General features: G+C 36.9%; 4 protein-coding genes across 6 annotated transcripts in view; 1 reads left to right on the plus strand and 3 right to left on the minus strand.

The window, feature by feature from the left end:
- Positions 1–959, plus strand: part of LOC102230373 (transcription factor LBX1-like) — a 3,540-nt gene extending 2,581 nt beyond the window's left edge. The window contains exon 2 of the mRNA XM_005800569.2: positions 1–959. This exon is cut by the window's left edge and continues 1,085 nt beyond it. The gene's annotated coding sequence lies outside the window, so the exon portion shown is untranslated.
- Positions 960–4,055: 3,096 nt separating this feature from the next.
- On the minus strand, positions 4,056–15,489 carry pcgf1 (polycomb group ring finger 1). Of its 2 annotated transcripts, none has more exons than XM_023328252.1 (9): positions 15,403–15,489; positions 12,143–12,248; positions 11,890–12,042; positions 10,568–10,639; positions 10,305–10,407; positions 10,126–10,168; positions 6,234–6,317; positions 4,749–4,829; positions 4,056–4,232 (listed from the first exon to the last, which is right to left on the minus strand). In XM_023328252.1, the coding sequence occupies exons 1-9, from the start codon at positions 15,487–15,489 to the stop codon at positions 4,182–4,184; spliced, it is 780 nt and encodes a 259-aa protein (XP_023184020.1). In that variant the 3' UTR covers positions 4,056–4,181. The 2 variants fall into 2 exon arrangements, with proteins under 2 accessions (XP_023184020.1, XP_005800624.1); XM_005800567.3 differs by having other exon boundaries at positions 4,057–4,232; positions 6,234–6,320.
- Positions 15,490–65,488: 49,999 nt separating this feature from the next.
- On the minus strand, positions 65,489–86,340 carry LOC102229665 (fibroblast growth factor 18-like). 2 transcript variants are annotated; one of them, XM_023328911.1, is made up of 5 exons: positions 76,839–86,340; positions 76,618–76,654; positions 73,459–73,627; positions 69,700–69,806; positions 65,489–67,157 (listed from the first exon to the last, which is right to left on the minus strand). In XM_023328911.1, exons 1-5 carry the CDS (start codon positions 76,868–76,870, stop codon positions 66,879–66,881), a joined length of 624 nt encoding a protein of 207 aa, XP_023184679.1. In that variant the 5' UTR covers positions 76,871–86,340; the 3' UTR covers positions 65,489–66,878. The 2 variants fall into 2 exon arrangements, with proteins under 2 accessions (XP_023184679.1, XP_005800623.1); XM_005800566.2 differs by having other exon boundaries at positions 73,450–73,627; positions 76,839–86,337.
- A 9,616-nt stretch (positions 86,341–95,956) lies between these two features.
- On the minus strand, positions 95,957–119,632 carry LOC102229404 (nucleophosmin-like). Its single transcript, XM_005800565.3, has 11 exons — positions 119,556–119,632; positions 119,187–119,269; positions 116,552–116,671; positions 116,290–116,383; positions 115,885–115,976; positions 115,580–115,653; positions 115,413–115,476; positions 109,058–109,156; positions 100,593–100,682; positions 100,427–100,501; positions 95,957–97,738 (listed from the first exon to the last, which is right to left on the minus strand). Exons 1-11 carry the CDS (start codon positions 119,602–119,604, stop codon positions 97,685–97,687), a joined length of 894 nt encoding a protein of 297 aa, XP_005800622.1. The 5' UTR covers positions 119,605–119,632; the 3' UTR covers positions 95,957–97,684.
- Positions 119,633–126,489: the final 6,857 nt, after the last annotated feature.

The raw sequence follows: 126,489 nt of genomic DNA on the forward strand, positions 1-126,489 counted from the left end.
CCCTAAAGTGGAGACAAGTGGGACATTATTGCACTATAGGAAATTAATAATGAAAGATGTAGATTTTTTTTATAATAATTTACAGTGCTAAGTAGCTGGTATTCTCTCCACACTCGAGGTTTTTGGCAGTTATTTAAAAACTGCAATGATTCCCCTCAGACAGCCTGAGGAAGTTAAAAATCTTCCTCTCTCGGTAAAGATGTGACTTTTGCATTCACTGACTCTTTCTATTCAGCTTTAAAGTGCCGTGACTTCAATTAGCAGCCGTCCACCGCCTTTATTTCCATTATTTGGGCCGGCATTGAAAGCATCTTGTCACAATAAGGTCCCGGTCTGTTCGCGGTGTTAAGAAAAGCTCTCGTCCAGCTCCTGCGCCATATGTTTTCTTCCTCCTTCTGTATGAATCGTCTTTAACACAACCGGTCGACATGATTGATTAGGTTAACCCGCCTTTGCCTCACATAAAACAGCTTCCACCCAGCAGTGGGTAATAATGGCCACGCATCTGCCACTCTTAACCCGGGTTTGTTTAAAAAGAGGCAGGAAAAAGGAGACAAAGTTCGCCATGAATAGCAAATGGGTTAGTGTGAGGAGCCTAATGAATAAAACCCAAAGGGAGGCGGTGGAAATAAGACGCGCTGCTGCTGCTGGATGGCCATTTGCAACAGTTTTGCAGCGGGATCAAAGGTTTAGTGTGTGTTTGTGTGTGTGGGTGGGGAGGTGGGTGATGTTAGTTTTTAATGACAAAATGTTTTAGACAACTCAGCAAATATTAGATAATTCTTTCATATTTATATATATCAAATATCAGATATTTTAAAACAAAACAAAAATTCAACTCTTTTTGGAGCACGCATATATTTTTTCTTCAGAAGGGATTATTTGCATATATTTCATATGTTGCAGTAATATAGGATTGTGTTACATTTATAGGTTATAGAAATGTGTATACCAGAATATATTCCCCGGCTTGTATGGTATATAAAATAGATAAAAATAAAAATAAATAAAATAATAATAATAATAATAATAATAATAATAATAATAATAATAATAATAATAATAGATCGTGAAACTAAGCCTTTTTTCTATTTTTTTATGTGTGTGTGTGTGTGTGTGCCAAAGCAGGCAGGTGATCACAATAGAGGTAATCGGCTGGAACCACAGAGGTTGAAAAGTCAAAAAGGGTTTTAATTGCTGAGTGGCAGGAAATAAAGGAGAACGATTCATCGTTTGACAAAACAAAAACAAAAACGAACTTGAATAAAAACTTGATTATGTGTCGAAAAACGTAATTTCAAAAACATTTATTTTACAAATTAAAACATATTCAACGCAACATACCTTTTAGACTGTTTAGAGTGTAAATGTCTACAGTGTTTTTAACCACTAATCTGTTAATAATAGCTTCTCATTTATGCTATAATAATATGAGTGGATTTTTAAAAAAATGTGAGATTTGAATAAAATTCTGCTGTAAGTGATTTTTCCGTCATTAGGGTTTACGTTCATAGATACACGCTTTTGTAAATCTTTATTTTAGTCCAGCTTCACCTCAGCACAAACCTAAAAAGGCGCAGAGCCTCAGGATGATTATCAGAATCACTTCATTCACATGAGGGGCCTGAAGGGACATGCGCAGAGCTGCGGCTGGTGAATAACGTTCCAACCCCGACTTTTTTGTTTTCCATTTCAAGGAACCATATCGTTCTGTTCTGTTGACATGATCAAAATTAGGCAAAGATTTTAAAAATCTTATCAGCCATCACTAAAATGTATCCTTGTCCTAAACCGGAGCAGTTTATTAAAAAGATCTAAATCCAAACCTGTCATTTGAAGCAATTGTTTGTAATTTAATGTCAAACAGGCAGTGATTAATTGCGAGATATTCAGGAAACATCAAAGACAATCACACGAAATGCTGTCTACTTAAAAAGAGAAGAGACCTGGAAACATGCAACATTTATCATCAGGCCGTGTCAAGTTATCAGAGCTCCTTCTTCCACTCTGGAGACGATCACAAACATCAAAGGTCGTCTGGAGTATAAGCAACTCCAAGTCTGCCACCTAGTGCTCAGTTAGGAGAATTATTCTAGGAAGAAAAGCAAAAGACAACATCAACGAGATTTTGTCATTACGGAGTCATGCGTTTCAAGTGTTCTCGCGAGAAACAGCTGCTACTGAACTCTGGAGGTTTCTGAAAACTGGCAGCAAAGTTTCACCAGAGTTGAGGTGAAACAAAGCAGATAAAAAAATAAAAAAAACACACACCAATGTGTTTTTACACATGGAGCTCAGTAAACAGCTGCAGGCAGATCTGTAGCTGCACAAGGAAATAGCTTTTCATTCCTACAGAAATATGCAAAATTGTTGCTGAAAAATCCTGCAAATTCAAGTATCTGCATGTTTGGAAAATATCCATGATGTGAAACACCCAGAGGGAAAGTTGTCTGGAGAGAAACCACCACGTTCAGCTGTGTTTCCGATTTTATGAGTGCACTCTGAGGCAGTGCATGGGACAGTATGACCATCTCATTTAAGTGAGTCAGCTGCACAATCTTCATGTGGGCGAAACTGTCCGTGTCAGTGAGAAAACAAAAGCATTCAGAAATAAAATTTACAAAGGTATGAGACTAGTTAGAAAACTTAATGGAGATAAAGAAAAACATACACTAGTAAAGGTAAACAGTATGATGTGGACAAGAAACTTTGCAGCTTCTCTGAAACAGACCACAAAGTTAAAGAGAAAAAAAAATAAAAATGTAACCTGCTTTGTCAAGATAGAAGCTTAGTTTTAAAGTATTATTTTAAAATATGGACATTAGAATATTTTTTTCATGTTCTCAGTTTCCTGTAAAAACACCAATTTATGAAACTTTAAACACTTGTAGCCTTTATATGTCAACAGTGATGGACTTACAGAATTAAAACACAACAAAAGTCAAATTCTGTCACATCTAAAACTGAACACCAACTGCATGAACATCCCCAGCATGACTGGTTGCAAAAAAATTGTACTTTGTAGAATTAAATACTAACAATGTGAACTAACTTTGTAAGAAGTCATGTGGAATGAGTTAGAAGCTAGTAGTTTCTTTCCACAAACCACTGAAAAACCTCAATTGAAATATCTACTAAATTTTAATTACAGTATGTCAGTTCAAACACTAAAACTCACTTTGTAGAGATTCATGACACACATGCAGTGATGTATGTCAGGCATTTATTTCTGTTCTAACCCTTTTTATGATTATAACTTGCAGTTCTGTCTCACTCCACTCCTTCAAACTCTGGGAACTTGATTTCTAAAGAAATGCAAACTTTACTTTAATCTGTAGAGAAATTTGGATAACTGAACATTCCAGTCCTTTTCTTCTGTCTGTGGTTTAGAGATGGCTTAACACAAATGATGGGACACTTGGCTCTTTAAGGTCTGAATGTCCAGCCGAACCAGTTTAGAATGGGAGTTATTCCTGTTGCACATCTTCCTTCCACTGAACCTTTCACTAGTATGCTTGTATCCATGACTTTGAACTGCCAGCATCTTCAGTAGAGATCTTTAGTGGTTTACCCTCCTTGTGGAAAGTGTTGGTGACACCTTCCACCTTGAAAATAAGTAAGCACTTACATGCTTACTTACTTTTAAGTAAGCAGGGTTCCCTATGGTTGTGTAGACCATCACATTTCTGCATGAAAATCATTATTATGGCTTTATAATATTTAAATTCTCTGAGAAACAGAATTTGGGTATATTTTTAAGCCATAAAGTTATCTCTTAAAGAAACATAGATTACTCTTTGTATTTAAGTTACATATTTTGAACTTGATTACCGATATAGGTCATCACTCATTTACTTAAATGCATGTGTATTTGTAATTCTGAGTAAACATTGATGCCTAAAATGCCAAATGTTGGAGAAACTGATATTATTCTGAAATATAATAAAACATTTTTACCGTATAAATCACAAATCGGCAGAAGCTTGATTGGCCGTAACTGAAACACATTATGTTTAGAAGGCTCTCAGTTATAGACCACAACAATATCTTTATTTTTTCCATTTAAAGTTTATTTTCAAAAATACAAAACAAGGAAAATAAGTTTATGTACACAAACACTATTAAAATAGAATATGTATTGTACAAAATATTTACAGCCATCTCTCGACTGAAAACAAATCCTATCTGGTCCTTTTGTCCTTGATGGTGTAGTGAAGAACTAATGGTTGAGCCTGGAAGGAGAAATAACAGATATTAGAAAACTAATAGTTTTATTCAATTAATCCAGCTCTGAGCTGCATGCAGACATGTTCTTTTTTTAAAGATTTTATTGGCTCTAGTGACCTTTATTTGACAGTGAATTGACAGGAAAGAGGGTAATGAGAGAAGGGGGAAGACATGCGGCAAAGGTCGCCAGGCCGGGAATCGAACCTGCGACAGCCATGTCGAGGACTAAGGCCTCGACATGGCCTTAGTCATGTTGAGGCCTGACTAAGCACAACCCTCTATATGTGGGTTGTGCTTAACCCCTGCGCCACCACAGCACACCCCAGCATGCATGCATGCAGACATGTTAAAGCAAATAAATAAAATGATTAAACAGATTGTTTTAATCAAATTAGAATTTAATAATATAATTTCTATTATTGTTGAAGAAAGTTGAACTAATATTCTAAGAGATATTAACTCCAGTGTGAAGGTCTGTGTGACAGTTGTTGGTGCTGCAGCTGGTGTTAGCTGTACTGTACCTTGCCAAACCAGTGTGAAAGCCATAACCGTTTCATGGTCATGTGATCAGGCAAAGACTCGTTATTAAATAACATCTGGACCTGCAGAGAGAGACCACACAGACAGATGAAGAGTAAATAGGAAGGAAAACATTTTAAAAGAAGGAGTTCAGAGACAAATTTCACTTTCTGTGTCTGATTTCACACATTTGGTCCAAATATTTTGGCTGCTGGTCTCTGTTTTTTCATCAAGTGGAAGTCAGTCAGAAAATATGAACTTCAGAAAGAAACAAAGAAAAACCTTAGGAGTTTTTCTGTATGGATTGCCTTTATCTCAAACTTTACCCATAGTTTCTGTTGCTTGCTTACATATATATATATAAAGTATTTATACAGAATTGAAAGGATATTAATGATGCACAATCAGTGGTAATCAAGACTGTGGCACATGCTTCATTAAATTCACTTATTTAATATTTCCACTAAGTTCATCAGGTTTTTCATATACACCTATATTTCTAAATGAAAATACCAATTAATATTGCTGTCAAATTTAAAGTTAACAAAAGCATGAACTGTGGATGAGTTTAAACTAAAGAGAACATGAAAAAGAAAACAGTGATAATATTCAACAGGAAAGAAATGCTTTGATACTCTGATTTTGATTGTAATAGAAACAAACAATGGGGGTAAAATAAAAAGGCTCATAAAACTACCATTGTTCCTGGAAAAAAGTGCCTTGAGTTTAAATTCACCTTTAAGTCTACTCCATACATAGCCGGATATCTGGGAAAACAAATACATTTTTATGCGCCTGTAGACAGGAAAACTGAGATCTAGGTTCCCACGAATTAGTCTGTGGCAAATAATGTGCCAATATAGTCACAAACTTGCTTAGACAAAATTTCCAATCAACATCATCTTATGTTTTATTAAGTCTATATTCTAACGCAATTTAAAAGTGGCTTAATCTTTCTGACCACACAAAACAACCTCATGACGCCATGTTTAATTCCTAACAGGAAGTTGAAATTGTTTTGAAGCAACTTGATTGGCTGACATAAGTTTTAGCTTTGCTCTACACTGCCCCCTATGGGTTTGGCATGTTTAAAACAACACTCAGGGATGTGCAGGTTCATGTGGATGAAAACCTTTCTGAAACTGACTGTGTACAATATTTTTTTTTAAACGATGTGGCAGAGAAATGTATTTTTATAATGACCCAGCTACATGTGTAGAAAGCCTTAGTCTGCTTCACGTGCCATGGACATGAACACTATAAACATCTGCTATGGGGAAAATAATACCTTTGGCAGCATCACTTTCAGCTACTTGTACAATGATAAGTAGAAGCAGATTAAGACAGAGCTTCATTGCTACCTGCTAACTAGTGATGGATTTGTACGTGTGAATGATTGGACATTGATACATTTACAACATTTACTATAAAACAATCTAAAGAAATACTAGGAATATTTTTGATGTAGTAATAAGACATCGACTCACCTGATGCTTTTCCACATTTAATCTGTGACAAAGGACTTTCCTCAAGTGTCTCACCTCTGCTCGTACAGAGCAGCGCACAAACTTCTGCTGCAAAAGAAAGAGAAAACAATCAACTCCAAAACATGAATATAACATGCAGCTGAGAAATTTAACACCATGCACAAATCCACAGAGGCACCAAAGTAGCTAATCAAACTTGTGAATATCCATTTGAATACACACAGTAGCCCAGAGTATGTGGGAGCAGGTTCATGTTGTGGCACCCTGCCTCATAACAGCTTACAAATAATTTTAAAAAAAGATCAGAAAAGTGATATTTTCTGATCTGATCTCTTGAGCTGAACAGCTCAAGAAGAAAATAGTGGATAAAAGAGAAAAGGTCACATCACTAGTTTGATAGTAGTTTGGATATTTAAAACAATAAAACAAATCAATAATTATTGATATTGACCGATATGAAACTCTTATATTGTGATACATTTTCAGCCATATTGCCCAGCCCTGGATCATCTTTACTCAGTCTTTATTGGAACTTGTGACCACTGTAATGGTTAATTCTTAATATTCTGTTATAAGACTACCATTTACATAAGTATTCATCATCTGGAAATCTGACATTTAACTTGGGAGTACAGACTATCACCAACAGAGTCAAAATGAGAGAAAAGTAATAGTTTTGCCAGTCCAACTAGAAGTGCAGACTGTTTTCTTGTGAAGACTGATTTAAACTGTTGCATAAATACTTTTGCTGTCGATCCTTATTCATAAACAGCAAATTGGACTGCAATTCTGAATCACATTTGGAGCAGCAGAAATCCAAACGAACCAACTGCAGGAACAGCGTACTCCTTTTACGATTAGATTTACAGTGAAGAATGATCCTGCTTACTGCTGGAAGTTTTCTGCTCCCTGCTGACTTATTAAACACTCTAAAGCCAAAGAGCTAAACTGCTTTAGCTCATGCACTGCAAGAGCGTAGTATTTCTCTTCATGCATGGGCAGAAATCTGTTTTATTAAATTTACATCTCAGTATAAAACAGTAAATATCACTGGACAAGGAGGGTGGAGAGGAGAGCCAGTAACAAATTATTAAGGGTCGAATTTAAATACAGAACACTGCAAGGACATGGCTTGCATTAGAAAACTGATCCGACATTACACCCAGGAGTATGATTTGTTTTTATACATTTATGAGGGTTCTCGTCAGAAGCTAATACACTTTATAAGGTCACAGTGGGGTTAGAGTGAAAAACAACTGCATATAAAAAGGCAGGAATGGAACCAATGTGGCTGCATGTTCTTGTTACATAAAGTAAGATTAGACAAACAATAAACAACATTTTGACTTTGCAAAGTGATCAGAGAGGACATGAGTGAATGTACTGACACTTCCAAAATATCAGTCAGCAGATCTGTGTGGTTAATTTAACACCTTAGCTGTGACGGAGTTCAAGCTCTTAATATTTTAAATACTCTACAGCCCAATTTAAAGGCCAACAAAAAAACATGATGGATTGTTTAAAAAAAAAAAAAAATAAATAAAACACCTGGTCAAGGTGAAACAAGGATGAACTTCCTTAAAGAAGCCAAACACCCTTAAAAATGTGGTATTTTGAGAAACCCATGGCAGCTAAGGATTTGTTCGCCCAATTTAAGTAGTAATCAGATAGACAGAATAAATATCACATTAATCTGATCACAAAAGAAGGAGTTTTTCACAGTTCACGGGTTTGTCATGTCCTAATGCCAAGAGGAAAAAACCTAAACAATGACCTAAGAGGAGCAACTGTTGCTGCTCATCAATCTCTAAAGAGTTAGAGGGCCAGTTCCATGCTATTAGGAATTCACAATGACACAGTAAGAAAGATTAGTCTCTAGTGGAAACATTTTAAAGTCAACTGCCAATCCTCCCAATCAAGAGCAAGTTCATGCTGAGGTCGGGCCAAATGTGCATCCCAACAACCAAATGACGTATTGAACTGATGATCATAAAACTCAGTCTCTACACCAACATCTCAAAGTAACTTTCAGGTGAAGACATGGGGCCTTCAACAAGAGGAAGTGGGCACAGTGATCCCAAATAATAATATTACAGATAAAAATTTGAAGACTCCTGACAGCTAAATATTTACTTAATCTAACCACAAAAATGGTCAACGCCAGCTTTCCTACACATTGTTCAAGCCAAAATCCTAAACCTTTAAGGGTTTGTTCGCACCAGGAAAGTTCTTTGGTCCGCTTGTTTGATCCAGACCAAAAGCACTTTTATTTATTGTTTATTGCAGTGTGTTTTCACATTGTACTTTTGGACAATGCAGCTGCAGATGATCACTGCTCCCACTGGACAGCAGCGACGAAGATGGGACACAGTAGAGACCAGGAAAAAATTGTGTAAGTCCTGCTTGCTGCATTTCTGTTGTGCACATTTCTGCTGTTACTGCAATACCATTTTAAATGCCAAGAGTTAACACAGCTAACAACGCAGACTTCACGATGTTGAAATGGCATCAGCAAATGCTGCTGCAAGCCAAAGGGGACGAGATGCTCTTTCTTTTCTGATCTACATCATGCTGGCAGCAGCTAAGCAGAAAATGGTGAATAAGGTACAAATTCAGTTCAATTAGTACAAACAGCAAAAATTAGCAACACTGAACGGCTCAATTTTACCATAGTGGCTCATGAACTTCAAGAAAGACGTATATTTTCTTTAGTTGGTTCAAATCGAGGTAGATCTGTACTCACACCAAAAATAAACTGTACCTGAGTTTGTTTGGAAGCGGACCAAGACCACTTCAAAAAGTGGGTTTCTATCCGGTTGTTTGGGTTTAATTCAGTGTATTCACACCTGCAGAAAATGTCCGGACCAAATTCGGAAATGAACACTGCTCTGCTTAAAGCTCTTCACATGTGAGAGGTGTGACTACACCTTAGAACTCGAAATTCCAAAACCTCAATCAATTTATGTAAAAATAAAAGTCTATTACTTTGTGTCAGAGATTTCAGGAGTCATGCTTTAACATGGAATCTACAAAAAGACAAATGTAAAAAAATAAATAAAAAATAAATGGATGGCTAGGCAGATGCTACATTTACACTAATCAACCTCCTTTTAATTTTCTGCAGTTACACAAAACAGAAAAATACTTGGATTCAATAACTTTCCAGGCAGCATAGGAACTCTGAAAAGCCTGAAAGCCAAAGTTAGACTATTTCCTTCATTTCAATAACTGAAACACCATATTATTATGTTCTGTTCTGTAAAGGGTACTTCTTTCAAAAACTATTTCCATAATTTAATAAAGCAAATCATGGTGCCCCCTGCTGGAATAGGAAATTATTGGAGTATTTATGTTTTTAAATATATGAATTTGTTCCTCATAATATATTAAAAGATTTTGCTCAGCTTAATAAAACTTCTAAAGCAATCAAAAAACACAAATATTTGAACTCCATTTTGCAGTTATTTTAAAGCTGTTTATAAAATTAAAAGACAAAAAAACAAACAAAGGAGGATTCTTGCAAAGGGTCATTCAATTTTCTAAATGACACAAATCAGTTATAAAGAGAGCAGCCACTTGGGTGTAAGATGACGAACAATTTCTTGCCTCAGTGACGTGATTCTCCTATTTATCCCCCTCTGTAAATACGAGGCTCCAGCAGCAGAGGTTCAGCTGCTCTGAAGGCTGGATTCTGCTGTAGCAGCAGCTGTCAATGTGCCATGTATTCGCTAAGCAGTTAGGAGTTTTTGTGTCCTGGAGACATCTTTTTCTGGGTTGTGAAATGCCTTGTTGGTTTAAATGCATCCAGAACCAGCTCAACAACTTCAATAAGCACATATGTCTGTACTGAAATACAACATTAGTTACAAGTTAGAGTACTTGATAAACCCACCTGGAGAGTAAGTTTTGTCTTATCTTTCCCAGAGAGTGATGAACTACAAAGACAGACAGAGTGTTAAAACACAAAGTTAATTTTATAACAGTTAAATGTAAATATATCCACATAAATGTTCCATTTCAGTCTTATCTCATTTTTAAAGCATATACAAGATAAAAACAGAAGCCGTTTACCTTAGTCTTTCTAAACACAGCGAAACCTGCTCATCATATCTGTAGAAGTGAGCTTTAGAGTGGTCGAAGCTTGTAAAAGGTAGAGCTGCGCTCTCTGAAACATCTAGAGTTGGGGAACAAAAGGATAAGGTTTAGAACCTGATGTTACTGCTGTAGAGCAATCAAATAAATCCAGTTGTAGATGCTTAGAACTTTACTCGGAGACAGAGCTCTTTCAAAAACAGAAACATTTCAGAATGTTTAGTGGTGAAAGAAGGACCCACCGTCTCCCGCAGGTTGGATGACTCTTTCTAACCCACGTGACTGGTAAAAATCTTTTATTCGTTTGTCCTCACCTGAGAAAAATAAAAAACATGCTGATGTTTCTTTTTCATGACTTCTTCCAATTTCACAGGAAAATAAATAGCTGTGCTTCAAATATTATCCATGAATCATTCGTTCTATTTTCAACTGACAATCATGAATAAGAAAACAAACTTTTTTTCTAAATTGTATAAACTTTCTATGTTTTCAACTGTAGTCTCAAATAAAAAATACAAAATACAACAGCTGATCATAGTACAGACATTTTTAATGTAATATTTTATTGCTTTGGTTTGTCTGACCCAGAATTTGTTATGCAAACTGTGGGTTACCATGGCAATGCTGAAACCACACCCCAATTTGATAATACTTATTCAACAACGGTATGACACACAGAAATCTTCATGCTGCTGCAAATAAACCTTCAAATAATCTGATGCTCTGAAATGAGTATCAGAAGATTTGAAGAGAAGATGTTTGTCAAACGCATCGTTACAGAGGGTTTGGGTTGGATTGATATACAAAGGAAATTTATATTCAGACTTCTACAGTTTATTTTGCAATCATTTCCATTAAGTGTGTGATTCCATGACACGCACAAAGACAACAAACAGCAGGGACTCTGATTTAGTGGATATATATTCTGGTGGTAATAATGCTTAGTATACAGTGCTTAATAAGAATAATTTAACTTCTCTTTATTCTTTTTATCCACCTGAATAATGTTTTTTTATTATTATTAATTCGCCAATTAGAGCATACAAAAACAAACATTACAGACGATTGATTTACAAAAAAAGAAATAACCGGTTAGATAAGAGAAGGAACAAAAACATTTTAAGTACTTTTGACTTCTAAAATATTTTTGTGATGAACATTGTTGGTTAATTTACTCTTACACTTGTCAGTGCTGTAAAAGCCAAATAACCTAATGTTTACACTATTTTATGTTGAAAACAACCCACATTTCTGCACACATTACAATTTCTAGGTCACATAAACCCAAGCAATAAAATCCTAAATTAACGGAAAGGTGTTTCTACAAAGTGTGGACATAGAAAAATGCAGGCCACACTTTTCAGATTTTAGCTTGTAAAACAAATTATGAAAATTATGTGCAACTTCCTGTCCGCTTCTTAATTACACACCCCAATAGAGTTGGTGGTGTTAACATGGCAAAAATGAGAAAAATTGTACCTTACATGCTTGTGCAAGGCATGTCCTGTGCATATTAAAGACTTACAACACTTCTGGACAACCAATAAAAATCAAGACAACTTACTCTCCTGAAGGCCAGGTACCAGCTTGTAGACAATGTCTTGCATCACTCGATCCAGCTTGAGGTTGAGTAAAGGTTGAGTTTCATGAATCTTAATGTTGCACATGGGGCAATACTTGCTGGTTTGCAGGTATTTTACAATGCAACTTTTACAAACTGTACAGGGAAAGAAGATAATTAATTCATACTGAAGCAAACAGGCAAACAAGTTATTTTAGTAAAATGATGGAGAAAAAAAAAAGATTCATAAGCTTACAAGTATGCAAACACTCTGTAATTGTTGTAGCGTCTATAAAATATCCAGCGCAGAGGTAGCAGACAATGTGTTCATTCAGGTCTTTGATCTTCAACTTAACTTCCTCCTAAAGTAGCAAAAAACAAGCATCACAGGGTTTGAATATTCACGGTAGTTTTCTCTTTTTTTATCTCCCATTATTCTAACCATAGAAGAAGCATTCAAAACTTAAAAAAACTGGAAAAAATAATTATGAACATCAATTTATTTTGAGACAATGTCTCAATTTAGCTAGAAGAAAGGATCCTGATGTTCCATTCCAAACATAACCACAGTCCTGTTTGCTACCATTTAATCAGAGCAAGATGGCAGTAGACAAGTGTGTCTTGGGACCAAACAGCCCAGCCAATTAACAGATGCCTCGTCCTGCAACACACAGTGTCTTTAAAGTCAGCTCCCACCACAAGTGGAGGGCAGCCAATAGTCAGGCTTAAAACAGTTTAGAGCAAATAAACAGTCATTTAAAGCCATATCCTACAGCAATTGGAACACGGCAGCAAAACCTTGAAAGAGGAACTGAGAGAAGCATCATCCTTTTTTGTTCATCTACTGTCAAGTTTCAGGAATAATCTTTTTCAGGCTTGAGTTTTTTTCCCCATGTATCAGACTCTAATTTTGCCATTTTATCAGGTGATTCAACTCAGAAAATGGAAGAAAATTGTGTGTTTATGACAGATTGTTTGAAAGAAAGCGGCTAAAAGGCCAACTTATAATTAGTTCTGTGCTAAATTGCTACATGCAGACAACAACAGTTCCTCTTCTGAGTTTGTGAGACTTATGAGTCATAAGTCAGAGCTACGTTAACAGAGGAAGAATGTCAAATATGTTTTGGAAGTTGACTGAAAAAGACTGATGTAGAGAGGAAATGTCAAAAGAAAAAGACATTTTCAGGAAATCTCAAGAAAAAATTTTCAAGACCACTGCTCATCTTTTTTTTGGTCGATGTGTAAAGTTGAGAAACTGCTCAAGTCTTTATAAGTGATAGCGTTTACTTCTTCCAACCACCAAAAGTCCTAATCTAAATCACTGCAAGATTTAGATTCAGGAAGTTTTAAACTCTACAAACATGGTGAGTACATCATGACAAAAGAAAAAAAACACACACAAATGCCACCCTTTTTGACAGCATTCAGGAGGAGCTGCCTTCCCTGTGAGGCAGACAGACAGGAAAAAGGAAATGCACAAACAAACACTGCATGTTACTTACTGCTTTTACCCTAATTCAACTGCTACATTACTGAAAGTAATTGAGTTGTTAAGTTAGTATTGATACTGGGTTTGAAATTTTTGCTTCATGACAACCTTAATCCAGTTGTAAGAGCAACAAGCATTGCCGTGCTCATTCAGCACAATCTACAGTAAAGATATAGAAAAATATTAAACGAGAGGAAATTCAGTTTTGTTTTAAAGCCACAGACACTTTCTTAAAAGAAACCATGAGTTGGTGAGTTTCTACAGAGTATCTATGAGGAGCTCATCTGCTTTCTGACTTATTTAGTTTCGAAGAATTATCAAAAGAGGTTGGGTTATCAATACAGAAACACAGTTTTCTGTTATTCTCTCTCCACATGAACACCTCTTGACATCTCCAGTCAGGACATGTAGTCATGACTGTTTAAAGGACTATCTGCTGTTTTCTTGGTGTAAGGTTCCAAGAAAACATTAAACTGTGAAACCTTGCTGCATATTATGACGACAATATTAATTGTGATCAACCCAGATTTTCATCACTCCTCTTTTTGTTCTGCATCAGGATGACCCTGTGTTCTCCTGAACCCAAAGAACCTAGGGCACTTAGATTTACAACACATGTAAACTCACCTGGACGGAAAAGAGTAAAAATCTGGCCAAACAGATTAGTTGATAGCAGAATCCGAATGCATTGCGCTTCGGCTATTATAGTCTACCAAATACAGCGTTCATGCAGTCCTTTCATTATATTCTGCAGCTCTGACAAGAGGTGTTAATGCATGTAAAGCAGTGATTCTCCTAGCTCCTCTGTGTTTTACATGTTTGCATACTCCAGTTTACCTAATTTAAAGGGACAGTTTTTCCACAGCAGCTTAATGACCAATTAATGTAAATCAGCTCTATGGAAGCATGCAAACATCTAGAACACACAGAGGTGCCTCTGAGACATGCAGGGGTTTGATAAACACTGCTCTAAAATTTAGCCACGTGAACTTTCTGTTCTTCTACTTTTCTCAACTTTGGAGTTAAGGTCTAATCGAGGATGTCACCCAGTGTCCTGCATGTTTTATTGTGTTATTGTTCAAAAAACTAATTGAAGTGGCAGAAATTCCTCCTGCACGTTTCATCAAGTTCTGCTAATTAACAATTCATTTGATACGTGTGTTGGACCAAGAAAGCATAAGGACAGCAGCTCTTGAAGACTGATGTTGGGTAATCGTGCTCAAATCCCTCACCATCTCAAAACTTTAAAGCTTTTAATAGGTTTATTTAAAAAAAAAAAGGCGAATCAGCTGCAGAGCAGTTACCCCGAGCAAAATCACAGCGCTGAAGACAAAGAGGAGACTTTATAAAGCCCATTTGCTCTTAACTGTCTTCCTGAAGTCGGAGAAGAATCGTTAGTACGGAATGTTAAAGCTGTAAATACAAACATTGTTTTTCAGCTTGTCGGACATTAAACAATTCGGAGGAAAAGCTCAGCATGACCTCTGCGATCACGTTGAAACTGAAAAAGTAGCGCTTCTCCGAAGAGACCGACACACCGTCACAGAAGGAACTGGGTAGTCGAAAGAACTGAGAGCTGTTTGCTATCTCCAAGCTCCAACGGCTAGATAAGTGATATCAAACTACAAACCGAGCGCGAAGCAGTAGCAACTCAAAACGGACCGCCGTTACTTCGACAACTAAATCGAATGAGAACCAACGGAGCGCAGCGTCTGTTACCGCCACAGTTTACTCCACCATAAAGCGCAAATTAAAAAGTAAACTTCCTAGTGAACCAAAGAAAACAGGTCCGGAAGTGGTCAAATTTAACACTTGGTTTGGAGCTTTGATGCACGTTGCTCCGTAGAACAACACGGTTGGACCCCACCGTATACGCATGCTCGAGCATCGCTCTCAGTCTCTCTCCATCAGCGCAGGGGAGACAACCATCTCTTGTTAAAACGCCACGTTAACTCCCGTTTCTGGTACTTTCAATGTCGGTACACTTTCCTCGGTTGGGAAGGAGCTTAAAACACAAAGCAGCTCACCTCGTTTCGTAGTGGGTCCAGTTTATAGACAGACTGAAGCTGATTTCGGAGCCGCATCGCTATGGCCATTGGACCTTGCTCCGCCATCTTTGGGAATTATGCTGGGTTCCGGGTAAACCGGATGTGGCATATTTTGCGAATCGAGGCGGGTAAACAACAAAATAAAAGCCCATTTATTAAATTAAAATAATCCAGTTTAATGTTTCCGTTTAGATTGAATTGGGGCCGTCAAAATTACATCTAAATACAGATTTTACAATTCTCATAATTAAAATATATTTAATTAGTTTCCGGAAGCTATTTGCTTTGTCTTATTCAAAAATCTGCTGTTTTCAGTATGTTGACATGTCGCAAATTTTATTTTAATTGTAAAGTTTGATCTACATATGATTTGTTATGCTTTAAAAATTTTTATTGAGTTACAAATGTATATTTAAGTATGTTTGTTTATTAATTTTTTAAAAAATGTATAGTTTATTTTTTTTGTCTAAGAATAGATTATGAAGTGGTCTTAGCATATTTTTAATGTCTGCTTTTAATGTTGATTCAAATTGTGAATTTCATTCTGTATGCAGACTATTGTATATTTTTTTCATGGGGCACAAAGTTCCCGGTATTATTTTTGAAGTTTACTTTCTGGCTACTATACCCACCTGCCTCACTGAAAATGGAACAAACATGTTTTAAACAAAAATGTGCCAGATGCAAGCACATGTGTCTGGTGGGATGTCCTTGTTCATTAGAACAATGTTTTATATTTGCTGAGCCTACTGTGCCATTTGGAAACCAAGTGAACAGTAAGCATATACAGCAGTAGTAATGTCACTGGAAGTACTTTACCCTGTTCTAATACGTACATTATCTACTTTGAAAGGTTTATGTTGTGGAAAAGGTAGATCTTTAAATGTGGTATCTCCCAAAATTTGTTATTTTTAAGGAGGTGATTTGTTTTTACTATAGTCTTCGACTATTTTTGTTTCATTGATATAGTCCTTTACTTTCAGCTTATGTTATGATTATTAATGGTAACCTGCTCCAATCTGCAATGTAGAACAACATCTTTACCAACTACAAAAATACATATTTTCCTGCTTTAATCTGACGTTCAGATTAAATCAGGAAACAAGAATTCTACACTATTCTGCAAAGTGTAGAATGCATTTGTATTCTGGTAATTTGTCCACATTTGTAATTTCTTCCCGCTCTAATTTTGGGGTCTTTATCCTGATGGAAAATGAAACTCCACCCATAACTCAAGTCTTTTGCAGCCTCCAGCAGGTTTCTTTCTTGATGTGCCTTTTTTCCCTGCTCCTCCAGTAGAAAACATCCCAAAGACATGAGCTTGGCATAAAAATCGCAAAAAGTGAAGATGATGGTTACAGAGTGAAATGCAGCATTTAGCACATGGGCCAAAAAGTTACATTTTGATCTCATTTGATCATAGCACTTTCTTCCATATATTTGGTTCCATATATTTAGGTTACACCTAACTGTAATTTTTCCACATCACTGTCTCCTAAATGATTAATGTTTTTGAAAAAGCTCTATAACTTTACCTTTCTTTAAACTTCTCCACAACTTTCTCCCTGACCCGTCCGCTGTTCTCTGCCTGTGATGGTTTTCATTCACTGTTGTTCTCTGACTCAATGTTTTTCAAAGTGGGGGCTGCATCCCCCTCGGTGGCCACCAGGGTGCGATAGGGAGACAACAGAAAGTTGGAGGGAAAATAAGAAAATAAATGCAAAATTGAACAACTTACTCTGATATACTTTTTAATGATACGTTGTTATTTTTTTTTTTTTTTTGCAGAAAATCTGGTCTGTTTTTCTATCATTACTATAACGTATACAGTAAAATAACCTATTGGAATCTTTTTGATTGTGAAATATATCAAGCTGGCGTAGAAACAGGGAACCCCTGCTCCATTGGACCTCACAAACAAAGCCTCGCGGCGCGTTGTTTCTATGTAAGCATGACTCGATTAGTGCATCATTCCTACTGGAGTTTCACAATATATCAGCTACTACAATGGACAGAGGAACTAACAAGTTTATGTCATCACCTGGGAGGAGGTTACTGGTTTCTCAGTCACAAGCTGGTTGCAAACCTGAGGCCAGCAGGTGTCAGTCAGTTATGGTAGATCTGAAATTTGGTTTGATGACGTCAATATGAGAAGCTACAGACTGATAGGAGGAACCAAAGAGCTCTGAAAAGACAAAGGCAAATCTTCTGAAGTTGGGATATAATTAATTTAATTTCACATAATTACCACGGTAGAAGCCATTTGTTTGTTAAAATTTTATGAAATATATTTGTTATATTTGATGTTTGTTGTGAATGACATATACATTAGTCCAACGTTTAGAAACTACAGCGGCTGTAATGCGCCAGAGCAAAGGAAAAATAACCCGAACAGGTGATCAACTCAAAACCACTCCTACCTTGTTACTCTCTCTCTCTTTGTAGTTTAAGCACACCTGTTACCGTGGCAACCGCATGCGCCCCGCAAGATGAGCAAAGATTAAGTTAAAAACATAACATTCAGTCCGTTACGATATCAAGTTTCCAGGCTTGCTATTTATTTCCTCGATTATTAATCGGCGCTTCCCTGAACACAGCGATGGTTGATTGACTAGCTGTACTTGGTGCTAGCTAGAGCGGCTAACACGAGTAACAGTTTAGTCCAAAGCCTTTTCTGCTAAAATAAAATCTTTAGTGTATGTCAGATACAGACACATTGCATATTGATCTCTTTAGCTAACGTAAGACTGTGTTGCAGACAGGCTTCAAGGTGTAGAAGTTGCATCAGTTCTGCCATTATGCTGTACTTAGCTAACGGGAAGCGCGTGTTTGTGAGACGGCCACGCACGTGACCACGTAGAATGGGCATCAGCCAATGAAAGGCGGCCTCTGTGGTAAGGTCCCTTAATGGCTTATTGCAACGTGTATTTAGTAAAGCTTGAGCAGTAAACAAATCTGACACACACAAAGTGGTACATTTGAAACACCCAGAATCTGTCAGAAATCTGAACAAAGAATCTGTGAAAAAATAAATCATGAACACCAAAACAAAAAGAACCAAAAAAAAAACAAAAAAACACAAAACCCCTGTACACTACCATTGTGACTCTATCTGTTTATTTTGAGCTGGTGGACATTTACCATGGACAAATAACTCACTCATATGAGAAAAAAGATATCAAGGTCAGAATCTGAAATTATTTTATCTTGCCATTTAATGTAATGAATCACCTGAGAATAGTGAGTACACTTTTAATACTAGGCCTGAAAACTGTCACTTGCCCTGGATTCTTATGTAATTGTCAATACTCTTTCTGCTCTACATATATTAGTAAAAATAGTAACTTATTTTTGTTATTTAATGGCATTCTTTAAAATGTAAGTTCACCATTTTTCAAACCTCACTGAGAAGACAATGGCTTGAAAGACGTTGCACACACTTCTCCCAGTTTTTTGTTATTCTTGTATGTTGAATATCATTCAAATTTAAGTCATTCGAATTTCATTTTGTGTCACATATTTATACAAATGTGGATAATAAATGTAGTTAAAATAAATACATAAACAGAGTTAAACACGCCATTTTGAATAAAATATACAGCAATAATATGAAAGAATAAAAATACAGCTTATGTGACAAAAGAAGAGGATGCAATGTTCTGACTGAACATGTCCTAATTTCTTAAGTTACAAAATACTGAATCACTCAAAATCTATAAGCTTTTATTCTAAAACAGATCTATTTTGTGTTTCTTGATCTTTTATTCTTCTTGATTTCTTATTCTTGATCGTTTTCATTTCTTTCTCCATATTTTAAAATTCCATTGTTTTAAATTTGCAGTTGGTCTTTATTCTGGACAACAGAGGGCGATAAAGTCATACAATTCCTTTTGATGTTGACAGTTTTTTCCTGTTATTCAAAATTAATTTTTGGAATGCAGTCTATGCAATCACAATTTGAAACCAAAATGTGATCAAATGCGAGACTCTCCTTTAATATTGAAATTTATTACATTTTAAAACATGTTGTCATTAACAATCCAACACAGGATTTTTTATGTGCATGCACATAACAACAGGACTATGACAGATTTTTTTACTATATGTTATTATTATTTTTTTGCTTAATTTTTGTTCGAAACCTGTTTTCTTTAATCAGTTAAAGAATTATAAAAATTAATTTAGCTGATACAAGCTCACGTAAGAAAGTAAAGGGTAAAGTTTCAGAATTAGATCAAAAACGGAGAAGATTGGTGGCCAAAAAGATTGGCCACCAATAGTAACCACATAGTATGTTTTGCAATCTGGATCTCCAAGCTATGTTGCACAGACATCATTGAGGAAATGAAGGAATATTAAAATCACATTAGGGCTTGTTATTTCAAACATTTTAAGGTAGATCTTGATAAAATCTAAACCAAAAGTAATGTTTAATAAATAAGTCAAGGACTTTAAAGTATGAAGGTACATAAATGAAACACATTTTAGGAGTGCAGAATAAGCTAAATGCAAACAAATCAGTTTAGATATTCTCACTGGCCACTTGAAAACTAATATCAATTAAATTAGTTTGAAAAACTCAATGTCATGAATGAAAAAAACAGCCAAACATAGTTAAATTGGCTTTACTTGTGTGATCTCTGTAGCAGTAACCCTTTTATTTAGAGGAGCACTTCTAACTCAAGTGTTTGAACTCCCAGAACATTTTGGGGGTGGGGTGGGTTGACTGAGTACTTTCTTCCCTTCACTGAACAATGACTACCAAGAGTCTTTTGAAAAAAGAACTGAACCATCATCTCAGTGACCAGCAGTATCAGAGATTGTGGTTGCTCCCAGACGTAACTATGCTTACATTTGTGTCAAAATGAAGTTAAAATGAAAAACCAACATGCTACCAACAAAAGCAGCTCGATCTTTTGTGGAAGATTGACAATTACCCATACTTCCAATGTGTTTTTTGGTATTCATGGGATTAAATAGTGGTTGGACATGTGATATAAAATGGGTTTGTACTGAAACATTGGCAAGATTTGGTTTATTTTTCCAATAACTATATACCATCACTTTTTGACAAGAAGAATAGCAACAACATTCAGCTTTGTGGAAAACAATATTTTTGAATGGTGAATTAAGTGTGTGCTTGGGTTTTGGCTGAGCTGCTTTTGAATTAGTGTGTGCCCTGTTTCAACAGGTCTTCTTATTGGTATTATATGTGGAGGTCCCCCTGATCCCTCCCAGAGGGCTTCCAACCTGTGGACCACCCAAACGCTGCAGACCGTGAACAACGGCTCGCCTCTCATTCATTCTTTTGTAATTTCCCAGAGTTACGGAATGACTGAAAAGTTCGTCTTATTCCAAATCATCCTGGTGACCCTGCAGCAGCCGTCAAGGTTACATACAAGCCATATATTGAGAACATTAAGTCTTACATGAATATTCTGAATGTTAGTGATTACAGAGACTAGATTTTCTGCAGAATTCTGAACCATTTTTGAGAAATGTAATGAAAAATTACACAAAGAGAAAAAATTCACTTTGCAATCCGTATTTTGTTTGCAGAAAAGAGTTGTATCAACTTGCACAAAGGGGTTTTATTCTCAGGATAAAATTTCTGTACAGACTCCAAATCAGAGTCAGTCACTGTAAAACGATTGACAGACGAGACAGAAGCAATAAACTTTGGTTCATAGTGGCCTTTTGGAGTACTAGGAACTGTTGTGATCAGTCTCGCTTCACTGAGTCTTCACAGTCAGACCTTGTGTCCCGCTGCTGTCTGCCATTTCCTCTTGCCATGTAACGTCTTATCTGCCGGGTCTGCGAGGTCACTGCTTATCTGATTGACAGAACTTTGACTCCAAACAATATCCAAATAACCAGAGGGCCTGGAGGATCACAGCAGTTAGGAGAGTCAGAACAAGCACTGAGAGGGGCGGCAAATGAGCCAAAGAGAGGGGAAAAGATACCAAAAATAACTAAATCTTTCAATGTTTTTTACATCACGTAGGAGTTATGCACATCCCAATTTTATAGATTGACAGTTGTTTCCATCATCCTTCACTTCCATCAAAGATGATTACTTTATTTGATGGACCAAACACCTACCAAGACAGCAGAAATATGATCAATTTGAGGCTTTTCAGTCAGTGAATAATGAGGCAGAAAATAGTGCAATGTAAACTTAATTGCTATGTCGAAGTTGAAAGTTAGTTATTATTCTGCCTAATTACCCCAAGTTTAAGGAGAAATATGTCAACATGCATTAATTTAGATAAGCTGCAGAGCAGATAGAGACCCCATTTACCTCTCTGTCCTGGAAACGCTGTGCAAAAACTACCCTGCAATAGGAATCTACCTTTTGCCATGCCAAAAGGAGGCCCCCGTCCTTCCTCCCTCTTCTTGCTCTCTCAGAGCAATCAGAGCATGCAGGGGTGGGCTGCAGCTTTTGTCTCCTTTGCTCCAGCAATTGGCCACCAAGTGGCAAGCAAATGACGAGAGCCCTCTTGGAACGGTTCCAGAGGTGTACAGCTTGTGCTGTTTGATAGGCAGGCATAATGAATGATGTAGTGCAAGCTCCTAGGCCTCTCCCTGGCACAAAAGTCTGGCTATCACAATCCGAATTACTTCAAATGCTAGAAAAATGCACAGGAATTTGCTTCAATGAGGAAATTCTGCCAAGTTGTGCTGACAGTGTCACAGAACTGGAGGGTATGCACCAACAAATCCAAAGAAACAACTAAAAGATGTGCAAAATCACAGCTGCTGTAATGCATTGGGTTATATAAACAGTTGTGTGAATTTATGAAGTTTCCATGTTAATTTATAAGAGAAAGGCATACAGAATAATAACTTGAACAAAGGAAGAACAAGTTTGGAGTCCTCAAAACTGCCAGAAGAGCTCCCCATGGACTTTTGAATTTGATCCCAGCCTTTTCCCAGGCCAGAAGACATATATATACATATATATAAGTATATATATATATATATATATTGTCCCTATAGCTCTATGGTCTCCCCCTCATGGGGCATGCCCAGATAACCTCCAAAGGGAGACTCCCAGGAGGCAATCTGATCAGACTTCCAAATCTCCTCAACTGGCTCCCTCCAATATGGAAGAGCAATGGGTCAACTTTGACCTCCCTCTGGATGACAGAACTCCTTATTCAATCCCTTCAGCATGATTAAGATACCAGAAACTGCTTTGTCTAAGCCCCTACTTCACCTGCCACTTGAGTCCATGTCTGTAGTTATGTTTTCAGGTGGAGCCTGAAAAAATAACTACAGTGCCTGGTACTTACCATTGAGTGCCAGGTACTCGATGGTAAGCTTCCCACCACGTCTGGCTCCAAGAGGGAACCTCGTCTCCCTAATCTGGGAAAGGTTGGCCAAAATTGTAGTCTTACAAGACCAAGACGTTTGATTCCCTCGAGACCAATTTGTTGTGGGAGACCCTACCAAAGTCCAAAGGCCTAGACTACAATGGTCAGTACTCAATCCCCTGGAGTTGGTTATATTTAGAGGGTGTTTTTGAGAAGTGGCAAAGGGAAATGCACCACTGCATGATTTCAATTACACCAGTGTTCCGCAGGAACCATTTCTCTGCATATTTGAAGTGTGTCTCTGTTTCAAAAAAACCTGATTCAAATAATTGCATGAATTGCATGCCATCAAGTGCTGCAAAATCCTGTCAACCACTCACTTATTCAAGTCAGGTGGTGTGCCAGAAGGGAAAGACCTAAAGAATTCAGGGCAATGGTCACTGGGGAGCAGAATTGAAAAACACCCCTGAAAACAGGAAGTTGTAGATTAAAAAATAAAAAGCTTCTGGATGCTCCTGTCAACTTAAAAAAAATAGCATAAATTAAAAGGGAACTTTATCAGTGTAGTGTGGTAGTTTTGGTTAAAATGATAGTTTCTTTACTAGGGATTCCAGCTTTCCTCAGATTGAAGTGTGGATTTTTTTTTTGAGTTTTCCAGGATTTCGCCACTGATATAAAATTTACTTAATATAATGATATGTTCACATACCATGCAGTGGTTCTAATAATCAATGAGTCAATCAAATTTATTTGCATAGCACATTTCAGAATCCAGACAGTTGAAAGTGCTTCACTGTTATGTGAAGATCCTTGTAAATAATAAATATTTGTATTTTAATTTTTCAAAACTGTATTTAACCTGGGTTTCTTTCTTTATTGCCAGTAAAACTGGTTAAATTAAAAAAAAAAGTAAAATATAGAACTCATTGTGTCTGTCTGTCTGACTTTGTCTCTTCCAGACACACACATCTAACCAAACGCATAGTAAGGTAAGGTGATTTCATAAAGCATACACTCATAAAAACAAGTAAATTGTGTCATTTAAGCATAAGGGCACACAGCATGCGGGAGAATTTCAGTGGCTTTTGTGAAGGCCTTAGCTCCTTTTGATTGTTCATCTCTCACGTGATGTAATTAAAATATTACAGTGATATCCGAACCCATTCATGCAGGACCCTCTTGATCTCTCTTTGAAATTTAAAGCTCTTAGGCGCACTTGTTCCTCTTGTGTACTACACTATTTGCCCTGTTCCCTGTTATCACTGAGCCATCTTATCTTCACGGGCATTTAAGAGAATAAGGGTGGAAGAATAACAAACGAAGCAGAGAGGAAGTGGGATCTAACTCCCACAGAAGGATGCAGGTTGGCAGAACCACACCATTAAAAGCACATTAAGTTTAGGCAGATTTACAGTATTGTCATTCTTGTATTTACAAATGTCTATGTGGCAGTTACATATAATAATGTAAGGCAAGAAATATAAATAAATAAAGTAATGTAGCTCTTCAGATTTGCTTAAATATGGTATGGCTTTCTTTCAGATACTTGTGAGAGGCTTACTGTTTGTGATGAAATAATATCATCACAAATAGTGATGATATTATTTCCCTAACCCTAAATCTAGGGTTAGTATGATCATATACTTTATTTCTGATCATAGTGATCAGAAATAAAGTCTCCAAGAAGATGCGAATAACTGAAACTTATACTTAGGAGAACCTGCCTGCTCAGGCCCAACATTCTCCATCAACCGGCTACAATGGTACCCAATTTATACATTAAAACCTGCAGCTGATGGGCCCATTCAAAGGATCTTCCAGCTGATTTTTCAAGCTGAGTCCGAGGAGTCTCAGGAGCAAAGCCTCAACCACTAGACACTTGCATGGTCCCTCTTTTTGCAGGCCTGATTCTAGGTACATGAGTGGGCAATTATTTTCCCAAATGAGTTGATGAAGGCCAGGTCATTTGTTGAACTCAGATGTTCAAAGAACAGATTCAATATCAAACTCTAAATAGCAGTTTTATTTTTCTGCTGTGAACAGCAATCACTCCAACAGAACAATAAAATGCAACATCCCAAACTCCATCAATTCATGGGCTACACCGGGTGCCTCTCTAAAGCAACATTTGGGCAAAACAAGGAGTAAACACCAGACAGGTTGCCTCTCCATTGTAGACATCCCAAACTGACAGTTATATATTATTTTATTGCAAATAATGACTTTTTAGATAAACTAAATGTTGAATTGTTAAATTTCATGCTAGTAATGTGGGGATATTTCTAAGACGTGGCAAAGAAACACGTGATTAAATGTCTTTTTACTCAATGTGAAGTAAAATTAGCATCCTTTCAGTAAAATCAGTATGAATGAAACATAACATATTTGATAACTGAGAAAACATAAGTTTTTTTGATAACTGAGAAAGTTTTCTCAGTTATATGAGAAAGTTTTCTCAGTTATCAAAGAAATTCAAGCACTTTCTCAAGAAAGAGTAAAACATTTTGACTTTGTGAAAAATCTGTTGCTAATCTTCTTCACCTTTTTATTGCAAATTTTCAAATTTGGGATTAACACACATTGTTAGAAACATCAGTTATTAATAAAACAGTTTTCTGGTATTTTTACTGGTAATTTATTTAAAGCAGTACTTAGCTGTTTGTAGAATAAATAGTAAGTGACCAGAAACAAATATTGGACAATGTCTTAGAAAGATCCAAGATGGTGTCTAAACCATAGTGTAATATTGTTACTTTGTACATCCAAATAGATTCATTAAAACTTCTAATCTAACAACATAGAGAAACAATAAAAAAGGGGATTTTTATAGTCACACAAATATTGGTTATAATAATAGATGCAACTCATCTGACTTTAAGATGTGGTGGTCTAGTAGGAGCGACTTGGAACATTCAGAAAGATACACATCAAAGCGCTACACTCATCCGAGAATTTGTATGGGCGTGCATGTGTATTTATGTGAGATAATGGAGGTCCTTTGATTCCTAAGAGTGATTTGGTTCCAGCCTTCTGGTGCATTATTCCCCCGTTGGCCTCCCGTAAAGGACTTTGATGAGGACCCAGAAGAGAAGACCCTTATTGCATGCACTTACTGTGTCAATATTGAAATTGTTTTGGAGACTTCCCCCTCCCCGTCTCATCATCTTCTCTTGCAGCCATGCAGGCGGTCTTTCATCTATCTCTGCTATCTTCTTCCGTAGCATGCGAGTGTTGAGATCACCAAGTCGGCAGGCCACCACCTCTTACAGCTGGAGGAAGCGCTTTATCTGCAAAATCAGTCTTGATGACGCTCAATGTTCACTCTCACTAACATAGGCAGGATAAGAAGATCAGTGTGGAGTTAACACAAAACTTTTATAACGTGTATGAAACAAAATTAAAGCAACTTGACAGTAAAAGAAAATCTGATACTAATTATTTAGGTGACATTGAGAAATACAGAGCTAATTTCATTAGACCTGATTTGTTAGTTTTTTTTTGACAATCAAAACATGTCTTCAGGTTCTAATGAAATACCAGCAACATTCTTGAGTATAACCACATATTTTCTTTATTTGTTCACAGCAGCCAGTGTCAAAAAGCAGTGTTTGGTAATCCACACTGTGGCTCATTTCTCAGGTTGTCCCTTCAAAACCAACTGATTAGAAATTAAGACCTGAGAGGGGCAAGATTCAAGGAAAACATTTCCCTGTAATCCTGTACTGTTCTTAATCTTTGTAATCTAGTGGTAGAGTTTCACCGTCGCTTGACGTTTATTTACTGTATGAAAAGAAATGGTGCCATCAATTATTGGCCTGCTAGTGCAATTGTTTACTTTTGCCAATCCCTGAGAGCCGAGGCTTGCTTTGAGAGATATAGATATCCCCTCTACTCTATTTACTCACCACAGTGCAAGGTGTGCTGCCTTGCTTACCCTTGGCTTTGGGTTGGGGGTAGTCTGGCTGCTTTGGGGTCTGTGATGTAGGCTCAAAGATTAGCATGGATAGAGTTTTGGCGGCTCACAGGTTTTGGTTGTTTGTTCAGTGCTGAGATGTAGAAGCAGACGTATTCTTGTCTATCAACCAGCACCAGTGGCTGCATAACTTCATAACTGTTTTTTGTAATCATTTATTACGTTTGACAGGATATCAAACTGGATTCAAAACAATCTAATAACATCTATGAAAGTTTGGGGTTAATTTGGGTTGTTGTTCCTTCCACCAAATACAAACTGTTATTCTGATGTTCACATTATCAACCTTTGCATAAAATTCAACATCTAAAGTCCAGGAATACTCCACAGCTCTCACTTTCACATTTGATTTGAAGTTGATCTTTGGGAATATAAGAACAAAATCTACAAACTCTAATGAGTTGATGGAAAACTTAAAGTTTTGCTGTTAATGCTTCTGAACATAGCATGTTAGTTGATGCTGAATGGTTAAACTTTGGCAATTCTGTTTTCTACTTGTGTGTGATTTATGTGTTGTTTAACAAGTGGACAGGCTGCAAACAAATTCCCCATTGGGGAAAATAAAATTACTATTACCATGTCTAAAACATGGTGTTTTAAATGAGCAGTTTCTGGATTAAAAAGCAGTTGTTTTAAAGTGTCAAATTTTTTACTGTGTTGTAATCTCACTTCTTTTTTTTGTCATTTTTTTCTTGATTTTGTCCCAGTTGTGAAACATCCATAATGTTTCACAACTGGTAATGTCTCCTTCTCACTAGTCTGTCAGGCAGAAACATTAAAGGGATGCAACCAAAAATCCACCTTTGGCTCTGTTACCTGAAGAGTAATCCAAACAAAAATCTCAGCATCCTGCTGTTAGATGTTTTCTTTGATCCATGTACCATGTCATCTGTGTCTCTTTAAAATATATCAAAAACTGTTACTTTCTGTGATGTAAAACAGTCTGAAGCAGACACAGATCAAAGATGCTGGAGTTTGAAGTCAGCCTCTGGACTGAAGTCAGACATGGTGCTCCTATTGTCTCCTTGTGTTCTTCCACTGTGCAACTTGGTCACAGCTGGTAAATGTGACATTTTGGCAGACACCCAGTCCAGAGCACACATTTCCCAGATAACGAAGAATCAGTGCTGGAGCCTTAAAGGTGGGTGGATCAAAGATATGATATGATGAAAAGCTATCCAAACCACATTGTTCTATGTGAGATAAGTGGACAAGGGGCTCTTTTAGAGGCTCCTACTACAGGGTTTCTATGTAAACCCTCACTATGTACTGACTCATTGTAAAAATAGTGATTTCATAGCTATTTTTTATTTGTATTTTTTGCAATATGTTAAGACAAATAGTGCTTTGTTGTAATTACTTTCCTATGAGGCCTGTTTCTCTCAGCCACTCTTCAAAATGGGAAAAACAGGATAACTTTTGATTCTAGTAATAAGTAATGATGACCCATGGCTACAGAGGGCAGTGGCTCTAGATAAATGGCAACAAGGAGAGCAATAACTCTTAAAACAACAACAGAAATGGCAAGCTTTACAAGGATGCATATTAATCTTGCCACCATGGACAATGATGGCAATGGTAGGTAAAAGAAATCTCCAAAGCACATTAGTAGAAAACTCTAGCAATAACTGGCAAAACAAGTCACCATAAGATGGAATATACATACAAATTTGTCATTCTGTAAGAGAACAGTTGCTTCTGCCCTGCCACCACAAAAATAAATAGCCCTACTGGGACTTTAACTAGGAAATGTTCTACTGTTAGAAGGTTTAGCCTTTTGGCAACAAATGTTTCAATAGGGTGTGAGGTGAAACAAGAGATAACCACCTCATATCTGGTGCTAAGTATGATGGAGAATTTGATTCTTCCAAAGGCCCTGTAATTCTTATTTATGTACATGGAATCATAAACCCAATGAGCTTTACTGGAAAACTGAATGTGGATCAACATTGGATCTTTGGCAGATTGGTGACCCAAACCAGAAAATCAACAGTTAAGTGGTTCCTCAACCTTCTTAAAAAGAGCCTCCCACTTTCTAAGATTTGAATATTGAACATATTTGGTAAGCAGCAGGAAAAAAAGAGAAGAAGAAAAGAGCCTGGCAGGACCCAAAAAACCTAGAGATTGTGTTAGAAAATGTTCAAAGATCCTTAGTGGGAGGTCCAACCTTGCTGAATGTTATTTGAGAAGTCTGAATGCTCTCTGGTTCTCTGGCTAAAGAGGATAATAGAAGTTATTAGTGCACAGGCGTGGCACCTGTGGCATTGTTACAATCAATTATTTCTGAATGGGATCTCATTTTTCCAATTGAATAAATGTTCTCAAATTAAAGACTTGACTTTTCTAACCTTCCTCAGTGCAACATTAAGATATAGAATATTTATCAGTGGAGAGCTAGCTCATGCATTATCCCTTACATCAAGGATTTGCTCTTGTAGCAGTGATACAAATAAACAGTGATATTTGTCTCAGGTCAATAAGCTCTACAGCTACAGCAGCCGGTCAAAATGATTGCTTGTTCTTTAACAATAATCCAAATACATTTTAGTTTTAAAAAAGAGCAAATTTATTTCCTCAAAGAATGAGCAACATGATGAAATTAGTTCTGCAACAAATCTGAACAAACAGTAACGGTGAGTGCTTATGCAACACTTCATTACTTTGCCTCCAGAAAAGCGCAGTTATGCAATTCTGATGAATTTGGAATGGCTGTAAGTCATTAATCAAACTGAAGGGCACTTAGATTCACCTGCAGTGATTCACTATTAGGACACAGAGTTTGTTTTGGTTTAGCTAATAAACAAAAAACATACGGTGTTTTGCAAAAGTACTCATAAATCCTCAACTTTGTCCTAGATGGCAAACTTCATCGTGTTTTGTTGAGATTTCATGTCGTAAATCATCACAAAATGCAGTGCTGAAGTGGAAGGAAGTCATTGTATATTTTTCAACATTTTTGACAAATAAAAATCTAAAATACATCACTCTCTTACCCTGTTACCCTTTCATTATGATAGTCAATTACATAAAATCTCAGTAAAATACAAAGAAGTATTTAGTTGAAAAGTGCCAAAATGCGGAAAAATCTCAGAGGTATAAATAGTTTTTTCAAGTTTCTGTGAAACATAATTTGTGTGTTTTAAAAATATAAGTATCCTTCCACAGATACACGTGATTAATAGGCTAACCCAGGTGGTGTTGCTCCCATGTTGCTGTTTAGGAGGTCTCTTTGTGGTCAAGATCTTTTCCAAATGTGGCCCTTGCTCCTTACAGATAATGATAAAAAACAATCCACATTAACTCATCCCTAATTAACTAAACCTAAATCAGGCTGCACTCTTTTTTAATCAAAAACCCCCAATCAGTGCTTCGTAACATTGATAAGAAGGAGGTAAATCTTGTCAGCTCTGCGCTCCACCATCTGTAGGTGGTCTAATCATCTCAGCTCCTTACCAGGACTCATCTTAACTAATTTTTGGGGCGGACTTCAGTTTAGTTTGTTTTACATACACACAGATACACATCCCACATATGTGGTGCTGGTAATCCAAGAAGACGAATCAGAAAAGCCTCAAGGGCTCAGCCTGGCAGACCAAAGAGATGAAGTCATCCGACAGAACCTCATTTTCTCTAAAATTGCACCTCTGATCAGCGCGGCCTTTCCTGCAACAATTACAATGACCCCAAGTCCTCATTAGTAAATAGTGTGTAGGAGGGGGAAAGAAGGGACAAAGACTGCCTGCTTATGAAGAGCAGGATGTTTTATTAAAGAGGGTTGCTTTGTTTTTACATCCCTCCTCTGTGTCCCCCATCATCTCGTAAGGCTTCTTCCCAACATCTCATTTTGATTAGAGAAATTCAGCATCATGTGGAGATTCTCTAATGATGGGAGTGCTTGACTAATGCAGAAGTCATGTCAAATTTCCCACAAGAAGTCAAGTTGAATGTCTAACAAATGCACAAATCTTATAGTATTAAAATGATAAATCCAAAAACAAAAATGTGCCTTTTTGAAGACTCAAAGTGTAAATGTCATCATATTATAGAGGCAGAAAACTTGAAACTCTTAAAACTTTGACACATAAATAAATGCCAGGAATCACATTGTTTTTACTGGTAATTTCAAAGTAAAATAATATTTTGAGAATCACCTGTTAAACATAAATGTACTACATATGGATGATGATATAAAGTCTCTTAACAGTGAAAATCTCTCATGAAAATTAAGATAAGATTGATTCTTGTCAAAAACTCAATCATTTTACCAGGAATAAAAAGATTGCTGTGACTGTGGGGCCGCTTACTAGCAACAGAAAAAGGAGTTAGCATCTGTGTAGGGAATATGAGTGAACTCTAAGGTAGTTCACAGAGATGGGGATGGATTTGTTCACACACATCATCATCAAAATAATTGGAAACTTAGATTTAAAAGAGGAAATAACCCAAAGCTGAGGGAAGAGAACACAACACACTAGAGCTGAAACTAATAGTTCATACAGGAAGTCAACAGCCAGACCACTGAGGCAACTGTGGCTGTTATTTAAGAGCATACAACTTATCAGTTCACACATGGCTCCACAATATAAGGCAGTTTTGTGAGTTAGCCACTCTTGGGTGTCAGAGTAACAATGCTCGCGAGAACTGAAGCAGAAATGTTTTGAATTTTCTTTTAGATTTCTGATTTTCCCAAAAGCAATCATTCTTCATTTAAGTCAGTTACAGCTAGACTGGAGTTAATTAATGAAGCTATTACATTTCTCCTGATCCTCAAATGATAAATTGACAGGTAGATTTTCACTTATTGAACTCAAAATGGAGCTGGACATTTTGAAACAAACGAAATACATCTGGAAAGAAACATAAAATGTCAAAATATCTACTTTAAGTGTTTTTTTCATGACTAATTCATATATTTTTTATTTTCTTACAGAACCTAATGAAAACAAGGTTCAAAGGGATCACACTTCTATTTAACAAGCTGTGCAGGCCCTCACACGAGGCCCCCATTAGGTTGCAGTATTCCTTTCTCTAATAAAATACTTGCACTTAATGGAACCAGAGATTTAACTGAGGTAACTATAATAAGTGGACCTCCTGGCTTTCAAGCTACCTCCATTTGAAGGTAAAACTTCTAATTTTAAGAAGACCTGCAAAGCATCAAAGGTGTTGTCTAACTCACCTCCTGATTAGAGAAATATATGGCTCATAGGGCGAGTGTGAGGTGATCTGTTAGGATGGACATTTTGGCTCTATAGGAGCATAGATGGGGGCCCACCAAGTCAGAGCTGGAAACAGTTATAATTCACTCACGGTGCTCGAGGCCAAACAGCTCCCCGCTAGAGTCAGAATGATCTATGAGCATCTGAGAGCCACACACACACTTGTAAATGTACACTTCACTAATTGGGACTGCAGCAGTGGGGGGTGTTAAATCATCATGTAAGTCACTTGTTCTTTTTCTCGTTTTTGTTTTTAGGTTTAAATAAAATTACTTTAACCCTGTTCTAGATTGAGTTTCAGCTTAGTGATCAAATTGGGGTTTTCTGCCTAAATTTGAAGCCATAACTTATGGGGAAGAAAACAATATTACATACCGAATAGAAACAAAATAACTATCTGGTGTTTCAATTTAGTTAATTTCTATTTTTAACAAATCTGCAAAAGTCAATCTCTCTCATAACTTTTAGTGTCATGACTTGAAATTGACACAGACATGCAAAATTGCTCATAACCTTTCAAGTTTTCTACATTTTGTCACTGTTTTACACACAAAATAGAGCAAAATTGTTAAATTAACGATTCTAATACATCTTTAAAATTTCTCACAAGCTTTCTGGAAAGTGTGGTGTGGCTTTTTATTCACCCCTTCTAAGTTTGAACTTGTACAACCAACCACCTTTTAGTGCTATTACTTCTGCAAGTGATTTAGATTTGTACTTTGACTAAGCCATTCCTGAATCAAAAAAATACTAGTGAGCGAACAAGGGCAGGTTCTAGGAATAACTGTTCAATATCACTTAGGAAAACTGCTTGGGTCAAGCTGCTTTTTCTTACTGTGTTTTTCACACTTGGAATACAATTCAGAACAACATAAGGAACGAGGTAGCCAGTCAAAATGGCCCCCCAGAAGGGGTTGTGATCTCCTTTGTTAGCCTTGACCTAAGGTACGCCCCAAAGAGGGCGTTACCTAGCTCCTAGTGTCCTGTAATCTTAGCTTTGAGGGCGTTTCCTAACATGCCATTTCTTTTAGCTTTAGCTTAGTAACTAGGTAACAGAAGGAAAACACAGAATTATTTATTCTCAAAATTACATACAAGGATGTATAGATTTTAATGTTATTTTATGTATTTCTTATATTGCAGTGTTTTTTTTTTTCTTTCTAAATAGATTACATCTATGCCTCTCGCCTGAAATGTCTCCCTGGAGATAGGCACCGGCACCCCTCCAGACCACACTAGGGACAAAGCTGTTAAGAAAATGGTTGAATGGTTGGATGGATGGATGGTTGGATGGATGGTTGGATGGATGGATGGATGGATGGATGGATGGATGGATGGATGGATGGATGGATGGATGGATGCTCTTTCACATGTTTGCTGCACCCCCTACATGCGACGTGGTAATTTTCCAGTGCTAATTCTTAAAGCTTTGTTTCAACAGTGGTTTTCCTTTTGCCACTCTTTCATAATGCCAGAGTTGTCCTGTCCATATATGCTGAGTTTTGGGTCTCTGCAGCTCTTCTAGAGGTGCCTTATCCTTTTCTGCTGCTCTCCTTGTTGCCTTTTGGTTTAGGTGGATTGGCAGCTCTTGGTATGTTTGTCATCATCCCATTCTTGTTCCCTCTTCAAATGTTGGATTGAATGGTTCTTGGACCTTCGGCTCTTCCAACTCTCTCTTTTCTGTCTACTGTGTTGGTCTGACTTCATGATGTTGTTTGTTTGTTAAGGTTCTCTGAGAATTCTCAGAGTTCTCAGAGAATTTTACATAAAAAATGGTTTCCATGTGTTTATATATATTTTTTTCATTTGTTTGTCCTTACAAATAATTGTCATTTAGATCTTTATGTAATTTCTACAATGTATTATTTGCAATTTTAACTGTAGCTATTTTAGAACTCCAGATTTCAAATATTTATCTTTCACAATTTGTTAATATAGTATGACAATTCCTGGTTTATGAGTTTTAGTTTTGTATTTTAACTGTCATTGATGTAAGGGAAGTTAGCTTTAGTTTTAAGACATTGCAAGTATACACGTTACGATTGTATATTTTTAATTAGTAAATTGTTTACAACTACCTTGGTCCAAAAGTGAAAATTCTCACATCGTCTTCACTGCCCTGTAGTTCACCTCAACATCATTTGAAAACCGTTCTCCAAAAAAGCCTGACCTAAATAAAAGAACCTGTCAAACACAGCATGCTTCCATTTATCTCCAATGTGCAAAATTGACACCATACCTCGGCTGCCACATCAAGAATGGGTGGGAATGGAATAAATACTTGACATGTGTAAAGGAAAATATTAACATATTTCTGCAGTGATCCTGACCTGGCTTCCACGCTCATCAATGCGAAATAGAAACTCTCATCATTTGTTTAGATGACGATGAATCTAATGTCCAAGCGGCGCTTTTTGATGTCAAACGTTTTTGTTATACTGCAGAAACAGTTAATGCAGGCCATATCTGAGCTCAACAAAAGTGACAAAACATGCTGGAGAAGCTGTTTAAACTGAAATAACCTGAAGGAGCGCAGCAGAGCACAGGCAGAGGGTTCTCCTGACAACTTTGATTCGCTGAGCAGGCGAAACAGACATGGTGGAAGAATGGCAAAAAAAAAAAACAACCTGGCATCTAACAGAAATTAGAGTTGCAAACATTTAATCAGGAATTGGAAAGATTATTTACTTAACTCATGATATACAAACAGAGCCGGCCTAAGACATAGGCAAACTAAGCTGCTGCTTAGGGTCATCTAACCATCAGGGGCCTCCTATAAAATGCTGGAACTTTAACAGAGACAGTAGAAATAATTTTTTTCTATTTGTTTATTGAGAATGTTGATACCATAAAATTGTAAATTAATTTTACATTTTAAATTGTTTAAACTATTTAACTGAGATTAAATGAATTGTCAAGTTTACTTTCTAAAGCCGCAAAGAATAATCTTTATTGTTTGACTGCTGTGTTTATTCTCCTCCAGTTTTTGGAAATAAAGGTCACAAAATCTGGAAGAGTGGAGAAATACAGAGGACATGGTGAACTCCATCTAGAGACTAAACTCATGGCAGGACGTGGCACCTGTCCACACTGCTAACTGCACCAGTGCGAGTTGTAATATGCAATAAATAGATAAAGTAAATGAACTTTCTGTAATATTTGACTTAATTCTTCAATTTATTTTTGTGTTTTTTTACATTGGATAAAATTGATCAGAAATAGAGTATACCTTTAAGTTTCCTAAGACTTGTTCAGTTGATTGATAGTTCTTTACTACAACATATTATGTCTTACAAACATTCAACATCTCTCAACAAGTTATTTCTGTTTCTGTGTCGCTGCTTGATGGAACAGTTGTCCTCTAAAAGAAACACTCCAAATGTTCAAATGGTTTTCTTTTTCCCACAGTGGACCGTGTAATCTATGTTTCAGTAAGTCATCCTCTTCAGCATGCAAAGCTGGTCAAATGTTGCAGGCTGACAAAGCTTTTCTGCTACTTTGAATTGCTTTTATTCTTTTCTTTGCAGCAGACACATCATTTGACTGGTGCGCCGATCAGGTGTCTTACACAAGCTGGTGCTTGCTCCCTGACACACGTTGAAGCCAGTCTGCCAGCAGAGACAGTGGTGCTGTCACTGCAGACACCTGAATAAAAAATGTTGCAAATAGCTTGCAAGCAGAATATGTGCTGGCTCGTTGGGAGAGTTGTGGGGCTTTTGTGGTTCAACAAGAGGCAACTTAATCCAAATAGGGAGGGGAGGTGAGGTAAGGGGATGCATGCACAAACCCACACAGAAGAATTTGGACCTAGAAATGTGTGGGGAAGATATAATTTATGATTATTTACTGCAATGTCTTTATAAGTGTTGTGTACTTTTGTTGTAGCAGTCTCTGCTTGGATGTCATTGGTGCATCATGGATATTAATTGGTGATAAAAGTTGTATTAACAGATGGCAATAGCTACAAGTTTAATCCAAATTGACTACATGATGCTTAACAGCAATGTTTTCAAATGTTTAGAAATATTAGCAGTGTAAACATAAATCTTTTAAATTAAAAGTTGGTTAGATTTTAAATTGCCAGGTCCAGCTTTATCTGATGATAAAGGTCACCTTAGATAGACATCTATGTTTTCATACATTTAAACCTTCCTTAAAAAACACTGAGGTACATGGTGTTACTATCCGCAAGTTTGTGTTTTCATATCATAGAGATCTTATTTTTTATTTCTTCATATTCCACTGTACTGTATTATAGCTCTCAAACCACAGTTTTTTTCAAAATGTCGAGAAATTATTCTAGTGTTTCGCTTTATTTCTTATATTAAAGAGTAAACTGCTTATTTTCTCCTGCTTCCTCCCTGAATCTTGGGGCCTGTTTGTACTTTAATTTGACTGTTTAAAGTAACAGTAAATAATTCAACATTATTGCCTTTCAATTTTTTGGACCATCTAAAATGATCAAACATTCCTTTTCAAAGAAGGATGTAGACATATTGCAGTTTTTAATTAAAAATGAATACATTAAGCTTTTCAGAAAGATCACTTTAAAAACACTTTAATAACCTACCACAGGTTGCAACATGGAGCTAAGCTTGGTGGCTCTTTGGGAGTATGTTAAATGTACTGAAGTCATAAAGTGCATATCTCGTCATAATGACCAATCAAAATGCCTTACACTCCGGCCATATTCATTCAATCACATTTTACAAGCACACACATTCATACACCAATAAGTAGGCAATTAAGTTAAGTGCCTTGTCTTCTGTGATGTTGAGAGAAGTTGGAATCAAACCAACCATTTCTTGGATTGCAAAGCAACTACTTTTCCCTCTGATCCACCAAAAAGAACAGGATAAGTCTTAGTTTGAGGTTTAATACAAACCATCTGGCAATATTATTTATCTTTATTGACCACAGACAGCAGCTGTGCATTATGGTGAGTTCATAGTAAAATATTTCATGTTCTAATGTCATTTCTATTATTTCACTTCATTTCAGTTTAACGTGTTGGTGTTCTCACAGTGTCTGCAAAGGGTTTTTTTCTAAATAAATGCATGTTAGGTTGAAAGTGATTCTCAACTGACCTTACCTGAGTGTGTTCGCTGTTTGTGGACACCTCTGCAGGATATATTCCACTTCTTGCTCTGGCTGGGATTGGTTCCAGTCGCCCAGTGAGTAAAATAATGAAATCAGCAATCTGCTTTTGGGAAGATCTCACTGCTACATCCACAGCAGGTCCACAGCTTCTTCAGAGAACAAACATTAGTCGGATACTTTGGAAAGATGATATCTAGTGCCACCCAAGGACCATAACAAATGACTCTGTATTTGTGAGCATCAAAGCCGAATAGTGCAATATGGTGTCTGACCTGCGAGGTCGCTGGTCTCCATGACATCAGATCCAGTATCACGTCATGGTCACCCTCAGCCCCCGTGTGTTAATTAACACCAGACAGAGGGATTACGGACAAATCTCAGGGCATTACCAGTCATCACAGAAAAGCTCAGTTTGTTTGCAGACGTAGTTCAGAGCATAAAAACATATTGTAGACATTAGAGGGAAGAAAACCCAAGGGATACATATAATTATCAAAACGCAGGTAAATTTAGCTCAGGAGTTTGGTTATCTGGTACATCACTGTTGATTACTGCAGCAAAGCAATCCATGTTTTTTTTGTTTTTTCCACACAATAAATTACTCCTTGAAGAGTCATCAACCTTTATGAGATGGACAGGCCCACAGCAGAGTCTTAAAAGCTTGTACATAAAAAGAGACAATGTTTGTCTTGCTGCCTGTAAATGGACACAGCAAAGAGCAGCAGAGAGCAGAGCAAACTGAGCAAAGTGAAAAGGTGAAAAGCAGATACAATTGATTCATGGAATATCTCTCTCTGAACAGTGGACATTGAGTCCTCCCCTTGCTTTTAAAAATGAATTAATGCTGATTACAGTCATATTTCAAGTCTGCATGTTATGCTTCGACTCACCGGTACATTGGAATTTTTTTGGGGTGTGAGAATCTGGTTGTAATGGGCATTCCTGTGCAGCAACTTTACCATTTCCCAGCAATCAATCAAAGCAAAGGCTACAACAGTCTTCATGCATAATTGCAACTGCACACAGTAGTAAGAGTGTTTTGTTTTTCTTTTGCATTAAACATCCATGAAGATAAGACAGCAGAAGATCTGAAATTGTATATGCATAAAACATTTGTGACCTCTTTCATATCAAAATCTATGATTTTCAGAACTGAAGTCTACTCAAGGCCAGCCTGAAAGGTGAAGCTATGGAGGCTGGATACATATTTTTTCTAACAAGATAAGAAGTCAAATAGGATCTATGGTGGATTTTCTTAGGCTGAGAATTTCTCCGAGTTATCTTAAGTTGTATGTCATGTAGTGCTCAATGAGGGGGAGAAAAACACTAAATTACAGATTTAACTCCTTGTGATGATGACTTAATTAAAGAAAAGAATTGAATACAGAAGCTCTCCAAAGTCTAAACTAAGATGCCGTTATCTTCTACATAAAAAAATGTTATTTTCATCAGTTGCAATAACTGGATTGCATAAATGCCTTTAAATAAACAATTTTGCAACACTTTTGCTTTAGTTTCAGTATACAGTCTGAATGACACCATGTGTTTGGTGCAAGGCAAGATAACTAAAATGAAAAATGTTCAGTTTTCTTTTCCCAGCATTTGCACATTTCAGTTACCTTTTAGTTTGCAGACGGATTACAAAGGATTCAGACAGGACTAATGTTACAGGTGTAACTCCACATCATTATGCTCACTCCATGACACAGTGTAAAGAGGTAGTCACTAGTAATGGGAGAAATAGTGGGACAATAGAGAATTGCAAAATAAACAAATACATTCTCCCAAAACCTTGTGGGAGAATCTGTAATGGTCTGGTAAAATTAAAGGTAAACTTTGGTGAATAATTTTTAAAATATGCATGAATACCACAGTCACAGAGAAATATGGTGCTTGCAGCACCAAGCTGTTAGGTCATGATTTATTTGGACAGCACCAAGGTTTTTATCAAGGTGGGGGAAGGTATATTTCCAAATGCTTAAACCTTTAGCTGTCAGCTTGAAAGCAGATGATGAAGAAGGATTTTATTTCTTTTTTGCATCAGAGAGTTTTTTGCATAATGGATCAGAATCACCAACAAAATGACTTCAGACATGGAATTTCATGTTTTGAAATGACAGAGCGAGTCCAGAAGTAAAACTGAGAGATGATCAGCTGGCTCACCTGAAGTGGGCTGTGCACAAAAATTGTTCTCACAATCTAAGTGGGTAAATATCATTAAGTCAAAATAGGGGAGGCTGAGAGACTCCAACTAAAAAAAGACTGACAGTAAAATTTTAATCAAAAAGTGCTTTGACAAAGAATTAAATTAAGGATTTGCACACGCATGAAATCATGAAATGAGTGTGCAAACCCTTAATTTAATTAATTTAATTTAATATTAGAGGTTTAGAATAATTTTGCTTTGTTTTTCAGGTAAATTGTTTAAGAAAAATATAACATGTAAAATTACAGTTTTCAAATGATTTGATAATTCACAATCAAAACAGCAGCAGAAAAGACCAATGAGCCAGAGTTTTGATGGTTGGTGTAAACAAATGTTGTTATTTGGTCAATTCAATAAGAAAATAATGTTACCACAAAGATTTCTCTTTATTGCCCAGTAGATACTGCTTGTTGACATGGGGGCAAAAGTCCAAAGAAGATTTGAGTTTAATTCAAGCCTTATTTAGCAATTTTGTGTTTTGAAACAAAAAACATAAATATCTTTTTCAAATACTATTCAGATTTAAAATAGAAAAAAAAAAACATGCTTTATTTTAGTTCTCATCTCTTTGTCGCTCTGTGTTCCTGGCCTGAACAACGGCGCTGGTATAGTCGGTTTTGGTTTTGGTGGATAATTGGGTCCAAAACATATTTGCATGTCAACATGCAGATATGTGAATGTTTTCAGTATTTGAAGAAAATTAAAAAGCTATATGTGCTGAGTCTGGGTTATGAGCAGCAACTGCATCATTGTGTCTCTACAAAAAAAGTAAATGAATGCACAAAAGTGTAAATGGAAAAAAAATCAATGCAAGAAAAAGCAAATCTTTAACAGTTCAGCTTATAATAAGACACACCTTATAAAAATATAAATTGAAGCCATTCAGGATATATGTAAATAAGGAAGAAAGGTTGTGTTCTGGTGTGGTTTACAGTAGTTCAATCTTCTTTTCATGTCCAGCTGATGGATTGAATTGATGACTGAGGAGATGTTCAAATATATTGTTTTAGAACGTAATCCTGCTTCACACTTATTTCAAGACTTTCTCCCTGATCGACCTGCTCTGCTGCACTCCCTGGTTTGCATGATGCTGTTTATTACTAAGGCTTTCTAACAAACTTTGAGGTCTTCAGAGAACAGCTGTATTTATACAGAAAGTAAATTTGACAATTGGACTTTATGTAAGAATTAGGTGGTTCCTGAAAGCATCTGGTTACAATGGATTTTATTTAGGGGTATCAAGGTGAATTGGGTTGTATACAAGTACACACCCCATGTTTTAGATTTATTTTCCTACTGAAAAATCCAATAAAATTCATTGAAGATTGTGGTTCATGTGAGACAAATGTGTGGAAGGGTGTGAATACTTTTGCAAACCCCTGTATATGGTTCTCTTTTCAGATAAATGGTCATTTCAACCCACACCAAGTTCCTCTGTTGAACAGATTATTATGACACAGTTCTGTGAGGCTGTTTGAAAGAGACCTTATCATTCCTTAATGTTTGAGTGCAGCTGAATATTTAATTCAGGGCAGCTCTTTACTTGTTTGACAATGACATTGCACATATATGTCGGTGACTTTCTGAAACAAATGTGCCATACTTTCCGTCAGATCATGTCCGACCCAAATTAAAAAGGGAGGTGGATGATGTTGTCAGACAAAACAAGAGGGCGTTCACTACCATGTTGCACACACATTCAGCTAATCAGGAACTGCCCTGCTTGGAGACATTGTGTCCACTGAATGCATCCAGTGATAAGGTCACCAAATTAACTAAAGCTGGAATCAAGACTTAAGCTTTTTCTAATCCGTGACTAACAAGATCAGACGGTTTCCATTCCACATACAGGTTGATGGAAGAATCACCCTCAGCCCAACAACACAAACAGAAAACATTCACATTTTCATATAGGTGCATGCTTCAATGTTACTATGGCAACAATAAACATTTTATCTTATTTAGAGTTAGCTTATAAACAAAGTCTCACAATTTGTATCTTATTCTTATTTTTACACAAGACTTGTTCATGTGATAGTTGTCAAGTTCAAAGAAATTTACAATAACCATATTAACACAGCATCCAGAATTGAAAAAAAACAATAAGGTGTGATTTTATTTCATTGGAAAGTCCAAATCAAGGTCCATGGACCAAATCTGGCCCCCTGTTTATGTTGCCCTCAAGACTTTATTGAAGGCCACATTTTCAAGGCAACTGTTGCATACTTGAACATTATTTGAAAAGCTAATGTGAAAAGATGCAGCTAACCGTATTACTCTGTGAGTACTAATATGCCTCAGGAATGTTTTAGATGATTCAAACCCTCTTCATCTGTAACAGTGGAGTTGACAAAGCAGCTAAAAATGCAAACATTTGTTTGGGTCATTCTCCCAATCATAAAGAAATGAAGGGATGGGTAAAAATATAATTCCATTTAAGGTGTAAAGGTTAATGTTCCCACATGTTTTTAGCCATGTTTCCTCAACTAAGCTAATGTGCCTCCACACAGATCATATATCTGAACCTATCACACATCAAAAAACACAGTAAGGGAAATTTGTGGGTGTAAGAAGAAAACGATCACTATGCAAAACAACTCTGCGGCCTTTCCGACAGCAAGGGAAACCTTGTCTCTGGAAGGTTCCTTACACGAGGTACGGAGGAGAATACCACACAGGCGAAAGAGACAAACTGGGGAGAAAGGAGAATACACGTCCTGCCTCCTTCTCCTTGCTCATTGATCCAGCACAGGGAGCACAAAAGCTCCTGTTTGCTGGAGTGTTGTGGAATCCAACCAGTTTCATTAATGAGAAAGAATGACTGGGGAAGTGGTTTGGCTGAAAAACACCAACATGACAGTATGACAGATGCAAATACTATGGAAATCAGCAAACAGAACGCCATATTTGTAAACTGATGAAAGATGGCTCAAATCAGTCTCATGAGTCTCATTTGGTTTACAAATGTATAATTTCTGATAAATTATTGCATGTCTTAATTTCTCAATCTCAAACTGAACTTCTATTTAAAGATTTTATATTAAAATGGAGAAAATATAGTACTTTACAATTAAGATTTCTCATGAGTTAAAAACATGTAATTTTTTTTATAGTTAAAGGAAGAAATTCAAATGCTGGATTTTGAGTCAAAGGTCAAAATTCACACACTCATTTTCAGTAGAATGGTATGTAATTGGTTCTTAGACTTTTGTAATCCAAAGCAGTTCTTATATAGAAAAAGCTAAAACCTGGCTCTAGCTGAAGATTCTGAAAATACTACAAGGTGGATTAGAAGATTGCATCCAGGTGTGGAGGCAACATTCAGACTACACCCTGAAGTGTAAGATCTGCAACTCGAACACCTCAAGCACACTCACTGCAAGCCATGACCGCATGGCTTGCATGCCATGCTGAGAGCAAAATTATGATTTGCTCTCAGCAAAGTTTTGCAGCTCACCTAATTACTTCACAGATGTGCTCCAGCCTCACTGACTATACAATAATGCTAATGTTTCTACACTTAATAAATGAAAAATAAAAAATAAAAATCCTGTGTGCACTAACTCATCATTAAAAGTGAGAAAACCCAAAGACAATCTACATGCTCATGGTGGTTCAGTTTTATTATGGATTGATTTGATCTCTGTGTTCCAATATGTTGTTGCAAACCAAGTGTGCATCCAACTTTTTCTATGTCCTCATTAACCACAGGAAATATATAGAAAACTTTAGAGTTTTTTTATTTGATGTCTTTTTTTTTTTCTTCACCAATGTCCAAATAATAAAATGGGAGATATTTATTCAAGCAAAGCCTGAATTAGGCAAGTTTAGCAAATAGTTTTCAATATGCCACATGTACTGCTATCAGGTGCAGTGGAAGAAAACCAAAATATCTCCGCTGATGTCATAAAAAGAAAATCATAGTAAAGGAAGAAAAATACAGTTTAAAGATGCCGTCAAAGTAAAATAAAGCATACAATGACATATAAGATGTCAGTTTAAGTCTAACATCATACACTTACAATAAGTTATTAACAAAATATCAGTATAATGTCACAGGAAAAACTCTACCTTTTCCCTGTGACATTTATACCTATCAAAATATTTTAGGAGCACAGAGTTTAGGCGATAGTGCATGTTTCCATTATGTTACGAATCAATTCCACATATCAGATTTGAAAGATGTTTGATTAAACAAAAATGGATTAGACTCAGAGCGGGACTTCTTAATTCACCTAACAACCATGACATAAATCAACATGCCTAATATCCATAATAATTTGAATGATCAAGGCTCAACTTCACAACCTTTTATCTATGAGTCATTCTAACCTTATTTCAGTCTGAATTCTTTATACATTCTCATGTCAGGATTTTTGATTTTATTGTATTATTTTTTTTGGCATTTTATTTTTCTCCTATGGACCCGGTTTTGTAAAATTGTTTTATTGATTTTATTGCTTGAGATTATTTTCTTCAATCATTTATGGGGTTAGGGTACAGTACGCATTTTTTTCAATCACAATTCTTGTTCCCACAGCTCTGATATCCGTTGTGACAAACCTGCTAAGACTTGTATTGCTGCTGGTCCAGCTGGTACACTTTGTACCAAAACACAATCTATTATGCTTAAGCTTTAATTCTGCCTCCTGCTATTTGCTTTGCGTCTCACTCTCTGGTTAAAATCCTCTCACAAAACTCCTGTCATATAATCACACATCAAAGACATCTCTGTTTGATCATAGAGAATCAAATCATATCAAAATATCATTGCTGTCACCGGCTCTGTTGTTATTAAGACTTATGGCTGTGTTGTCGGGCCACTTTGCATATTTTTGATGGAGCGTGGCCAAGTGAAACAGCCATTGTGACATCAGATAGTTTTGGCTATAGACTCTCTGCCATTCAGCTGTAACTACCACTACAAGGATAAAGCAAAATGTACCTGTTGTTTCTAAGTATGCATGTGTGTACAGCTTCACAAAAATGATGTTAAAAAAGATGTTACCAAAGTTATGACATAAAAAAAAAAATTACAGTGAACTCAACATTGCCAGGTAGAGATCATTCCACCAGAAATGACTGAGCTCATGTATATTAATTCAGAAGATACCTTTACTTGCAGCTTTATTTGTTTTAAACCAGTTTTGTTGAATCCGTTGAGATCATTGCCACATTTGAAAACTCTACTTGTGTCCAAATACCAACTACTTTTCTGTCTGTTTGAAGTTAAATTGAAGAAATTAGACATAATCTTTCTTTATTTTCCATCCACTTTGTGAAATATACCAGAGTCCCTAGCAGTGAAACATCATTGGGATGATAATATTCATTTTCTTTAGGCTTTTTCAAGTCTCTGACTCTGATGCTGCCACCCCAAAAGATGATGGCAGAGATGACATGCTCCAAAACAAACATAGTTGTGCAACTTCTTGCTGCAAACTCTGAAGGATATAAGCTTCTTCAAGAAGCACATTCTGCTTTGTTCCATCTTGTAGGCAACATCTAGGCACCTAGGCAACATGTTTAATGTTGCCTAGGTGAAGACTGAGATGTTTTTCCACCACTTCCACTTCTTCTCACATGATTTAAATAATGTTTGACATATTCCTGATTCTACTGACATCTACAATCCTTTCCTTTGTTTTCTTCACACTCAGAATTAGAATATTGCTCAACCATCTGTCCGGACTCAGCATCTTAGATTATCTCTAATAATCTAAGTATTTATGTAGATGACAGGGTCTGGATTGTGCTGGAAGTCTGAGGTATGCTGAGTGAAAATGGAAGGTGCTCCTGTGCTGCTGGTTATACACACAGTTCTTTACAATCACAAATAATTTTGTTTGTCAGATAGTCATTGATCCATATATTTGTTGAGGCCTCCAGTTGTGTCCTCTTAAATTTCTGACAAAGCAAATTAGGCTGAATTGCGTTGAACACTTGGAGAAATCAAAGAACATGATCGTCACATGATCGCTGCCTACTTTGTCCAGGTGACAGTACAGTATTATTTCTCTTATGTTTTCAATTTGTTCTTATTTTACATTCTTTTTTCCTTCTTTTATTTCTTTTAACCTTTTGTTTGAGTCTGCCTTTAACGTGTTGCGGTTTCACCTGAATTTCCCCCAGTGGGATTATGAAGATTTTATCTGCTCTGCACTATTCTAGATTTTCATTGAAGAACTCTGATCATTCAGCTGCTTTCTGCATTTGCTTCATTTTCAAATCACAAAATGACAACCTTACTTAAGTGATAGATGTGGATATATCCAGTCAACATGTTTTAGCTGACAAAGCTTTAAAATCTAAAATTGATTTTCATAAGAAATTGAACCCCACAGCCCAGATTCTCTCTATGCCTACCTCCTCAAGGGTGATCAGAGTCTCTCACAGGTGACTTTATATGAAACAGTCATATATTGTACAAACATCACATCAGTCAACTTTAAAATTATAACAACAAACTTTGTTAAAGTTATTTCACTTCTGCTTTCAAAAGTGAATATTGAAATATCTTCTCTTCTACAGCTGATAATTTGAAGTAAACTTCATTAGCTGCAGATAGAAACCCAACTCTAATGGGCCTGATAAAAGACAAACATTATTAGGGTAACACACACAGGATAAGTTCTGTTTAAGACCAAGACATTTTCTTTAACAACCTCTTGGCACTTCTAAAGCATTCCACTTATTTTGTTCCTCCTCCGCTCATCCATAAAAATCTGATAAAATAACCAGACTTAAACATTTTGTGAGCAAATGGACATATTTCTTTTTTGTGTGTGTAAGTCATGCAGTGTATATGCCCTCTCCAATGTCTCCCTTAAATGCAAACCAGACATTTATTAGTTTAAGAATATCTGTGGGAAAAGACACAACACCACAGAGGACCACACTCTAAACAAAGGATCAGAAATCTGTGAAGGCGCTTCTAGAGTATTTTTGCTCTCCAGACAGAAGTTGACACAGGCACACATTTGCAATGCCTTTTTGACACTGTCAAGTGATACTTTTAGAAGCAATGTTATGGTTATGCTTATAATTACGGCAAAGGATTTGTGTGATAATATTTCAAAATACATTCTGCTGATAGGAGCAAGATGAAAAATGCCCCAATTAGAAAAACATTTTTAAATATAATTTCTTTTTTTCTATTTATTTATCCTTATCATCATACTCATATATGTACATTCCAACAACTAGATAAAAAGAGATTTGGATTCTGTCATGGACTGCACAGTGGTTTAGTTGTAGCACTATTGTCTTGTAGCAAAAAAGGTCCTGGATTCATATTCCTGGCCTGGAATCGTTTTGCATGATTTGTGCATGTTCTGGGTTCTCTCCAGGTACTCCAGCTTCCTCACGCAATCCAAAAACATGACTGTAAGACTAATTTGTCTCTCTAAATTGCCCCTTGGTGTGTGTGCTTGGTTGATTATCCTTTGTGTTTCTGTATTATTATTATTGCCCTGTCCAGGCATAATAGGATTTGATTGGCCAAGCAAGTTTAATGCTCACCTGTCCTGATACATATCTTTAGACAGTGTTTTCTTTCTTTTTCTTTTCTTTTTTTAGCCAATTTTCAAACCTTGTCTGGACCAAGACTAAGCAAAGTGTCAGTTACGCTGTTGTAACATTCATGGACTTAGGTGCTTTCCCATTGAGGAACCCTTTTTTCTTCTTGTTGTCTTTGCCCTAAAGGGACCTTTGAAGGTTAGAGCTGGGTTTTTTGAGGTCTTTTGAGCTTATTAGCACACGAATCATTAATCTTAATAATTTCATGTCCTAAAAATTAAACTCTGAAGTTGTTAACATATAAGGACAGTTATGGTGAAAAAACTAGTGATCTGAATCATTGGAGGCCAAGGCCAATAATCAACTGAGGGGCAAAGGTTCACAGTAAATGCTTGGTACTGTCATGACTATTGAAAGTTTGAGTTTTTTTTATTTATTTGCGGATTTATCATTATTTTTTCAGATTTAGTTGTGTTTTTAGTCATTTGGGCCTTGCCCTTTTTGATTTTGTGGTTCTATTCTCTGTGCATTTTGTTTTCTACTCCTATGTTAGCCGTAGACTTTTCTTTGTAAACCCTTTGTAATTAGTTCAGCTCTCTCTAGGTTCTGTTTCTTAGTTTGTTTCAGATCTCTCTTGTTGCCAATGTTTGTCTCCTGGAATATAGGAGTAAATAATTTAAAGCTGCAAGTACACACACCTCCTGGACGTTCAAAATATCTTGCTCTAAGCTCTTTGACTTTGAAAACACTGTCTGATCATCTTTTGGTTGGTGCTACTAGTCCCATTTTCTAGGTTTGCATGTAGAGAAGATAGTTTTATTGAATTATAAAAAGCCAACTTTATTTTCTTTAGGCAAACTTTTTGGCTGCAGATATATCTATACAATGGATTACTTCCTTGTAAACAAACTTGTAATTTTAATAAATCCAACTATGGAATTTTATCTGGAAATGCGGAAGGAAAGACGCAACCAGTTGACAAAAAAAGTAGATCCTATCTGCTATCTCATGTCTTCTGCAGCCTTTCCTGACGGTTTGGTCAAATCATTGTGTTTTGAGGATGCCCGCGCCCATTTACAACAGGAGCTACCGTAATCTGATCATAGATAATCTGAGGATAGTCTGTGAGATCATACATCACAACCAAATGACAACAGCTTCAAGTTCTCTGAAGCCTCACACACCAGTGAACTCTGTGCAAAGAAAAACTCTCTGACAGGCAATCAGTCACTATCTGTTTAACCTTTACATGACAAAGCAACAAATTGCCTTTGAATTGCTTGTTGCGGGTGAAATCCCAGCTTCAGGGAAGAGTTTTTCTCCCCTCTTAGGGCAATGAATCATAAAAATGTGACAAATATGCCTTGACATTGCTTTTGGAGCTGATTAATGAGTGTAGCTATAGTCACAGTGGAAAGTCCCACACAGACAAGTTTGAAGGCTTCTGTTGAGCACAGGAATGGTGGAGAAAAAAAAAATCTCTTCATGTGTGTCCTGGCATTGAATGCAGGTTAACTGAGTGATGTGCAAGCAGGCTGTTCCCTCTGAACTCTAAAATTAACCTTAAAGGACATTAATGCATTATTGACTGTACTGAAATCAAGAATATCACTTTCAATCACTCATCCTTGCAGTACAGGTATTAACCTACATTTGCAAAGATTATGAGACACTTGGACAGGCTGTTATATATAAGCAACAAACTGTGATTTTGCCTTGCCAATTACATATTCTTGTCATTGACATGCTCTTTTCAACACTTGCTCCCCAAAACATTCAACTCTGACCATCTATCAAAAATCAACAAGGATTTCTTTGATTGGAAACAAAATGTTCTGGCACATTGAGAGCTAATACAACACAGCAAGTTTATATTTGGACAGTTAAAGACTAAAAATGGAAAGCGACAGAAACTCAAAGGGCAAATACAAGAAGCTATTCAATTTGCTCTATTTCTTGCAAATGCTGCTGGCATTTTTCTGGACCACGGTCATCTTACCGGGTAGAGTAATATCTTAGAAGAAGTTACTTCTGTGTGTCCATTTTATTGACTTGCACAAATTTAAAGATTCTAAGAATCTTTGTGTGAGAAGTTGTAAAACTTCTGTCTATTTATCCATTCATCCAGTTTCTATACATGCAGTGCTCGAGCCGTGGGATCTGGATCTTGTATGGAGTGTGGCGAAAATATTATATTGCCTTCCCTTATATTCTGTTGTCATCGTAATTAGTTTTGTTAAAGCTAGGAAGGCGTTTCCTGCTGCTTTTCGGAATTAGCCCTGTATGGCTGGATTCAGAATTACACAAAATGGTGATGTGTTACAACACTTTATTTTGGTTGATGTCTTAGTAATTCATCAACATACATCCTCATATTCCCCAAATCACAAGAAATTAGATATTTTTTCCTCAACGTAAACACATCAGCTGGTGGTTGAGGAAGCAAAGTTATTTTAAGAGTGTCAGTCATTACTGTCATGTAGTGGTGTGGTGAGGCAGACGCGATGGAACCAGGTATAGCAGGAAAAATGATATTTTAATGGTGAAAATAGTCCAACATAATCCAGAAAATCAGGCAGCATGACTGAGCAGAAGCCAGGGCTCAACGCCGGTAGCAACTGATAAAACGACTGGACAACACGAAGGACTGAGCGCACATTAGACAAGGACCCGACAAAGACACAGACACACAGGTGACACTAAATACACAGGAGGGCAATCACAGAAACGAGACACACCTGGGAAACAATCAAGGGGAAGACAGGACAACATGAAGACTCAGGGACACAGAAAACTCTAAATAAATACATAGAAAAACACAGAACATGACAATTACTGATATAATATTTTATGTTTTTGCCTATCCCAGCTGGTTCTACCATCTCTACAAAAGCTGGTGTTCAGTGATGAACCTTTGTGCTTTCCTCATATAAAGAAAAATTCTATCTCTCCTATTAAATAATTCACCTTTAGGCATTTTACCAGCACATCTTGTACAGTTTAGCAGGAGAAGAAGTTGTACATGTGATGCACTTAAGAATTACTTCATCCAAGTGAAATGTCACTGGTATTTCTGAAGTCCGCGCCTGAGATAGTAACCATGACTTCATATGGAGCTGTTTGGGAATAACCTTTACATGTTTTTTTTTATCTCTCACCAGTTTATTTTATTTGTCACCTGTAGAAATACGTTCATCTGGATTTTATTTAGCCACGCATTCCAATTGTACTACATTTAGAGAAAGGTTTATCATGCTTGTCATTCTTTTACAGTTATTTTCCTCCCTTACAAAGCCTAATATGCTCGGACAGACCACACATATTATTTGGGAGCATCAAACCTGTATGATGCAGGATCCATCCAGAGACAGCCATGTCATCAAGGATGTCATGAGGTGCAGTTGTTGTAACAAATGGTAAAAAGAACAAGAGAGACATCACACTGCTGGTGGAGAAAATGTGTTCTACTTTTTTGTCTCAAGACTATTTTAGAGTTCTGAAAAGATCTCCCCAACTAATCCAAATATTCACTGCTTACATTTTTGCTCATGTTAATTAGCGTGTATGTCTAAAAAAGCTGTCATTTTAATATGTTGGATTATATTGCTTTCATTTATTATTGTATGTATTCCAAAAATATACATTTTGATCAGTTAGATTCAGTATTTGCATTACAAAAGTAAGTGCAAAAAAGGCAATGTGTGTGCGCTGGTGAATAGGCAAGAAATTAAATGTCCTTTATTTTTGGAAAATCTACCAAGACATGTGGCCATTTACAGACCTGAAAGAGACATTTAAGAGGCTGCCAGAGAAACTGGTTGGAGGTTCACCTTATAGCAGAAAGAATGGTTTACATCAAAGTACATTTATATAATATGTGATATGTGGTAAGACATTGATGCTCACAGACTCTCTCAATGGAATCTAACTGAGACTTGGGCGAAAAAGAAAATCTACAGAAATTTCAGTGAAGACTTTTAGCTTCCATTGAGCTGAGTGGGGATTCTACAAACTAATGGCCCAACAAGGTTGAACAAAAACGCATGCCACACTGCTTGATTTTAATTGTATTTAGTGTTGGACTTTCATCAAAATTTCCAAGTTTGTTGGTAGAACATAAAAATGATTGAATCTGAGTGCTTTCCAAAGCATCTTATCCAGTCCTGTATTTGAATGAATAAAATATTGCGATGTAAAAGCAAAATCAATAATAATTATCTTACCTTCTTGTTTCTGTCACTGATGAAATATTTTCTCTAGTCAATCAATTGTGTGATTACAAGGCACTTAAAACTGTAATACTGTTGTGTGTTTTGCAAAGCTTCCAGCTGTACAAAAGAAAATAGACATTCTTTCCATATTCCCCTTGTGATTCTGTTTCACTGCTCCTAAATAGCTAAAATAACTGTTGTCCCAATACAAGAGCCTGCGTGATTTCAGCATTGTTTGGGAATTTCCCCTCAGAAGCCTAATATTGCAGAGTATTGTCGAGACCGCACAAAGACTTGCAGGGCTTCGGAATAGGTAGACAGTTTTCCAGATGGCTCGACTGCTGCAACAACAAACACTGAAATTCCCTCCTTTATCTTGCAATCTAGCACTACACATATACAGCCCAAAGGAACACGATGTTTTTCTTTCTATGCTCGATATAAAAAATGATCATGCACAAGAAGATTCGTTATTTTGACAACATGCTCTCAACAATTGCTGTTTGAATTAGTAATAAGCACAAAAAGCATTAGCCCATACTTAAGTTATTCTAAAAAAAAAATATTGCGTGTCAGCATATTTCTTTAGGACATCAAATGCACAGTGAACCTTCAATAACAATAAGACACCTCTAATCTCTAAGAGGTGTGTGGGCTGGAGCAGGTATGCATCTTCAAATTGCCAGACTGTGACTTTCACTGACTGGAGATGGAGGTCAATGTTTTATACCCTACAAGTTATTAATCAACCGCTGGAGGAGGCCAGAAGCAGCTGAGTTGTTCCACTTCGCAATTACAAATTAAATCTTCAAGCAAATAGAGCATTGTTTTATGTGAAACTGTGCTAGTCTCTCTTTGAAAAAAAAAAAAAACAAATATATATATTTCAATATACAAAGAGCAACAAAAACAACAACAGAAATTCGACTTGCTTACTTTACATTGAGACAGGTCAGTGTAATTATTAAAATCCTGCCCCTGATCATGGATCCAAAGATATTGGCATCAAGATAAACAACACTTGAATACAGATTATATTACATCAATTTAAGGTCAAACTGTAAAAAGAAAATGCCTGCTTATCATTGCCTTTACATTTCTGAGACCTCATATATAGGAAAAGGTGATTTTATCTGTTAGAAAAACAAAAACATGTATAGTAGCGGTCCATGGACAGTGCCTTGTGGAACTCCATGGGGATTTGATGATCAGCAGTTGTCTATTTTTAAAATCTAATTTCCCTCTACACACTCTACACTACTTCACTAAAAAGAGATTTGTCTGTTTTGTAAGTGAATCTTGCAGCTAGCTGATGGGCAGTGTGCAGCAACAGGTGAGGGAGCAGTTATGGATTAATCATCCATTCCATTACTTTTTCTAATATATCATCAAAAGGCCTTTTAACTCTGGTATTTCGGAAGTTTTTTGTGGGTTTTGAACACAGTTATTTTTTAAAACCTTGACATATCTTGATACTGGTGTAACTGGCCCACGTCTGCCTCTTACAACTCTGTTCATGCAGTGAGCACTTTCCAATCATGTAGAAATTTACCAACTATATTATGAGAAGTGATTTAAATTAAAAACTATAAAAATATCTGTACATAAATAAGATTCTTCCTCTCTTGACTGCCTTTCACTCCAAAACCTGTTCTTGGAATGTTTGATTACTCCCATATTTACACAATTCAGCATGACAATACAGTTTTCTCCTGAACCACTCAGTACTGATGAAAGCAGCAGACTCTCTCTCTATACAAGTCTTCCCAGACTTCGTCCAGCCGTGGCAAAGTGCTGTTGGCAGTGTGTGTTGCTGCGATCGCTGGTGTTGATACGTTTCATTAGGAGGTAACTCTAGCTGCTCATATCTTGGTTTCATCCTAACAGAGTCTCCCGAGAGTGTGCTGGGAAACAAAGGCGGCAGGGTCCTTTGTGGGGTACACTTAGGACAGGTTCAGTTTACAGTAAACACACAGGCAGGGGTGCCACAGAGGTCACCTATGAGTATTTGTGAGTGGGTGCGGAGGCTTTTGTCGCAGTTCTGCTGAAGAGTTCAGAAGTACTTAGTGATGAAATTGAAATGTAAAACAAATTTCATAATTGGCTGATTTTGGTTGAGTAAGTTTAACCCGAAACATTCTTGTTCTTTAAATTAACAATGGATAAGCTCCTTTGACTATAAAACAATAAACATAAAAATGGGGAAAACTATTTGCTATAGTTTAAGCAAATTTTTAACATGGATTACAGCAAATATATTTTGATTTTTATCTGGTTTATTTGAGATGCTCTATTTATCCTAGTTATTTTAATTAACAGTGCTGAAAGTTTTACATACAACCTTTTCTCTGATTTTTCTGCTACACATCCATTATACAAATCTCCCATTCCTCTGTATTCCAGAAGTGCCTTATTGGACTGAGATCAGGTGACTGTTGCTTTCCAGGAAGAAGGTCTTTGGTTCAAATTGAAATCTGGTTCTTTACAGAGTTTGCATGTTCTCCCCGTGCATATACATGTTTTCTCTGGGTACTCCAGTTTCCTCCCACAGTTCAAAAACATGTTAGGTCAATTGGTTTCTCTAAATGACCTTTAAGTGTGTGTGCAAACATTATTGTTTGTCATGTGTTTCTTTCTTTCTTTCTTTCTTTCTTTATTTATTTTTGTTGTTTTATGGACTTTGAACCTGTTCAGGGTGCTTCTCGCTTCTCGCCCAATGACTGCTGATGATAAACACCAGAGATACTGAAAGGACAACCACATATAGACAATTGAGGGCTGGATAGATGAAGGAACATATTTAAGATGATCTGATCACTGTGTCAATGTTCATTATGGTGCTGGAAGCCCATTGGGTATTTTCTCTTTTGGACCGGTCTCTGTAAACCAATATTTGATTTGAATTTCAGCAAGATGCCTTCTCCACCTCTAGATGCTTCTAAGTACAGGTTATGAGTTTGACTCAATCACTATTTGTGTTAACAGAAAATTTCAACTAATAAAGTGGTGTGTGAGTATATTTTGACATACTCTGTAAGAATGTTTGTAGGCCTTCTTCTAGATGTTTCTATTAAGAAATTCTGCAGTTTATTAATAGATAACCTGCAGAAATTTAAGTCATGTATACAATTCTGTTTTATTCATACAAGTAAAATAAGTCAACACAATCGTTGCTCTTGCAGTGACCTCCAACCTATCCGAAGCAAGTATTTTAATTGGTGGCTGACCAGTCAACATGAAATCAATTACTCTGAAAGATTGACTTGGTGTTTACCAGTTGCCACCTTGACCCTGACTCATTTAACAAATATTAGCTGTACCTTAAAAGGCACTGGCTCTGATCTGTGTATGTCTGTTCACTTGTTATAATGTGTCAAGAAACATCATCCAATAAAGATTAAGGTAAAAACTTAGTGGTTAGGTTTAGAACTGGTTATAGACTGGTAGAATGGTTAGAATGGAGTTTTGTTGGAGATCAATGAAAGGCCATCCAATGTCCCATGAAACAGGAGAAGTAGGACTTACTTTGTGTGTGCTGGAGTGTTTGCATTTGTACCTTTTCTGACACAGAGGTCAACCAGTCAACTAGGTGCTGAGGGAACCATTTTTCACAGGCTTTGATTTGCCTGTGAGTAACTTGGCAAGTATGCTTTCAAAGTCCAGTAGTCTGCGGTCCCAACGGACCACCACAATGGAGGTAATCCCCTCTATCACAGCCAGCGCAAACACATTAGCCGCACAACATCAACACTGCGCTCAAGAGCCTCATTGACAAATCCTCCTTGGTTTCTCAATGAAATTCAGATGAGAAGCTGCAATGTTCCTTTCCCAGTAAACAAGGAGCTCAAATGTTGGGTGTTAAGGTTTGAAAACTGCAAAGTCCAGTTTGTGTATAACACTTTTTTTAATTGCCATACTGGAACAATAAAACACAGATACACATTTTTTCTTACTTTTTTTAAAGTTAATCTTTGTTGGGAAGTTGTATGTTTGTTAATGGAGTGTGTTATTAATTAAAAATGTATTAAGAAACTTATGCAAATTTCTTCCTTCAAATGTGTGATAATCAAACAATATTTTAAACCTTCACATCAGTCCAACAGTTCTACTTGAGAGTGCAACATTTTCTTAACTTGTACTGTATTTTTCTTGCACCAACTGCTTCTGGATGTTTGCACACTGGAGCTCCTTTTGGACCGGGCCATGATTTAGATGTTCTCCACTAAATTAAAAATAATATATTTTCTGAAAAGTCTCCAAGAAGTGTTTTTGCCAAGTTTCATATTTTCTGTGGAGTTGCTGCTGCTAAAGAACCATACACTAGTCATCCATCGTGTTATTTTACCCATGGATAAACAGTGTTGGTAAATTTTTTCTAGATTGTTCATGGAAGATAAAATGCATGCCATATAAAACATGCTATAAGTAGTGTTTTGATTCTTTTTTGTGTTCCCTTTCTGATTATTTTCTCTCCAATATGATGCTATTTTATATAGCACCAACTTTCTGCAATGCCTTTCATTTATATCAGATAGTTATTGTGATCGAATACAGAGACAGCAGATCAGTATAATCTTCAGTATAAGTAACTACATGCAATAATGCAAAATGTGTCACAGGTTTATTTGGGATTGGTACTGGTCCCAGTAACCGCTATATTAACTCTGAGAACTAATCTATTTCCCAAAGCAGACATGACTGGGATTGTTGTATACTGCAGGTAAGATAGTGACTGCTGACAACCATTTCACAGAAACCCAACAAAATGATCATATCATTATACCCTGTAAAGTGGAAAATTATGTTTTGAACAACACACTTCTTAGAAAATTTAAAGAGTTCTATTTACATGAAATACATGAAAGTCATTACAAACATAGAAAGGAAACTAAAATAAATATGTCTATGAGTTAAGCGTTAATCCTAACCCTATTGATCACATCGGAAAAATATATGCAAAAAGCCAATTAACCCAGTAAAATCTGCCAGGATTTAGAAAGCAATGGTTTAAATCTAATGATTGTCCTATAAAATGTTTTTATTGCAAAGGTGTAGCCCAAAAGCATTTCATGATGGGCAAAAGCCAAAGAGCTCTCTTTGCAACCTTGCTGTTATATACCCTGCTGGTGTTCTACAGAACACCACTGGGTCAATGATCTGGAAGAGGAAATAATATAATTTCTCCCATAAACCAATTTCTGTTGAGAAGTTTGCTGCGCAACATTTGGAGAAGCCATGGAAGGCGAGGAGAACATGGTACGATTGAATGAGGGTGGATGTTTCAATAAGACAATAATCCGAAACACAGCTAAGGAAACGCTCAGCTGGTTTCAGAGAAAGTGCTGAATAGTCCAGTTGATCACTTCACTCAGTTCCAACTGTAAAGCTCTGGGAAGATCAGATTGCATGGAAGAGGCAGTCAGACCCTTCAAGATATAATGTTTCTGTGGAGAAATTACTACATCTCGTTGCTTGTACTTGTGACAGTGCAATGACAATAAAGTTGAATTCTATTCTATTCTATTCTAAATTAACCGAAATCACATCTGAACAATGCATGTGACTAGTTTGGCTACACAGGAGGTGCCTTGAAATTTGTGTTACCAGTTAAAGTTTTTCCACAAAGAATTTCAGTAGCTATGTTCAGTAGTTATTGCCTGTCTCATTTCATTTTAGCAGGGGTTTTTTAGTCTCCAAAGAACCATCACAGAGACTCTCGGGATTTACCTGCAACAATCCGTGCACTATTGAAGTTGAACTCTTAGTACTTTCCTTTTTTATTTTTTTAAAAGGTGTGTGTTTTGTGGGCGGAATGGTTCTCTTGAACTTTCCAGCATACACCACAAAAAAAAGACATTTAATTGGACCAGACCAGACCTTCCCAACTCTCACTGTCAGCTTACATGCTTTCCTGATCATTTTTACTATGCATTTTAAAATTTCTCAAGCATAATCAATGGAAGCAGATAGGCAGTTCTCGGTTTTTCCAAATATAAAAGGGTCACTTGCTTCTCTCCTTCATACAACTGAAGTTACTAAATGTCTAAGGCCAAGTGGTTGGGGTCCGCCACACTTTCCTACATGTCATTTAATCTGTGGACTAATTTACTTTGATTTCTTTGTGTCGATTACTTAGGTTGTTTTCATCATCATGTTTACACTTATTTTCAACAGTACAATTCAAATGAATTTCAAGTGAAAAATGTTGATGTCTTCAATAATTGATTTCTCTGGCGTATATGACACAGGCAAGAGAACAGAGAAAACCTGGGTTTTCCCCTGAGACCAGCTTATTAAGGCTTCAATCATCCCTCTTTGTTATGAGGAAGTAAAGGTTTGGATTTTTCTAGAAGGCAACAACGAACCTGTCCTTTCTGACATTCTACCTCGGTGTCAATCATTCATCTGAAAAGTGGAACAGCAACATGAAGCAACGGGAACATTGAATTTTTGATGTGCTTAGAGAGGGCATCATCTCAGGCACAATAGTTAGTGAGCATTGGGCCCTCAGGCCCCCGTTTGGGATGTGGGCTCCCAAGTGAGAGCGTTGTAGACTCCCAGCTGTTTTATGCAACATGCTGAACAGTAGGGGGTCGCCCTGTGTTTGTTTAAAACTAACAGGAGTCCCATTAAAGCCCTGACTCCCCTCATTTAGGACTGCCATCGGGACACAAAGGACAACCCTGGGAAGCGGCACGTTGCAAGGGACACCAATTATCAAGGCGAGGACACAGACCAGCTTGTTCGTGCTCAAGGACATGTCAACTCATTGGACGACCCCCTCCGTCAAACCCATTAACCAGAGCGCACAGAGAGGCATCTTAATTGGTGTTGGGCAAACAGATTTTGTCACAAAGTTGCAAAGGAAGCTAAGTAGCTGAATGTTCACATTGTCTAACCCCTGACCTGGGCTTCAGGGGCCGTTCAGAGACATCATTATGCTCCATTACTTTGAGCAATCGTCTCAGGCTCATCCTATACCCCAGCAGGGAATCCAGGACAGCAATTAAAAGCAATATTCCAGCAATAAAGATGGCATAAATACAAAGTGAGCTCTTTTCTCTCTGTCCAGTGATATTATAGTGGCGAGGGGCAAGATTTGGCACAGACAGTAGTTGGTAGGGTCATTTGGCTGGATCCAGTCACTGGGGGTCATCTCAATCTTCTTCTTACATTGAAGCTGTTCCTTCTTCTCAGCGCAATCCCCTCGCTGGACCCCCAGATCCCCCGTACTTCCCACCCTTTCTGCCTCTTTCATTCTGTTTTAAATGAGATTTTGTTTGAGGGAATCACTTGACATCATTAGTTTTGGAGAGCGGCCACCATGGCAGGGTTGCTTGTCTTGGCTCATGAAAACATATGTCAGATTAGCAGCAGAGGACTTGTTTTTCGACCTCAGGTGAAAGGTCTGCACTGTTTTCTTTTTGTTATTTCACTTTGGTTTCATGCTCTTCTTCCTCTCTTCTCCATTATTAGTTATAAGTAGCTGATTATTCTGTCTTCAAGTTTAATCTGTACAAACAGCAGCTTTTTATCTTTATTGTGGTACCCATAAAAATGTGTTCATGGTACAGCATGAGCCATATTAACTTAACTTAACCAGACTCTTCTTTTGCCACTTGCCCTGGACAAGGTCATCAAAAATTTTCTTGTGTAATATTTCAAGAAATATTTCAAATCTTAATTAATTTTAAAAACTCAAATGAAAAGTTTAGGACGGCAACAACAATGAATGCAAATGCTTTATGAATTGTTTCAGTCAGACAGAACTTCTTGTGCTGGAACTGGTTCTTGTATTTGCTTGCTGAGACTGATTATTGCACTCACAGAGGCTATTTATAGGCTCTTACAATTTTGGATTACCCTGTGGGTCATTACTGAGATCAAAGTACGGTAGATCATTTTGGTTTAATTGCAGCCCATATTTATCAAAGGCTGAGTTTACACACTGCAGACTGAGGAGAAAAGTTGTGCTGCAAAATTTGGCACTCTGGGACTGGTGTTTCTAGCTCAGTGTAATCCCAGTCAACATGCCATCCTGTACTGGTGCACAAAAAAAAGATGTTCTTGAAGAACTGCCACTGTTTTCCTTTGGTAATTTGCCAAACCATCAAAATTGGGCAGTATCTTAACTTTGTGCATTGAAAAATACTCTCCAAAAGCCTTACAGTCACTGGATATCTAGCTAAAGCTTTTCACCAAATGAGAATGAAATTTGCTAAAATATTTGAGAAAAGCCTTGGTTTTGCTTTGTTCCGCACCATATAATTTTGAAGTTATTCATTTAGTCACCATGCTCATTGAGACCCTTTAGTTTTCCAATGATGCATAATGGAAACTTCTGCCAATTGTTTTTGTAGTATACTAATTCCACTGGCTGTAAACCTTTGAACATGCCTGACAGCTGACATTATTAAGTTTGAAAGCCTCACATTGATTGCCCTAAATACAAAATGTGTAGTTATTGTGGCCAAGCAACTCAATCTTTGTCCCCTTTGACCTTCAAGAAGGCATATAGTTTTCCATGTGGTTTTCCATCTGCAACTTGCAGTCGGGCTCGAAGGTGTTAATTTTAAGGCATGCCACCAAGTTTTGCAAAGTCCTGATCATAAACCATTCATTTTTTCTGGTGTTGTAGCAGTGACGCATCCAAGACTTGCAGGACAGTGGCACTCAGGCACTGGAGTTGCTGACCCCTGCCTCAAAGTAATGGTCAATCAAGCAATCCCATTTATGATGGCAAAGAAACTGCCAGCTGCAGTCATTCAAAAACACCGAGAGGAAGTTGAGAAGTTATGGAATCAGAAAGTGCAGAACAAATTCAAACTTGTACACCTAATTTTATTGTTGTTGTTTGTTACATAACCATTCCATTCTGGTACAAGACGGGTCCAAACTAACTAATGAAAGCTCAAATTGAATACATTTATGCCTATTTTGATAACTGTATTTTGGTTTAATTTACTTTAACTTGACTGTTTGCTTGTGGGATTTATTTATGTTGCCATGTTCTGTCATATTTCAGAAAAAGAGGGAAACGTGTGTTTTTATTTGGAAATCTTTGTGTGCTATTTCCTCTACATCTGCTTTTATAATGTAAAGCCTTTACGTCAGGTTCTCGTCACTTTATGCTTTTCTTTATGCAAAACTGTTACAAATTTTCACAAAAAGTGGAGTTGTTCTGAATATAAGTAGGATGCATGACTGAAGAGAAAGAATGAAATTGTGGAGCATGGAAGAAAACGAGGTGGAGCTCCTGTTGAGTTGCAACATGCTGATGTCATTTTTGTTCAGTCTCTCACTTTTTTCATTTTATGTAACATAGCTCTGAATTCTGACTCATGCACAGACCTAAACAATGAAAACTGCCATTTGAATGTCTGACTACTGAACGTTTTGGAGAGCTTGATGCTTCTATTAATCTGCCATTCTTTGATTGCACCATTTATTATTTAAAGAAAAAAAAACTTCTATTGTGTGCTAGTTTTACCATAACTGGAAAAGGGTGTCAGAACCTAAAAATGTGGCCTTGATAGAATCAAGCAGCTTCTGCCTATTGGTGGGAAAGTGCTGATTAATTGTGTCGTAGCCCTGTGAGAAAGTACGCCCAGCGCGAAGCACTAATTATGGGCCCTGCCTGGCCGAGAGAAAAGGGGACAAAACTCTCAACAAAGGCTCATCTCATATCTCAAGACAATGAGGGGCCAAAAGAATAGGAGAAAGGAGAAGTTAATGAGCTGTGTCACCTGGCATCTGTTGATGCTGGGACCAGCGCTGACGTGTGTGTGTTTGTGAAAGAGAGAATCTTTTTGCGTTTGTGTTTATGTGTCATTTTATGGTTTTCCCTTTACGTTATATTACAGACAGACGAAGGAATAAAAGACCTTTGAATTTTTTCCCATATTACATTAGTGAAGAGGTTCATGTTTTTGAATATTGTAATGATGCATGTCTTACATGTTTTTTTTTTTATCTCTTCCTCTCTATGTGTCTCTGACTTTTAAATACATCAAATATTTTAAATGCTATCAAACTTGTTTCAAAGTTGAAGCTGGGGGAAGAAAATAAGAGTCAAATACATTTAATGAAATACTTAAAGGGTGCACTCCTTTAAATTAATTATCCATTGTCTTGTTTAATTTAATATAAAGACAGAAAACTTTCCAGGTCACTTGTTGATCAAGTTCCAAATGTTGTTGTTGTTTTGTTTTTTTACTTTAACCACAGATTTGAACAAAATGTATTAATTTAATGATAAGATGAACTGAACCATAAAAATAAATACTGTGCCATGCCAAAGCTTTGATATTGAAGTTTTTTCAGTTTCTTTCATGTTGCAGCCACTATATTCTATTCAGATTTTATGTGACAGACCACAAATTAACGTTCATTGCTGGAAGAAAAAGAACATTCTGTTTTTGTTTTCTGTTTTTAAAAGTAAGATTACAAATACATGCACCTGTTGTATGAAGAGCTTAGAGGTTTGTTAGGGAACATTGATGTAGAAAGAGCATCATTAAAACCAAGTATCACAGCAGGAAGGTTAAGGACAAAGTCAAAAGAAGATTAAAACAATAAAAATAAACCCATCTACATTTCTGGTCTTTCTGGAAGAACAGCCAGAAGAAAGCGATTTGCACCTGGTAACAAGTTATGCAGGATACACAATAAACATGTGAAAGAAGGTGCTCTGGTCAGAGAAGCCTGAAAACACAGGGAAACATGATGACCTGAGCATCATGCTGTGGGGATGAATTCCTTCAATAGGAACAAGGAAGCAGATCACAGATAATGGTAACATAGACATTACCATTATCTGTAACGTCTATGTTACAGATAATGTAACATAGACATTATCTCTAATTAATATACATTATCTATGTTACAGATGATAACATATCTGTAGATAATGTATATTATCTATGTTACAGATAATGTTATGTTATGTTAATCTGATGTCATTAAAACATCAGATTTTAATGACAGGTAAGGAAAACCATGTACATGCACCACTTTGTGTTGGTCTGTCTCATAAACAGACAGACCAGTAAATTAAATTTAAAAAAAATTTAATTTATAGTTCAAACTTCAATTATAGTTGAAACTCTCTAAAAAGAGAGAGAAAGAAAGAGAGAGAGAAATAAATTTTTGCAAAAGTTGAAACAGAAAACAAGTCCAGTTAAATACAATTAAAAGACTAAAAATTGTTTTGTGTTTGCATCTGTGTAATAACATTTTAGTGACATGTACAAAGATATAAATCAAATAATTTACTACGTAAAATTAGTATTTAATTAAAGTGTCTGCTTATTGGGGTTACAGTTACGTTACCTTGTGTTTTGTGGTGCTTCATTTAGTTTAAAACTTAATTGTGAAAAATACTTTTTTTCAGTTTAAATTCAGCATTTATTAATATTTGAAACAATTAGTTTGTTTTACATCATTGTTGTTGGAAAGATACCAAATTCTCATCTGATTCTGAAAAAATAAAAATCTACAAAATGTTTTGTTGTTGTCTCTTAACTATTTGACTTTGCATGTTGTTCAGAGGAAAACAGAAGAGGTCTGGCTTTGCATAAAGTGTACGTACAGTAAGCACATTTGTAATCCTGGAAAAACACAACTCAGCCATTTATGTAAAAAAATACTTTGAGGATCACAGAGTGATTCCCGTGTGGAATCCAGTCATAAAAGGCAACCAGTCAGCTGTGGTCAGCATTTAGGGTAAGTTAGATGGGTGGTAGCAGCAATGTTGTTTAGACAGTCAATGACGTGACTTGAGACTACATTCAGTGGCACGAGGTATAGAGTAGCTTGAACTTTGTTTTGTTTGGCTTCATATTTTTGATTTTTTACAGACTTAGAGGAACAATTTCAGTTACGTTCACAGAGACAAAGCTTGTCTACTTTTCTGTTGACAGGGCTAATTGTTAAGTGTGTGGCTGCTGAGCTCCAGGCCAAAGAAACCACTTTGTTGTTGTTGCACTAAAACTTGTATAACTTATTCAGAACCACAAGTTTTTTTTTTCTCCATATTGACACAGCCCTGGTCATACTGTACCCATTGTGCAAAGTTTTAGCATGCAGTGATCTTTCTAATAATAGAATAAAACCTACTTGGCAGGCAGGACTGCTTTTAAAGATTCCACCTCCTTTCAGAAGGAGGCTAAGCTTTGCAAAAGGGAATTCTATGTTTCGTTTTGAAGTTATTGGTCCACTTCCAAGACCATCCAGCCTCCAAGGATCAAAGGTTGAATCAGAGAAAAGCCTAGCAGGAGGCTTATGCAAAAATACCATCTCCTTATTGCGAATGGCTGACATGTTTTAAACCATTGGCACTCGTTTAAATGTCAATATACCCAGATGCTGTTTGGTTGTGCTTGGTCAAGTTTGAAGTATGCAGTACGAGGGGTAAAAGGAAAGAAGAGCCTCATTCTCACATAACTAGAGTTTGTAAAGTTGGATTCCTCAACTAGTTAAAGGGTGTTTTAACTAAACGTTAGATGCTAATGCCATAAGATGCAGAGATTTTCAGTAGCTAGGAAAAAATTAAAAGTACTTTTATTTGTATTGACCAAACAAATAGGATATATTTTTACTTACAGGTAAACAGAGGGAGCAAAGGTGGTAAGATTATATTATATTATATTATATTATATTATATTATATTATATTATATTATATTATATTATATTATATTATATTATATTATATTATATTGTTTATTGTGAATTTAAGAGAGCAAAGAAAAAACTTTGATAATTTCCAACAATTATTTATTTATATTACCAAGCTTTCCTTTTGTCCTTTCATAGAGCCTCATATTGAAATTGTGGACACCAAGTATTTGTGTTCAAACACCAAATATGCATTAATACACTCAGTCGAAAGCATATTGGCACTACTGTAGAAGCAAACATCCTTCATCTTCCTTAGTTTAGCCCTTGAAGTTACATCAAACCAGTACCAAGGAAAATAAGTGATGGCTCTAAGATTGGTTGGTTTGCAAACACTATGAGTAACGATCAGGTTACTGCTAAGTAACCTGATCATTACTAGTCAGTAACCTGATCTTTAGAATATCTGAAATCCGCTTTACAGAAAAATCCATGAATGAGTCGGTCTTTCATGATTGATTTGGAGTCATGTTTTCACAGAAATATCTGCACATACTGAATCAAGAACAGGTGTACTTGTTACTCTATCTTGGCCCTACGATCATATAACACCTGGATCTTATATTTATGTCAAAAATACCATTGTAACTGTTGCAGGGGGCCAAAAAAAGCCTCTCCTAATTGATTGAATCAAGTACACACGTACCTAAAAACCTATTTTAACATACTATTTGGCTGAAACAATGAGGATCAATATTTTTATTTCATTCTGAAGTATCCCATCTGAAGCTAATGAGTGGCCCAGATCTGGCCACTCACTACAAACCTTTCTGGAAGCCCCCTCCTGCCGTTTTATTATTATTATTTCTCACGCAACATACAAAAAAAAAAAAAAGAAACACGACATCCAGTCAAGTTTAAACCACATAAAGTATTCTTCAAAATCCCCCAGTCCTCTTACAGCAAACCCCTGAAGACAAAGAGTGTTCAGCTCGGATCCATTACGTTAATGGTGCATCGCCGGGTCACACGTCGAGCACTCTGTTTCCACCTTTAAAAGCAGGTCAGACATTTGAAATCCCATGACAGAATGGGGAATCTCTGGATCTGCTGGAGGTGACTACCAGAGTGGAGCAAAGGAGGGGGGCCCTGATAAGATCGCAAGGAATTTAAACACGAGTATTTTTCCCCCTTCAAAGCCTCCATCTTTCAGTCTGACAGTAACTGTAAACATCATTCCTGCACACAGCATTATGAGATGTGCTACTCTGCATTCCTTTAGCACTTTAAAAAACATGCAAAAGACTCCAAAATAGTGTCAGTTTATACATTCAAAGGGCATAGCACTTGCATAAAAAGTTATATCTTACGTGCTCTTTGTCTAAGGAATTTTTCTCTCATTGCTTTTTCTTTTATTGCAAAAAATATCCTGTTTGTGTTTCATTCCATTTTTGTAATTTTAACAAAAACTAGACACTGAAATAGTACTTTCTCGTCCAATGATGACTTTTGCAGATGCAACCCTATCAACGTTGCAGTAAAATCACCAGATTTGTGAACTCTCAGAGGCCTTTGTGGTGATATAAAAGCTCTGAGAGATGTTGCAACAGTTTTGTTTTTAAAGAGATGACCTTAAAAGCAGACCTCACGCTCCTGAGTTTGTATATAAAAATGCATACCTTGGCAGTATGCGGAGAAGGGAATGTACGCTATGTTGAACCACCTTCTACCTGCAGCATCCATCTTTCAAAGACTGTCATACTCAGTGGGTATATAGTCAAAAATATTGTTAAACTGAGACACATGAAGGTATTTCTGTAATAAACACAAACTTTTTTTTAAATACAGTCCTCATTTTATTAAAAGAGGCCAAATAAAACTCACATTTTATTTACAAAAGGAGACAATAAATATCTTAATAATAGTCATAAAATTATTTTTTGCTTAGATTTGTTTAAAAAAAACATAAATGTGTCATGTTGTTAGTAGCAACTCATACAAAAAGACCTGCCAGGGGTCAGGTAAATACAAACTACTGGTGAAAAAACCTGGAGTTTGTTGTCGGTGAGAAGCAAAGAGTTTTCCCTTTTTATGATTCAGACATGAAATCTGGCTGAAAGGATTCTCTGAATCCTGTCATCTCAGTATTTGAGAAGAAGCTTTAATCATCAGATGGAGGTTTATAAAATAATGTAGGATAATGCACAGGTTTCCTGTCTGCGGATGATTGGTATGCTTTTTTTCCAAAAGCATCTTCAAGTGAACGAAAGAAAAGAAGAAGAGCTGAATTTAAGGTCAAAGTTGAGATTAACTGAACACAGACAATCAGACCAGGTAAAGATAAACAAAAGAGGTAGAGGAAGTCATTGTCAGCCCCAAAAGGCTGGCAAGCTCTCAGTTTAAGAATAAAAGGAATCCATATCTGAAACAGTTTTAACACATGTGACGAAGAGCTAATAGAAACAGACAAAAGGGATTAACAACCTTCCCCACGTGTGTTGAAGCTGGAAGACAGTGTGGAATTACGCTGTTTTTTTCTGTTTGTACTGTTTCCTTTCAGTGTTTAAACAAGACTAAAATCACAACGGGTGTTGGACTCGTCAAAGCACGTTGCGTTTCAGCTGAATCGCAGGCTTTATGGAAATGTCATGAAGATCTCACTGGGGACTGCGAGGTTTCAGCGCATTCCAGGAGCCACAAGTGACTTTTAGGGATGAAAGACATATGGAAAGAACGTAGAGGACAAGAGACTTGTAAAATATTGCACTCAAAGCTACACAGTTATCCCGGCAGCGCGGTGTCACCTGCCGCCTCTCTCCGTTTCATCTCCATGGTGTCTAATTCCAGTGGAAAGTATGGGATCCGCGTTGTCAGGGGCAACACAAACAAAAACCGACAGGTATTCCAATAAATCTCTAGTTGGCTGATTTTTATAACATTGCGTCAGCTCCTGCTTCAGCTCCCATTGTCAAAAAGAAAGTATGCCTTCAGCTTGCAGTTCAAACGTGGCTGAGGACAGCAGCGACACGAGTTCTCTCAGAGGTCCTTGAGTTTATCCAGTATAAATAACATGACAGAAACATTAGCACAATGACATCAACCCAGGAGAATCCAAGAGTCAGGAAATATTCAGTCATCCTGAAATACAAAAATAAAACATCTTTGACTTTTTGTTCTTTTAGTTTGTCTTTCTTTTACAGAAGCAGAGTCTTTAAGGTGATTCTTTTAAGAAGCTTGAGATTTTCAGTTTCTGTTTCCTCCTGTGAGGACATCTAGTGCTTTCCCAACTGCCCCTTCAGTTCCTCTTGGGGTGGGTTTTTAATCGCCGAGCCCTTCGTGTCCGCTTAGTTACTGTGGTGAAACGGAACTCCTCCAACGGGTCCACTCGACCCTTAGGCTGGCGCTTCATGAAGTGGACTTCCTGTTGCCTCTGCGTGGTGCGTGAGCCTTTCTTGGGTCGGCCCTTCCGGTTGAAGCCAAGGTACCATCCTTTGTACTTGGCCGACACAAGAGCCGTGTAGTTGTTCTCCAGGAATTCCTCGACAAAGACACACTCTTGCCTCCTTCCATCAGGCTGAAGAACAGAAAATGGACAACATCAATAACACAGAAACACCAAATATTTTTCAATTATGCCTATTTTAGCATCAGTGTGTTATTAACTGTGTGAGCACAAAGTTAATCAGGTAAAGATGCTTGCTTTGACAGTGTTTTTTTGTTCTTTATTTGGCATAAAATTTCCAATGATGTTTTTGGGTTGTGTTGAATCAATATCTCTTCTCTCTATAAAATTGTGTTGAATGGTTAGCCATACTAGTTAGCATCAGCTGTAACTTATTTTATTCCTTGAGATTATACCAAATAAATGTGACTGTTGCTACAATATGACTGTATAGCAGTTTTTCAACTGCTGTTCATTCTAACATGTGTATTGTTAGCCTTCTAGGAGGAAACTTGCTGTTATGGGGAAACTACTGGAGACAGACTCATGGAGTGGTGTGACACAAGTCCATACCTCATGAGAAAAACACAATAATTATGTCAGATTTGCATAACCACTGCATGGCTTGCTAATTTAAAGTATTCTGGTGGCATAGCTAAAAGCACTGATCCATGTCCGTGATCATCAGAAAAATAATGCTGGTCAGAATTGGAGCAAAATTTATTTCTTCCTCTACATTATCAAAATATTATTATTTAATGCTATTATCTGGATTTTTATCTGATTTAAATTGAGAAAAAACTAAGTCATTTGTGTAAGTTTAAGAAAAATATGTGAGGGCAATTTCAGTGCTTTGGATTATCAAGAGGACAACAATATTCTATTTAGCTATATTCCTAAATTTGAGAAGGTAACCTTGAAACAATTAAATGTGAAAATTAAACACTTTTCCATTATTGATATGGCCGGTAATCACCAGACCGAACACTAAAAATACATTTCAAAACTAAAAACTCACAACTTTTTCCACCACTAAAGATTTCTAGAAAACATGAATACATTTTCATTTAAGTTAGGTAAAAATCAGAGGAAATGCTTTGATGAAATGAGAGTAATCTTCTATATGTTGTTTTCTGTCAGGCTCTGAAATACATCTATCAAAAAACTTTCATCTAATAAGGTTTCTTACATTAAATTCTTGAAGTGGCATAAAGCAAAAAAAAAACTTTTTAAAGAGAACTGCAATTGGCTTAAATTGCTAACTGCTTGCCTTTCTTGATTGGTGCATCTCTAAATATTACCATGACAATTGATTAGGACCACTGATGACAAGAATTTTATTTTATATATGAATACGTTTGAACTAAAATGGAATAATTTTGTGCTTTTGTCATAGTTTATTTTTATTACCACATTTACAGTATAAAAAACAAAATTTTAGTTTCCCCCAAAATAGCAGCTGAAAATAACAGTTTAGTTGAAATGTCAACAGCCATGTTTGCATCTGTGACCTTATTTCTCTGCCATTTGTTGGACAAATGTATACCTCAGTTTTCTGAGGTTTTATTGGGCATAATGCCATCGAATAGAAATCTGTCAGATGGCACCAACAAAACCTTTATTGAACCTTAATTAAAATACATTTAAATTAATTTTGACAATAAACACAGATCCTGATAAATATTTGGGCAAACTTTACTTAAAAAAAAAAAAACTTCAAAAATTACCTGGCAGACAGCAGATTGAAATATTACATAAGAATCACTGCAGTTAACAATTTGATTTTTTGCAAATGTTATTAAGAATCTATAAATGACAATTTAAAAGTTTATGATGGGAGGGGGAATTTAACTCAGAATATTTGCTTTACATCATAAAATTATAGCTCCACTCCATGCTTATTTGTATTGAAAAGGTTTTATAGTGAGTTATAAATGTGTCATAAAATCAAATATTAGTTTAATGGAATAATGTAAATTAAGTAAAGATGATAACTTTACTTTATGTCTTTTCAGGCAAAAGTACTGGGTTCATAATGTCCATTCCTTCAGACAATGGTTTGCATTCCAGCATATCCTGAGGTAAATGTGTAAATAAATATAACTCACTATAAAATATAACTATTACTATTATTATGAAAAAGCAGTTTATCCTACTTTCATTTAAAAAAAAGAAAGAAGAAAAACTCATCCCATTTACATCTATAGAAAAAGGGAGCTAAATATACAAGCAGTCTGAGTTATTAATGGAACCAAACTATGTGTCTCTGAGGATAACAAACTTTTTCAACTATTTTTACAAATCTAAGTGGTTCTCTGTGGTCACATGCAGTCATCTTGCATTTGTGGCCACCTGGTGTGACTAAGTGATAGAATTGCAACAAAATTCCTCTTAAGAGACCATTAGTCCCTCGATGCATTGTGGTGATTCCAGTAGGTAATTGACTGATCGAGTGTCAAAGGAGTTGGCCGATTACGTAATGGAAGAATAGCTTTGAGTTATCAAAGGGGTTTTGTTCGCTTGTGCAAAAAACACAAGGAGAAAAACGATATGAGGTCCTACTAAATTCAAATAGGATTAAAGGCCAGGTCTAAAATACAGGTTCTAATATTAAGGTGTTGCCAAATGAATCTTTTGAAAATATTCCAACATAAATAAACTCAGCCATACTCACCCTTCCCACAATTTTGCCCTTGTCGTTCATGCAAATATAATGTTCACTTTCTTTTCCTTTTATTCGAACGTGACTTCCGAATGTTTCCGTCTCCACAACAAGAAGGGCTGCAAAAGAAAAGACACAGCAGACTTAGTAAGAGTCACTGAATTGTCTTCTAGCACAAACTTTCTTCCTGTACATTTCTTCTCGCAAGACTAAAGGCACCTTTACATGCATTGTATATTTTTTTTAAATGTAGCTTCCAAATATTGAGCGACTCAGTTAAAAATGCACAACGGGTAATTCTTTGTTTATTATAAAAAAGTCTCTAAGATTCCAAGCATTAGTAAGAATCTACTCTTGGTAAAAATACCAAAACTATTTTAACTAAGTAGCTTTGGCAAAAAATAATGACCAGTCAAACCAACAGGTCTCTGTCATGACTTGACATGGCAATAATGCGCTCTAAAGATGTATCCTGACGGCTCCTTTATTCTTCCGAGCCCCCGACACCCCGCTCCTGCTCCCATCCAACATGCTCACCCCTGCAAGGTCACCTTTGTCTGCACTCGCCCTCAGACCAGCAAAGAAATCTGCCAAACGTTTGTGGAGCAGTCATGTGCCCCTCAGGATTAGGTTTCAAGTTCCCTTTAGTTTGTGCTCACTCAATCAAAAAGTTAAGATGATCCATTTGTTTAACACACAGGGCCATTCAGTAGCGCTCAAGGGAGCAGGGGAAGAATAGTGGAAGGGAATGGGATGGGCAGAAGTAACTCCCACTCTAAAATCAAACCTTGAGAGAAAAGGTGGGAAGTAGGTGACCTCTCTGAAAAGTTTGGGAGGGGACAGCAATTCCCTCTCCTGTGGGAGAGGGAATCTAATTGGTTTTACAATTAGATAGATTAGTTTGGATCTCTTGAGCTGCACTTAAAAAAAAAACAAAATCCAATCCGACCGGTTCACATATTTATAGAATAGTTTTCAACCTTTTCTTTCCTCTCTTTTAGCAAATTCAATGTCTGTAACCCATCCAAGCTTGTTAACCTAAGGTTTGGATTCTAAGCATATCAGTGAGAGTGTCATTATCATAATAAAATTGAAATATTTTGGCTTTGTACTTGTCCTTATCCAGTCCAGAGGACCCTAAAGCGCTTCACACTACAATCATTCACCCATTCCGAGTTACTGAATAGTAGCCCCAGCTGCCCTGGGGCAGGTCTGACAGAAGCGAGGTTGCCTTGCACCAGCGCCACTAGACTCTCTGTCCCCCACCAGCAGGCAGGGTGGGTAAGTGTCTTGCCTAAGGACACAATGAATGAGGCGGGCGGAATGGAGATCGAACCATCAACCCCCCAATTGTGGGGCAAACTCCTATTACAATCACCATTTCCCCTTTTATAAACTTTATTGTCATCAGTAGCACTAACTAAGTGTTACATAATCACAATCTTAATCCAAACATGTTTAGAAAATGATCATAAACATACACTGACAACCAGATGTGTGTTTCTGTTTGTAAAATAAAACCCTTCAATTATTTGGATGATGACTTCACAATAGCTAATCTCTTACTCAATTTGAAGTATCTTATTGCATAAAAAAATAAGACACATAATGTTGTATATAGTAATAAATATATTTTAAGAAGGATAGCCAACTGTAGTTTATTCTGTTGTGTTATAATCTGAGAAGGCTGAGTTATATAGGACATTTCCTTTCTTTTCTTCTTTTTCCTGTTTGAGTAATCCCAATATTTTGTACTGTATTCTTTGGATTTTTCCTGACTGATTTTGTGAAGTGAGTGCTGATATGTGTACATCATGAAGAAAATGCAGGCAAAATAGATCGTTTAACATCCTCCCTTGGTAAGAGATTGCAAAACACAAGAAACTGCTTTTATTTTTATTTTTGAATAGCATTTTGAGTGGGAGTTTTGTTCCATTTTCCTAAGGATGTCAAGCTAAAATTAGACAAATTTGAGTGGAGTCTGATCAAAACGTGAGAAACAAATGCTGAGCAGACTGCATGGACCGTGAGTGAAAGAAAATATTAATCTCTTTTTGGACCATTTTTTACGCTTTTGGTGATTTGCAATAATATGAAAAATGGTAGTTACAGCCATATGTTGACCTCAAAAGATAAATCTGTCTAAAAAGTCAAACAGAAATTGTGTTTTTATTCCACATTGCAGCATTTATCAACTAGACTCGTGTTTTTACATTACACTGCCCACTTTTAGAGGACAACAGATATCAGTTACAATGGACAGATCTGGAAGAGGTGTGTTTTGGTATTTTAAAAGTAACACATATGATATATTAGTACCTGTGATGGATTATAATTCTTGCACGTCAGATGTACAAATATCAGATCTGAAGTCAAAGGTCTGCAACCAAGTTTGGTATGTCTGTTTTTTTTTTTCTTGTTTTTTTTTCTGGGCCTTTTGCCGCCAGACTACAATCTTTCAAAGTGAACATTGCTAGTGAGTGCAAAGGAGTTCACAGGTGCCAGGTACTGCAGCTGGATGGGGAGGAGGTGGTGAGGGACGGGGAGGAGGGGGAGAGAATTGGCAAAGGCTCATGGGAAAAATTGGATCTGCTTCCACTCAAGCTCTAACAAGCAGTGAGGAAACTTCGCCTGCGCGCATCTGCAATGAACACACTGACTCAGAGGCATTCAAGACCGGCAATTTTGGAGCTGTGAGTCAGCTGTTATGAGAAAAAAATATCTGCAGGGAAGCGCGGCACAGGCTACATCAAAGAGTGCTTTACTGACCATCAATTTAGCCATCCGCCATATTTGATCTGCAGTAATGAAAAAGCATGTGCAGAGCTAAGTGTTGAGATTTAAGGTGGATAATTCATTTCAGACCAAAATCCTGCAGCGGCATTTTTTGTGGTTGTTATGTTTAAATGCTTAACATTTTCAAGTATAAAAGATCTATCAGCTCTATTGCTTAAATAACCAATACTCAACCTTCACCTTAAAGAGGCAAAGAGCAACTTCTTCTCATGAAAGAAATATCACATTCACCAAAACATTGATGGAAAAAACTGAACAAAGATCAACACCTTCTGGGCGAGATATCAAGAAAAAAACAACAGATATTTTCCAGTGATGCAACTAACCAACTTTTCTTGGTTTTATTTGAAGTCCAACCAGCCATTTTTTTCTAGGTAATTAACAGATAAAAGACAAAATGTATGCTATATATTCCTTTACAGAATGAGTGCTTTTGAATCCAACATAGTATGATGGCTTTATAAGATCATTAACATCTATGCATTAAAGCAAATTTCTTCAACCATTATCTGATTTTTCTGTTAAACTCCAGGAGGTGAATCAAGTAGAAGCTGCTTATTGATGAACATATAGACTGAAATTTTTTGATGTTAGTTTAGATTAATGTAATAAACATTAAGAGAAATTAAGATTTTTTCAGCATAGATCTGCAAAGCACTGTTCAGAGCCAATATCTGTCTGATTGATTTGGTGCATCATAGATATTTGCCATCAGAGAGATCCTCAGCAAGGTTGGTTGTTTCAACAGGTTTTCATCCATAATTATTCACTAATGTCTGTCTTCCAAAACCAACTCCTTCTGCACTAGGCAAACAGAAAACAACCTCAGAACAATGAAAAGCAAACAGTCTAAAGGGTCGGAGTTAAGAAGGAGTTTCTAGAAGCACCAAAACTTTTATTTTAGCTGGATTTGCGATCTCAGACTAGCTAAAGTGTCAAGTGAGATGCACAGAAATTCTCCCATACCATACTTGCCCCCATCATCTCCGTTGGCATTGATTTTCTTCCCCAGGATCTGGACGTGTTTGCCCGTGGTCCTGCTGTAGAGCTGGTAGATCCGGACCTGCTTCCGGCTCAAGTCATCCGGGTTCCTCGTGTGGTTTTCAATGTAAAACCTGAAATCGGCAGTGCTTTGCTGAGATTCCTGCACAAGAGGAAATGTACAATGAGACTGTCAAAACACAGATGATGATAGTAATATGTGCTATTGGTTTTATGGGCTCTATGTCAAAAGAAAAGTGCTTTAGGGTGTAAAAACCAAGATAACACAAAAATTTGTAGCTGCAGAGATTTATTGTTTCTCCCCTTTAAGGTGGCACATTTTATTTGCCATGCATTTACAAGAAGCTAACCACATTAGCACACACACTAATGGAGAGTATGTTTGAGTAAACCTCCAATAGAACAAGTGCAAAGTCTGCAGAGAAGCCTTGTTTGTGAGCACTGGGGCACAGTATATAGTGTCCCTCAGGCAGTATTGAGAAACCTGTACTTCATTTCCACAAGCAACCAAGCCACTAGCAATTATACACCTGAAGCATCCAGACCTGTTGCACTATCATCAAACAAATATCTGCCCGTAGGCCAAATAGGGTCCATAAATTAGAAAATGCAGCAGGCAGAGGACATGAGCAAGGAAGAAAGAAGCACCTTAAACCACAAAGGCTCTCTTGTTGGAGATTTTTTTTTTAATCAAATTGCAAAAATCTCCCTTCTGCCTCTCACCATCTTGATGTTTCTGAGTTACCTAAGACCTGACATAAAGATGTGGAAAAATATTTGGCAGCATGTCAGAAAAGCAACTGTGACCCAACATGTGGAAGAGAGAGAGGAAACGTATACTTTCAGAAGCCCTGGAATCTCGGTTCATGCCGTGATCCCATCTCCCCAGCTGTATATGGTGTGGTAATTGCACAGTAATGGCTTTTTATGTGGCTGATCTCAGGTGGCTAATTATATACAGATTACATACTCAGAGTGCTTGTTGATTTAACTTCAGTGAATTGATGACACGTAGCAAAAACACAAGGTGAAACATTAACCTCTGGAGAACAAATCCTTTACATCAGACAGGAAACACAAACAACTTTGTCAAATCCAAATGCAAACTTGTTAAGGCTCCTGATGTCCTTCATTCTCATTCGGAGGTTTTCTTATCTCTAAAATGCCTTGTTTAAGCTTTGACATACACATTCTACCACAAATAAAACCTCAAGAACAACCATTCTTAAAATTTAAAAAACAACGTATTTGAGAGTATAATATTGATTTTGACAAATATAAAAATTGCGTTTTACAGCGACCATTGTCTTCTGTGTTTTAGTTTCTTTGAAATCACTTGGATACAAACAACAATTGGACAGAATGTGACAACAACAGCCTCAACAAGAAAAACCCAAACTCTACCCTGCACTAAAGATTCACATTTTGCACATGTTTGGACTTGGACCGAAACGATAAATCTGGATATAAATAAATGTTTCCAAACAGAACGTCATGCTCGGTAAAGCTACAACAGCCACAACGGCTAGACAAATGAGGGGAGAAGGTGTCACTACTGCAGCAGCCAAAGATGTTGCATTCCAATTTCGACTGAGACATGTTTCCAACTGCAAGCACTTCATGCCAAAACTCTCCACAATTATGTTCAAAGCTGTTCATCAGCGTGATCTGTTGTCAAACATGAACCTCAAAGCTGAGGAGTGAAAAAAGAGTTACCACACAACAAAACATAGCTTCGCTGAGCTGCTGAGGGATTTATCCCAAATCTTCCCCTCTCTAAACAAATACAAAGGTGTGCTCGGTAGACAGTTGGATTTCATCTCAATGGACAGGCAAGCCTAAGCACATGGCTGAGGTGAATGCTCGCGACGATGTGATAGTTTTTATCACACCGTCTCCTTCCTGCAAAGACGCAGCATGAAAACGGATATTGTCTCCACATCAAAAAGTCTGGCCGTAGCCTTCACGGAGGAAGCTCAGTTGTTGCATCCATCTAAGATATGCAATGCTATCTACAGAACACACACACACACAAACCGGCAGGTACTGAAGCACACTCTCATGCTGGTGATCCTCTCACTTCCAACTGTGGTTCATCTCCTATGTTTCCCTTCATAAAATTATAAACATCAGTTTGACCAGAAATATTCATGAACTATAGAAAGATACTTAGAGATCAACAATGAGAATGATCTTCTGCCTTTTTCCAATACCAAAAAATAACTAGAGTGCATATTATTTTTATCCATGATACAATATGTTTAAGCAATAAAAAAGTACGCTGATATCCTGTTAGATCCTAAAACTGAGTCAAATTGTGCATGAGTTCTTGTGTTTCTTTCTTTATATTATTTTCTTTATGAGAATATCCAAATCTGAACATGCAATAAAACAATCTAGAGGAAAAAACAATAGATGTAAAACGGGCAAGAATTTTATTCATCAAATATTTGCTGCGTTTTTAATTTTATATTTTGTTAAATTTGTATGAGTTCCACGCTATTTCTTTTATTTAACAAATTTAGCATCTTTAAAACGAGAAAAGCATGGATTTTTATTTAAAACATTCAAAAACGACACACAATGAACTGATAAATAGTTTAATACGGGAAAGGTGCGGGTAAGGGGCTGCGGCTGAATCAAAGCCAACGCAGTCAATTAGCTGAGTGGATGTCTGCAAATCGTTATGGTTCAAAGTAAGACGAAACTAGTAAAAACAAGGCAACAAACGCCAAACGAGTCATCTGTTCAAACTGCAAATTTCAACCCCAGGCACCTACATGTTTACAACCCAGCTGTTGCTGTGAATTAGTGAAAAATGCTACTTGAATCCCCAACTGCAAACAAGAACGTTAAATATTTACGATTTTTATAATTAAACCTATTATAAAAGGCTCGCTTTTGTGATTTTGAATGCAAACAGATTACATTCAGTCAAGTTATTGATATATACTAACTTAATAAAAATGTTAGTTTTTTTTCCCCCACATCTGTGTTGATTCTAATTTGTAGCGTTTTATATCATAGTAAACGCCCTGAAAGTAGCACATGGCAATTCTTCTATCATGACTCATATAAAAGAAAAGCTGCACATAAACATGCAAAAAGAATATAAGAGGAGAGTAAACGTACCTGCAGCTGGAAGTAGAAAACCAGAAAGTGTAAACACCTAGGAGGAGAGAAGTGGGAGTGAATCACACGGGCAATTACATGGAAAATAAACGCAGCCTACCTGGATGACAGCAATGCACAAATATGAAGTTTTTGGCGACTTCTATTGGTAAGAATGCATGGGTTTATGCAAAAAAAATTAAAAAAAAAAAAAAAAGCAAAGAGAGATGTGGAGCGCTTACAGGTAGAGGAACCTCGAAGGCAGCACGGACATCTTGGCTTTCAGAAAGACGGCTCAAATACACCTGCTTCCACACACTCAGAGCCCCGGGAAAGGTTGGCGGGATCGCCTCCTTCTCTGTCTCTCTCTGGCTTTCGCTCCGCTGCGCGTCTTTTTACGCACACAACTCCGGCGGTAAGCAGGAGACTGAATCCCAATGTAAGGATATATGCAGCAGGAAAGGCACGGAGTACAACATTGGGCGCTTCCTTGTTGGGGGAGCTATCCCAAAGATTAACTTCTCAGATCAGGTCCTCGGAGTATCAAAAGTTCACCTTAAACTGGAGCCAAGTTGCGACGTCTCAAAAAATCCCCCTTACTTAAAAAAATATCCTTTGAGCTTCTGCTCCTCCAGAGATCACAGACTCTTCATCTTGGTCCGTACCTGTGGGGGATTTCTACACCTTGCAAGGCACATTTTATTCTAACATTGTATGAATGTCAGAAAAAAAAATCAAATAAAGCGGTCCTCAAAAGACAAGTCAAGCAGATAAACTTATCCAGGTGAAATTAAAATAATAATAAAAATATCGCAGTGACAGTAAAAGTCGTAGATCCCTGGAGAGGCTGATGATAGCGCAGCGCTGCCTGCCTGCCTGTCAGCGGTGTTTGTGCGTCTGCGGCTGGAGATTTGGGCACCGAGAGGCTTTTTTGTTGTTGGTGGGTGGAAACATGTCAGCGGTTTGCACCTGATAGGGTAATCGCAGAGAGACCATCAGCTTTAGAGATTTTTTTTTTCTCCTGGTGGGCAAAGCGCAAGGAGATGGTTATACTTCTTTTTTTCAGTAGGATCTTTTTTCTTTACAAACTTTTTAAAAAAGAAGAAATTAGACCTTAACAAAGTCAACACTGTCAACACTGCGTGATAATCTAATTTAAAGAAGGTGAGTTTTAGCTACTTAATTATGCAAATTGTGTACTTTAAAAAAAAGTAATTAATGGGTATGGATATAATTCCCTTTATTTCTGACACCAGCAGTAGTTTTAATTAACTTGATTGTTGAGGTACCTTTGCTCTTCCAGGAACAGAAACTTGCCCTGTATCTCTCCTTTCTGTGCGCTCTTTAAATCAGTGTGGGTTTGTGGATTGGACCTGCTCCCCCCAGACACCATTCAAATGCACTTTTTTTCTCTCTTCAATTATGCGCCATAACTTAACCGACATTTAAATAAAAGAGAGGTGCGAATGTGTTTACGAGTGTTACAGAGCTGGCAACGTTGAAGTGAGGCTGCAATTTAAACAACAAAAAAAAAAAAACGAGAGAGAGAGAAACAGCTTTGTGGTTCGGTTTTATTGTCCCATTAAAACTGGATCCTCGGGATTCCTTATGCATTGACATTTAAAATGATTCTAAATGGTTACATATACTTCCCATGAGTGGGGATTTCAAAGGGTCTTCTTCTGCTGGTTTGGTGGGAAATTAAGAGAAAAGCCCCAGCTACTGATTTACATGACATGTTAAAAACTACATCACAAAAACTTGAAAAAATGAATGAATATTACTGATAAGGTCAAGCTGAGATGATAAAATGAATCTGACATTTTTTTTTCTCTGCAGGTAAGTGTGATCCTGTCTGCAATGCACTGTAATAATCCTTGTAACACAACTGAACACAGCTAATTTAGTCTCTCTGCCCCTAGTAGGGAAACCACAGAAAGTGCAGTAAATAGTAATTATTCAAAAGGTTATTTGAATGATGGTTGCACAAATATCAGGTTGTTAGTGTTTGATCAAATCCAGCTTACATTAGTTGCTGCTCACCCCTCACAAAGGTTTCTCTACACATAAAAATACACCTGAGGAGTGATTTGCAGGCAGGATGATTAGAAGCAATCAGCAGAGGGTCTGAATCACTAGTCATCTCTTCAATGCATGTTTAGGACAAATTTCTCCAACCACAACTAAAGAATAACAGAGAGAACAGAGGAAGCTCTTGGAGGTGATCACATGTGAGTCAGAGGAAGGAGAAGAGGGACCCAGATGCGGGGGAAAAAAATGTTTTCCCTCCTGGTAAAATGTGTAAGATGCCTTAAAATAAACATATATTTTCATTTAGCAGAATCTCACACTAAAATGATAGAAATTAAACTTATTGGTACCACTGCTGTTTAATCAGGGGTATAAAAAGGGCTGTTCTGTCTCCCTTTTTGAGACAGAACAGCAATTTGCAGTTCTAAGAATTGTAAATCTAAGGTATGCCTTGGATACAATATTTTGTAGGATGCTATATCAAGTGGTATGTGTGTCAGGTCTTCTTGTTAATTTGGCCAGTTAAAATTAGTCTAAAAGGCCTTGAAAGGAGGCCCAAAGAGAAGTATTAGGAGAGACTGGGCTCAGTACATTAGACTTCAGCAACGTTCAGCAATAGTATAACAACTGCATAGTTTCCTAATTTTAGTCTGCATAATTGAAACACATAGAGAGAAAGGTAAAATATTCTTGTTGATGTGATCTTTAGATTGTCCAGAGTCCTTATATACTCTCTGCTGAGCAGCTCAGCCCAAAGGTTTTCTACAGGATTTCTATGGACTCAGATGGAGATGGAAGAAGGTTGATTTTTGTGTCTGTTTAATCATTTCAATATTAATCCTGTATTAGACTCTCCTAAAAGGTCCAGTGATGATCTATTTACATTTTTCTGGTAGTCTAACAAGGTTGTCAGTGGTTTTTGAAAGAAAAACAGCCCACACCACCACAGAACCTCCACTGTGTTTAAAACACTTGGCAGAAGGTATCAGGTGCTTTTGCATGTATTTATCCTTTGTTTTGTCCCAGATATTCCAGATACTCTCATCTGACCAAACCATCCAGTTCCAGTAAAAACCTGAGCAATGTTTGTTATTGTAGGACTTAAAGGAATTTTTTGGGCATCACTCCCCAACAACCAGTTGGCATTTACAGTTGTCAGGGAAACCTTATGACACTATGATGCCCCTCTTATTTTTTAGCCTACTGGCCTAAAGTGGCTAAAGTGGCTGAAGAAAATTGTCTCTGCATCATGTCATAATTGTACTAAATTTGTAGAAAGTTCTGGATTACTATTTAGAAGTTCCTAGAAATTAATAATTATTTTAAAAAAACAAATGTATGCATTAAATAGATGCTTGAGTTACATTTATTTTAGAGGGTTGCTTATTGGTAACAATAACTGTGCTTTTTTGTATTTTTATATATTTTTTTAACTGCTAAATTCTCAGATACTCAGCTATACTCAGATGAAACATCAACTTATTTTTTCAGTGTAGAACTATGCTACTGCCAAAATAGATCCATGTATTTTGTGGCTCTTTGCATGTTTTCTGGTGGTGCCAATGTGAAGCTCAGAAGAGAAGAGAAGCATGATTTTTACATTCTTTTTAAAACTTGCTTTTATCATTTTATCAGTCTTGAGAGATTGGGGAATAGCTCCTGGATACAAGCCAAGTGTCTGATGGTTCTGGCATTCACTCCTCTGCTGTAATAGTTGCTTTGGCAGCTGACCAATCAGGAGCCGGAGCTAGGGGTTTATTCCAAAGACATGAAATAAGATTTAGAGAAAAGGAAGCAAAGCAAATATGTTTCTGACCTTCTTGCTGATCCTTATTTGAGTCATTGGATTCCTGATCAAAACTTTACTTGTTTTTTATCTTTTCCTGTTAGACTGTCTGAAAAAACCTGACTAGGCAAAGAGAGACTGAAGTAACGGACAAATTCAAAATACAAGTGTATCTAGATAAATTATATTATCAAAAAGTATATTTAATTAAATCATTTAATAAAATATGTTAAACTTGTACATGATATGGATTTATTGAATACAGACTGAGATTTTTAGTTTTCTGTTAATTATGATGCTAAGGGAAACACAATATTTAGTTTCTCTGAAAGTTACAACACCTATTCTCTACCTCAAGCATCTTGGACTTTAACTCTTCATTCGTCCTCCAGTCATTAGGGCATTGATTTCTGAATGAAATGAAAAATGTTCTTCTATCTGAAAAGGGGACTTTGGACACTAATGGCTCTCAAAGCTTTGACTGCAGTCCATAAATCTCCTCCAAATGTATCAGTGGGCTTTGCTTCTTGATCCTTTCAAAGGTGCAATTATCCTCATTACATATGCAACGTTTTATCTGTTCTCCAATCTATTTTTTCCTTAATATGCGTGAATACATTTTGCTGTCTTTGACATTGACCTTTTGTGGTTTATGTTTCTTACGGAGGTTCTCAAAGACTGCCTAATGGACAAATCACTAACATAGATTTAAACAGCATTCATTTATTTTAATTTTCATTCTAAATATTCACATTTTATGAGAAACTGAATTTTGCAATCAAAATGAACAGAAGTAATGTTTTAAAACTATTACCTTGGGTGTAAAAAATCTATGAAATCTACACTTTTCTTTTTGAATTATTTTACAGAACCATAATTCAAATTGATAGAATCAGTCATGTCCTTTTGAATTCTTTGTTGCCACACATAAACAATAAGTTATATTTCTTTGATAAGAATATTCCTATTAATTTGACTGTACTAATAAAACTCAACCTTTGTTGAGGCCTCAGGAAATGGGTCTTATTTGGGAGAAATGACCCTTTGAATTGAAAAAACCCGGTTATATTTATTTTCACACTGCCAGTTTGGAAACAAACCTGCTTCCCGAATTTAATTGAAACAGAGGGAAAGGAGGAAGATGAAGAAACCTGATAAATCAGGGAGAATCAATCATATCCTGGATGGAGAAGCATAACAAGAAAGGGCTTTGTGAATGAGGAGCTGTTTCAGTCCAGTTCTTGAGGATTGGAGGAGGGTGGGGTTGGGTATGTGGGGAAGAATTGGGATAAGGTTACCCACACAGATTAGCCGACAAGAGCGAGGGAGTGAGGAAAACTAGCAAGAAAGTTAGAAGTCTTAGTTTACCTGGCTCACTTTGCTACCCAGCCAATGAAAGTGCTTTTAAATTACCTGAAAGCGATTCGCCTTCACTGATTCTTTTTAATTTCTCTTACAAAAAGCAAATTTGAGCCAGAACTGCAACGTGGTGAATGATGTTACTCCCAGAGCCCTTTCAAGCCTTTGAATTTGAACCGCTTCCGTGCACTTATGCGTGTCTGTCTGCAGCGGTGGAACTGTGGGAATGTCACCGGGGATATCTCATTGAAGCTAAAGGAGGAGGCATCTGAGGGCGGGCGAGCGCTCAGCAGTTCAAAGGACCCTAGCAGGCATTTAGGGCTTGACAAAAGAACTTGGCAGATCAGTAAGTGAAGCCCAATGTACTACATTAGTGTCAGGACCCCCTCTGCGTCCCTCCCACTTTGCACTTTCATCTCTGACACGGACATATTGACTCAAAGAAGAGGAGGGGGTGTCAGGGTCGGGGAGGGAGGGCTCGGTGGCTGCGGTGTGTGTCCCATTCAATTCCCAAGGTGAAGCGACTGATGCGGAGGGGTCACCACCCAGAAGCCTCTCTTTTTTAACAAGAAGTCACAGCTCGACAAGCATGTGAGACTTAAATGGAACGACCCTCTTCCTCTCATCTCCCTCAAAATCAACCTCACCCCTCTTGTGTAGGCCGGCCCCACCCCGCCGCTTCAAACGCACACTCAGACACCCCTTTTTCACACTGCTGATCATGTCCTTCTGCCAGCTACCCGAAGTCAAACGGCTAACATGGATCCAGGTCGTGATGGGGTCGCAACACCTCGGCTTTATGGAGGGTGACGGAGAAAGGAGCCAGAGATGGGAGGGAGGGAGCTACCTCAGAGACCCTTCAAAGATCACCTGAAGAAAGAGGGAGGAGGCGGAAAGAAGCAGGAAGTGTTTTTAATTTGTCCCCCCTGTCACACATTGTTTGCACGGAGTCATTAGCGCTCAGTTAGGTTTGCCTTGAAGGGAGGAGACCAGAGGATGAAAATTAAAGCCCTGCTCCTCAACAAATCATCCGAACACCAGAGTACACGTCAAGCATACTAATGTTTCCATTAGCTCCAGTTGCCTGTTTGACATTAATGCTGATCTGCTCCATCTCGGTCCAACAGGGAGTCTACAGTTGTCTGAAAACATAAACAAAAGTTTCGGCTCCCTTGTTGCTAGTTGCAAACATGTGCAATAACTTAATGTGACTGCTTGCGTTTTGAAGACCTCACTAAAACTATTCATTCTTGGACAAAATCCCTGGCCGTTGCTAAGCGCAGAAGAAGGTGCCAAAATGTGTCACAGTGTTACAACTGAATAACAATCAGCCCAAAGACCTCATGTGTTCCAAAATTCTGGCCCACATCTGACAGATAAATGTCAACTCCCTTGGTCAAGAAGAGGTAATCGAAGAAAAAAAAAAGTCCTGTTGCTGTGTGCAGACGTGTCAAACAAGACGAGTGCTTTAATAGTATAATAAGCCTTCAGAAATGGGTGGATTAGTGGTGAAATTTTGGGAAGTGGAATGATGTAAGTGTTTTTTGTCAGCTCTTTTTCCCCCTTACTTGAATGACCCTGTAATTGTTTTCTTGGATGACCGTGATTAACAAATTAAGGGGCTTGTTGTTTGTAATGTGGCATGAAATTACTGTGAGAGTCACAAACTGGCCAGAATACTTGAGTCATTCACACAAAACATTATTATTATCTGACAGTTATTGAAAACACTCAGACACTCTATTCTTGGTGGATGTTCATGGGCGCCATCAATGAGGCGAAGGTTCAAAGTAAATTAAAAATTAGCAAGAAAACAGCTTTGAAAAGGCGATGCTTCAGAATCAAAAGAAGCCCACCAGGAGCGTGACCTGAGCCCACCCGTTGAATTTGATGAGGACTTTGATTTCTAGGTCATTACCTCCATGTTAGGGGTGAGAAATACTGAGTGGGTGTTCAAAACAGGAACCTGTCAGGTTAACTTTTATCTGATTGCTGAGCTGTCTGAAGAGCTGCTCCTCTGGTGCAAACTCAAACGGTCTGGGTCTTAAAAACAAGGTGAAGAACAGGACACTTCTTGACCAAAATCAACAATTTAAATTATCAAATGATAGTTTGGCTACTGTCATGACAGGCAAGGCATGGAAAAATCCTTCACTAAAATTCTGCATAAAATAATGTGGCTAATATAGCTAATTACAATAGTTAAAAAATCGTATTGTTCTGAGGTAGCTTACAGTCTAATTGCTTACTTTAAATAAAATGAAGGTCTTTAATGTGCTGCTTGAATTGAGCATAGCTAGAAATCCAAACAAATAAGAGTTTTATCTTTGTTTTTTCAGTGTAAACCTTTGTAACACATGCAATATTACTGATTGTTGTGTGCTGTGTTGCAAGCCATCCTGTTTTTGGTAGAACATGCAATATTAGCAACATGCATAAAATCAGTTGATGCTGCAAGTTGTCTGCTACCTGGAGTACAATTTCTGACCACCAGAGGGCAGTCTTTCAGATTTCAGGTCTGATTTAACCAGAATTCCGGAAGGACAGAAGTAACATACACTTAAGACCTGCCTGCCCTCCCATCTCAAAAGTTGAAACACCAAATACACTTTAATACTCACCCTTCAGAGCACCTTAGCATTACCACAGGAGCTAACATCTGCAATGAGGGCCAAGGAAAATAAATGTGGCTCCTGGATTGGATGCTTTGCAAACACCAACCAATAATGTATCAAGTAGATAATTCAACTTCCAAAGTTGCATTTTCTCTCAAATATTTTAGATATGCTCTAGGAAAAAATCGACTAATAGATAAATTTTTTGCAAATAATGTGGAGTTATGTTTGACAAAACAGGGAATTTGTGCATATTGAACCGTGCAGGTCAATTTAATTCAAGAGAGTGCATATACTATATAATATAGCATGTTCTTCAGTAGAAAAAGTGAAGTCAGTCTGTTTCATACATTTCATTTGGAAAAACAAAGACACTTCCTTCCATGTGTGACGTGATGGAAAAGCCAAAGGAAATCAGTAAAATATCAAAAGAATTGGAAAATTTCTGATTTATCATCAAGTAAAATGTCTCCATGCCTGAAGGTGTCACTTTCATCTGGGGATGTCTAGTCATCACACCATTTAGAACAGAAACAGGTACACTGTCTCAGAGAAGAATGTCTATTGCTATAAAACATGCTTATTACAGATTTACTGTAGTAAATTGTTCTTTGCAAATGAACTTGGGGACAAATATCTTAATTTTGAGAGATGTGCCTGGAGGTATGGCAAAAGTAAAACTGAAGTGTTTAGCCACCGTGACTATTGGTACATTTGGAGGAAAAAAATAAGAAGCTTGGAATCCTGGGAAAAACATCCCAATTGCAACATACAGGAGAGGTGACATTATGCTGTGTGTTTTGCTGTAAGATTGACCAATGCACTTCACAAAACAGATGTTATTACAAGGAAAGAATATTTCACAATGGGTCTTCCAAATGGACAATGACCCTAATCATCCCAATTATCATTTAAGGACAGTCAAGTCAAATACTAGAGGAATCTATATAACCTGTTGACCTTAAAGATAGTAAACGGCCAATCCCAGAGCTGTAATTATTATCCTTGGTGCTGATTGGCTGTCCCCCTAGACAGGAAATAAGGATAACTGTTTATGATAGGTTCTGTGATAGAGCTAAAACATCTTCCACTGCATGGATTAATAGATATTAAGGTACATTTCATATTTTAACTTACAAAAAACAGTTATCTACTTTAGAGCTGTCTCAAGTTTTTGCAGATTTAAACTATTTATGAGTGTAGCTGTGATGTCTAATTAAAATATGATGTATTATGGATTTTAATCTGAACTTAAACCTAAGGTGTCAATTTTAAAAATGAGTGCCAGAGCCTCTCCCATTTCAGCTGAAACTGCTCACTGTCCTGCACTGACTGAAGTGCAGTTGCAGCCTTACGTCTGTTCCCGGTCAAGAAAGAACCTTGAGCAGTGGAGGAGCTGCTACGCTAGCCTGAACCTGCAGTTCCACTCATCCTAATCGCTGAGCCCAATCCATTCCCCTGTCTAGCACCTCTTCAGAGGCCGCTCGATCCTTTGTTCTGACAATACACAAACGACCATTCAAATGGAGGCACTCTGTAATCAGTGAAATACTAGCCTCTGGGCTTTGTAGAATAGAAAAAAAGGGAGGGAAAGAGAGAGCTACATGGAAAGAAAGGAGAGGGAGAAAATCCATCCATGACCAATCAACTCTAACTACCTGTCTGGCTTTTTAGCTGCAGATGTTATTTGGGAAAGGGGAAAAATGTGCCCATTCCAGATGTAAGATGTACAAAGGCAAGGCAGGCTGGTACCTCCACCCACTGACATAAAAATAGAGGCTGGACCCTTCCACACCCAGGCATGTTTGATATGCCTGATGTTTTTTCTTTTGCCCACGTGGTTTCTGTCAAATAAATATGTGATGTATTACATCACCTCCAAGCCAAATGAGAGATAAAATGGAATCTGACAGAAGTAGCCTAGTCTCACTCTCAAAATAACCCAAGGCTATGCTAAACATTTCAACTGGGAAAATAATGACTCTCAGAAATATAATAGGTTTGTAGATTATATTAAATTATTCTTGTTGGAATTTGAGCATTTAATTTTGAATTTTTTGGACAATTTAGTTTGAAAAAAAAATCTGAAATTAATTTGCTATATTTGTACATTAATGCAATGAGAGTGGCTTTACTTCAAATACTAGCTCTAAGCTAATAACAATTTAGAAAGCCAAGTTGACTTGGCAAATATACTGTAGTTTTGGACTGAAGGAGGAACCCACAGTACAAGGAGAGAGCCCATAGATGTATTGGGAGAACATGGAAACTCTACGCCAATTCGAGATTTGAACCCAGGTCCTTTCTGCTGTAAGCTAGCACTGCACCACCATGCATTTAAATTGTGGGGGAGATTAAATGCATGGTGGAAGCAGGGCAGTTGTAGCATTATGCTCTGGGGATGCTTTAGAATGAAAAGGAAAGACAATTGGCATTGATGGAAAGATGGACTAAGATATATTAAAGATTGAACAGTTTTAAAAAAAAAGTGATGTTTTTTGTTTCTCCTAAAATGCACACAATTATACATACACACAGGAGGAAAAAGAAGCTTAAAAATACAAAAATAAACTACACAAGAGATGTAGCTTTCTTGGAAGAAAAAGAAAACTTGCAAACGGTATGAGAAATGGTGGAGGCTCACCTTCCAAGAAGACAACAACCCCAAACATACAACCAGAGCTGAAACTGATAGTGTAGATCAAATGTTTAGCATTTCCAAGTCAAAATCCAGACCTAAACCCAACTGTAAATTTGTGCCTGGATATAAAAAATAGCTTTCAAAGATGTTATCTATCCAGGTTGATTAAACTTTAGCTAGTTTACAAGAAAAAGTTGCATAAAGATGTGCCATGCTTGCAGACAAATACATCCAAAGACTTGCTTAAAAAGGTGGACCTACAAATGATCAAAAATTGATAAGAAAAAAGTGATTTTATTTCCATTTCTCAGTTCTGACTTACTTCCCAGTTATTTATTTAATATATATTTTAGTTTGTGGAATTAAATTCAAGGTGTGATAGAGACGTTTTTCAGTACATAATCGTATACAGATCATAAATTATACTCCCAATAATTTTCACCTTTAATCATCCATAAAGCAACCAAAATAAGTCACATCACTGCATTTTTATTTGACTTTACTTCTGAGGCTTATGGAGCATTTTTGCTTCAACATTGGGTCTTAAACAGAAAATAGAAACCTTTGGTATTTTTGAGCGATACTGAGAATATGTTGGCAAAGCTGAGAGAGGTGTCATGTGAAACGGCATGCAAGGTGCATAGCAGCCTCAGAGAGCTCGGGGCAGAAGTCATTACAGATATCAGCCTTTTGATGTAAAAGGGACTGACAAATTACCTTGTTGAACCACAATATTCTAAGTGAGGCATATCTGTCAAATATCTGATAAAAATGCTCCCCAAGGCTGCTGCTGGACTGATCTTGGACTGATAGTGAGGAAAATGCATGGAAATTAATGCAGTGACATGTTTAAACTTTTTTTTTCCAAAAACTTCACTTAGAAATTTAGCCTTAACACATTTTCCAGACAGTTATAGATAATAGTAACAAACTGAGACATCCAAGTATTCAGTATGTTTGTTTTACATTAGTACACATGTAACTAATGTCACCAGGGTAAAATCCAGAACATTTTATAATAAGGTCTATGCAGAAGGTCATTCAAAATTCAGATAAAACATTAGAAAGGAGAAAAAGAAAATAAATAGACTTTGTTAGTTAAACTGAAGCATTACATAAAATGAAAACAGATTGCTAAATGAACTGATAAAAAATGCTTTTGCTCAACAGGAAAGCTGCAGCAATAGTAATATTTTCAGTCCTGATTTAAAGAAACCTCCACTTTCTGCACATTTCAGGCTTTCAAAGTGAAGGCCGTAGAAACTAAACGCTGCTTCACCTCTCTTAGTTTTAGTCCTAGGAAGACTGAACAAACAGACTTCTGAGAACCTGAGAGGTTTACATGGTTCATACCTGACAAATAACTTGGAGATTTCCCAAGAACATTCAGTTTATTAATTTTAAAATCTAACCTTTTACAAACAGGGAGCCAGAGAGAGGTCCATGGTATGTTGTGGTGTTTAATTTTCCTAATGTTGGTTTGGATTTATTCAACATTTTGAATGAGCCGCTGTTCCCATATTGACTTCTTTTGCAATTCCTGAATTTAAAATGGTTGTGAATTGATTTAATATCCAACTTTATGTACAACTTTATTTCAGAAGTCATAGCTACAGTTATTGTAGGTTTTGGGCAGGCTCTGTTTGTTTTTTGTCGTTTAGTTTAGATTTGTGCAGATCTCTAATCTAGCTATTAGAATACAAAAGTAAAGACCTCTGTATTTTCTGCATAGAATTGGATATTCAATATCCAATTCTACTGGATATTGGATTTCTAAAAATCTTAATGCTTAAGATTTTAAGTATTCTTAAAGTAGTTTAAAGGCCTAAGATTTTTAGGGAGACAATTTTGAAGTGAGCGAAAACTGCTAAAGCATATTTGTCCTCGTGTTTTGATTGTTACATATTGAATTTTAATATTACTGCCTGTATTTCATTATTTTTTCTCTCCTCACATTCTCCACTGGTGATGCTGTGTAGCAAATTCCATTTAATCTGTACCTAGAATGCATTGGTGTAAAACTGCAGTTCTATAGTGAACCGTTTACAATCTGCTGATGTGCTGCATACTTTCTGACCGAAGCTCTCGGGTGACAATTAGGCAAAATCAGCAACAGAGTTAGCAAGACACAACTATAAAACAGAAATCATGAGTGAAAGGTCTGTTCCTGAAATGCGACCGTGCAGGTGTGCATAATAAATTAATTCTGTTTCATCAATGACACATATTTTATCGCTGATGCATGGCAGGCCGCAACATAGTTGAATTTAGCACTTAAGCTTGTAATAAATGACATGTTGGTACAGCTCTATAGCATTAGTGGAAGTAATGTTTATGGTACATTCTTAAAGGTTAGCACAACTAAAGTTTTAGTTAGCTGTGCCTATTTATTTCAGGAAGTGCAACAGAAAGCCTTATAGACTGCTTAAATAATTCAGGTTAGTTCCTGCAACTCATTTATTCTCCATTTAACTCAAAAACCATGAGCTCCAAAGTGGAAAGGTAATTCGCGCGATAATAAAACATCGTAACATGATTCTGGTATGTAGCTTCAAAGACAAGCTGCCTGAGCCTTCACAAATCAACCTGCTCACTAAGTCGGCTCTGTGACTTTCTGGCTCAGTAGTTTTGAAGCATTAGAGCAGTGGATAAATTTCAACCCCCTATTATGTACTGATTTTCTTATATAACACACACAGGAATGCAAAACGTGTCTAGATCCCCATTGGAAAGTGTCCTCTGAAGGAGACTTTAGTTTGAAACTAGAACTTCATTTAATTCTTTTCAGTTTTATTTGCCCTGGCTTAATCATCAGAAAAGTGTCTTAATTTCTAGCAACCAGCTAACCAAACTTTTAACCACAGTTGCAAAACACCCAACATCCAGGTTAACCAGCAAGCCTGCACATGTTTAAGTTCAAGTCCTCACTGTGCATAGAAGTCTAGGTTTATTTACATATGCAATCATGCTTAAAAATAAAAAAGAATAAAACTAAACATTTTGATCATTCTGGGAGTCATTGTAAGATAGTCAAATCCAAAAAGAGGGCCTTGAGGTACTCCAAAAACCATAGAATTCATGGACCAAAAATCAAGAACAGTTTCAATTCCCTATAAGCAAATCTTCCCGTCTCACCTCCAAGATGTTTATGCCAGTCTTCCTGCAGAGCAGATTACATGAGAACTTTGTATTGATAGCTCTCAATTGGGAGGGAACCTAACAAATGTTGATAGAACTGTTGATGATTGAGAGCTAGCTGGGTAGCAGTAGACAGAAAGACTTTTCAGACAATGTACGAGGAAATGAAAAATAAATTTTGTAGGATTGAACATCTAGCAGCTCTATATGTCTAACCAGTTTTGACAAAGATATGTTTTTTGATTGGAAAATTTGTGCAATTAAAGATCTGTGCATTAAAGATCTTTATAACTTTCACAATGCAAAAAGGTTTAACTGTGCCAAACATCCCCATTAGTTGGATTTTATAAGATTCTCCTGACAAGGTGATTCATCAGGATCCATACGGGACACTTAAACTCAACTCAGCTCCACAGGGTCTGGACTCAACAGACATGGAATCCACTTATGCTCGAATATCACCTGTCAAAACACCTTACGCTGATGTGATGAGTTTTGCAATCGGGTGACATGTCCAGACTTTTTAAAAGAAAACAGTACATTGAGTCATATAGAAATCAATGGAAGTTTTTTGGAATCCAAGAACTTTTCTTTCCTTTTAGCAAAACCTTACCGTTATGCTGTCAAAATTAGGATTTAGAATTCACCAAACAGCAACAAGCATCCTAATTCACAAAGCTTAAACACATTCACAAGATTTATAAGCTTTGATGTCCAGATTTTAAAAAATATTAAAATTAACACTTGAAATCTAAATAATTTGCTGAAAACTACAATTTTTTAAATAGCTTGTAACACAGGTCGTTGGTGGCTTCCATTTTACAAATCTAGAGCTCTCAAATTCCTCCACACCTGAGTCAAGTAAGTCCCAGACACCTTTCCGCTGCATTAGAAAGAAAAAAAGCTTAGTTTGTGGGCAGAGGAATGCAGCTTAGATCCTTGCCATAGCAGCCGTAGAGGTAATGCACTCGCATGTCAGCGCTTGTCGAGGTGAGAGCACCTCCCTCTTCTGTATTAATAACCGCATGTCCTATTGCTGTATCAACTGGGCTGTGTTTTACAGGGCCTGGCTTAGCTTACGGGAAGATAGATGATGAACTCCTCCACCTCTTCCTCTAATTTACACAAATACTTCCCCAGATGTCTGTTTTGCTGCAGTAATTCCAATCTGTGAATGAAGAGCTCTACTAGAACATCCCCCACCTTGCTGTCCCCTCAAGAATCATGGATGCCAATTACAGAGCACAGTTTCAAAATGTGAATAGGTTATTTTTAATAACTGAGTGCAAGTGCAGTGCTCCTGAATGACAACACAGATATTTTGGGCAAAACAGAATAAGTTAAAAATAGCTTGGTTTAGTTTTTAGTGATAATGTCAAAAGGTTCACAAATCCTGACAGGAAAAAAAAAAGCTCTGACTGGTTTCTTTCTTCTTTTTTGTGCAAGAAAAAAATGTTTATACAAGAACATCAGTCTTGACAATTGACTAACACATAGAAGGGATTGTCATTAAGATACACTCAACTGTCAAAATTGAGCTCTGAAAGAGAAAATCGCTGGCGATGACAATGATGGCTTCCTTTCTCTCTAATATAAACATACCAGCCTGATCACTTTTTCCCCTCGGGGTAAAGTCATTGTTCCAGTTTGAAAGCTCCCTGTGGATGCTGGGTATTTTTTTCCCTCTCTTCTCATTTATTTGGCTGTATCCAGGTGATGTGCCAAACTGTCACATCAAGCACAGACAGACTTATTTATTCACAGCAAAGGTCAAAAGCATCACAGCAGGAGGTATGGGTTGGTGTTTACCTGTTTGGATGTACATGTGTCTAAAAGTGTTAAAACCCTTTGATCGTAGTCACATTATATCACATTAAACCATAAAATTCGATAGATTTTGATGTGATGACTCAAGACAAAATAATGCAGTTTTATTCAGCCCCCTTTAATCTGATACCCCAAAATAAAATTCAGTGTGGCTAATAGTCTTCAGGAGTCACGTAATTAATAATCAATTAATAATCAAATAATCATGTAATCAAAATATAATATTTATTTTGATAAGTATCATATCAAAAATATGATACTTAAGCTCAAGAGAAAAATGATGTTGATGGGACAACTAATAGTAGTACACTCTACAAATCTGGACTTTATAAAAGACTGGCAAAAAAACTACGTAGGGGACAGATCTAACATGTGAAAGATGATGTTTGGTCAGGTGAGACTAAAATGTTATTTTTACAGAAACTAAAGCACAAAATGCTACTGTATGCGTGGCAGAAAACCCCACATCCATAGTGAAACATGGAAGTGGGTGCTTCGTGCAGTGAGGATGTTTTTCTTCAGCAGGGAAAGGGAAGCTGATCAGGGTTTATGGGAGGGGTGGAATTAAATACAGGACAATCCTGAATCAAAACATGTTAGAGGCTACAGACTGGAGCTAGACTTAAATCAAATTAGGTAGGCATCTGTGGCAAGAGTTCAACTTTCACAGAACCTCTCCATAAAATCTGATGTAGCTGTTTCGCAAAGGAAAATTGACAAGGATGTGTAATTAACTAAAGTAAATCACAAAAATATGATACTTATAAACAAAATTGTAATTTTGAAATTACTTAAAAGTAGAGAAACTGACCTCTCTCCAAGGACCTCTCTCACAAAACAATCTGTTATCCTTGTTTGCCACAAGGGGCCGCCAAAGAGCAAAAATGACGGAAGGGTTTCCTCAGAAATCTTGGAAAATGTTTTATATCTAATTATTTAGGAAACGTATTTTAATCTCAACCTAAATGCAACATTCATCACTCATTACATTACAGAAATACACCCCAAGAGAAGATTTATGGGATACAATTGGAACATATAAACATCTGTAACTGTGGAGTAAGTTTTCTTTTTATCCTACACTAGGTACACAGCTGTCTCTAAATTCAACTATTGCTTTGGGTCGTGAGACGAAAAGAGGGCGGAAATGTACATGCCTGCAGAGACATGACCTTACATTTCTTTCCACTAGAGATGGAGTGGGAAAATCTTGTCCTCAATTATAAGTTCTACAGGTAAACCCTGCTGGGGCAAAATATTTCCTTTCACTCTAAAAAGACTGAGATAACTTTAAAAGAGAGTGCAGTAAAATAAAACACATCTATCATCTGTGTTTTCTGAGGTGTAATAGAGCAAGCTTCATGAGTAGAGTGATGTTGTCAGTCTGACAGTGGTCACGCTGACAACACTGAGGGCGGTTTAAAGAACAGAGTAGGATGAGGTTGCATAATCAGTACCTGGGATTCATGGAAAACGGAGTCTGGTTTAAGAACCATTCGCTGACACTTCCAAGATGGGAGGATAATTTTCTTGGCAGCAAAATGAGTGACTGAATCAAATGGAAATGTGTATTTTAATTGATACTACAGTAGTTGCTAAAGGCTGTTTGAACTGAAAAAGAGAGAGGCACTGAAAGAATATTAGCCGAGCTATTGCCTTTCTGCACAATTCCACTCGATTCTAATCTGCCTTCAGTTCTCCGTCTGGGCTTTCTCCGGTTGACTTGGATTCTCTGGTAGAATTTCAACTGAGCAGATCAGCGAACAGAAGAAGTTGTGAACAATGACTTTGATTTTTGCGCTGTTTTAGAATTGTAGTCTGCCTGTAGTTTTAGCAATGGCAGCAGAAGACGTGAACAAAGTCATTCAGTCTGTGTTGCCCACACTTCCAATTACTGAATGAACATCAACAGCCATCTTGTTCAGCTCGGCACTTCTCTCTTCACAGTGGAGGATGTTTGTTTATGGCGCAGGCAATGGAACCGGCGCATTACATTGCATTACACTACGTTATGGCCGAACACTAGCGACTGGGTAAAATTTAAGACTTCAACAGAGTCTATGCCTCCAGGAAGCAATCGTTTCGCAATAGCCAAGGGTTCTGACCTTCTGTACAAAGCAAAGCGTAGAATACGGGGATGGTTTTTACCACTTCATAAATCTTCACATTTCCATACTTTTCAAAGTTTAAGCAACATGCAAATTATGTTTTGCTTTAGGTAAAACCCTTCTGAGTAAAGCAAATCCATAACTACAGATAAAAGAAACAAAACCCTACACAAACTGTTGACTCTGTATGATCACACACACAAGCCAGACGTGATCTTCAGATCCCAACAAATGACACTGGTTCTCCTCCAAACACATGAACACACTGGACTCTGTCATGTTCTGCAGGTGAACTCGTCTTGGTGTAAGAACAGACTGCCCTGGCTGTCCCGTCCCACATCATGTTACAACCGGATTAAAGTAAAGGCCAGTATTTCCCTAATGGGCCAGTCTTATGCTGGGCTGCTGAGTTGGGCACTGATACCTGCATTCTCATATGTACGACACACCTGCTTTGAGGCTGTGTGTCTGTTCAAGCAAAACAGACCTGGTCTAGAAGAACTATAAGAAAAGTTAGTCAAGGAATACATTTCATAGCAAATAATGGGGGTCTGAACACAGGTCGGTACTTTCTGGCAAATATCTGTCTATTACATGCAGGAACATCAGTACAACCAGCATTCCCACTATTCTCTGATAATGTGTATGTGTTGTTCAAGTTCTGGTGTGTGCCAATACCTCCAGGCTGCTTCAGTCAAACCCTGGACTGGAATTCAAATCAGCCACAGCAGGGGGATTTCCACGTGCCTCACAGTCGTCCTGCCTGGAATATAAAGTTGTGCGTCATGCCATGGATGCATCCGCTCGCTCCGTTGTGGCCACGGGGCAAAAAAAAAAAAAAGCTTTCAGCTGAGAGTGAAGTAATTGTTGACTCAGAGTTCAGGTAATATATAAATTTAACTCATAACAGGTTCTTGTTAACACCTGGACTTTAGTGCCTTCTACTGGTGACAAGGATGGAAGGTAAAATAAAATGAAGGTCTTGCAGAAAAAGAGAGATAATTTCACTTCTTGAATGTTTTAAATGACTAAATTTCAGGTTTTAATGACATAACATTAACAAAACTATAAAAAAATAAGAGGACTTAAAAAAATTTGGCTCTAGTTTGAGATTTTCATCATCTCCTCAATGACATTTAGAAAGCCTTTTGTTGGAGTTGAAATAACTTTTCCCCTTTCTTTTCTTACAGGGACAGGTCATATTAACATTTCTGTCAATATGCCAGAGATAGCCAGACAGCTATTTTTCACTTGATGTCCCTGGACAGATGGTGTAAGTCACCCTAAAAGAATGAGTAAAACTACATATTGATTACATGTTCGTACTGAGCAATAAATTAAATATGCAATATTTTAAAAAAACGAAGTAGAAGATAAATTATCCTAGCTCGGCAAAAGGAAGGTGTCCAGTTTCCTGTTTTGGGGGGAATGATTATATTTAAATTGTCTAGAAAAGGTTTTAAATCAATTTCCAGTTGCAATTTTTTTCTGTTTAATAAATGTTTAATACCTGCTTAAGGGTTGTTAATTTTTAAAAGTTGCTCTGAGAAATCGGTCTGATCGGAACGCATAGTTTAATTTATTGGATATTACTGGGTTTTGGACTAAAGTGAGGAGCCATTACAAATGTGGCTCAAAATACTGACTGCAACATTTATTTTCTAAGAAAGCTATGTTTAAAATAATAAATAAAGGATGAAATGACCAAATACAGATATACATTTCAAAACGTTTTTCTTCAATCATTTCATAACTTGCTATGGAAAATCAAAACACATAAACCATAGCTCTGTTTAAACAAAAAATAAGCAGCAAATTGTATTTTTTGGTCAAATTTATAACAGTAACACTCATGTATTGAGAAAAAACCTCTTTGTTTATTTGAACATATTCCAGCATCACTCAAAAATAATCATGACAAACAAAAAGTGACAGATTAGAGGTGAAAAGGACAACCAAAAAAAACAAAAGAAGGGCTTACACTAAACACTTTCAAATTAAACTGCAACATGACTTGAAATAAAGAACAGTATCAAGATTTCTGAATGTTTATGGAAAGCTTTGGGAAAAATAGGAGAACGGAACTGTTCAGCTGCCAAATATGCAAATAAAAGTAAGAGATTTATTTACAGAAAAGATCTGATGAGCTTAATTAAAAACAATGACAAGTTTTCCAACTAAGAGCAAGAAAACATCTGAACCTGGTTTTAGGTAAGTTATCAAAGTCATGTAAATGACATTAACCAGATAAAAACATCACCAACTACAAAATATTCAACTGAAATCAAAACTTTTCACAGACATTTGAATTATACAAGATCACAGAATTATTATTACGCTGGCATATCTGACAGGAGAATATTCTAGACCTATACTGCCTCAATATATTTTCATAAAATTATCTCAAATACTTGCTTATGTTTTTAGCTCAAAACCAGATTCTGATATCCATTAAACACTGGCTGAATTTCTGGTTACTGCCTTAGGTAGGATATTTTTTTGCAATAAAGGATAATGAACCTTGATTAAAAAACAATTGATTAGACATGTATTCAGGATTAAATAGTAAAGTAAAAAAAATTATGAAGGATAAACAAAGCTATGTCAAATTAATTCTGCTGAAAACATCTTGAAACAAGCTTTTCAACTGTTTATTAGATATGAGCTGCACACATTACTGCAGATCTACAGATTTTATAAGTTCGGGCATTACTTATTTTCCACATTACATTTTTGGATTGTTTTGAGTATGGCTCAAATGATAATCCTTTGGGTTAGTAGAGAGATCATTTAAAAAGCAGTGAACTTTGCTTTAGCTAAAAAGATACATTTAAAAGATAAAACTACTACAGTATATTTGTAGGACCTAGAAACGTATATTCCTTGATAAAATCAAAAAAGCACATTTACAATAAAAATGATAAAAAAACAAAAGACATGAGCTGTCAGTGAGCAATGATAGAAAATGTCTTTAGCATGGTTGAAAACTACTCATATTCACAAAAATAAGACCCAGAGATGTCGCTCTGGCTGCAAATGAAGCATTTAAAAGGCACAATGTGCAATTTTTCCTTTTGTATCATTTACTAAGGAAGGACATAGTGTCAGAGATCCAAACCAAGCTGTTCTGGACCTGCTGATTGCTCTAGCGCTGCATGCTGCATTCATTTACTGTGTATTTGATGTAGTGAGTCCTGAAATGAATGAAATTAACATCTTTGAAATTAGATTATGCTTTACATTATTCATCCACGGGGCAGGTGGGATTTGTTGCCTGTTAAATGTTAGAATCGTACGTTTCCCATGACGAGATGCTCAGACAATTGCAGTTTGCATCCCTACAGGTGCTCTGGATCAGTTTACCTATCAAAAGATTTCTGTAAAATGTCAACCAACAAATTAATGTGTTAAACATAATAAGTGCTTTGCAATCAAAAAAAAATGAACATAATTTTTTATCTTTGCAGCAACCTTAACTCAATATCTGCAATCCTCCTGACTGTAGTCTTTATCTGTGCTAAGCAGGAAACATTGCAGACTGTGCCTTTAGGAAAGCTTAGAAATTCTTCCTGATAAAAGCACATTACTTCTTCTCAGTCTTCAGTGTTTGCAGAAAACTCCAGAGATCCTTGACCACCTGAGGAAGGTGATGTGGGAAGCAAAGAAAAGAATTAGAAAGCATTCAAACGAAGTGCTAAACAGCACGAGGCACATGACCCACTTTGACTGCAACATGATTTTTGTGCGTCCTGCCTGTGGGAACGCCGTGCTTGGATGGGGCTGCAGGGGAACGACGAGGGGTTGGGTGGGGGCAGCACTACATACCAGAGTATATGACTAGGTGCTCCAGGTCTGACAGATCTCAGCCTTGGCTGATGAAACCAAAGCACTTCCACAGATGTTTCCACACACTGGGAACAACAAGCTCTCCCAGACCCAACTCCACCCCCACTTTCTGCCTCGTCCACCCAGCTCTCCGCTGCTCAAAGAGTGTCCACCTGCTCCCAGAACTACACTTTTCCCATTCTAACACAGCAACTCAGAACAAACGAGCGTTTATGCAGTCTGTTTGGAGTGACTGGTATCTAAGACAGAGGTTCCCCGACCCACCCAACACAACCAAAGAGCTGGGCTAAAGATCTCAGGGGCAGGGCAAAGTTTCAGAGACTCAACATTCGTGTCCAAATGAACTTTTATTGTGCTTTTTATTGAAAATGAAGAAAGAAAACAGAAAAAACTCTATAAGAACAAAACCAGATGATGTGGTTTAACACTGCATTCCTTACACAAATGCAGTCTCTTAAACAAAATATATATTTTTTTTTAATCAAGCATCAAATTCTTAACTTGGTTAAGAGGTTTGGATAAATGTCTAACAACCTGCTACATCCTGGGTGTAAGGAGGAGTTTTGTTGCTGCTTCAGAAATAATTTTGTGATTTAACATACCAACTTGTTTGGACTGTTGCATGTAGAATGTGTAATCGTGGTTTGAAGGGATATGTTACTACTGAGCACCATGTATCTGTCAGCACCTTGTAAAAATAAAAACGGGAGCTTTCACCAGGTCCTCACAAACATCACACATCTCATTCCTGGACAATAAGCTCCAGGTGGTCAAACGTTTTTATTTTGAAAGGAGAAATACTACTGAATATAGATTTTTTCTGAATAGTCACACACATGCATGGGCCTAAACAAGGGTGGTGATCTAATATTTCCAGTCCCTTGTGAAAAGCTTCAGAGTCTGATCTTGGTAGAACAACCTCTCATATGAAGTGTTTTGGGGTTCCCATCTACCAGGTTTTCCAGGTAGATGGGAACCAGGTAGTGACATTTTTGCTCCTTCTATTCTGCAAAATAACTCAAGCTCAGTCAGAATGGATGGAGAAAAAGTCTTGACACAGATTCTCAATTGGATTTAGCTCTGGACTTTGACTGGGTCATTCTTCTTCCCTTCAGGAGTGCCACAGTGAATGGTCCATCTCATATTAGTCCTTTCCTCTGCATCTTCTACTCTCACACCAGCTAACTTCATCTTCTTTCTTCCTCGAGTCTCCTTGATGTTGCTCTCACCTTCCTGTCCTGTGGCTCCGACCCTAGCGTCCTGGTACCTGTATAATTTTACTCTCTCGTCTGAACATATCCAAACTATTGCTGCAGTTAATGATTATTTCAGTAACTAAGTTTTGTATTGATTATTCTGATGAGTAATTGAGTAATTGTATTTAAAAAATGGCACATTCTGCAAATTTTTCTTTTAACCACTTGAGCTTCTTTTATGCAATATTAGAAATCCAAAAGGAAAATGCAAATAATCAAAAAAATGGTTAAACTAAAAAATATTCAACCGATCAGCCCTACTCTGTATTGATGTTAAGCATGTCGATGTCAGAAGTATTTTTTCTTAGCTATAAATGATCAAGTGCTCACTAGAAGAATGCAACTGTTTCGCATTCTAGGCAATAAAATGTACATTTTCTTATTTAAGAAATGATTTGAATTATTTGTTTATTTGTATTTTTCATGTGTTTCTAATGTATAAAATAAGCTTAAATGGTTAAATGAAAAATCTGCAGAACGACTAATTGTCACAATAATTGTACTACTTTGACTGTGCATCTCATGTTGGTCTGTCACACAAAACCCACAAAACAATAAATTTACATTTGTGGTTATAATGCATCAAAATATGAAAAGGTTTGTGGGGTGAAAACGGCTTCGCGAGGCAACTTAAATGATGTTGCAGTGTAGCTTTACAGTCTGCCACTGAGTGTGGTGGGAGATTAATTCAAGTTCATGTACTGGGAATTGTTTTGTTCATCTGAAAGGTCACTTTAATAAAGATTAAAGTTCTGCATTTGTTCAAAGGCTTCTTACACATACCACCAGTCCCTTCATTGGGGCTACAGAAGTCTAACTGCAGTAAATCACGGAGAGCCAGTTTCTCTCGACAGGTGTACTCCCTTCAGTCTCATGAGAGCTCACACAAACATGAAGCTATGCCCAAAAGAACTCACTGAATTAGAGAAACCTTGATGTTGTTGAACAATGTGAGGATCGATAACTTATCTGTGGGGATCTAACATGGTAAAAAGCTTTTGAGAGTAAAACAGGATTTGTCTAATGTGCTCATTTCATAGACACACAACAGAGATTTTTTTTTTTTTTAATCAGAAAAAATGTATCAACAGTACTGCTTCAGAAAATGAATATTAACTGTTAGTCTGATGTCAGAAACAAAAATACTAATTCTAATTAAAATAAGAGAAGTCTCAAACTCTGGGCAATAAGGGAGCTGAAATCTACTTATATACTTTACTTACTTTCTTGTCAGTGACTTTGTAGGAAGTCCTCACAAAATTCTCAAACTTCTGCTCCGTCTTCGGGAGTGGTTTTCCCTAAAGAAGAATTTAGTTAAGTCATCACTTAAAAAGTCAAAAAGAGTGATAATTTCCACAGAAGAAAAAAAAAATGGAAAGACGGCCTTACCTCCTTGGCTGCTGATGATAACTTGTTCTTGATGTCAGGCAGAGTAAATGTCTTAGACGGCCCTGCCTGCGATTTGTCTTTTCCAGGAGTCTGGAAAAAAAACCAAAAAACAAGAAAGAAACATTTCAGTCAGATAACAAACTGGCTAAGTTTTTCCTGGATCAGCTGTTCAAATTCAAATGTTATTGTTATATAAACATGTCAACAAACAGCTTCTTCTTTGATGCACTTAGTTGCAACCTTACTGAAACTGAGATAAAGTTGTATGTGTAATACTCCTTAGTTTCAGCTTTACTAACAAGGGAGAACATAAAGACATGATATTAACGTATAAAGTCAATAAAGTGACAAAACAAAGGGAGAGAAAATTGATGCCAAATGTTTCAAAATTGAGACAGCAACTAGCTAAAGTGTGCCTGGGCATTTTTCTGCCATAATAAGCCACATTATGTCACAAGGTTAAAAACAAAAATCCGATATTTAACATGCGTATTATGTTAATTACACATAGTTAACGAAAATACAGCTTATGTATATGTAATAATTTCTCTGTTTGGATGGCAACAGTAGTCTCCTGGTCTGTGCTCAAGGTAAATAAGAGCGACTGATACAGAGTGCAGAGTTTTTACTATTATTTATACTTTCAAGTAAGGGCTGCATAGCATATTATCATACAATCAGTTTGCTCATTATTAATACTGCAAATGACTGTAAAGCTGTATTTGCTGGTTGTTATTTGTAATGGTCTTGAATACAAAATTTTTTCAGCTAAATTTAAATGTGACCTATTACTCTTCCTTGAACAGGTTAGGATAGGTCTATGAGCTGTAAAAAAAACATGTTCATTACATTTTTTTGCAACAAATAATTCTGACATCACAAGATTTCGAGCTACTTTCAGTTTGAGCTGTTTTAAGACCTCTTGTTACTTTAACTCACCCCTTTAAATCACCCCCCTCCCAACTCAATGTTAAGACTCGCCTGGGAAAATGGATGCAAATAGAAGCAGAATTGTACAACCCTACATCTTTGAAAAGCAGAAGCAGAGCCTCCTGCACAATCAACAATAATGCATCTAGTGGTTTCTGGATAGTAAGTCAACAACAAAACACTTGTCTCTTTTAGGAGAAATACAACTACCTGACCAAATGTGCTGGAGGTCTGCTTGTGTTGCTAGGTAATGGCTCAGTGCTCAGACTTAACAATCAGAAGGTTTTTGAAAAGGCTCATTTTCCAAACACTATAAAACATCTATGCATCCATCCATTTTCTTACACCATTGTCCCTAGTGGAGTCAGGAGGGGTGCTGGTGCCCATCTCCAGCAAATGTTTTAGATACACCCTGGACAGGTCGCCAGTCTGTTGCTGGGTAACACAGAGACAGTCAGGACAATCAACCACGCACACACACATTTACTAAGGATAATTTAGAGAAACCAATTAACCTGACAGTCATGTTTTTGGACTGTGGGAGGAAGCCGGAGTACCCAGAGAGAAAAGAACATGAAGTTCAATTTATGGTCCAATGCTGTTCTAAACTGATAGAACATTTTACAGAAAGCACATGGAGTAGGTAGGTAAAACGCACTGGCATTGAATAAAAATGTGATTAATGAAAATATAAAAAATTCTTAAACACTTAATAAGTGCTCCAGGAAAGTAATTTAAAATTCACCATTGACAACTCACTTTAATTAGCTATGTGGATATGTATGGAATAATGTAGGGGTCTAAGCTAATTGTTGAGCATTTAGTTAATCAGAACAATATCAACATTGCTTTTTGCTGTGTCTGACATGTTTCCAACAATCACTTTTGCTGACCAATAAGACAGTTTGTCCAAGAGCCTCCTTGCGACCTGATTAGTCTGGGTCTGTTTTTATAGGCTTGGCGTGGGTTTGCAGCTGGAAAATGATAAAAGCTTTAAAAAGGACAACACATTCTGGCCTAACTACATGCTCTTTTTTATAATTTTACATCAGGTAACAATTAAGTTTGTATTAGGTTGCAAGCAGGAGGCTCAATTTGTTGAAGGAAAAATGTAACTTAGATAAAACTAAAATATGGATTTACAGCTCATGTCAAGTCACTTATTCCTGTTCAACTGACTAAAAGCCCAGCAGCTATTCTTTATCTTTTCAGCGACATTAAAAGTGCTTCTTCCAAACTTGATGACTCCCCAGTGTTTGGGAGGATGAGAGCAGACATAAGCGCAGCACTTTAAGGCCTGTGGGTGTGTGAAGTTCTGGACAGCCAAAGGCACAGAGGTCCACAATTAGGAAGTGTCTCACTGTGACACACACCATATGGTGGGACTGTACACTAAACAAGCCACGGAGCTTGCCCGTGCATGCAACACCAGCGAGGAATCCAGCAAAATTGCAGGGTTTCATTGATTCTAAGAGTTAAAAAGGCAACAGATCCTTATTCAGCTCTGCCAACTAAAAAAAACAAAAAACATCCATGTTGTGAAATTAGAAGATAAATCCCCTGACTCCTACTACATTGTGATTTTGGCAGCTTGTCAGTGAAGAACAACTCAGACTTCAGGGACACAGATTCTTTGTTCATGAAAATGTATCTAGTTTATAACAACAGCTCTGTTAAAAGTCCGTCTGTTTGTTTGGCACTGCATTACCCAAGACGCATCTGTTCATTTTGTAGTTCAAATTTTACGTAGCTGAGCAAGCTGTTTTTCAGTGCTTCTGTGTGGCTCGGTGGCATGGAGGTAGCATCCACGGATAGCATCCACATCAATCCTTTCGTAATCCCGTGTGTATGAAATCTGTGTGCGTTTTTATGATGTAAGTTTACATTTCCATGTACGATATTTGTGTTTGTGTTGGTTTTTGGCCCAGGAGGTGATGACGTCCTTGTGTTTCTCTGGCCGCCAAAAATGCAGGCGTTTACTTATAATAGCTCAGGTTATATACTATACTTTGCCAGATATATATTGTTATTGTATTAGTATATGAGGGAATTACCGTTCATTTCATGTGTTCTGACAATTTTTGTCATTTGTATGTTTGTTGCATTTAACCGACGGTTCATTTGTGGTGTTGTGGTGCCCTCCGGTGGATTTCTGTGGTGCTGCGGGCCATTTTCGTCCTGTATCTATATGTAGCCGGTTTTGCTTGCATGGCTTTTAATATGTACCTTTATTGCTTTTTCTGTTTCAGATAACTACACACACACACACGCCCTCACACCAAGTACCGGCACCTCGGTGCTGTCTCCACCTCATCATCGGCTGTGGTTTCATCGCCCGTTTACCTGCTATTGTTCTATCAATAAAACTTCTAAGCCGCATCGGTGGAGTTGGCCTATTCCTTCTGACCGAGGAAGATTCCATTGATGAGAGAACTGAAATTAGCGCCTATTAGACGCACACAGTCTTCTACAAGCTCTTTTAGTGTTTTCATACAGAATTCCAGTTCCTATCCAACAAATAACTATAGTTGAAATCATAACAGAATAAATACACTGGATTAAAAGACACACGCACGTTTTTATTTACACCATCTGAAGTTAAATCTGACCAAACCTTTATGTTTCAGGACAGTTAGAATTACCAAAATTATTTATATTTGCTAAATCACACAATAATGAGAGAAAGAATGTTTATTTGATAATGTCTTCAAGATCAGAAGTTAAAATATTCTCTGTATTTGGTAGCACTGCCTTTTGAACTGTATGACTAGAGTCAAACATTTTAGGTTTCCTTCCACAAACTTCTCAGTAGTTTGCTGGAGTTCTGACTCATTCCTCCTGACAGTCAGGTTTGTCGGTCGCCTTGCTCACATACGACCTTTCGGACCTTCCTACTCATTAATTCTCCATAGACTTGACATCAGGACTTTGTCAACACCATGCCAGAACATTGACTTGGTTGTCCTTAAGCAATTTATAACCACTTTCCATATATGTTAAAGGTTATTATGTGTTTTGAAGACCAATCTGTGCCTTCATGGCTGATGTCTTTAAATGTTGCTTCAATATTTGCACATAATGTTTCCTCATAATAATACCATCTATTTTTTTAAAGTGCACCTACAGTAAAACAATCCCACATCATAATACTGACCTACACTTTAGAGTTAGAATGCTACAAGTATCCTAGTTAGTCATCCAAATGTAATGATGGTCATTATGGCCAAAACAGTTCCAAAAATGAAATTCTCTGTCCCAGTGTGCTTTTGCAAACTGCAATCTGACTTTTTAATGTTTCTTGTGAAGTAATGAATTCCTATTTATAATATTTTGGCATTTTTTTGAGTTTGTTATCATGTCAAACATAAAAGCAGTGTGTTTGCGGTGTTGCCTTAAAATACATTCCCAGATGTTCCTCCAAAAACTCACATGTGATAGTTACCTATCAGAAGTTGCCAAAGCCATAACATCATGATCTGGGCTTTCTCTCGTTGTTTAGAGACAATAATTATTCTGTATTTAAACTGCAGATTTTGAAGACATTAATATTTAAATGTGGATTTAGCAAATAGAAATATTTTTGCTAATTCCAACTGACTTAAAACAAGAGAAGTATGGTCTGATGTAACTTCAGACAGTGAGAAAGAAGGTGGATGTGTTTTTATTTGGTGTATGTAAACTTCTGGTTTCAATGGGACATTATAACTCTTTTATTAGTCATAACCTAATAAAAGTGGCATTCTAACCTCCTAATACAATGCCACTTCAAAGAATCAAGTAAACAACATATTTGTGTTTCTAGAAAGATCTGGAGGGGACGTGGTGCTTTTCATGTCTTAATAACAAACACTTGATGCCTAATTGACAGGGCATGTCCTTTCATTTCATTCTAATTGTTTTAAAAAAAACTAGTTCTTGAGGCAAAATCTTAGGGCTGGGACTTAAAATAAAACACAGGTGCAATAATTAAAAAAAGCAGTCTCCCTCTAGTTTAAAAAAATGCAACAATCTGTCCCTTAAAAAAATCTGCCTTTTTTACAACAGAGATCAAAGGTGTAAAATGAGCAAACCTTTGACACAAACACACCACACTTCACTAAAAACGTCACTAAAAAAAGCACGCACACATATGTTGCTGGCTCCAGGCCAAACAAATGCACCACATATTTATTATTTACGGGCAGCTCTCTACTTCCAAAGGACAGCTGTGGACCTGAAACAGCTGATAAACACTCGGCCGGCAAGCTTTTTCATCTGGGCCAGACGCTGATTACAGATGGCACAAAACATGGAACTTAATCACAAGCACGCCATCAGTTGATGCAATCGCTCATCTTCAATCCAGTGCAAGCACATGATTGTGACACATTTGCTCATCAAGTTTGTCCAGGTATGGTAATTGTCTGTTTTTAAGTGTAATCCTTGGAGACTCATGTTTGAGGAAAAATTTAGGACACAAAATTTTCTATGAATCACATATAGAAGGATACTTATGTTTACCTGATGTATAGTCAACAGAACAACATTAAAAGTGCCAATAATCTATAGTCTTTAGATTTTCTTATTAGGTTGGAAACTGTTTTTTTTTTCTTTTACATTTTCCACAATCAAAAACTATTAATAAAATGGCAGTTCTTTAAAGATGACAACAAATTTCCCAGATAACTATCAAAGATTCTCAGTTGTTTTTGGTCAAAAGGTCATATGACATTTGTGGATCTAAATTAATTTTAATGGACCGATTCATGGAGCATTCATCTGTTAGAATGGCCTAGCCAAAGTTAAATCCAACTGAGAATCTATGGCAAGGCTTCAAATGTAATTTTTACAGACGCTCTCCATCCAACCCGACTGAGCTTGAGCCATTTTGCAAAGAATAAGAAGCAACATTTTTTTCTAGGCATGAAAGCTGGTATGGATGCAAACTCAGGCTTAGTATTGTCTAAGCAGGACTGAATTCACAGGAATGCATGTGTCCTCTATTTACTAACCAGGTAACTTCTGAAATAAATCCTGGATTTTATTTAGAGGTATCAGAGTAAGTGTTTAATTTGTTGAACAACTTCACAAGTAAGAACTGCTGTGTCACATAAAATGCCAATGAATAACATTAAAGATTTCAAGGGCTGTGCAAGGCACTGTGTTAGTAAGTTTCTGGGTTCGCCATTCAAACCTAGGAGAAACACATCCTGAAAGAAATAAATAATGCACCTGCTACAAGTGCATGTCAATCATTCGCTGAAACAATGACTCACTCCCTTCTGGGATACGGCTAAGTGAAGTGATTAACAGTTTTATGAGCGTGACGTGTGCTTCAAGGCATCAACTTCTCCAAACCCACAAAACACCAGCTGGAAGATTAGCGTGCCTCAAATCAGCCCAACTCAAGTTAGCTGGTTCTCATGCCGAGCCGGTTACACAGCTAAGGTGCCGCTTTGTGCTGAGCTGCGAGAGGTGAGAACTGCGGTGCTGGCAGCAGATCTGACAAGCCAATCTAATGACCAGTCACCTGCGTTTAGGAGGGGGGGGGGGGGGGGGCAGAAACAGACACCCACGCCCGCTTCCTCACTCCTCAGGGGCATCTGGAAGCGCAAGCTGCACCAGACATCAAACGCTGGTAATGAGAGCAATTGGGAGAAGGTGTGTCCAGGAAGTGAGGGGTGTGAAGAGGTTGTGGAGCGAGAACACTTGTGAAATAGTCGAGAGGGGATAGGAGCTCTAAAAGCACAAAGAGCCAGAAAAAGTAAGTGCTGGGAAAGTTTGAGCAAGCTGGGTCACAAATCGGCTAAACACCATGAGCAAGGCGAAGATCAAGGTGTGCAGACTTGGCTGGACTCAACCTCAAGCTGCACTCAGGAGCTTAGCAACAGTGTGGCTAAGCATTTATCATGGCACAAAACCTTCTGCCACAAACACATCACAGCCTTCTCATGTGCTACAAATGTGCATGTGAGTTAAGGATGCTGTATATTTCATCACAGACACAGCTATGTGTTATGATGTGTTATCTGCTGGCATCGCCATGCCAACACATAAAGCCTTATCTAAACAATTTCTGTCCAAAACCTTTTTTTTTCTCCACAGTAACATGATTTGTGAAATGTTTAAACAAGCAGGAAAAGCTTCCTAATTTGTTTTCTCTGCTGTGCACGTGATCTGTTGAGGGGTGAAGAGCATCAAAGGTGGCTGCAACCCAACACAGCGGGGTCAAGCCAAGAGGTCGCAGGTTTAAATCCTGCCCCGGGAAACTTGTGTAGAGGTCATGTGTGTTTGCTCAAACAGAGACAGAGTTCAAGCTGTTTGTTTTAGGAGGAGGCATTCTATCCAAGAAATTAGCTATCAGGTTGAACTAATTGCAACACGCATTTATCACATTCCTCTGCTTTCGAATGGAATGTTTTGCCAAGTTTTTTTTTTCTCTCTCTCCGCATTTTTTAAATTGTGAATGTGAGTAATTGTCAACCAAATGATGCAAACGTAAAAAAACAAGAAGGTATTTTTCTTTTTTTTACCACAAATGATTTTGTGGTTCTAAAGTGCATTTAAAGTGCACAAAATGAAAGCTGTAAAGGTACAACACTGGCAACTTCAAACCTAGCAAAAGGAGCAACATGATACACAAGAGAGAATTTCTTTTCTGACATTTATTTATTCAACAATTAGTAGAACAACGCATTAGAATACCATCACAGCTGTGTACTGTTTTGTAAAATGAACCAAGAAATCAGCTGAAGATTAGAATGGACAAAAAAAACTAAACATCTTTGATCAGCTAACGCACCATACATAGATACTAACAGGTTTCCCTAATCACAACACACTTTGGCGTGAAAGTTGGCACTGAGACAAGACAACTTATTTTTAAGTGTTTCGATTAAAGCCAGCAAAAGAACAAATGGAAGAGAAACCTTATTTTTATAGAGTAATGTCAGCTACTCATTCAGGCTGCTACTTAAGCTAAACAGGTATAAGGTGCAGTGAAGGTTGAAAGTATTACCTCAAAAGCACAGCTCTATCACTTTTTTTTATCTGGTGGATTAGGAAATGTCTTTGGAAAATCTCGCAGCTACAGTCTGGTTATACCAACTCTGCAGGAAATAGAGAGACTGCTCTTGGTAATGCTACCCTTGCTAATTATGTTAGGCTACAAGTTGCAATGTTATAGACAGTTTTAAATGTCTCTTGTGTAATTATATTTTTTCTTTGTTTTGAGTAAAGGGTTATGGTACAAAGGTTAAATCCTGTTGTAATTGTTTCATTACCCAAATCTAGATCAAATTAGAATAATATTCCAAAATTTCCACAGCAGTGTGGCAGGTCTGTTTGACAGATGTTAATGTCTCAATTACAGAAATTTGCAAATCCCAAACAAAATCCCAAACAAGTCTAATCTTATTTGTCCTTCTTCCTAGCAGAGCTAATTTTTTCTGTGTCTCTAACATCAAACGCTATTTTGATTACATGTAACAAAAATTGGGAAATACAAATACTGTTATAACCTAACATCCAAAACTAAACAAAGGGATGATTGATACCTTAATCTGGGGTTTCGCTGCTGGTCCGGAGGATTTTTCTGCAGGTCCATTTTGTTTCACAGGCGTCTTTTTGGGCTTTTTAGGCATCAACTCTGGGCTCTAGAAAAACAAACAGCTCAAGTAACACATCTTGAGGAAATCTTGGAGCTTGAACCACTGAGTACATGTATATACTGTATATGGCTATATATAAAAACACAAATATACAGTAAATCCCACTGCATTGATTCTACAGAGTCTTTTATAATAAACAGGTAAAACAATTTACAAAGAGTCAAAAATAAAGGTTAGATGCATTTAAAATTCTTCTCAGTCGTGTCCTTTAATCAGACTGTAACCCCAGCATGTTTTGTCATTCCTTACTTGAAAGATCATAGTAATGTCAGCTCAACAGATTTAAACATTCCACAAACTAAACTTTCAGACAGCTCAGTTAGTAAGTACAGAAAACCTGCAGAAGCAGATTAAAACAGAACTGAAGACGCTAAACATGCTTGGCATTTTCTCTGTGATCAGCTACTTAGTAACCCAATAACCCGTCATTGTTCTCTGCTATACAGCCCTTCCAGTCAGGTTTACACTGCTGTGTAATTACCTTGTAATAGCTGAGGCAAGTACCTACATTTCCTAAGCACCGACCGCTGTTTGGCAATTACATGTATTCACCTCAGAGCAGGCTAGGAGTGTAATTCCCTGCAGTGACTGAACTGCTACAAGGCAATTACATAAATAATTTAAAGGCAACACCTCATGCTCGGAGTAGCAGAAGGTACAACTTGTTTGTATTATGTTTTTACATCCATGTACAAATATTTACTGTAAATGTGCAGTTGAATCTTGTGCAGTAGCTGATAGATTATCTGCACACACCAAGCAGCACAAAGAGCCACTAAAAGATAATGGTCTTTAGGACTTGAAGCTGCAAACAGCGCCTTACAAAGGTATTCATACCCTTTGAATTGTAAGTCATTTTGTTAAATTACAACCAGAAATCTCAACAAGTTTTATTGGTATTTAATGTGAACAAGAGTAGCACATAATTTGCAAGTGGAGGGAAAAAAATCATCTATCAAGAAAGCAGGGAAAAGGCCCACGCATTTTCTGGGGGTGCTACAGCAACATTTAAACAATTAATAATTAATTGAGTACTCCACAAACCTTTCCTTATGGAAAAGTAGCAACAGGAAATCCTAACTCAAGAAACCACATAGAAGAAACAGCAAACATGTGGAAGAAAGTTCTCTAGTCAAATCAAACCAAATTTAAATTTTCTGGTTTACACACTAAAATACTAAAAGTGGCAAAGAACCACAACTGCACCTATAGGAGCATAAGCCTTGAGACTGAGGCGGAGGTTCACTATCCAGCAAAACAAGTACCATAAACAGTCAGCCAGTGCTGTGGAGTGGTGTAGATCAAAGCATATTTACATGTGTGCTAGAATGGCCCAGTCAAAGTCCAGACCTAAATCCAGCAACTAATCTAAGGGAACACTTGAAAACTAAGATTCACAGACGGTCTTTATCCTGTCCGATGAAGCTTAAGCTATTTTGAGAAGAATAATAGGAGAGAGAAGGAGGGGCCTGTGTATATGGGTGTAAAGTTGCTAGAGACATAACCAAAGGGAGTTGTAGTTAAAACGACAGCAAAAAGCTCCCAACAAAGTGTTCACTCTGCATTGCCAAATAATTTCAAATGAGCTTAAAAACCATAGAATCTTTTCCCTTGTAAAAAAGGTAATCTTTAGAAACTTTGAATTTTCTGTAAATTGATTATTTGTCCTCAATTTAAACATCAGGCTGTTTGATGAACCTGTTCCATATAAGTCGCTCTGTAGTGTAAGTCACATAGGTCAAAAAATTGTGACTTATATTATGGAAAATATAGTAATAACTATCTGAAGTACCAATGTGAATTTACCTCTTGTTTATTTTTTGTTGAATCCAAAACAGCACCCCATGCTGTTTCCGAGGATGGAATAAACACCCAAAATGTCAAATCATTGATAATAAAAATAACCCTGAAGTCAGCTAAGTGTCTACTTAAGTAACATTGACTCTACGACTGAGCTAAAATCATCAGTCACCACACAAAGAGCTTTTGTACCTTCCTTTGATAATAAGCAAAGGAAGCAATTCACACCAAACCAAAACATTTGATCAAAGATTATTTGGATTAAAGTCATCTGAGCAGGATGCAATTTCTTTTGAACAATGTTACTTGGTGTAATTTCTGAAACCTAATTTTGGATGTCTTGTACAGTCCTGAAGTTTGACAACAAAAAGAAAACATTTATTCTGAAACAGCTGAATTTCCAGTCAAAAGAATAATTGCTCCCAGTCATGCTTTTTGGGGCTTTGTACTTTGTACTCATTAATAAAGAAAGGCATGGCGGAGCTATAGAGCTTAGGATTAGAGTCATGCTGGGAAGAGAGGGGGTGAGTGGAGGGATGCATGAGGACTTGGATGAGAAGACAACAGAATAAATCAACAGGTGACAGAAATGCTCAGCTGTCATCTGACCCGGAGGGAAGGATCAGCGCTCATGTCGCAGGTATGTGCATCTGCCCTGCTTTGATCTTTTGCCTGGCACAGTTTGCACTTGGATAGCGTGCTTTGAAAAAAAAATTACAAACAGACACCGACGTAAAACAATGAGGCAGATACACACACGCACACACACACACACACACACACACTTGTAAGCGATTGTGGTAACACGCAAAACAAGCGTTCAAAGGCAAAAGCCAGGTGCAAAGCTGAAATGGCATGAGAAACGATAAAAAGGAGCAATCATATTAACAGTGGGATGACAGAGGGACAAAGATATGCAGTGCTCAGAAAAAAAGGTCAAGGATGTTTCCCATAACTGAGCAGTGTGTGTGTAAAAGCAAACAGTTTGTGCTTTTCAGCTTATGCAAACTACAAGTGTATTCTTGAAGTGCATTCATGCGTCTGTGCATAAACACACTTTTAAATGTGCAGCTCTATAGTTTGGACCTTTAAGAAAGACCGTGTGTGTGTGTGTGTATGTCTTTGTGTGTGCAGCACAGTGTTGTTGGTGAGAATCCGTGCAGATTACAGAGGAGAAATCCGATCATTACACCACACAAACCCTGTATTTTACTCTCTGAAAACAGGTGGGTATGTGAGCGCACAGGATGAAAAAGTTCCACGTTTTGTCTCATGCAAAGAGTTGGACGGTCAGTGGGTGCAGGAGTGGGCGGAGCTTGCTGAAATGAAATGCTGTTGCGTATAGTTTCTAGAAGTTTGAATGATGTGGAAGAAAAGGGAGGGGAGTGACAGCAGCTTCAGAAAAAAACTCCTTCTTCAATAAAGTAACCTCGATAAGCCGTTGGCTATTCTGACACCTAGTGGACAACACAGGTATTACAAAATGCTGCTATACAAATACAGACACAGAAGAATAGATGCTGCATGAGTGTCCAGATTGTATGGCAGCATTGCCACCATACTGGGAATGGCAGATGCAAACAATTGCCAAAAGCTACATCAGGGACTCTGTTTTAAATTAGTTAGTAAATAAATGAAACAATAAAAGAAGGACATTGTCAAATTTATCCATCTAGTCTACAGGTCTTAATGTAGCTTCATATATGACTTTTATCATATTAGTTCTAGAACCTTCTTATGAATAATAATGTTGAGATACTAGACTACACACAACTTGAGAAAAATTGTTTACACATTAACCCAATAAATAAGCATATCAGTAATTAGATGCCATGTTCTCATTCCTCAGTCACCCTTTATTCCTAAAAAGCACAGTCAAATCTGTAATATTTATTATTTATCTCTATTATAAATACAATATCAATTACTTAAAGAATAATAACAACAACAATAAAATTATTCTTATTATTAGAGTCAACAACTAAAAAGTTTTAAAATGAAAAAGATTAAAAAGGATTTCAGATTCATCTCTTAAGGATTCATGTCTTACAAAACAAAACCATTTTGTAAGACATGAATCTTACAAAACTATGAAAATTAGCTAAATTTCATCTATGGTGCTTGTTCTATTTGGACGCCAATTGCAAGCACACTTGAATTGGCATCCAAGATAAACGTGGAACTCACAATACTGTGAGTGTCCTAAAGTATCGTTTCTATGGAGCAGCAGAATCTGTGCTTCTGTTTAGGTGATGATTTAAAAAGCATCACATGCAGACTAACAAATGAGTTACAACTTAAAATAAGATCAGAGCAAGTATATGGAGAGCAAAACATAAATGAATATTGTTTGTTTGACATGATTAAATCTGACTGACTAGATTACAAAAGGTTTTTCCAGGTAATGGAGCTAATATGGTGTCTACAAAGGTATTAGACAGAAATAAAGCCTTTGTTGAGCTGAGCATTTTAAAGCCTTGAGAAAAAATATTTGTTTTCTGAAATCTGTATTCAGAAGATTGACTTATTTCATGTACTTGGAATAGACACTTAATTTTGTAAGTATTTTAGTTGAGTTTTGTGGTGACATTCTTACTCAACGGCCATTTTTTTATCCAACATCAAGGAGCATAAATAACATTAAAAAGTCTGACAAATACTTGATTTTTTTAAATCTAACAAGCTGATAACAATCCTGTTTCAAAACAAAGTGACAAGGCTTTCTGTCCTAAAGAGTACTGTACCAACTGTAAAGCAAAGTGTTGGTAGCATCATGCTGTGGGACTGTTTAGATCAGGGGTGTCCAAACTTTTTGCAAAGAGGGCCAGATTTGATAAAGTGAAGATGCCCGGGGGCCAATAGTTTGTTCGGACATTTTTTAACTACAAAAGTTTCATGCAAATACACACTGTTATAAAACAATTTTCATTGTCACAATTATCTTTATTTTTCAAATGACAAAATAACCAAATATAAGCCACTCAGGCAGATGAGAACAACTCTAAAAACCCAAATTCTGCCTTTCTTTCATATCTGGAGAGTCAGATAACATTGAACAAACTGTATGAAATACCTTAAATTTACATGAGTTTAAAAATATCTTTGCCTCAAGAACATTTTAAACAGGAGTTATAAGTAATGCAAAGTTGTCTGTTATTATTAAATCTTAAAACAAGTGAATTTTGCTCTTGTCCTTTACAATATCTTTCAGAAAGTAATAGTTTGTCACATCTACAGGTTCATAACCAAATCTTACTCAAGAGTTTAATAAAAATAAGTGCCATAAATCCAGGTGCATAAATGTTTTTTGCCTCTTCACTGCTGATAGTGACAGACGTTGCCGTTCAAAACACTCAGTTTCATGTCCTCAGCTCTCAGTGCCACACTGTTACTGCCAGGCAAACATTTTTCTCAAATTCTTGCTTCTTCTCAGGGCAAAATGTTCTCCACCATTTTCATAACACAGTCTTTGATAAATGTATCTTCAGTAAAAGGTTTGCCATGTTTAGCTATTAACATTAACTTCGTAGCTTTCTTTGGTGGTATTTTCTTTTGACTCACAGGCCCGCGTGAAGAATCGCTGTTGTGATGCCAGTCCAGCTTGGAGCTGCTTTAGTTTTTCAGCACGGTCACTTCCTGTTAGCTTGTTGTATGTGTTAGCATGTTTAGTCTGGTAGTGTCTCTATACGTTCAAATCCTTAAACAAGGCAACCGTCTCACAAATTAGACAAGCACAATTGCCTTGATTTTCAGTGAAGAAGTATTATAATTCCCATCTCTCTTGAAAGCGGCGGCCCTCACTGTCAACTTGTTTTCTTTGCAGTGGCCATGGCAGAAATGAGTGGAGAGGGGTTCGCTGCACGGAGGCAGACTGATAGTATTAAAGTGGTGCTGCCACCATTTGGTGAAAGGAGGAATTACAGTTTCAAGTTTTATGATTTATTTATTCTGTTTGACAGTGGAGGCGGGCCATAAATAATACATTATAAGACCGAAGCTGCGGGCCGTATGAAATCTGACCGCGGGCCGTGATTGGCCCTCGGGCCGGACTTTGGACATGCCTGGTTTAGATGTTAGCGGTACTGGTAAATTGTACAAATAGATCAAATAAAAAAAGATAAGCAACAGCAAATTCTACAAATTCATTTTAAATGAACAGAGAACAAAATAATTTTTTTTTCCAATAGGACAATGATCCCAAATTAAACACATAAACAACCTACTAATAAATTAATTTAACTTTTTGTTTCTTTTTATGGCTAAAGATTTTCACATTAAAAGCACTTGATACTGAAAATGTGCTATACAAATAAAATTACCTTACCTTACATTTCACAATCACATTGTGCCTTTATTTATTTCATACTCTACTATATTTCATATTGAATTTTTAAGTTAAAGTTAAGTCCCTATGAATAAACAGAAAATGGGCCAGACTTACTTTTTGGAGAGCTTTTGCCACATTCTTTTGAGGCTTCACATCCTCTTCATCACTCTCATCATCACTAGAGAAATGCAAAGCGTCTAAAATTACTTGAAAACTTAATCTGGTAAGCAGAAAAAAATTTAACAACAAATACGTAAAATTAGACTAAAGAAAAATCCTACTCGTCTTCATCTTCATCACTGTCCTCTTCATCGTCATCATCATCCTCGTCATCAGAATCCATTTTAATTTTTTTCTGCAACAAATGAAATATTATTTAGCTTCTGTTTTTAATATTTGCTGCTAATAATAAATCTACTTTGAATTGATCTGATCCAGTTTTAGATCACATTTCTCATCTTGTGACAACTTACAGTTTTACATTTAGAAGCTTTATAGAAATACTTTTAAAGAGCATTGGGAGACATTCACCGCAGAGCTGAGAAGATCTGCGGTGGATTAACAGGAAAAGAAAAAACATGATCACCTGCGGAGGCTTCTTCACTAAGGACAGGTTTGCAGGCCGTTTCACCGGAGATGTGTTGTTCTCCTCCTCTTCATCCTCTGAGTCTTTTACACCTATGGAACAAATACTCTACATTCGGGTTGGTGCAACATGGTTACAAAACTTTACTTGCACATTCTCGTTCTCATTACTAACTTAAGTACCAAAATTCAGAAAAGGCTGCATATTTCTCTATTCCTAGTTTACAATATGGATTTTTTTTGACAAAGAGTGATTCCAGTCACTAAGTGATGTGATGGCTGATATATTATCTGGACTTGAAACTGATTTATCATTCTATAGAACATAAAGTCCTGTGTTCCAACTACTAGTCGTACTTTGAAGGATTTTCTGGGACGTTATGAGAGTTTGCATGATAATACTTACTGACAAAATGTTGTCCACTAATGTGAACTGGACCAGAACCAGAAACAAGACGAAAGGTAACAGGGGGAGTGATCTCAAACCCTCCTAAATTCATCTGGACAAACAAAAGTCACCATTAGCAGTATTTGCATGTTCCAACACTGACTTAATATTACCTGTTTTATGTCATTTTGGTAAAAAAAAAAATTAAACTCAAACAGAATAAAACAATTATATTTAAGCTCTTTGACTATTTCGTCAGTAAAAATTGTTGAGTACTCACAGACGGCAGGACAGACGGTTTCAGGACAGCTATCGGTACTTTGGAGGTTTTTGCATCATATGCGAGCCCTTCGACTTCCACCATGTGGAATTTGTCCTCAGCCTCTGCTCCCAGACACACCTGGAACAGCAGCAAAGTGGCCAGTGGATTTATTATTTCCTTTGAAGGTAAAGGTCCAAACATCTAGTTTTCTGTTAAAGTTGATGTTACCTCTTCTGAAGTGGTCTAAAGGTTTTCTAAGTAAGTGATGTTTTTATGAGTCATTAAATATTTGATTTCCTCCTAACTTTGTACCTTGGCTTATTTAGCCAGTAATAAACAGTTTTTACTGTTTATTGTAGTTTCTTTTCAATACAAAATTGCAGAATGTCAATTAAAAATCCTAAAGACACAAATTACTTTAGGTTTAATGGATTTGTTGTTAAGCACATGATTAAAGAAACATTTTTCCAGGTCCTTTTTGAAAATGAGATTTGGATCTCAATCAGCTGGTTAAATAAAGGAAATTAAAAAACAAATTGTAGCTGGTAACCAATTTTTTAAGTCTACTACTCTCAACAGATGCTCTCTAAAAATAAAATAACTAAAAGCAACTTGAACCCTTAGCTCCCTTTACATATTTTTGACAGGAAAGAGTTCTTGAGGCTGGCTTGGGATCTCCATAATGTTGATATGTCTACCTTGACTTAGTGTCTTTCTGGGAGACCCATTTACAACCGATCCTCAGTGTCTTTCGTCTGAAGGAAGAAAATTACAAGATTTTAAGATGTATGACTTCATCTATTGAACCGTCAGTGAGGTAAATTTAGCAGGAAAAACAGCCCAAAAGCATAAAGTTACCATGTCCATGTTTGACAATGTTGATGATGCAAAAGTGTTCAGTTTTGGTCGAATCTGACCTCAACATCGTCTCTAAATCATTTATAAGCTCTCTAGCAAACTTAAAGGCACCACTCTAAACCTCTTTCAATATTTTGTTTATATTTCATTAGTAAGAATACAATTTTGACACTAGCTAAAACAGTCGTTGCACTGGTCTTGAAAATAATTTTAAAAATCTATGACAAGGAGACAGAAGTAGCTGAAATCTCACTGCAGATCGCCACCAGGGGGCAGCATAGCGAGAAGAGGAAAGCACCTCTGTTCCTATGGTATTTTAGTGGCTTTTTACTAAAAGGTACCCCATGAGGAGGAGTACAGCAAAGCTCCTTGATGTTTTTCAGGGAGAAAATGGGATCGCTTAGAAACATGAGGCAGTTAGGAGTTATAAAACCTGAATGTTTGATGTGACTGAGCAGGTGAATGAGCAACGATCCAGATTGCTATGTGTTGTCATCTGTAGTAATTTTGGTTATTATTCAAGATGACATGAGCATTTTGTGTTTTGCAGAAAAACTAAATGTCTGTTTTATTTTCATGTTTTGAAACTTCAAATCACATATTTTACCACAGTTTAGTTAATCAGAAAAGCAGTAATATTTACAGCAGGCTCTGAAACTTTAAGTACAGATTAACAGAAAATTTATTTTTTTTAAAAATCACAATCTCTCCATACATCACACTGTTCCAGTAATACAGATTTGTAATCCTGTCACATAATTTTCCATTCCAAGCTGAGAGAACACACTGAAGATCTCTACACATATAATAACTTTTTAAATGTTAAATGTAAGCAGTAGATCTTTAATCAGAGAGTATTTCACTGTAGTATACAAAATAAATTTGAAGTCAACTAACGTCTTGTGATTTTCAGCAATAACTCTTCAAATGTTTCATAGTGATGGGCATAAATTATGCTAAAATATCAGTTTTTAAAAGCAATGTAATTGTCTTATTTTTTTTATATTTGTAAGATCTTTTAATAGACATGTTACCATCAGTAGTTCGATCAACGATGTTTTTCCCACAGTTCCATCAAAAATGCTCTTTATTTGCTATTTTGGGTCACAATTTTAAGAAGCTATAATTTTTCCATGAACCAAACATAACAAAAAGTATACTTAGTATCAACTCTATAAATTCATGTTAGCAACACAGGCTGGGATTAATGTTTAACGTTTGGTCCAACAAAACCACGTTTGATTAATCTGAAAGTCTGCACACAAAAAAATATTCATAAGCCAAATATTCTGTTAATATCTTTACATTTATATTTACAAAAAATCAAATGATTTGATACATTCAGATTCCATAAAAAATGGGGTATAATTTATAGCTGAAAACAGAGATAATTTCTCAGAGATCTGTTGAGTGTTTGAAAGAAATATTTATATTTATGAGGTATTGTTTTATTATTTTTTTGCCCATAATTTTCCATAGGCTCCAATTTAAGGGAAACCAGCTGTCCCCTAGATTTCAGCTTTTAAACGCTGTTCATGTCTAGTTTGTAATCTACATGTATAATCTTAGTACCACTCAACGTTTATTTTTATGAATCAAAGTCAAACAGATGCTTTAATTAATCCATAAAACGAAAGTTCTGTGATAGATTCTTTCAGTACTTGTTAATATAAATATATCAATATATTTATTCACAATGTCGTTGTACTTCACAGCTTAAGCAAATATATCCTTCATGATTCTATCCCAAATGAAAACGCATGTCAGGGATTATAAAACAATGACAAAGTCTTACTGCTTTGAGTGACAGCTGTTGTTCTGTATCTTCGTCATCTAGGTCAACTTTAAACTCCCGTTTATCCGACCTCAGAGTGCAACCTAGGGAGGCAAATTAATATTATTGTCATTAATTGTACAGTTGCATTTATTTCACATGCACAATACAAACAGCTGCATCAGCTATACGGGTGTTTCTATTCTACAAGATCTGCAGCGCTAGCTAACAAAGAGCTGATTGGCGGGAGTAGGGGCAACAGAATAGCAACTTATTACGGTAACTTTACGCTTGAATGAGCGTTTAAGCCTCATATATAAGTGATAATGTTCTACTAATCCTGACTGTGCATCCTATCAAATTAATATTTATCAGAAGGAACAAGCTCACCAAACAAATACATCTGAGGTCTGCTAAAATCTGACATATCGTCCTCCATCTTTGTAGTGGGCGGAGAGGATGAGAACCAGTGTATCGTACACCTCAGCGAGCCAATAGAAAAGCAAGACGTCAGCTGCGTAGTGAAAGAACGGAGCCAATCGGACTGGAGGAAAGGCGGGACAAAGGTGGTGTTACAAGGTAAACAGTAGATGGCGCTGACGTTCTACTAGATAGATAGATAGATAGATAGATAGATAGATAGATAGATAGATAGATAGATAGATAGATAGATAGATAGATAGATAGATAGATAGATAGATAGATAGATAGATAGATAGATAGATAGATAGATAGATAGATAGATAGATAGATAGATAGATAGATAGATAGATAGATAGATAGATAGATAGATAGATAGATAGATAGATAGATAGATAGATAGATAGATACTTCATATTTATTCTCCACATAATGTTTCTTACATAAAAATTCAGAAAATACATTGCCGTAAATACGTCTGTAAGAAAAAAAAATAAAAAGCTCAAGCACACCAAAATTAACGAAGCAGGATTGCAACAAGAACCATTTTATGCACTGCAGGCTTGAAGCACTTTGTCATCAGCCTGTCATCAAGACGGTAGTGGAATCTAAGACAGATGCCAAGTATAACACCTACATGGGGATTCCCAAAGAGCAATAAGTAACAACACTTTGCATGTCTTTGTCTGGTGTACAATGAGGGAACTATAAAAAAATAAAGTTAGTGGATGGAGAAACAGAGGAGTGAGAAACTTAAAACAGCCGATGCACCTGGCACTTCACTTAAAACACTCTTCTGTTAACACCTCCACTGTGTGCCAAGTCTTGTGCTAATAGCTTTTTTGGAAATCATTGAAATGCAATTTTTTGGTGCAAAAATATCATTTCATGCTAAAAGATGCTATTTAAAATGAGTCGTTTGATGAGTTGTTTGTTAGGTGTTGATGCACCAATTTTAACTCACAACAATAAGTCTTTTAGATAGTTTGCATCATACTTTTATTGCATATTTTTGTTCAAATCTTGATTTCTTCACTGATGTATGGTAAGAATTACCATTGTGTCACTACTAAGTTTAAATCTGGATCAGTGGGAAGAGCCATCATGCGATCCAAACATGTTGATGTGACCTTGGACATTGGGCTAACCCCAAGCTGCCTATTTACCTGTGTAAGAATGTGAATGTGACTGAGTGAATGTGCTTCTAAACTCAGCACTTTGAACAGAAGAACTACATAAATGTAGTCAATTTGTTTTGTTTTGCATACAGATCAACCTCTGCTGTTTTACACAGGTGTCTATAAATACAATAATAGTTTAGTGAAGGTTTTTGGTCTGGTTTGATTGAATGAATTTTGTTTGTGTTAAGTAGGGGGAAAAAAAGAAATAATTTTAAAAAATGGGTGTAGCAAAGGTTTTCCATGTGTGTAGCACACAATAGTAAAAAGCTTCAAACATCACAGTGTTTGTTATTAAAATACTACATTTAATTATAACTTCTTTTTTTAACTGTTTTCCAAAGCATTTTATAGTCTTTGTAATACTTTCACTATCAAAGCATCAAGTCTGTAGATGTTCACCTGATTTACTGTTGAACTTAAAGGCATTTCAGTGAGTTTGACACATTCTCTGTCTTTTTATCACTTTATTAATGCACAGATGTGCATTAATAAATCTACTCTCTTCACTTTATATTCCTGGTTCAAAAACCTAAAGAGAATATGTAGTACCACAGAACAAAACAGCTCATACTTTGTGATTGTAAAATATTATTTTTAAGTTCTTCTCTGATGACTGATGCACCAGTAGCTGAACTCTATTGAGCAATCAAAGCACCAGCTGCTGATGAATAAAGGAGTCCACATCCTGTTTGCACAGAGGCTTGAAAAAACATTTTTGTACTGTCAGGACATGTTTGGAGATTAAACAGAAGGAGCATGATGTTGACAAAAAATATTGATCATATTTGCTCTGCATTTTCAAACTAATCATCTAAATTAGTATTGTCCCTTATATTTACATATTTAACAAACCATAACAGTAAAAGTCAATATTGTACTTTGCAGTATTATTAGTATGATTATTTGATCTTTTCATTTTGAAATGTGGATGGTAGGTTGTACTGAAGTCTGTATTTGCATTTCTGTTTGTGTATGCAAATGTGTACATATATAACTGAGATGTGTACCAGTGTTTTGTGCTTGCAGGTTATTTTAGCGTTGAACTATCAGGTTATTGAAAGAGCTCGTCATTCTTCACCTAAAACTGTTGCCGGTTAGTCAGAGAATGGAGTTTCCTGCTGCTGCTGCTAACTGACTCTAAAATGTAAATTTAGAAATATTTCTTCTGTGCAGATAAACAACAAAATTATGTAAATTTCTTTTAGTCTTTTTCATATTATTTAAATTTTGTTTATTTAACATATTTAAACAAGTTTTTTTTTTGCTCATATATATGTTGGAGCATATACCAATACTTCAGATGACAAATTAATTTTCTATACTTCTTTCTCGTTTCTTCAGTCTCTACTTTCATTTTTGATTTATTTTTTATTGATTCATTATCCATCTTCTTTGTGTTTTCGGTTTTTGCCCGTCTAGAGTGTTACCCCTGTTTGAATGAACAGCACAGTATGAAAAAAACTTCAGCTAATGTTAACCATTTTAAGACTTTTTACTACTGAATAAAAGAAAATTATATTTGTTTGACACAACTTTTAGGAATTAAACTTTATGACTTATTTGTGCTGAAATTTAAAGCTGAACACACTTACCTTATAAGGCAATAAATTCCAAACACTTTTCATAATATTTCACAAAATATTCTCCCGATTACAGTGTTATTATTTTTACTCCTTGATGAAGAACTTATGTTAAAAATTTTGCTTTGTACATCTCACACTATACTATAATGTATTTCTGAAACACATTTTGCTTCATCATTGTTGATGGTAGTTACTGTATTAGTTTAACTGTTTGCATACACCCTAGTCAGAGTATCTTTCTATTTGTAAAACTTGAATTGTAAAAGACCATATGGAATTAGATTTTTATCAAAAACAATTTTTTCATAAAAACTGGAACTTTAAAACTTTCAGCATCAGAACTATTCCTGAAGAACTCTTAAAGTTTATAGAGACAGGAATATTTTAAACAGTTCTATGTGTTGAGCATAATTTTTATTAATTCAAATATTTGTTGAGTAACATTTTTAATTTCTTTCATTTAAAATCTGACATTATGAGGTTGTTGTATTTATTTGTTTTTATTTATTCAGTGTCATTTTTATAATCGATTCCAAGTGCCAGTGAAAATCTCTCAGGGATGCACAGTGGAGTTGTATCCATCAAAGCTGCTTGCAGAAGCAAAAAGGCATTTAGGGGCTTGGTTAGGTGGGGGCCACAGATAAGGTACACATAATTTCTGTTGTTTTTTAATACTCTTGTCAAATATAGTGGGGTGAGAAATGAGGCTCAAAGTAAGTGACAGTTACTCACAAGTTGAACAACATGGCAAATTCTTTCAAATTGACTTATTTACTTGTGTGATTTTTTTGTACCTGTGTTATTGAATAAATGTTTGTCATTTATTGACCTCCCAAGTGGTTTACAAATTGTATATGTTTTCATCACATTCTTAGAAACTAGCATGCATGTAACACATAATGCATTAGGGGTTGGGACCTACTCACAGTGAGGGATTTTCTGTGCATATTTCTCCTGCTATGGTCCAAAAAACATGCATGTAGGAGTTAAATGGTTACTCTAAATTACCTTTAGCTGTGAGTATGTATATGCATGGTTATATGTCTTTTGTATCCCTTAGTTTTTAGAAGAGAAAACAATACAAAGTAGTCTAGGTCAAAACTATGGGTAGAAATATAACCCAAATCCTGTTGTTTTTAATTCCTACGTTGTATAGAGTATAAGAAGAAGTCAGTCTATCTGTTTGGACCAGTGACAACTGCAAACATTTTCTACTCCCAAATTATAAACAACACATTTAGCTGTATTTCTGTTCAGAAGCCAAATCAAACAGAAGACAATTCTCCAGAAATTGCAATAGAAAAGAATCTATTTGTTTTGCTTCCCACTTTTCACCAGAGCTTAAAAGTGTTTCATTTTGCTCATGTTTGTTCTTTTATTAAATTTACCTTTGAAGAATTCTTTATGCTGTTACTGACCAAATATGAGAATACAGGATTCTTTCATGCATGTATAAATATTATAACATACACAGTGAATATATTTGTCTTCAACATAATTCCTTTTAAATATCCGTTGTTTTTTTTTATTTTCCAAGTGACTCAAGCTAACGGACCGTGGCAGGATTTCATCGTCAAGGACCATGAAGGCTTTTGTCAACAAAGCTTTGCATGTCAGCACATTAGAAGCGAGCTAATACACTTTGGCACTTTCTCATAGTGTTTGCTTTTTACTGAAATCAAGCAGCTGTCAAAGCATAAAACTGGTTATAAGCACCATGGAGTGATATTATTACATCTGGTAGTCAGAAAGTTAAAGTCACTAAATTATTCCTTATGGGGAGGTGTCAATCAGATTTTATAAAATGGTGAATGTATTTTACTGCTAATGCAAAACAATTTAATCTGATAGGAACAAAACTGAATAGTTTTGCAAATCGATTTAGTTTTAAATTAAAACTCAGACTTTTATGCTTTTCAGTGATAAAGCAGCAGAATTTACAGCAGCTGCCTTAAATGTTTACTCTATTGCTCAAGAAAGGAAACAATGGATGAGTATAGACAGAGCGTGACACATAGCTCTGTGCAGTGAATAGCTTTTAGGTGCCTCTGCTCAAAACAAAGTGCTTGATGGGAATCCTGATAGAGTGTGAGCCTTGTGTGCTTGCTCTTCTCGTGTGGTGACATTTTATTGAATAAGGACACAGTGTTTGGTGGCAGTAGGAAGACAGTGAGAAAGCAACAAAAAAAAGAGAAAAACATAAAAAAAATATTTTTAAAAGCACCTGTAGGAAAACACAAAGCACGAGTATGAAAACAGCAAACGCAGGAATTTTTCTGAAATGGGCCAAGTCACGTCTTCAAGGTCTCTGGGGGTGAGAGATGAAAGCAGGATGGAGAGGAGGAAATGGGGGTTGAGGAGGCGTCACCTGGAGATCTGCCTGCTACTGACAGGATCCTAACCAGGCAAGACATCCTGAAAACCTGACTTACTGCGGCACTGTGTCAGGTTGTCGGGGGTGGGTGCACATGCAGACAGCTGTTTCAAACCACATCGTCAAACTGCTCAAAGCAAATATGAGGAGGCTTAAACAAAACACACTCCTTGTGAAATGTGGTATTTGTCATCAGCAGGTACAGCCAAGGCTAACAAGAGGCCAGTGTTGTGCTCACAGTCCAATGAAAACGAACGATTTGGTGCCATGAAGAAGAGGCGGAGTACAGCAGGGAGCGTTTTTTTGGGACGTTTGTGGCAATGATGGCTCATTTACAAGCAGGGAACATGAATGATGTGTTTACTGTTCTTCTAAACAGGCTGTTATTTGTTATGACTGAGATGATAAACACTTCCACGATAAACTGGATGCATTGATAGCGAGATGTTTACGACCGTCTGTGTGTAGGTGGCGAGGATTCTTAAAGACAACAATCAGACCAAACAAAAGGGCGGAGGCGCGACGCTCCAAAACAGGAATGATTGTTTTCCCAAAACAAACGGCGCTCAGTTTAAAACACTATTGTCATGCCTGCAGTATATACACACACAGTTACAGTAAAAAAGTGCACCCTCTTGTAATTGATGTTATTTTTTCCATGTTTATGAGGAATGATAATGATTTGATCTTACCCAGTTTCTAGAATGATCAAAATCAAACTCTTAGAGTTTAAAAACACACAAGAGATTCCACACTGTCACTAGTGTTGAAGCAAAAACTGTGGAGGTACTAAGTGACGCAAGATGGTTGCAAACCCATGTGTAGCAGCAAGCGCCCGATGGTATCTTCATGACTTTATCATTCTCACATATCGCTGGGGGAAGAATTTTGAGACATAGCTTTTTTTTATACAATATTGTTCTATTGTTAACGGGAACCAGCTTTAGCCAAACATGAGCTGTTGGAGAGAAGGCGGTTTCAGAGACATTCAGAGACTCCAATCCCCAAGCTTCACCCTTCCAGCACCATGCTTGGCAGACATGAGATAATTCTACTGATGTGCTGTGCTTATTTCACTAAACATCTCTGTTTGGTCTCATTATTCAAGAAACATAAATCTAGAAATCTCATGTTATATACAGAGGGAACGGAACGCATTGGATAATCTGTTCTCTATTACAAAGAGCATGGAGCTTATTGAGCTTATTGCTCAAAGGGAAAGAAATTGTGTTAACACACATCTGTATGCTACAGGGTAGCTTACCAACTCCCCTCCTCCATATTTAGAGGTACTTAGTTTCCAAACACAGCTTTTCCATTCTAGCATTATATTTAGTTGATAAATCATAGCAGTATGGAATCAGGTTCATTTGAGGTTAGGCAAGTAATGCTGGAACTATTCAAATGAAGTTTTCTGAAAGTTATTCCTTCTGTCCCACTTTCAGAACATAAAACAAATTACAACATTTGACAAACATAACCAGAGTAAATATAAAAAACAACATTTTCAATGATTTCATTAAACGGAGAGAAAAATCTGTCCAAATCAACTTGGCTCAAGTCATGGTTCTCTAAACCTAAAGCCACTGTCCAGCTGACTTTAGGTTGTCCTGTTTTAATCATGTAGTGTGTTGTGATTAAAACAGGACACACCACAACCAATAACCAACAAAAAAACCCCATTAATAATTAAATACAAAACTTTAAAACAAACAAGTCAAAACAAAAATTAAACACAAACCAAACCTGGATTGGAGCAAAGCTAA

This window comes from Xiphophorus maculatus, chromosome 23, assembly GCF_002775205.1.
Source record: "Xiphophorus maculatus strain JP 163 A chromosome 23, X_maculatus-5.0-male, whole genome shotgun sequence".
Taxonomy (NCBI): Eukaryota; Metazoa; Chordata; class Actinopteri; order Cyprinodontiformes; family Poeciliidae; genus Xiphophorus; species Xiphophorus maculatus.

Bases quoted from the DNA above. Each gene is read 5' to 3' on its own strand.
- pcgf1 (XM_005800567.3), bottom strand. From the start codon at position 15,489: ATGGCGGAGCAAGGTCCAATGGCCATAGCGATGCGGCTCCGAAATCAG. The intron at 12,043-12,142 runs GTAAGCTTATGA...TTCCCTGTACAG, and splicing joins TACAGAGTGTTTGCATACTT to TTTGTAAAAGTTGCATTGTA. The intron at 10,640-11,889 runs GTAAGTTGTCTT...TATTTTTCTCAG, and splicing joins GGTACCTGGCCTTCAGGAGA to GTGAGGACAAACGAATAAAA.
- LOC102229665 (XM_005800566.2), bottom strand. From the start codon at position 76,870: ATGTCCGTGCTGCCTTCGAGGTTCCTCTACCT. The intron at 76,655-76,838 runs GTAAGCGCTCCA...CTCTCCTCCTAG, and splicing joins CCTTCGAGGTTCCTCTACCT to GTGTTTACACTTTCTGGTTT. The intron at 67,158-69,699 runs GTGAGTATGGCT...TCTGTTCTTCAG, and splicing joins AGGGCAAAATTGTGGGAAGG to CCTGATGGAAGGAGGCAAGA.
- LOC102229404 (XM_005800565.3), bottom strand. From the start codon at position 119,604: ATGGAGGACGATATGTCAGATTTTAGCAGACCTCAGATGTATTTGTTT. The intron at 116,384-116,551 runs GTGAGTACTCAA...TTGTTTGTCCAG, and splicing joins AACCGTCTGTCCTGCCGTCT to ATGAATTTAGGAGGGTTTGA. The intron at 115,977-116,289 runs GTAAGTATTATC...TTTGTTCCATAG, and splicing joins TAGTGGACAACATTTTGTCA to GTGTAAAAGACTCAGAGGAT.